This window comes from Euleptes europaea, chromosome 19 (genome assembly GCF_029931775.1).
Source record: "Euleptes europaea isolate rEulEur1 chromosome 19, rEulEur1.hap1, whole genome shotgun sequence".
In the NCBI taxonomy this organism is placed as follows: Eukaryota; Metazoa; Chordata; class Lepidosauria; order Squamata; family Sphaerodactylidae; genus Euleptes; species Euleptes europaea.
The window spans coordinates 9,698,041-9,810,674 of record NC_079330.1 but is presented as its reverse complement, the minus strand read 5'-3'; the positions used below and the strand labels follow the sequence as shown (position 1 = coordinate 9,810,674).

Here is a 112,634-nt window from a genome sequence, read left to right as displayed (position 1 = left end):
GTGTGGGGCGATGAGTTCTTTCCAACCTTCCAAGTACTCAGCCCATACCATGACCCTGCTTATGTGCATGGTTTTATGTCTGGGGCAATTCAGCTGGGTGCATTCATTGGTCTTAGAAATTCTAACCCTGTTTCCCAAGCGAACAGGGCCTCGAGATCTCCAGGAATCTTCCAAGTTGCAGTTGGAAACCCTAGACACTGGTCCAGCAGACTGGCAGTGGCTTTTCAGGGCCTCAAGATGAGATTTTTCACACCACCTACTTGCCTGATTCTTTTAGCTGTAGATGCCGAAGATTGCACCTGGGACCTTCTGCATGCTAAGCAGAACGCTCTGCCACTGAGCCACAGCCCTTCTCCTTTGGAGGAAGACTGGACCAAGCGAGGAGTCTATTGAAAACCAGGGAAGTAAATAAAATACGCTCCCCTTTGCAATACAATACTTCCCTGGGGAAGATCATTTCAAATCAGGCTTTGAACGGCTTGCAATTATAAAGCTTTGAAAAATGCACAGTACAATTCTATGCAGTTGGTTTTGCACAGTTCTTTGCTCTCCGTTTTCAAATGTGTCCAGTAACACCTGCTGTCAAGTTGCAACCGATTCATGGTAACCCCCAACAAGGGGCTTCTAGGGCAACTGAGAAGCAGAGGTGGTTTGTCATTGCCTTACTCTGCAGTCTTCCTTGGTGGTCTCCCATCCAAGCACCAACCCTGCTCGGTGGGAAGTGCCCTCAAGTCACAGCTGACTTATAGAAACCCCATAGGGTTTTCCAGGCAAGAGAGGTGGTTTGCCATTGCCTGCCCCTGTGTAGAGACACGGGACTTCCTTGGTGGTCTCCCACCCAAATACTAACCAGAGCCAGCCCTGCTTAGCTTCCGAGATCTAACGAAATCAGCCCATAGCATACCATTTCACACACTCCTCTGAAAAATAGGGTTGCCAACCTCCAGGAGGTCTATATGAGAAGGCAACACGAGGCTCAAATGACTAAGCCAAATTAATGTAAGACAAAGCTTATTGCAAGTACATAAATATTTACTACAATTTCTAAATGAGCAAAAAACTTGTTAACTCACATGTTAACTGAAAAATTACCACATAGGGTTAATGATACATGAGGTGCCTCGCAGGGCTAAAAATGAAAATCACCACACTGGGTTAAATGTATCAAAAAATAATTAAACAGTTTTAACAAATCAAAAACAATTCAAGAGGTAGCCAACAACAACAGGCTTATAGTAATTCAAAAAATAGTACAATTAGCAGCCTACAAAGGGCTATGACATGTGGGTTAACACGTTTCTTGCTCATTAAGAAACTAGTAAACATTTATGTACTTACAATAAGCTTTGTCTTATATTAATTTGGCTTAGTCATTTGAGCCTCGTGCTGCCTTCTCATATAGTCTACACTTTTTCAGCACTAGTTGCTTTGTTTCCTGAACCTTCAGGTGGTGGCTGGAAAAAACGGTTGCTTTGGCAATTGGACTCTATGGCATTGAAGCCCCTCCCTCTCCAAACCCCGCCCTCCTCAGGCTCCACCCCCAAAAATCTCCAGGTAATTCCCAACCTGGAGCTGGCAACCTGGGTGCGTGTGGGGGAAGTAGTTGTGAATTTCCCGCATTGTGCAGGGGGTTGGACCAGATGACCCTGGTGGCCCCTTCCCACTCTATGATTCTATACAATAAACAGGAACATGAATGAAATCTCTCTCTTCCCACATTCCAAACGCAGAGCCAATCAATGCCAGCGACTCCACCCTTTTCCTCCTCCCCCTCCAGCTGAAAACGTTTCGGCCAATAGGATTCCGCTTCGGACCCGCAGCCGCCAATCGCCGGTCGGTTTGGGGGGAAACAGCGGTCTGGGAGAATCTCGCGACCAATGACAACGCAGGGGGGGCGGGGCTGGCAGCTGGGCTCTCCCGGGACGGTACCGTTTTTCTCAATGGGAGGCGCTGCACCAGGTGAGTCTGTGAACGTTCGGTAGCTCCTGTTTGAGGAGCGGCGTTTGCAGGTGAAAGGAGGTCGTGCTTTAAATAGGGTATTTGCTGAGGCCGGAGGCAGGGAAAAGATGGTTCCTTCCCTCCATCTTTGGATTTCCTGTTCTTTTTGGGTCTTCCAGCTGAATAGCTGTATGTTAAGTTGCTGGGAAGAGCCCCGAAGCGCAGAGGGGGAAGCTTAGGGTTGCCAACCTCCAGGTACTAGCTGGAGATCTCCCGCTATTACAGCTGATCTCCAGCCGATAGAGATCAGTTCCCCTGGAGAAAATGGCTGCTTTGGCAATTGGACTCTATGGCATTGAAGTCCCTCCCCTCCCCAGGCTCCGCCCCAAAAACCTCCCGCCGGTGGCCAATCGGGACCTGGCAATGCTAAGTAAGCTGCAGTACTGCAGTCAAAAGCTCTGCTCACAAGCAAATAAACCTTCTATTAAAGAATGGAGAGAGAAATTATGGATGTATATGCGGATGGCCAAACTTACATATTCGTTACATGGTAAAGATATGGAACAGTTTAAAAAAACTTGGTCAAAGGCTGCCGCATATTGGGATAAATTGGCGAAAATGAATTTGACAAGTATAATTAATGAATTATAGATTAATGTTTTTTTATATAATGGAGATAATAATAGTAATTTTAGATACTGTCAAAACACTTCTCTGGAAGTCCAGTGGTGGTGGGAACACTGTTTAGGGGGGGGGGTATTAGAGGACTGTATATTTAGCAATTTATATTATACAATGTAACTGTGATGGTGTTATAAGTGCTCTTTTCTTTTTGTATTTTATGTGTTCTTTTTTCTGTGTTTTGTTTTATGTATATTATGTTTTTTTGTCATTAAAAATAATAATAATAATTTATATTAAAAAAAAAGCTCTGCTCACGTCCTGAGTTCTGTCCCGATGGAAGTCGGTTTCAGATAGCCAGCTCAAGGTTGACTCAGCCTTCCATCCTTCCGGGGTTGGTAAAATGAGGGCCCAGCTTGCTGGGGGTAAAGGGGAGGTCGGTAAAACGAGGGCCCAGCTTGCTGGGGAAGGCACTGGCAAACCACCCCATAAACAAAGTCTGCCTAGTAAACGTCGGGATGTGATGTCACCCTATGGGTAAGGAATGACCCGGGGCTTGCACAGGGGACTACCTTTACCTTTCAGGTTGCTGGATGTAAAACAACATAACCGTGGAGTCTAGTAGCGCCTTATAGACCACCAAGATTGTCAGCTTTGGAGAGTTGTAGTAAAGTGGTTAGTAAAGAGTTAACCAGGACCTGATTATAGGTTGGAGGAAAACTCCACCTCCTGGACTCTTCTCTTTTCTTGTGACGTTTCTCAACTCAAGTAAGTTCAGAGATTTTCTGAGATCACCAAAAAGAGTCAAAGCTTATACCCCGGAAATCTGGTTGGTTTTTAAAGTGCTGCTGGACTCGAATCTTGTTCTTCTGTTGCAAGACCAATATAGCTACCCACCTGAAATATTAATAGTAGGTATGTTTACTTTGAAATGATTCCCCCCCCCCTCCCCAAGTAGAAGCAGCCTGGGGGTGTCGTTTCGGTGGGGTGGTGACCAGAGCTTCAAGGCAGGGTTCTCAGTGGACTCCCCTAGATTTATATTGCTATAAAGAATCTGGGGCTGCAAATTGGAATCCTTTCGATTTTAAGGGGGGGGCCCTTCAGCAATGGAGAATTCTCCCTAAAATAAAAAAACCCTGCAGAGACTGCATGCCAATGTTAGTATATACACAGAGTTTGGGAACAGGTGTGTTTATGGCCATACCGCCTGGGCTTAGGACCAGCCCAGAGTTGCCAACTCTGGGTTGGGAAATACCTGGAGATTTTGGGGGCAAAGCATGAAGAGGGTGGGGTTTGGAGTGGGGAGGGACTTCAATGCCATAGAGTCCGGTTGCCAAAGCGGCCATTTTCTCCAGGTGAACAGATCTCTATCAGCTGGAGATCAGTTGTAATAGCAGGAGATCTCCTGCCACCACCTGGAGGTTGGCAACCCTAGGCCAGCCGGTCTCTTGATCTCAGTCCTTCCATCTGCTGCCTTACCGGGCTGTTGTAAATGTGAGTGTGGTGGTGTCTGCAAAGTGCTTTGAATGCCAACATTATTGTGCAGCTGCTGAGGCTTTATATACAAACCTTGGGGACAGGCAGACCGTGGGGCTGTGAACTTTTCTATAGTAAGTTCCAATTTATACAAGATAAGCACCGAATTGGCGATAGTGCAATCCAACTTGAATAAACAGTCCTTTTAAAAGGCTAACAAATTTTGTATTCTGGTAGAAGATTGGGGGGAATAGCTAGAGCTGTAAAATTTTCCTACTGTCTCCACTCCAGGAGTGGTTTTATTTACTTTGACTCAGTTCCCCACAATGGGGGGGAAAAAGCCTTTTGATGCCTTTCTTTTAAAAAAATATTTTTATTATATAATAATAAAAAGAAAACATGTAGAAATTGTAATAGAATGTTATAGAAGGACACAAACCAAAGTCTCCTTTAGAGTTAACATAATAAACATACAATAATAAACATTATTGCTCAAAAAAGATTAAAAAAAAATACAAAACTAAATACAAATAACTATGTGAACAAAAAGGACAGGCAAAGAATTCCACGATAAATAGAAAGCAAGTTACTTCTATTGCTCAGGAAAAGGGGGGAGGAGTGGGAAGTACAAAGTACAAAATAATGAGAAGTACAAAGTCACAATACGAAAGTTAATTTTTGATACTATTTACTGTGTTTATTGTTGGTGAACATACTTTAATCAAGATGGGGTAAACTCGAGTTGCATTACTGGAAATAATTAGAAGAATTTTGAGCTTAATTCACAGTAGAAACATAATCCAATAATTAATCAGTAACACCGTAACGTTTTGGTCAAACTGAGAATTCATTTCCCTACCTAAAAGGTAAAGGTCACCTGTGCAAGCCTCAGGTCATTCCTGACCCATGGGGTGACATCACATCCTGACGTTTACTAGGCAGACTTTGTTTGCGGGGTGGTTTGCCAGTGTCTTCCCCAGTCATCTTCCCTTTACCCCCAGCAAGCTGGGCACTCATTTTACCGACCTAGGAAGGATGGAAGGCTGAGTCAACCTTGAGCCGGCTACCAGAAACCAACTTCCGTTGGAATCAAACTCAGGTCGTGAGTAGAGCTTGGACTGCAGCTTACCACTCTGCGCCACGGGCTTTCCCTACCTAGATGAATATACGGTAAATATTGTGGTGATCTGTATTGTCTCATTGAACATCTTATTATATATTGCCTTTTGATGCTTCCTTGTAGGGAAAGTGCTCCAGTCCCCTGCGAGCCACAGAGAGCCCCCCCCTTCGAGGTGTCTCAGCCCCAGACACGAGAAATCTGGAACCGGTAAGAGAATTCAAGGCTTGTGCCAGCTCAAGCAGCAGAACGAAGAAACCAGGTCACGGTAAACTTTTTGCTGGGGAGGGGTGTGGCTCAGTTTGTAGAGCGTCTGCTTGGCATGCAGAAGGTCCCAGGTCCAATCCCCGGCATCTCCTGTTAAAGGGACTAGGCAAGTAGTTGATGTCGAAGACCTTAGCCTGAGAACCTGGAGAGCCGCTGCCGGTCTGAGTAGACAATACTGACTTTGATGAACCAAGGGTCTGATTCGGTATAAGGCAGCTTCATGTGTTCATGTGTTCCTTTCTTTGCGGGATAACTACATTGTTTCATGTCAACAACATGGCTTTTACTTCACAGCTTTAAAATACCGACCTAAGCGTAGAAGGAGAAGAAGAGTCGGTTTTTATATGCCGACTTTCTCTACCACTTAAGGGAGAATCAAACCAGCTTACAATCACCTTCCCTCCAAGCAACAGACACCCTGTGAGGTAGGTGGGGCTGGGGGAGTGTGACTAGCTCAAGGCCACTCAGCTGGCTTCATGTGTAGGAGCGGGGAAACCAACCCAGTTCACCAGATTAGCCTCTGTCGCTCATGTGGAGGAGTGGGGAATCGAACCCGGTTCTCCAGATCAGAGTTCACCGTTCCAAACCACCGCTCTTAACCACTACACCACGCTGGCATCTGGAGGATATGGGCTAACCAGTGCATAGTACAGAGTTTTCCATATAACACACACACAGTTCTCCCCCTGTGTATTTTATCTCTCAACAAGCCTATAAATGGGGCTGTAAATGGGGCTGAGAGACCTCACTGGCCAAGGGCCTGGATGGACCATTGGTCTGATCAAGCAGGGCTGCTCTTGTAAGGCCTTCCTGGTCGTTTTAGCTGCCCTTTTCTTCTCCTTTTCCAATTTTGAAACGTCCTTTTCGAGATGGGAAGCCAGCGCAAGCAAACTTGGTATCCATTGCTCATCCAGCCAACATACGTTGAGGGCAGAATTGCATGGTGCTGATAGGAGAACCCAAGGAGCGGCTGTTTCCGTGCGGGGTCTTAAGCATTCTTTCATTTCCAGATCAGGGTGGAAGACGCTGGAAGAATGTCACGCCAAATTACCGTTTTGATTATCGGAGCCGGGAACCGGGGAAAGAACTATGCCAATTATGCTTTGTATTTTCCAGCACGCATGAAGGTAAGCTTCCCTCTGTACATGCTAATGAGATGGATTCTTGTTTTTATCCACTGGGACGTACCTTACGCTCTCTGTTTTAGTTGCCGCGACTAGTCTGCAAAATGCTAACCTGCTGTATTTCCCCTCCAGGTGATTGGCGTTGCAGACCCTCGGGCCTTTGCGAGACAGGAGCTGCAGGAAGTTCATCATATCGACGAGGGCAACGTATTTGATGGTAAAGTTTCTCTCTGGGTGTGCGGGACTGGTGCTTTAAGATGGGAAGACCCGCTCTGCTCTGGCTTGGGAGGGGGTGTGGCTTAACGGCAGAGCATCTGACTGACATCGTGCAGGTCTCAGGTTCAGTCCCCGGCATTTCCAGTTAAAGGATCCAGGCAGTAGTAGAAGAAGAAGAGTTGGTTTTTATATGCCGACTTTCTCTAGAGAATCAAACCACCTTCCAATCGCTTCCCCTTTCTTCGCACAACAGACACCTTGTAAGGTAGGTGGGGCTGAGAGAGTTCAGAGAACTGTGACTAGCCAAGCTCACCCAGCTGGGAGCCAGCGTGGTGTAGTGGTTCAGAGCAGTGGTTTGGAGCGATGGACTCTAATCTGGAGAACTGGGTTTGATTCCCCGCTCCTCCACATGAGCGGCGGAGGCTAATCTGGTGAGCCAGGTTGGTTTCCCCACTCCTACACATGAAGCCAGCTGGGTGAACTTGGACTAGTTACAGCTCTCTCTGCCCCACCTCCCTCAGGGTGTCTGTTGTGGGGAAGGGAAGGTGATTGTCAGTCGGTTTGAGTCTTCCTTAAGTGGTAGAGAAAGTTGGCTTATAAAAATCAACTCTTCTTCATGAGGAGGAGTGGGGAATCGAACCCTGTTCACCTGATTAGAGTCCATTGCTCATGTGGCGGTGTGGGGAATCAAACCCTGTTCTCCAGATTAGAGTCCATCACTCTTGACCACTACATCACACTGGTGATGTGAAAGACCTCTGGCTGTAACCCTGGAGAGCCGCTGCCAGTCTAGGTAGACAATACTGACCTTGATGGACCCTGGGTCTGACTTAGCGTAAGACGGCTTTGAGGGTGTTTGAGAAGAGCTGAAAGTCAGTCTGATGGAGTATACAGCCGTTTCGTGTATTTATGTGTGTGTTCCTCTCAGACTTTAGATTTTTCCAGCTGAGAGAACATCTGTTAGTGACAAAGGCCCATTTCCCAAACACACCCACTCCCGAGACAGATTATGGCTTTCTCCTGATGAAAACTAACATAGAATGCATGCCGTGTGATCAAAAACAGCAGGAACCGTGTACCTCGGTCTGCTCCAGTGCTAATTTTGAGTCTCGTTTCCCGTCAGACTGGAAAGCCGCAGCTGAGAGAGAGAAGTTTGCAGACGCTGTTATCATAGCAACGCCTGACAGGCTTCATAAGGTACTTCCAACACCACCCACTCGTGGCTTGGTTTGAATCAAAACACGTTGCTTAGCTCTCTTCACCAGGTGTCTTCTAAGGACCAGGTTAATGCTCTCTGCTCATGAATTTTCAGGCATTGCTTCTTCCTCTCCCTTAAGCTGGTGGGCCCCTGTGTAAGCAGACTGCTGGACTTGAAGGACCATGGTCTGATCCAGCAAGGCCTTTCTTATGTTCACCTGGTTGGCTCCTGTGTGAACAGACTGTGGGACTTGATGGGCCTTTGTCTGATTCAGCATGGCCTTTCTTATGTTCACCTGGTTGGCCACTGGGTGAACAGATTGATGGACTTGATGGGCCTTGGTCTGATTCAGCATGGCCTTTCTTATGTTCTCTTCAAATCAAATCACTGCCATCAAGTTACAGCCAACTCATGGAGACCCCACGAAGTTCCCCTTCATGGTGTTTCCAAGGCAAGAGTGGAGGAGGCTCCAAAGCATCTAATATATTATGTATGCTCCTCTGAACCTGGAGACAGGCTTGGACTTTGCACTCATTTGTGGCAATCTGTTTTTCCCCCCTCAGGCGCCAGCCGTGGCTTTCGCTCAGAAAGGGTATCACATCTTGCTGGAGAAGCCCATGGCAGTAAGTACTGGAAGACTCTTCATTTCATGCATGGGAAAGGATGAGGCACAGTTCAGCCATTGTAAATAACCTGATCTCCTATGGTGAAGACGCAGATGCAATATGGTGATCAAGCAGGGAAAGTTTTGTAAGTGGAACTAAGTAGTCGGCATGATGAGAGCCAGTGTCGTGTAGCAGTTAACATGTTGGCCTAGGACTGAGAAGCTCATTGACGCCTTGGCCAGGGAGGTCTCTCAGCCCCATTTACTTTATAGGCTTGTTGTGGGATAAAATACACAGGGGGAGAACCGTGTGTGACACACTGAGCTCCTTGGAGGAAGGGAGGAATGAAAACAAAGGCATATCAGGTTGTTGATATGCAACCAATGATGAATATACGTGTGTGGACAGGTTGGTATCAGAGGAGCAGACCTATTATATTAGGTGCTGTGGAGCACAGGCAGGAGAATGCTGCTGCAGTCATCTTGTTGGTGGGCTTCCTGGAGGCACCTGGTTGGCCACTGTGTGAACAGTGGGACTGCTTCTTCTGGCATACCCCCCAGAGGGCCTTGCACTCAAGGAATAACAATTTACTGGTAGTCCCCAGCCCGCAAAGCGTGTGGCTGTCCTCAACAAGGGCCAGGGCTTTTTCAGCCCTGGCCTTCCGGGTGGAACAGTCTCCCAAGTAACATCAGGGCCCTGCTGGATCTGAAGGAGTTCCGCAGGGCCTGTAAAACGGAACTGTTCCGCCAGGCCTACATCTGAGGGCAGTCGCAAGTCCTTCCGCATTTTCATCTTCCTACTGGCCTCCCCATCTCCCCCCCCAACTAGATTGGGGGTCCACTGTTCACCAAGCCTGTTTAGTGGCGGCAAGTAAAGGGAATGCCATTTTTTACTGTAATATAATGAAATATGGTCACTTCATGAGACGACAAGAGTCACTGGAAAAGACAGTCATGCTAGGAAAAGTGGAGGGCAGCAGGAAAAGAGGAAGACCCAACAAGAGATGGATGGACTCAATAAAGGAAGCCACAGCCCTCAGTTTGCAAGATCTGAGCAAGGCTGTCAAAGATAGGACATTTTGGAGGACTTTCATTCATAGGGTCACCATGAGTTGGAGACGACTTGACGGCACTTAACACACACAATGAAATATGATTTTATAGTATGTTTTAATTTGTTTTTACTATGTTTTAATCAATGTTTTATCATGTTGTTACTCGCTCTGAGCCCTGCTTCTTGGAATGAGAGCGGGATATAAATGCAAGAAACAAACAAACAGACTGCTGGAAGTGATGGGCCTTGGTTTGATCCACCAGGGCTTTTCTAATGTTCTAATATGAAGTGGGGAGAGCCACATATTTAAATGTTCTTCCATGTTAAAAATAAATCAACAAATGAAGCTCACTAGATAGATGGCTTGGGGCCTTTCTGGAAGCCTCTGTCCGGCCACTCTGGGAAACAGGAAGTCAGGTGAGATTGGCCTGGGATTGGATCCAGCAGAGCTACTCTCCTGTCCAACTGGCTGATCAAAACATTTCTCTTTGGATTGATCAGGTAACACCAGAGGACTGCAAAGAAATTGTCGTGGCCTGTAAAACCTACCACTGCATCCTTGCGGTGTGCCACGTCCTGCGATACCACCCAGTGTCCCAGAAGATAAAGGTACTCTTGCTGAGCCTGCATTAATAATATCTCGTTAGAACTGTTTTAAAAAATTAATTAGAACTCTGCATCTGGTTTATTCAGCTTCTGCATCCGAAAAACTGCTGAATTCTTCAATGTGTGTACGTTATGTGGTGTATTTTTGCATGGGGTGTTTTGCTTTTTAAGGAGCAATATGCAGTCTGACATGGAAGCTTGCTGGGTGACCTTGGGCTGGTCATGCACTCTTAGCCTAACCTACCTCACAGGGTTGCGGAGAGGATAAAATAGAGGAAATGAAAATGGTGTAAGCCACCTTTGGAGAGGAAGATGGGGGGAAACAGATGTAAATAAATAAAATAAACACGACTGTCTTCGTTCTCTTGGCCCTTCTTCAGGAACTGCTGGATGCCGGGCTGATTGGAGACATCTGCCACATCCAACGTCTGGAGCCTGTAAGGAATGCCATCAAAACTCTCCCTACTTTCATTTGGGTTGGGAAAAGGGCCTCTTTTTTGCTCTAAAGTTGTGGGGAAGTGTTGGAAATGTTTACAGCTGGTGTCGCCTGGTAGACAGAGTTAGAACTGCAGTTATGGGATGTCAGGGAGAAGTTTACCCTTCAGAGAGGTCAACTTCAGGCATCCTGTTTTCGATTTCACTTGCATCTCTTGCGACCAGCTCGCCGTCCTTTTGCATCCAGGTTGGCTTCTGGCATTTTGCGCACTCCTTCGTGCGAGGAAACTGGAGGAACGAAGCCGAGAGTTCCTTTTCCTTGCTGGCCAAATCCTGCCACGACATTGATCTCATTAATTTTTGGATGGGCGGTAAAAGGTAATGTTGGCCACCTCTCTCCTTTTATTTAAAACACATATATATTCAGGCTATTCTTTTCCCAACAAGGCCAAAGCAGCATGAAATTTTTTTTAAAAACACACACACCAGAATCTGTGCTAAAACCTACAGATCTGACATCTGGAACCTGTAAGAAATGTTAGTAAAACTCCCTATTGAGCACATGAAGCTGCCTTATACTGAATCAGACCATCAAGGTCCATGAAAGTCAGTATTGTCTACTCAGAACCGCAGCAGTTCTCCAGGGTCTCAGGCAGAGGTCTTTCACATCACCTATTTGCCTAGTCCCTTTAAGTGGAGATGCCGGGGATTGAACCTGGGACCTTCTGCATGCCAAGCAGATGCTCCACCACTGACCCTGGAGAGCCACTGCCGGTCTGAGCAGACAGTGCTGACTGATGGTCTGATGGTCTGACACAGTGTAAGGCAACCCGATATGTTCATTTGTTCAATAATTTTTAAAAATAGCAGATTCATATGTAAAATAAGCAAGATCACCTAGCAAGATTTTCCTAGAAAGGTGGGAGATGAATACTGTAAATTCTTAAGAGGAAACAACTTTCTGCCACAAATACTAATTAATTGGGAGCGGCCTCTAATGTTTGGCCATGATTTGCTCCATTGCATACTTTTTCTGCATTTCAGCACAGAAATGCCAGCATAGTGTAGTGGTTAAGAGCAGTGGACTCTAATCTGGAGAACTGGGTTTGATTCCCCATTCCTCCACATGCAGCCTGCTGGGTGACCTTGGGCTAGTCACAGTTCTCGCCACACACTCTCAGCCCCACCTACCTCACAGGGTGTCTGGTGGGGAAAGGGATTGTAAGACGCTTTGAGGCTCCTTAAGGTAGAAAAAAAGCAGGATATAAAAACCAACTCCTTCTTCTCCTCCTCAGATGCTTGAAAATTTCCTCTTTTGGCACCCTCTCCCATTTCACAAAAGACCACAAGGTAATGTCAGGCTTCTTGCTTGTTCGAGGATCACTTGGAAACTGAGCTGTGTGCTTTCTAGGGTTCCCTGCAAGTGTGGCACGCAACAGCCAGGCACATTTAATCCAGACTGATTCCTAACCCCAGGGGCTGTGAAAACAGGCTTGAAATCTCTGTATCCAATGTTGGAGGAGGGACTCCTAACCAGAGTTATTCATTTAAGGTATTCCGGAGTCTCCTAAACGGAGTTATTCATTTGAGTCCACTTAAGTCTATGCCTTCCCCCCTTCTAGGTAATGTGTGTGTGTGTGTGTGTGTGTGTGTGAAAGAGCTGGACAATCCAATCATTTTAAAGAATGGACGTCAAGCACCAAGATGTTTGCAGCAGTGACCACTCACCTGTTCTATTTTAGCCCCAAGGAGCCGCCAGTCGTTGTTTGGACTGTCCAGTTGAGCAAAACTGTCCGTATTCTGCTCAGAAGGTTTACCTGAAGCTGGCAGAGAAGGTGAGTATGAAGTAGAGCCATACCCGTCGACGGGGTAGGCAGCAGGTTAAACGAGCTGGCCCTCTCCGGGATGTCCTAGACCCCCTTTTCTTTAAATGAAAGCCAAGGAGGGCAGGGAGCTGTTCCTGTTGGCAGCAGCTGACAGGACTCACAATAATGGGTATAAATTACAAGTGGAAAGGCACCAGCTGGACATTAGGGGGAAATATTGTCGAAGGCTTTCACGGTCAGAGTTCATTGGTTCTTGTAGGTTATCCACGGTTACACAGCCCGGATAACCTACAAGAACCAATTAGGGGGAAATATTTTGTGGTGAGGGTAGTTCAGCAGTGGAAACTGCCTAGGGAGGTGGTGAGCTCCCATTCTTTGGCAGTCTTCAAGCAGCGGCTGGACAAACACTTGTCAGGGATGCTCTAGGCTGATTCTGCATGGAACGGGGTTGGACTAGATGGCCTGTATGGCCCCTTCCAGCTGTATGATTCCGTGGGTTCTGCTACAGCAAGGCAGTTCTGGGAAAATAAAAAGGTAAAGGCAGCCCCCTGTGCAAGCATTATTGACCCATGGGGTTGACGTCACATCCCGACGCTTACTAGGCAGACTATGTTTACGGGGTGGTTTGCCAATGCCTTCCCCAGTCATCAATACTTGACCCCCAGCAAGCTCGGTACCCATTTTACTGACGTTGGAAGGCTGGAAGGCTGAGTCGACTTTGAGCCAGCTACCTGAAACCGACTTTCGTCGGGATCGAACTCAGATCGTAAGCAGAGCTTGGACTGCAGTACTGCAGCTTACCACTCTGTGCCACAGGCTCCTTAAGATAAATAAAGGTAGTATGCCAATAAAGGTATTGAAATTTGGTAAATAAAGGTGGGCTTCCTTTCCCTCAGGGTAACTTCCATTGGCCTGTGTCAGTAGTGTGCAGCAGTGGGAAGTATGACATTGAGGCGCTGACCGACGCTTTGCGCCATGGCCCCTACGGAAGGTGTGTGTACGAGTGTGACAATGATGTGGTTACTAACCAGGTATGTGGCCTTGTCTTCACCACGTGTCCGTGTGCGTTAAGTGCCATGAAGTTGCTTCCGACTCATGGGTACCCTATGAATCAAAGTCCTCCAAAACGTCCTATCTTTGACAGCCTTGCTCAGGTCTTGCAAATTGAGGGCTGTGGCTTCCTTTATAGAGTCAATCCATCTCTTATTGGGTCTTCCTCTTTTCTTGCTGGCCTCAACTTTTCCTAGCATGACTGTCTTTTCCAGTGGCGCTTGTCTTCTCCTAATGTGGCACACATGAACACATGAAGCTGCCTTATACTGAATCGGACCCTTGGTCTATCAAAGTCAGTATTGTCTACTCAGACCGGCAGCAGCTCTCCAAGGTCTCAGGCTGAGGTCTTTCACATCACCTACTTGCTTAGTCTCTTTAAGTGGAGATGCCGAGTGTTGAACCTGGGACCTTCTGCATGACAAGCAGATGCTCTGCCACTGAGCCAAAAATACGATAGCCTCAGTTTAGTCGTTTTAGCTTCTAGGGTCAGTTCAGGCTTGGTTTGATCTAGAACCCACTGTCAGATCTCAGAAGCTAAACAGGGTCCCTGGAGGTTTTTAAGAAGAAGCTACATGGCCATCTGTCAGCAATGCTGATTCTATGACCTTAAGCAGATCATGAGAGGGAGGGCATCTTGGGCATCTTCTGGGCATGGAATATGGGTCACTGGGGGTGTGGGAGAGGTAGGTAGTTGGGAATTTCCTGCATTGTGCAGGGGGTTGGACTAGATGACCCTGGTGGTCCCTTCCAACTCTTATGATTTTATATTGTCGGCCCTGGTTAGTATTTGGATGGGAGACCACCAAGAAAGTCCTGGGTCGCTAGGCAGAAGCACCTCTAAATGTCTCTTGCCTTGAAAACCCGATGGGGTAGCCATAAGTCAGATTTGACCTGATGAGGAAAACTTTTTTTGCACTTGTGCACACTTTCAGCACTGTTTAAATTGTCAGTACTTAAGTTTTCAGAGGTCAGCTTGCTCTCCTTCCTTATGCTGTTTTCAGACAAAATACCTGTGGATCTCTCCTGGTGATTACTTCTCCAATTCTTTCTTTCAGGTTGTAAATATGGAGTTTGAAGGAGGAACCACAGCTGCTTTTACAATGGTCGCATTTACCGAGCAGATGTGCGATCGAAAAACCACCATCTATGGAACTAAGGTAAATGATACACCCCTTTCTTGCTCTTAAAGAGAACTCTACTGTGCAATCATCATAATTTTGGGGTTATTGTTTCAAAAAGCCATTGATTGAAAAGCGTGCCTGATAAATAGATGTTGGGTAAAAGGTAAAGGTAGTCCCCTGTGCAAGCACCGGGTCATTCCTGACCCATGGAGTGATGTTACATCCCAACGTTTACTAGGTAGACTATGTTTACGGGGTGGTTTGCCAGTGCCTTCCCCAGTTGTCTCCACTTTAGCCCCAGCAAGCTGGTTGCTCATTTTACCGACCTTGGAAGGATGGAAGGCTAAGTCAACCTTGAGCCGGCTACTGGAAACAGACTTCCGTCAGGATCTAACTCGGGTCGTGAGTGGAGCTTGGACTGCAGTACTGCAGCTTACCACTCTGCGCCACTCGGGGGGGGGGCAGGATTAATCCACTAACCCCATTGGAGGGGTCGGGGCAGGGAAATCCCCAGACCGCCAGCTGGCTTTCTAGCAGCGTGAACATTGGAAGTCTGCTGTTTAATAATGCCGCTTCTTCTCCCTCAATGTTCAGGGACAACTCTCCTGCAGAGGGAGCGGGCCGGTGAAAGTTTTCGACTTCCTCCAGAAGAAGAAACTCACCTTCCAGGCGGAAAGGGTCCCCTCCGTCGAGTGTTTAAGCGGCCACAATGGTGCAGATTACTACCTGATGGAGAGCTTTGTTTCGGCGGTCGCTGTGAGTTCTTTTCTTCGTTCACCAGCTGCGTGTGTGCAAAAATTCTGAAGCTCTGTAAGATTTTTGACACCTACTTTGGAAATGCCTTATTCCGTTTTAACTTCTGCTTTTATATACGCTCACTTTGGAGGAAGCGGAAGCATTCTTGGTGTAGGGCAGGGGTTCTCAAGAAGGGGGGAATTCCCCCCCAGGGGGGAATGTTAAGGTTCCAGAGGGGGAATTTGGACCACTATTCAGCAAAGTGTGATGTCCTGTAGATTGCGTACAATCTGTAAAATTGTAGTGTGTTTTTTGTTTTGTTTTTAGACTATCTTGGGAAGGGGGGAATTACATTCTGAACAATAGTGAAAGGGGGGAATGGAGCAAAAAAGGTTGCGAACTATTGGTGTAGGGAATTTTTTGTAAGGCGGATTCGATTAGATGTTTCCGTCCCCATCCCCCGTCCCCGCTATATAAAGGGAAACAGCCCAGACAATGGACGGGTGTGGGCCATGATCTTAAACACACTTTCTTGTGAGTAAGTCCTACTGAATTCAGCAAGACTCGCTTCTGACTAAGTGTGCTTAGGTTTGCACTGAAGATTTGCAGATACATGTTTCTCCCCTGCACCATTTTGCCCTCACAACAACCTTGCAAGGTAGACTAGGCTGAGAGAATCTGGCTCAGTGTTAACTGTTGAGTTTCTAGTCTATGCAGCCCTCCTATGGCATTCTAACATTCACTCTCACACATTCCATACTGGTGTGATCCAGCAGATTTCTTATATTTTTTTTTTTTTTTTAACAGGACAATAATCCATCCCTCATTCACACAGGACCAGAAGAGACCTTAACCTCACACCTCCTTGTGTTCCAGGCAGAGAGGTCCAGGAAAGAGAACCGGGTGGTGTTTTTAGAAACATGAAGAGGTCTGGAATCTCTCAATCAATCTGGGCTTTATGTAGCTCTCTTTGAAGCACTGTTTCTGTCTAGAGAGATTGCTCACATACTTGACTGATTTCATTCTGAGATGCAAGGTTTTTGTTTTTTTACCAGACAAGCGATGTGTTCACTGCAACTGGAACGCACACATGATGCAATGCAGGAAATGCTAATCTTGATTAAACTTGGGACGGTGGAGACATGAATGGTAAAATTGCGTATTAAAGATCCATTCACAACACAGCCACATCGGTTTCCTTCTGTGATGTACAAGACAGAAGCTTTTCTCCCTCTCATAATACCAGAACGCGGGGGTCATCTGCTGAAGCTGGAGGGTGAGATTCAAAACTGATAAAAGGAAGTATTTCTTCACACAATGCTTAGTTAAATTGTGGAACTCCCTGCCCCAAGATGGTGTGATGGCTACCAACTTGGAAGGCTTTAAGAGGGGAGTGGACATGTTCATGGAAGAGAGGGGTATTCGTGGCTACTAGTTAAAATGGATACTAGTCATGATGCATGTCTATTCTCTCCAGGACCAGAGGAGCATGCTGAATATATTAGGTACTGTGGGACACAGGCAGGATAGTGCTGCTGCCGTCGTCTTGCCTGTGGGCTTCCTAGAGGCACCTGGTTAGCCATTGTGTGAACAGACTGCTGTACTTGATGGGCCTCGGTCTGACCCAGCAGGGCTTTTCTTATGTTCTTAGGTAGGCACTGGCTTGTTATATAGTTCATTGTTCCCACAGCCAGGGTGATGCCCATATACAAGTCAGGGAAAAGACCTTAGTAGAATCTGCTAATGTGGTCTTGTCTTAAAGATCAGAGGGGTGGCTGTTCTCTCTGCTGTTCTCTCAATCAGAGGCTATTAATAAAGGTATTGAGAGCCAGCGTGGTGTTCAACAGCAACAGACTCTAACCTGGAGAACCGGGTTAGAGTCCCCCCTCCTCCTCAGGTGACCTTGGGCCAGTCACAGTTCTCTCAGAACTCTCTCAGCCCAAGTGGGGGCAGGCAATGCCAAACCACCTCTGAATGTCTCTTGACTTGAAAAACCCGACAGCAGGGGTGTCGAACTCAATTGTTATGAGGGCCAGATATGACATAAATGCTACTTGGTCGGACCGGGCCATGCCTCGCCAGCCCAGATCAAGAGTGTGAGGGGTGGTTGCCTCAGCAGGCTCACAGGCAGGATAAGAGCTCTCAAGGGCCAGGTCTGCCCCCCCCCCCCACCGGCCTTATGTTTGACACCCCTGCCCTACAAGGTTGCCATAAGTTAGCTGCGACTTGATGGCAACTTACCACCACAATAAAGGTATTGTTGTTGGGATATGGGAGAACTGTAGGAGTGCAGGAAAAGTGATTGCCTGTCTAAAATTGTGTCAAGAACTGACAATCCACTTTATTTGCCCAAATCTTATTCAGCTACACCTTCCCGCATTGCTTGTATTTTCAACCCTGAAGACTAGGAACTTTTTGGTGTTCAATTACCAGCTGAGATTTTGGGAAAACACAATTCTAGAGCTTCTCTCGCTTCCATTATAGCGGAGCAGCTCCATGGATAAATATCCCCTGGCCTCGAGAGTCACTTTAGAGCCGGTAGAAAAAAAGTCCTTGAAGGAATCGACGCAGTCTGTTCTCCTGTTTGCATTCACTCTTTCGCAGCAGCGTTCTCTTCACCGGTGACAGAAGTGGCCTCAGTCGCTGAAGCCGCCTCCCGGGCTCGCTTCCTCTTGATCCGTTCTGCGTTTGTGATGGTCATAGGATGCAGGGGGAAGAATCCAGCGAGTCCTAGTATGATGGAAAAAAGGGGCTCAATTGTAGTGATTTACTCTCGTCCATTGCAATCAGCTTCTTAAAGACTGAACTTGGAAGGAGTGCCAGAAACAGGGATAGAATGATTTGTTAGTACCCCTTTACAGATGAAGTAGCTAGGTACAGTGACTGAATTCAGGAAGTGCGGCAGGAGTAGAGATTAGCTTAGATCAGTGGTTCCCAAAGTAGACATTACCACCCCCCGGGGGCGGTGGCATTACCTAGGGGGGCACTAAGAGGCAAGGGGGCAGCGGGGGCACTAGAGGTGGGCCCCCTCAACTGTTGGATAGGGAAGGGGGCGCGGGGTTGAGTTTGTGGAACCAAGGGGGCGGTGGCCTGAAAAGTTTGGGAACCACTGGTTTAGATGATACACCTAGTAAAGGGTCAGTGGAAGCCAAGTTGAGTAATTATCAACTGGTAGCGGGAACATGAAACCACAATGTAAAAGGTAAAGGTAGTCCCCTGTGCAAGCACTGGGTCATTATCGACCCACAGGGTGACGTCACACCAAAATGTTCATTAGGCAGACAGTGAATATTGCCACTGTTTTCCCCAGTCATCTGCACTTGACCCCCAGCAAGCTGGGTACCCATTTTACCGACCTTGGAAGGTTGGGAGGCCGAGTCAACCTTGAGCCGGCTACCCAAAACCGACTTCCGTCAGGATCGAACTCAATGGAATCCCCAGCATCTCCACTTAAAGGATTTTAGATAGGAAGGCAAATATCCATCTCTGACCAAGACTTTGAAGAGCTGCCACTCATAACATGGAATGTGGAGCTAGATGGACCAGTGGTCCAACTTGGGGAATGAGCTATACCAGTACCATGTGCTAAACCACGTAGGGGGGAATTCAGAAGTAGTTAATGGGATGTTTAATTGTAAGCCACTTTCACGACATGAGTCTGCGTGTCAGTCAGGGAGTTGCGTTCAAAATTCTCTTCCAGCCATCAAGCTAACTGGCCACGTTGGGCCAGTTATTTTGTCCACCTTGTCTACCTCACAAGGTTGTTGTGAAGATCGAATGGGAAGGGTCAACCCATGCCCTCTGCCCCTGAGATCCCTGGAGAAAGGAAGATAAAAAATGTGATCAATACTGCACCGTTATTGAAAGGGCTCACTCGGTTTCAGCGATACACCTCGAGCGGCAAAGAAAAAGAAGCTGGCTTACCCAGAAGCTTCTGAAGAGGCATGGTGTAATGGGCCCCGCAGGCAATCCAGTATTTCAGCCGCTCAATGTTAATGCCGACAATTTTTTCGCCGTGGTCATTCGGGAGCGGGTCATAGCAGCCCACCTGCTCCACGTACTTGCCGTCGCGGGCCCGCTTGTTCTGCGCCACCACGATCCGGTAGTAAGGCCTGTTGGTGCAGCCGCCGAGGGCAAAGCGGACGACGAGGTGAGCCTTGGGGTAGTGTTTCATGAGGGGCTGCCCTGCAGGAGGACCGCGCAGAGACACAACGGTGACACACTGTCCTGGAACATCCCTTTCTCCACCCGCCTTTAAGAAAGGGATTAGGCCCATTTGTGGAGGACAAGCGCATCCACAGTTAGAACTACTGTGGTGTTGTGATTAGAATGATGGATTAGGACCGGGAGAACTGGGATTAAATCCCTGCTTGCCGTGAGCTTCCTGGGCCTGTCAGGCTCTCTCGGCCTAGCCCACAGCTTAACAAGTCTCAGGCGCCAGGTCACCACGGTGCCTAGAAATTTCACTGTGACACTGTGGCATCGTTTATATTTAGGGTTGCCAACCTCCAGGTACTAGCTGGAGATCTCCCGCTATTACAACTGAGCTCCAGCCGATAGAGATCAGTTCCCCTGGAGAAAATGGCAGCTTTGGCAATTGGACTCTATGGCACTGAAGTCCCTCTCCTCCCAAAAACCGCCCTCATCAGACCCCACCCCCTCCCCAAAACCCTGCGCTCCTCGGGCTCTACCTCAAAAACCTCCCACCGCTTGTGAAGAGGGACCTGGCAACCCTATACTAGCTGGAGATCTGTTATTATAACTGACCTCCAGCCGAGAGAGATCAGATCACCTGGAGAAAATGGCCACTTTGGCAACTGGACTCTACGGCATTGAAATCACTCCCCAAACTCCGCCTTCATCAGGCTCCGCCTCAGAAGTCTCCAGGTATTTCCCTACCCAGAGCTAGCAACCCTATTTATACTATTAGAACCCCCACTTACCAAGGTGAACCATGATGGCTTCTTGCTGGGGAAGAGAAGAAAAGCAAGAATAGGAAATCAGACACTCATCAGCTGGGAGGGGTAGAGCATCTGCTTGGCATGCAGAAGGTCCCAGGTTCAATCCCCGACATCTCCAGTTAAAGGGACCAGGCAGGTAGGTAATGTGAAAGACCCCTGCCTGAGACCCTGGAGAGCCGTTGCCGATCTGAGTAGACAATACTGACTTCGATGGACCAAGGGTCTGATTCAGTATAAGGCAGTTTCATGTGTTCATTACGGGGAGGGGCTGTGGCTCAGTGGTAGAGCATCTGCATGGCATGCAGAAGGTCCCAGGTTCGATCCTTGGCATCTCCAGTTAAGGAGACCAGGCAGGTAGGTGATGTGAAAGACCCCTGCCTGAGACCCTGGAGAGGGGCCGTGGCCCAGTGGTAGAGCCTCTGCTCGGCATGCAGGTGGTCCCAGGTTCAATCCCCGCCATCTCCAGTTAAAGGGACTATGCAGGTAGGTGATGTGAAAGACCCCTGCCTGAGACCCCGGAGAGCCACTGCTGGTCTGAGTACACAATATTGACTTTGATGGACCAGGGGTCTGGTTCAGTATAAGGCAGCTTCATGCGTTCATCTGCTCAAATGAGCATAAATCCGGTTCGTGCGCTCATAGAACCAGCTCGCCCTTTGCACATGCTTGCAAACCCCCCCCCTCACTCCACCCCAGCCCCGACGCCCCCTGCCCCACTTACAAGCTCCAAGAGTCAAGGACTCACGTGGCACCCTTCAATCGAAGAGCGCATGCGCACAGCAGGACTGGAACGGCGCCCTTTGACGCATCGGTACTCGAACCGAGGGGAGGGGGGAAGAGCTCCGCCTCTCGCGCAGGCGCCTCCCCAGTCACAGAGGGACGACGGGAACTGTAGTCCCGGCATTGTCACGGGGCCGCGTTGCTAAGCAACCGCGCGGGGTGGGGAGGGGGGAAAGCCCGGGACCGCCGCGCTCACAAGGTGGGACGAAGGCGGCGGGGAAGAGTCCGAGGCCGGAGCGGAGGTGACGGTCGGGGGGGGGGGGGACGAAGCGAGGCTGGGGTGGGGGCGAAAGGAAACCAAGCTCCCCTGAAGGTAGGCCTTGGTTTCAGCCACGCCCCGTAAAGGGCCTGCTAGCCACACCCCCTCCCTCCTAGCCACGCCCCCTCCCTCCTGGCCACGCCCCTTGCGATGGTTTGGAGGTGGAACGTTGGGCTTCAGCAGTTTGGTGGTGGCAGCAGCAGACTCCTAGCCACGCCCCCTCCCCCCTGGCCACGCCCCTTGCGATGGTTTGGAGGTGGAACGTTGGGCTTCAGTAGTTTGGTGGTGGCAGCAGCAGGCTCCTAGCCACGCCCCCGCCCTCCTGGCCACGACCCTTGCGATGGTTTGGAGGTGGAATGTTGGGCTTCAGCAGTTTGGTGGTGGCAGCAGCAGGCTCCTAGCCACGCCCCCTTCCTCCTAGCCACGCCCCTTGTGATGGTTTGGAGGTGGAACGTTGGGCTTCAGTAGTTTGGTGGTGGCAGCAGCAGGCTCCTAGCCACGCCCCCTCCCTCCCAGCCACGTCCCTTGTGATGGTTTGGAGGTGGAATGTTGGGCTTCATAATTTGGTGGTGGCAGCAGCAGGCTCCTAGCCACGCCCCCTCCCTCCTGGCCACGCCCCTTGCGATGGTTTGGAGGTGGAATGTTAGGCTTCAGTAGTTTGGTGGTGGCAGCAGCAGGCTAGTCCTCAATGAGGTGCTACATTCTTAGGGTTGCCAACCTCTAGGTACTGGTACAAAATTACAAAATTATTATTTGTGATTAGGACAAATTACAACAAGTGCTATACAACAAATACTTATCCTACTGCTATAAGATTAACTTGATGTCAACCATTCAGGTGTACAATTATTCTTTGTGTTATAGGTGCAAATATGCAATTTATCTTTATAATATGGTTGAAAAAGTCCAATTCAAGTAGGATATCCAATGATTGGTATAATCCAAAAAGAATGAGCTGGGGGACGGCCGTTTCAAGATGTTTTCTTCAGCCCCATGTTCAATCCTATATTCAAATATACAATGTAAATATTGCTAATAAATCCTATCACCAAAGTATACTATTTACTTAAAATTTCATACTCACAAATCCCATTATAAAATCCAAAGTCTGGTAATTTGTCATTAATCGTTGATCCAATACTGTTTCAAGTCAGGTTCATAGTTCCTCAAGGGATACAATTCAGTGTGATTTTTAGTTACATTCTAAACCTTCCGTTTATAGTCATGAACAGGTGTTAGCCAATGTCTAACTTAATTACCCACTTCCAAACTACTGTATTAAGTAAAGCCACTAGATGGACATCTCCTGCTATTACAACTGATCTCCAGCCGATAGAGATCAGTTCCCATGGAGCAAAATGGCTGCTTTGGCCATTGGACTCTATGGCATTGAAGCCCCTCCCCTCCCCAGAGCCCGCCCTCCTCAGGCTCTGCCCCCAAAACCTCCCACCTGTGGTGAAGAGGGACCTGGCAACCCTATACATTCTTGTCTCTGGTGGTCTGTGGTCCTCAAGGGGGGGACTCGTTTTGAAAAGCCCCCCCTCCACCCATTCACAGCCCCCCCAAAACAATTCCTTCCTATTAAAAAACCTGAAGTGATTGTAGCACACATTAGACAACAACCCTCTCTGCGTCTAGAATCGAATAGAATCATAGAGTTGGAAGGGACCACCAGGGTCATCTAGTCCAACCCTCTGCATAGGGTTGCCAGGTCCCTCTTCGCCATCGGGAGATTTGGGGGGTGGAGCCTGAGGATGGTGGGGTTTGGGGAGGGACTTCAGTGCCATAGAATCCAATGGCCAAAGCGGCCATTTCCTGCAGGTGAACTGATCTCGATCTGCTATTACCTGGAGGTTACATGTACTTTGTCGTTACCTTTTGCTTATGTTTATGTGCTTCCATTACATTGACTTTCTTTGTTAAGCAGTAGTAGTTTCGTGCTTCTTTGCCATAAGTGCGTGCTGATTGTTGTAATTCCTCCTTTTGGGGCACTAGCCTTCAAGTTTGATTTCCATTACCTGGAGGTTGGCAACCCTACCCTACCCCTGCACAATGCAGGAAATTCACAACTCACTCCCTCCCCCCGAAGCTAGAAAGCTAGCTTCGCAGGGACTCTATGGCATTGTACCCTGCTGAGGTCCTTCCCCTCCCCAACCGGTGCCCTTCCCCAGGCTCCACCCCCAAAATCTCCTGGTATTTCCCAACCCAGAGCTGACTGCTGGACCAGAAAGGAAGTCCAGAGGAAGGCAATAGTAAACCCCCCCCCTCATCTGTTGCCTTGAAAAAGACATGTTCCTGGGGTTGCCATTAGTCAATTACAACTTGACTGCAGACAGTTTTCTAACAGTTAGAGTGGTTCCTCAGTGGAACAGGCTTCCTCGGGAGGTGGTGAGCTCTCCTTCCCTGGGGTTTTTTAAGCAGTGGCTAGATGGCCATGTGTCAGCAATGCTGATTCTGTGACCTTAGGCAGATCATGAGAGGGAGGGCATCTTGGCCATCTTCTGGGCATGGAGTAGGGGTCACTGGGGTGTGTGTGGGGGAGGTAGTTGTGAATTTCCTGCATTGTGCAGGGGGTTGGACTAGCTGACCCCGGTGGTCACTTCCGACTATACGATTCTATGATTATTATTATTATTAAGGATCTTTCCTTCTCTGTTCTATGGTTCTGAGAGCAGAGAAGCACATACAGCAATGGAGAAACAGATCAACCTGATGATGAAGGGCTTCAATGAGCTACAAGAGGTGATTAATCGGAAGCCGCAGAACTCCGTGTGGAACCCTCCTTCCAGCAGCAAAATCAACCCAAGTAAAGCGTCCCAAGTGATCGGGCAGTACTACAAGAAACAGGTACACGGAGGGCTTCCAGCCTCCAGGTAATAGAGAACACACAGCATGAAGCTCTATTATGGAAAACAATATCAAAAATGATAATTTATTTTTAATATATAATCACAACTAGTGCATTGGCATTACATTTATGCCAACAAACTGTAAATCCTAACTGGAAAGAACACTAACCTAAGCAAATAAGCTAAACAAGAGATTTATCCTAAACAAAGGAGCGATATTGTTTTCCGTAACAGAGCCTCATGCTGTGTGTTCTCTATAGCCTTTACTATTTCAGCATAGGTATGCGTGTTTATTACTAACCTCCAGGTAATATCTGGAGATCTCCCACTATTACAACCGATCTCCAGCCGTTAGAGATCAGTTCCCCTGGAGAATATGGCAGCTTTGGCGATTGGACTCTATGGCATTGAAGTCCCCTTCCCAAACCCTACCCTCCTCAGGCTCCGCCCCAAATATCTCCAACCCGGAGCTGGCAACCCTAGGTATGCAGGGTCTACCTCGCTTACAATGTGGAATTTTTAAAAGTATTGATTCGGGCAGTAGCGTCGCATGCATTTTGTGTTCTTGATTCTTCTTCCTCTCTCAGGCTGCAGAGCAAACCGTGACTCCCTTACTGGAAGGCTACATAACCGAAGCAGACAGCTTACAGAAAAGTTTCCTCATGCGGCCCGGCTGCCCAAGGTACAGCCACATGGCAACTTCAACATCTCACCTCGGTAAGGCAACTCATGGGAGAAAAGCAGTTGATGGGCAGTGTTGGGTGGCTAAAGCAGTGGGCCGAGGGAGGGGAGACATGAGTTCAGCGCTCTGGAAACTTGCTGAGTGACCCCGGCTCAATCACTCACGTTCCCAACCTAACTCTGGTGGACTCTGATCTGGAGAACCGGGTTTGATTCCCCGCTCCTCCACATGAGCAGCGGAGGCTAATCTGGTGAACTGGATTTGTTTCCCCGCTCCTACACTAAGCCAGCTGGGTGACCTTGGGCTAGACACAGCTCTGTGAGATCTCCCTCACCCTCACCTACCTCACAGGGTATCTGTTGTGGGGAGGGGAAGGTGATCTGTTGTGGGGAGGGGAAGCCGGTTTGAGTCTCCCTTAACTGATAGAGAAAGTCAGCATTCAAAACACCTTTCTTTCTTTCTTTCTTTCTTTCTTTCTTTCTTTCTTTCTTTCTTTCTTTCTTTCTTTCTTTCTTTCTTTCTTTCTTTCTTCCTTTCTTCCTTTCTTTCTTCCTTCCTTCCTTCCTTCCTTCCTTCCTTCCTTCCTTCCTTCCTTCCTTCCTTCCTTCCAGCGTGGCGTAGTGGTTAAGAGCAGTGGTTTGGAGCAATGGACTCTGATCTGGAGAACCGGGTTTGATTCCCTGCTCCTCCACATGAGCAGCGGAGGCTAATCTGGCGAACTGGATTCGTTTCCCCACTCCTGCACACAAAGCCAGCTGGGTGACCTTAGGCTAGTCACAGAGTGTCTGTTGTGCAGAGAGGAGTTTTGCGGAGTTTTGCATAGTTTGCAGAAAGCCAGGAGAGCGGGAGTGTACGGAGGAAGCATCTCTAACCAGTTTTTCTCTCCATACCTACAGACAACACTTTCCCAAAACTAAATCACATGCCCGTTAACCTGAGTACCATGGCGTTGTCCTCCCAGCTGTCTTTGGATGATTGGAACGCGCTCTGCCCATATCCGGAAAGCTTGGATTTCATCTGCAAATGTAAGTGCGGAGGCCCCACAGCTGGGCTTTCACATGTGCCTTTTGCTAACCGAAAGGCAGTGTCCTGTGTTTGGAAGGAGATCACCCCCCCCCCCCGCCGCAGATGATGACACATTTCAAGGAATACATCTGTTCTAAAAACACTGCAGTCCAAGCTCTGCTCATGACCTGGGTTCGATCCCGACGGAAGTTGGTTTCAGGTAGCCGGCTCAAGGTTGACTCAGCCTTCCATCCTTCTGAGGTGGTAAAATGATCACGCAGCTTGCTGGGGGTAAAGGGAAGACGACTGGGGAAGGCACTGGCAAACCACCCTGCAAACAAAGTCTTCCTAGGAAACGTCGGGATGTGACGTCACCCATTGGGTCAGGAATGACCCGGTGCTTGCACAGGGGATTACCTTTACCTTTTGAAATTTTGCCTTTACTTCCTGTACTGGCCTTTATGTGCCCCGGCAAGCTGAGTTCTCCAGTGCCCCTCTAGCCTTGCAACGCTATGTTGCTTCACGTGTCTGGCACAGCTGGGTGACCTTGGGCTAGTCACAGTTCCCTCAGCCCCACCTACCTCACAGGGTGTCTGTTGTGGGGAGGGGAAGGGAAGGCAATTGTAAGCTGGTTTGATTCTTCCTTAAGTGGAAGAGAAAGTCGGCATATAAAAACCAATTCTTCCTCTTCCTCCTCTTCTTCTTCTTCCTCTTCTTCCTCTTTTTCTTCCTCTTCCTCCTCTTCCTCTTCCTCTTCTACTTCCTCTTCTTCCTCTTCTCCTTCCTCCTCTTCCTCTTCTTCTTCTTCCTGTTCTTCTTCCTGTTCTTCCTCTTCTTCTTCCTCTTCTTCTTCCTCTTCCTACTCTTCCTCTTCTTCTTCTTCTTCCCGTGCACTTATTGTGAAGCTGCGTCCTCTCCCTGAAAGCCACCTTAGACACTTCCACTGCAGTTCTGATAACTGGTTCGTAATTTCTTTCTCCCCTTCCCCCCCCCTCGCAGGCCCATGTCACCCGGCCACATTCAGTCAAAGCATGGCTGGACTGCAGAACTGGAAAAGCTTCACTGAAATCTCGGCTTCCTATCCCCAACCCAAAGGCCCCTCGGGGCCCAGAGTTCCATGGTATGTCTCTGTGCTCAACGAGAAGGTAAGGATGCGCGTGGGAAAGCCACGAAAGGAAACAGAAGGATCGACAGTGCTCACAAATTAGCCCCGGGCAGCATTGTGTAGTGGTTAGAGCATTGTGCTAGGCTCTGTGAGACCCAGATTTGGATCTCCATTCTGCTCTGGAAGCAAAAAAACTTCGTGTCTGTCTAGTTAATTTTTATTCCACTCATCTTCCAAAGAACTGAAAGCAGCTGACTTAGAATCATAGACTCATAAGTTGGATGGGACCACCAGGGTCATCTAGTCCAACCCCCTGCACAATGCAGGAAATTCACAACTACCTACCCTCCCACACACACCCAGTGACCCCTACTCCATGCCCAGAAGATGGCTAAGGTGCCCTCCCTCTCATCATCTGATTAAGGTTATAGAATCAGCATTTCTGACAGATGGCCATCTAGCCTCTGCTTAAAAACCTCCAGAGAAGGAGAGCTTACCACCTCCCGAGGAAGCCTGTTCGACTGAGGAACCGCTCTGTTAGAAAATTCTTCCTGATGTCTAGATGGAAACTCTTTTGATTTAATTTCAATCGTTGGTTCTGGTCTGACCTTCTGGGGCAACAGAAAACAACTCGGCACCATCCTCTTCAGCCCTTCAAGTACTTGAAGATGGTTATCATATCACCTCTCAGTCTTCTCCTCTCCAGGCTAAACATACCCAGCTTCTTCAACCTTTCCTCATAGGACTTGGTCTCCAGACTTTCCTCATAGGGCCTCACCGTCTTTCTTGCCCTCTGGACACGTTCCAGCTTGTCTACATCTTTCTTAAATCGCAGTGCCCAATATATAGCGACCCCTGGTGGGTTTTTCAAGGCAAGCGACCTAGCAGAGGTAGTTTGGCTTCCTCTGCAGAGTCTTCTTCGGAGGTCTCCCTATCAAATGCCGACCCTGCTTAGCTTCCTAGATCTTACGAGATCGGGCTATACTATACCACTCCACATTCTGAAAGCAGCATACGTGCTTCTTTTTTCCATTTTATCTCCACAACAACCCTGTGAGGCAGTTTAGGCGGAGTGCTGTGTGTGTAGATGTTCCCCGGTGTGGGGATTTGCAGTGTGCAGTGTGGGGATTTGCACCCAAGTCTCCCAGATTCTTAGCCTAGTCCACCTACCCCCTCTTACTTCCTTTAGCTGTCTGCCCAAGCGCAGACATTTTCCCGAGAAGTGGCTGTTCTGATTGGTGCATGAGTAGCAGAAGAGGAGTAGGAGGAGTAGGAGTTGGTTTTTATACGTCGACTTTCTCTACAACTTAAGGGATACTCAAACTGGCTTACAATCACCTTCCCTTCCCCTCCCCACAACAGACACCCTTTGAGGTAGGTGGGGCTGAGAGAGCTCTAAGAGAGCTGTGACTCGCCCCAAGGTCACCCAGCTGGCTTCATGTGCAGGAGTGGGGAAACAAATCAAGTTCACCAGATTAGCCTCTGCCGCTATGTAGAGGAGCTGGGAATCAAACCCGGTTCTCCAGATCTGAGTCCACCACCCCAAACCGCCGCTCTTAACCACTACACCAAGCTGTGAACACTTGTCGTTGGCGGGAGGGGGGGACATAACAGTTCATCAAGGGACCTCTTGGAATCCTCGTGTACAATGTGCTGGTGCAAGGTAGAATGGCCAGGTCTCCTGCTTGAAATGCCAACTTGACTGCCAAATTGGAAGGCTTTAAGAGGGGGGTGGACATGTTCATGGAGGAGAGGGCTATTCATGGCTACTAGTCAAAATGGATACTAGCCATGATGCATACCTATTCTCTCCAGGATCAGAGGAGCATGCCAAATATATTAGGTGCCGTGGAACACAGGCAGGATAATGCTGCTGCAATCATCTTATTTGTGGGCTTCCTAGAGGCACATGGTTGGCCTCTGTGAACACATGAAGCTGCCTTATACTGAATCAGACCCTTGGTTCATCAAAGACAGTATTGTCTAAGTCTGGCTGCGGCTCTCTAGGGTCTCAGGCAGAGGTCTTTCACATCACCTACCTGCATAGTCCCTTTAACTGGAGATGCCGGAGATTGAACCTGGGACCTCCTGCATGCCAAGCAGAGGCTCTACTGCTGAGCCACGTCCCCTCCCTTAAAATCCGTTGAATTACTTAACACACATGAAGCTGCCTTCTATTGAATCAGACCCTCAGTCCATCAAAGTCAGTATTGTCTACTCCGGCCAGCAGTGGCTCTCCAGGGTCTCAGGCAGGGGTCTTTCACATAACTTACCTGCATAGTCCCTTTAACTGGAGAGGCCGGGGATTGAACCTGGGACCTTCTGCATACTAAGCAGAGGCTCTACCGCTGAGCCACAGCCTCTCCCTGAGCACTCTGAGCACAAGAAAAGCCCCTTGCCAGTCTTGACTGGGTTACCGTTCCTCTCTCCCCAGGATAAACTTCTGCAGAAGCTCGGGTCAGAGCTGAGCCGTCTCTCCAAGTGCGAGGCGGAATGCACCCGGAAGGATGAGCTAATCTCGGTCCTCCGGGAGGAGGCGGACAATACACAGAGGCAGCTGGACCAGCTCCAGAAGGGGGGCATCCTCATCCAAGAGGGGCCTCCCGAAGCGAAGGTTGGCCGGATTCTGTATGTCTTTCGGGGAGCCAGAAGGCACCCTTTTGAATTCTGAGCAAACGGGAGAGTTCGGGGTGGCCAAAGCTCATGTTTTGGTTGCCCCTAAGAAAAAAAAAATATCATGCAACTTTTGGTTTTGGGATTTGCCTGTGGACCCATGGGGCTTTTTGCAAACTTTGTTGAATTTGGGTGGGTTCCAATTAGGATGTTGGGAAAGGCTTCCATGAAGCTGCCTTATACTGAAGACCATCAAGGTCAGTATTGTCTACTCAGATTGGCAGCAGCTCTCGAGAGTCCCAGGCATAGGTCTTTCACATCACCTTCTTGCCTAGTCTCTTTAACTGGAGATGCCGGGGATTGAACCTGGGACCTTCTGCATGCCAAGCAGATGCTCTACCACTGAGCCACACCCTCTCCCAGAAGAGTTGGTTTTTATATGCCAACTTTCTCTACCACTTAAGGGAGGCTCAAATGGGCTTACAATCACCTTCCTTTCCCCTCCCCACAACAGACACCCTGTGAGGTACGTGGGGCTGAGAGAGCTCTAAGAGAGCCGTGACATGCCCAAGGTCACCCAGCTGGCTTCTTGTGTAGGAGTGGGGAAACAAGTCCAGTTCACCAGATTAGCCTCCGCCGCTCCTGTGGAAGAGCGGGGAATCAAACCGGGTTCTCCAGATCAGACTCCACCACTCCAAACCACTGCTCTTAACCACTACACCACGCTGGCATTCAGTGTTGGGCTGGCCAGTGCCTGGGTACCATCTCCATGTGTTTCTGGGTGCTGGGATGGTTTTCGCATGTGCTGGAGGCCTCTACCATCTCACTAGTCCTGGGAATGCGGTGCCATCTCCCTCCACGAGAGAGGGCCGAAGTTTTTTCAGGAAATGGCCAAAGTTTGCATCAGCCCTTGGTGGGTGAACAGGCAGGGGCCTAAACCATTGCTTCTGTTAGGGGACTCTGGGATATTCTCTGACGTTTGCCCAGGGACAAAACTCTTGACTTCAGTTCCCGGTTTCAGCCGTCCTCGTCCTCCCTCTCTTTCCTTTTAGGCAATGGCCAAAGAAGCCAAGGGAGAAGTTTTTGAAGAAAGGGCACCTCGGAGGGGCTTGTCGTTGCCAGTCCACTTAGGGCAAAAAGGCATCCCAGATGAGTTCAGGCAAGAGATCGAGCACTTAAAATTAGAGCTGTCCCAGTCGGAGAAAGTGCTGGGCTTCAAGATGAACACCCTGTCTGAAACGCTGCTGAAGAGCCAGGAAGAGCTGGAGCAACTGGAGAAAGAGGTGAGCTCGCGCCGCCGGGGAGCCCCCTTCTCCATGAACACATCTACTCCCCTCTTCAAGCCCTCCAAATTGGCATCCGTCACCACATCCTGGGGCAGGGAGTTCCGCAATTTAACTCTGCGTTGTGTGAAGATACACTTCCTTTTTTCTGTTTTGAATCTCTCACCCTCCAGCTTCAGCAGATGACCCCACGCTCTAGTATTATGAGAGAGGGAGAAATGCTTCTCCCTGTCCACTCCCTCCATACCGTGCATAATTTTATAGACCTCTATCATGTCTCGCCTTAACCGCCTAAGCGTGTTAACTGCTCCTCGTAGGGCAGTTGCTCTGATCCCCTGGTAATTTTGGTTGCTCTTTTCTGCACCGTCTCAAGCTTTGCGATATCCATTTTTAGGTATGGTGACCAGAACTGTACACAGTATTCCAAGTTTCAATCTTCTGCTTTGTTTTTGGCATTCTCTCTTTTGCTCATGATTCTGGCCGTCCCGAGTCATTCTTTGCTGCCTTGTATTCATAGTACTTGGAGCTGCATCAAAAGGAACAAGAGGAGAGCAGGGAAGAGCTAATCTGTGACGTCGGATCCAGAGCGACTTTGGGAGGAGAGGAAGAGCAGGAGCTCGAGCCAGGAGGGGAAGAGGAAACTGCCCTGCGCAAGCTGCAGGAGTCCCAGAGAATGAACAACGAACTGTACAGCGAACTGGATAAAGTGAAGAACAATTATGATGTCGCCACGGGTACCGCAGGGGAAACAGTTGGTTGAGCGTGTTAGAAAAGCCCTGCTGGATCCGGCCAATGGATCCAGCATCCTGTTTCCCCACATTGGACAGCCAGATGCCTGTAGTAAGGCCACAAGCAAATTCAGAGCATGCAGGCACTAGCCTTCCCTGCCCCCTTATATTTCCAAAGCAACCAGTGTTTGGAGGTACACTGCCCCTGAAGGTGGAGGTGCCATTTAACCAGCATAGCTGTCGACAGACCTCCTCCTGCATGAATTCGTACCCTCTTTGTGGCCCTCCTTGATCACATAGCATTGAATTTGTGGAGTGATGATTGTTAGTAATAATTTGCCAGTTTGTAAGAATAGTTGAATTGTGGAACACCCTGCCCCAGGATGTGGTGATGGCTGCCAACTTGAAAGGCTTGAAGAGGGGAGTGGACATGTTCATGGAGGAGAGTGCTATCCATGGCTACTAGTCAAAATGGATACTAGTCATGATGCATCTCTATTCTCTCCAGGATCAGAGGGGCATGCCTGTGATATTAGATGCCGTGGAACACAGGCAGGAGAACGCTGCTGCAGTCGTCTTGTTTGGGGGCTTCCTAGAGGCTCCTGGTTGGCCACTGTGTGAACAGACTGCTGGACTTGATGGATCTTGGTCTAATCCAGTGTGGCTTTTTTATGTTCTTATGTTCTTATGAGCTGACTCTTCCATCCCCATCTAGTAGACAGGTGGTCAGGTGTTTGTTATTTCTTTTCCAGGGTTGCATCCAGCGTGGTGTAGTGGTTATAGTGTTAGTCTAGGACCTGGGAAACCCAGGTTCGAATCCCCATTCTGCCATGTGGAACACAGGCAGGACAATGCTTCTGCAGTCGCTTTGTTTGTGGGCTTCCTGGTTGACCACTGGGTGAACAGACTGCTGGACTTGATGGGCCTTGGTCTGATCCAACATGGTTCTTATGGCTGTCAATCTGGAAGGCTTCAAGAGGGGAGTGAACATGTTCATGGAGGATAGGGCTATTCATGGCTACTAGTTAAAAATGGATACTATCAAGAGGACTTGATAGGCCTTGGCCTGATCCAGCAGGGCTTTTCTTATGTTCTTATGTGGCCCTTCTTGATCTCGCAGCATTGAATTTGTGCCGTGATGATTGTTAGGAATAATTTGCCAGCTTGTAAGAATGGCCTCTGGGTTTCTTGGTTTGGGCGGGAGGGATTGTTCCCCTTAACAGCTTTCCTCCTGTTTTGCCAGGCGCCATTTCTTCCTTGCAAAGGCAGCTCTCGTTTGAGGAGTCTCAGCTCCGCAGAGCCCACGCCGAGCGGGACTTGCTCCAGAAGGAGCTGCAGGAACGAGGAGTCCAGCTGGAAGCCATGTCTGCCAAGGTACTGTCACATAGACCCCGTTGGGTTGGGGAGGAGCTGGGATTTCAGTGAGTGGCCTGGAGAGCCCCATGCTAGCCTGATCTCATCAGATCTCAGAAGCTAAGCAGGGTCAGCCCCGGGTAGTATTTGGATGGGCGACCTCCAAGGAACACCAGGGTCATGATACGGAGGCAGGCAATGGCAAACCACCTCTGTCATGACTTGGATGGTCCAGGCTGGCCTGATCTTGTCAGATCTTGGCTGCCCTCCTCGCCCCCGCCCCCTTTTACGGCCCTGCAAAAGTAATAAAAACACAAGTAAGTAAAACTCAGTGAAGCATCATTATTTTGGTTGTCGTTTTTCACCAGTCGAGGTTACTGTTAATGTCTTTTGCTAATGGGGGCCGCTTTCTCTCAGTTTTGCAACCTGCGAGAGGAGAGGAAGCACGAAGAAATGATGGGCTCCATTGAGAGAGAAAATAACGCACTTCGGCAGGTGAGCCAATGTTCCCCGCTAGCCACGGCAGTTTCCCAGATACTTGTGTTGTGCCAGTCTGTTCCTCCTTCCCGGAAAGGGAGGACGTTTCTCGATCAGGGCGACGGCACTGCGCCAGAAGGAATGTCAGCCCCTTCCTTGGCTCCACCACCTTGATCTGCATAAGTCCCTCCTGCGGATGTTTGCAACTCAGTCTCACGATAAAAAAGCCCCTCATCGTCACTCTCCCGGTGCCGACATCTCAGTATCCTTTGGCTTACTCACCTCTGTTTCTCAGGTCCAACAGACCACTCCCCCTCTGCGAAAACTCAAGACGGGTTTCGGTGTCCCGCAGGGAAGGCATCCCCCGCCCACCTGTGGAGGGGATGCATCAGCCAACTCCGCTCCTCACTTCCTTCTTCCCCTTCTTGTCTCAGGTGGTCTCTGAGCTGGAGTCCAAACTGGCCGAGAAGACCCAGCTGATTGAGGAGCTGCAAGGCGACGTCAACCGGCTCCAGGCCCAGCTGGTGATAAACCAGCTCCAAACCAGCAAGCAGCTGACCCAGCAGAAGGAACTGCAGAGGCAGCTGGATGTCCTGCAGAGGGTGGAGCAGCAGACCAGAGTCATGCTGGAAGCCATCGGCACCAGGGTAACCTTAGTGCCCTTCCTAACCCTGTGGTTCTTGGGCGGGTGCCGGTGGGGCAATCCCTAAAGCCTGAGTTTCCAACAAGTACAAGCATACCTCGTTTTATTGCGTGATATTGCATTTTCGAGCAAGTCTATCGGAACAATTGTTTCAACGGCATGTGCTCACTTCGTGTCTCTGTGTCACATTTTGGTAATTCTCACTATATTTTGAACTTTTTCATTATTATTACAGTGCATTTTAGACATAACACTATTACACACTCAATAGACTAATAATAGACTAATAGCTTCCCAAACTGTACTCCAAGGACCACTTGGTGCTCTGCGAAACATCTCCTAGTGCTCCATGAGATTGGAAAGAAAAATACTGTCATTCGGTTTAGTACATAGGTATCAGGTGAAAATTTGCGCTCCATGACGAATTTCTCTCCTGAAAAGTGCTCCATGACTCGAAAAGTTTGGGAAACTCTGGACTACAATATAGTGTAAACATAACTTTTATTTGCACTGGGAAACAAAAAAATCAGTGGGACTCGCTTTATTGAGATATTCGCTTTATTGTGGTAGTCTGGAACCGAACCTGCAATATCTCAGAGGTATGCTTGTAGCTCGTGAACTACCGGACTGGTAGCTCGTTGGCTCATGCAGAGTAATTTGTGGACCCCCCAGAAGACCCAGGAAAAGATCACAAAGAAGGTCTGCTCCAGGCTTCTTTCCTAAATCGGTTATTTCATAAGACTTTTCTGTCCGCTGCTCAACCGATCCCTCCCTTTCTGGCACTCTCCCGAGCCCCTGTTCTGTTTCTAAGTCAGACTATATATATATATATTTGTCACGTGTCAGGGTGAGGGTGAGAAAGTTGCTGAGGATGATTCTCATTACTGAGAAGTAGATTCCATTAAAGACAAGGTTGGTGACTCTCACCCTGAATCTTCAGGCATCTCAGCCTTGGATGCCAATTTCGGTACACAGATAAAGCAAATGACATGCCCTTTTTCATCATCGATCCTAGTAACAATTCCTCTCCATGGTACTTAGGGCCTAGCTAGACATTAGTGCTTCCTCTTGACCCACCCATGGATGCCGGCACCATTTTGGAGAAGAATTTGGGTATTTAAAAGTGCCTGATCCTGATTGGGCTCACAGCACGACAGGACCAGGCGATCTTATCCCCGCCTCCGTGTGCCTTTTCAAATGCCGAAACAGTTACCGACATAACTTCGGAGCAGCAAGTGGAGTATTCCAAGGTCCTGCCACTCCAAAGTTACGTACATAATTCCCCGCCAGGGGCCATTTCAGCTTCTGAAAACAGCATGTAAAGGCAGGAGCCCCTCTCCCCCACACCACACTTCCAAGCCGAAAAGGACCCCCTTCGAACTTTTAAATGACATTTCCTGCAGTGTGGTGTGGCCGCGGGGAAACCCAGATTCGACTCGTCGTTTGCTCCTTCGACCCTTAAGAGCGATATTTCCTCGTTCTCCTGTCAAAAGAGTCCTGCCTGACTTCAGCTGAGGCTCTTTCTGCTCTCCTTTTTCTTTGTTGCAAGTTTGAAAGGTTTCGAAACAAAATCCTTCAGGCGACCTACAGTACCCCCGGCACCAAATCGCCCCAGTCGGAAATCGGAGACGACGAGGTGTTGGAGACCTTGCAGGTAAAAGTGGTTCCACACAGGTTGGAAGTCAGCGGAGAATTTTTCTCTCTCTCCCTCCGGGGGAGGGGGCGGGGGACAGAATGGATGCTGCCACTCGTATCCCCAATTCTCGCCGTGGATCTGTTTTCCAGAAAATAATAAACGACCGTTTGGAATTCCACCAAATGCTGCGGCAGAAGGGGGTGAAACTCCCATCTCTGAGCACGGAGCAACCTGTGATACTACCTCCTGTGAAGACGAAAAAGGGCTCAAGCAAATAGGGCCTTGTGTGTTCTTGTCCTTGATGGAACTACTGAATGAAAAAAAAAGGCTTTTCTTCTCATGCCGTCATCTAGCTGGGGTCCTGTTCTGTTCAGAAGTGTGTCCCCTCCCCCGCTCCCTGCTCTAATTAAAGAATGTTGACTTTGCTGTGATCTCCCCCCTCCAAGAAATCCACCCCCCTTAAGAAAATGTGCAGGGAATCTAATCACTGCGTCATCCTCTGCTACCACTTGTTAGAAATTAATTTATTTGTTGTGAATTAGAGTCGATGGATGGTTGATAATGATCATGCATGAGTCAGAAAAGGATGCACACAAAAATAACACACAAAGTCTTTCCTTGCTTAAGAATAAAAATCCTTATCTTGCAGGGAAAAGGTACTGGGATATAAAACAACAACAATCCTTCTTACTATATTTCTAGTTCCCTAATAAACTTGCTAGATTTCTCCAGCAGGTACCTAAGGCATAGTCCTTTGTTCTCTGTCTCTACTCAGGAGAGCAGGGACAAGCTTCTTGGTGGTTTCAAATCCAAAGTGTAACTCTCTCCAAAACCTTTCTTCTGTAACTGCTTCTGCTTCTCACTTCTAAACAAAGGAATACTCAGTTCAGAGATTATGGGCAAAGTTACATGTTTGTTCATGGCTAGAACGAGCCCAATCTGTTCTGAGGTTTGCGTATTCCCTTCAGCCCTCTCCTCTCCCTTTCACACATGGGACAAGATGGGCGACTTCCTGGCATAGGTAGTGTTTGATTGAATGGCAGTTCAAACTGCAATTGGTTGTTTAGCTACAAACTAGACAGTGTGGTGTAGTGTTTAGAGTGTCAGACAAGGTTCCGGAAGCCTCTACTTGCCATGGAAGCTCAATGGTTGACTTTGGGCCAGCCACTTACTCTCAGCCAGCGTGGTATAGTGGTTAAGAGCAGTGGTTTTGAGCGGTGGACCCTAATCTGGAGAACTGGGTTTGATTCCCCACTCCTCCACACGAGCTGCAAAGGCTAATCTGGTTAGCCGGGTTGGTTTCCCCATTCCTACACATGAAGCCAGTTGGGTGACCTTGGGCTAGTCACAGCTCTCTTTGACCTCTCTCAGTCCCACCTACCTCACAGGGTGTCTGTTGTGGGGAGGGGAAAGGAAGGTGATTGTAAGCTGGTTGGATTCTTCCTTAAGTGGCAGAGGAAGTTGGCATATAAAACCCAACTCTTCTTATTCTTTTTCAGTCTGACCTACCTCACAGGGTTATTGTTGCAAGGACAAAATAACGGAAGGGAGAATTATGTTGTAAACCTCTTTGGGTACCTATTGGCGAGGACAGACAGAATCTAAATATCCGAATAAATGAATTAAAATAAACCTGGTTCAGAATCCCAGTTTGTAGGGAAGAAACAAGATGTTGTTCGTTAAACCAGGCCCACAAATTGAGGCAAGATGAAAGGGTTTTAAAAAACAACAACTGGGGAAGCACAAAAAATACAGGAAACAATCACGGGATTAACGAATAAAGATCTGTTAATAAATCAATGACAGCCTTCCACATGTTCCTAGAACCTTAACTTCTAGTACTCAGTAACAAAATTGCCCAGTGTGGGTAGTGTTTAGCATGTCAGAATGGGATCTGGGATCAAGTCCTCATTCACACATGAAAAGTCACCTCTGAATGTCAAGTCCCTGTAGGCAAGAGACATTCGGAGGTGGTTTGCCATCGCCTGCCTCCGCATCACAACCCTGGTCTGTCCTGGGACCAGTACTATTTAATATTTTTATAAATGACTTGGATGATGGAATAGAGGACATGAGAATTAAATTTGCAGATGGCACCAAGCTGGGAGGGGTAGTTAATATCCCAGAGGACAGGGTCAGAGTTCAGAGTGACCTTGATAGACTGGAGAGCTGGGCCATAAACAATAGAATGGATTTTAGGAAGAAACAACATAAGGCACAGATACAGGATGGGAGATAGTTCACTTGACAACAGTACATGTGAAAGAGATCTGGGAGTCAGTGGACCAAAACTGAATATGAGTCAATAGTGTGATATGGCGGCTAAGAAGGCCAATTCAATTCTAGGCTGCATCAATAGGAGTATTGTGTCTAGATCAAGGGAAGTAATACTACCACTGTATTCTGCATTGGTCAGACCTCACTTGGAATACTGTGTCCAGTTTTGGGCTCCACAATTTAAGAAGGATGTTGACAAGTTGGAGTGTGTCCAGAGGAGAGCAGCCAGAATGATCAAAGGTCTGGAATCCATGCCCTATGAGGAGAGACTTAAGGAGCTGGGTTTGTTTAGTCTGGAGAAGAGAAGGTTAAGGGGTGACATGATAGCCATGTTTAAATATATGAAGGGATGCCGTGTTAATGAGGGAACTAGCTTGTTCTCAGCTGCTTCAGAGACTAGGACACGGAGTAATGGATTTAAACTAAGAGAAAAGCGATTCCACCTAAACATTAGGAAGAACTTTCTGACGGTGAGGGCGGTTCGACAGTGGAATGCGCTGCCTCGGGGTGGGGGTGGAGTCCCCGTCTTTGGAGGTCTTCAAGCAGAGGCTGGATGGCCATCTGTCCGGAGAGCTTTGATTGTGGGATCCTGCATGGCAGGAGGTTGGACCGGATGGCCCTTGTGATCTCTTCCAACCTTGTGTGATTTTTGTGATTTTGGCATTTCTTTGGAGGTTGCCTATCCAAATGCTAACCAGGGCTGACCTTGCTTAGCTTCTGAGATCTGACGAGATCGGGCCAGCCTGGGTATATCCAGAAACTTTAAAGAGGATTTTAGCCAGTTCCTCTGCAGACATAACTATGTTTATTTCTGTTTCTTCTTGTAAGCTGCCTTGAGTGCTTTTTTTCTTATGGCATGGCGGCTCATAAATTACTCTTTTAAGAACATTGTTTGGTGAGGTTTTGGAGCACAGCAGGGCAGTTCTGATGCTGCGAGAGGGAGAATGTGGAAGCAAAGCTTTGAAAAACAATTAAAAATCATCCATGGGATTGTGGTTTGCCCTGTTTCAAAGAAGTGGGTGGAACTGGGAATACATTGGTGGGACCCAGCCGATAAAGAGAATAATGTAGCTCCATCCCTGGAATGAACGGTTCTAACTTGAGAATACTGGAAACACGCACTCATCCACACACAAAGTCAGTGGACCAACCAAAGGCTTGTGGATGGGGGGGAAAGTCCGGACGTGGTCTTGAAACCACCACCGTTGTCCGCCATTACTGGCAGTCCCTTTCAGGCAACCTGGGGATTCCCTGGAGCACAATTTGAAAACCTCTGCCCTGTGGCACAGAGCGATGAACTCGGATCTCTGACACCCGATCCACAGCAATCAGAATCTTGGAACCAGAATCTTCAGAATCCATTTGAACAGAAACTGAAATTCTCCCTCCCCAAAGGCTGGGCCTAGATCGTGCAGGTTCCAGATCTCCGGAGACCACAATTGACCAATGGGCATCGCGAGCAACTCTGCACAGATGCCGTTGGGATTCTCCTCAACCCGCCAGCCGCCGGCGACATGCGAGGTCTGTGGCGACGAGGGCTTTAACTGAAGATGCTCACGAGCGGTCCGCTCTTTCTCCTTCTCTGCCTTGTTGCTGCACAAATCCACAGCAAGATCCACGGTGAGTCCTTGGATGGCAGGTCAACAGGACGACTCTTGATGTCCTCTGTTACTGACACTAGAATCATAGGGATGTTTCAATTCGGTGGGTGTTGCCATAGGCACGTTCTGTATTCTTGTGGGGTGGGGGAGGCTGTCTTCCGGAATTGGGGAGCTGGAGTGATCCAAACCCTTCTGAGATGCTCACGTTGGTCGTTTATGCATGGGTACTTTCACTCACGTTTGCCCTCCGTCTGTCTCTGTTGTTCCTTGGAGTTATGCATGAGTTTTCCGTCCACTAGAGATGACCTCGCAGCCAGCTCTCACAAATCCCGGGACTTCCCGTTCCTCTGTTAACCCGATTCTTCCCTCTTCACTGAGCTCAGCCTGGGTGAAATCCCCATGCATAAGGCAAAGCACTGGACACGCAAGCTAGGTTTCTCTCACAGCCAATTACAAAGCAGCATGTAAAGAGGTGGGGATTCAAATTCTTCCTGCTTCCTCAGAGCTCTTTCTGAGCAGAAGAAAGGCTTCTTCCCCACTTCAGATTGTGCCGTTTTTTTGTGTGTTTCTGTTCTTAAAATGCTTTTTTATGCAGCAATTGGTTTTTTGGGGGAGGGGGAATTTTCTCTCACAGTAACCTCTACAAAGTAAGCCAATTACAAAGCAGCATTTCAAGGGGCGGGGACTTGATTTGAGCTTGGAGACTGCTGGTGCATAGATTCCCAACAGGGAAGTGTGTGTCCAGCGAGCGGCGAACCTCAGGTAAAACTCCCCATGCATAAACGACCCCGTTCTGTCTCCCGCAGGAAGCAATTCACAGATCTGTCGGAAGGAGGGGTGAAAAGATCACCATAAGTCGGCTGCAGCTTGACAGAACTTTCCCCACCAAACATATCCACGCTGTCTCTGTTTCCTCCTGTAGATCCATACAGACTGGAGTGCCTTAGAAACAAGATTCAGTGTCACCCAAAGGCAATTTGTCAGCAAGACGAAGTGACGTCAGATTTTTACTGCCAGTGTCTACCAGGCTACAGAGGGGATGGCATGAACTTTTGCCAAGGCGAGTAATCCCTAAATGTATCTTCTGGCATGTGTGTGTCTTTGTGTGAAAGGTTCAGAAAAAGGATCTGGGCACCGGCAACAAGAATGAATCCTGTTCTCCTTGGGACCACAGCACAAATACGCACAAATGTTTAAGGCTGCTTAAGAAAATTTTGTCAGGATAAATGTTGGGGAAGTGGAAGGTATTTGCCTCGGAGTCTCTCCTAAACATCTGATTCCTCTTGATTAACTTTAAAAGTTGATCTTGATAAACTGGGAAGCAGACAATTACAAAACCTTCAGCCACCAAGCCTGCCCCATCTTAGAAGAGGCATGCGTTCCTTCTTTTCAAAACGAAGGAATCACAGAAGAGGCACTCCTCTATCCGAGGAGAGCCATTCGTTGTCCCCGCAAACAGGGAATGCCTTTTTTATGGCAGTGGCTTTTACAAACATGGTGAATAAACAACATGCCTTTCAGCCACTACATAAAAACATTTCAAAGCTATTCAGAGTTTTTGATTGATGGCAGTCATACCACCAGCATGGTGTAGTGGTTTGGAGCGGTGGACTCTTATCTGGAGAACCGGGTTTGATTCCCCACTCCTCCACATGAGCGGCAGAGGCTAATCTGGTGAACCGGGTTGGTTTCCCCACTCCTCTACATGAAGCCAGCTGGGTGACCTTGAGCTAGTCACAGCTCTCTCAGCCCCACCTACTTCACAGGGTGTCTGTTGTGGGGAGGGGAAGGGAAAGTGATTGTAAGCCGGTTTGATTCTTCCTTAAGCAGTAGAGAAAGTTGGCATAGAAAATCCTTCTCCTCCTCCTCCTCCTCCTCATGATTTCTTCAACATACCATCAACTATGATTTCTTCCATTGGTGATACTTCTAATCAGTGCCTTTTTTTGTTTAAAAAAATGATGCAGTTGCTCATATATGAGTGGCACCAACTTTCACCAAGTCACTTTCCCTGTGCGGATCCCCACTAGGCTGTTGTTTACAGTCTACTCTCTTTCTCTCTCTTTCTCTGGCTGAGTGGGCAGGCCAGCACATCAGGATTTGGGAAAGCGCCCCCCCCCCCGGTACTAGTGAGTACCAAGACAAAAAAAATGCCCTGATTCTGATTAACCAAAATATTTTTAAAAGAATCCTAACTTTGCTTTTTGTTCATAGATCCTGGCATCCACCTCATCGTTTCCGAAGCCTGCCCTTGTGATGGTTTCGGAGAACAGATTTGCTTTCTCACGGTCACGCCTGGAAGCAAAGTCACTTTGACTGTCTCACTCTCCATCTCTGGCAAACACCCAACATACATAGTGCTGTGGTACAAATTCTATTCTGGCCAAAGCCCGCAGTTCAACAGGTATGTTGATAGCCAAGGATGGTCCCATACAGACCAACCATTTGGGGGTTATTGTTTTTTTGTTTTTTGCAAAATGGGCCAGAAGTCATAGTTAAATTGTGGAACTCCCTGCCCCAGGATGTCGTGATGGCTGCCAACTTGGAAGGCTTTAAGAGGGGAGGGGACATGTTCATGGAGGAGAGGGCTATTCATTGCTACTAGTCAAAATGAATACCAGTCATAATGCATACCTATTCTCTCCAGTATCAGAGGAGCATGCCTATTCTGTTAGGTGCTGTGGAACATAGGCAGGATGCTGCTGCTGCAGCCGTCTTGTTTGGGGGCTTCCTAGAGGCACCTGGTTGGCCACTATGTGAACAGACTGCGGGACTTGATGGGCCTTGGTCCATCTGATCCAGCATTACCTTTCTTATGCTCTTATAGAATTTGGTGAAGGTTTCCTAATACTTGGGAATCTCTGTATGCCTTTGAATGAGATACTCATCAGAATTTAGAGAAGATCTTCTGATTGTTGAGAGTTAGGTACCCAACAGAGTTTGTAGACATCAGTCATTCATACCCTGAAGTCTCACCTGCAAGCCATCACTTGGAGAATCTGCTGCTTCCTTTGCAGCTACCGAAGAAGATTGACCCCTGGGGTGAACCCAACCAAAAGGATGTCTGTAGCCAACAATGGCCAAGCCCTGACCTTGCTTTCGATCGACGAGGATGATTTTTACCCAAACCTTTTCTGGGCAGAATTGAAGTCCCCCTTGCCGCCCAGCAAAACAGCCGCAGTCGAGGCCTACGATCTGATGGACTTCCAGATGATAAACCCTTCCCGCCTGAGATACTTTTTCGTGCTGGATAGGGTGCCTATAGGTAAGGTGAAACTTGTGATCTCTTAGCCCCGATGATTTCTTGCAAGCAGGCTCAAAAGAAGGGCTCGAGAAACTTGGGCAGTGGGCATGCCTGTGCCCATTAATGTAGAAAAAAGAAAAACCCATCCTAAGGACTACGTGCCTATATATCGAGGGACTAACTCTAGCTAGGAACTGGGAACTGGGTGTAACTGGGAAATTGCCATCCTCAGTACAGGTATACCCTTCTTCTATACCCAGCGTGGTGTCATTAAGATTCCCTGCTCCTCCACATGAGCAGCAGAGGCTAATCTGGTGAACCAGGTTGGTTTCCCCACTCCTACACATGAGGCCAGCTGGGTGGCCTTGGGCTCATCACAGCTCTCTCAGCCCCACCTACCTCACAGGGTGTCTGTTGTGGGGAAGGGCAGGGAAGGAGATTGTGTGCCGGTTTGAGTCTCCCTTAAGCGGTAGAGAAAGTCGGCATATAAAAACCAACTCCTCTTCTTCTGACTCCATCAAAGCCCATGGGTTTAGAAGGGCATTAACTCTGCTTGGGATGGCAGTATGAGACACCCAGGGAACGATGACAGGGCTGAGTGGGAAACTTGAACTCAGGACTCCGCACTGGCTCTCTGGGTAATGCTTCAAGAGGCCACATCTAGACTTTGGCCCACCTGTTGACCATCTTTTCATTGATGCATCATGTTGACAGCAGTACACATGAAGCCTCATGAAAAGTCAGGCCATCCGTCTTGCTAGCTCAGTATTGCTCCCTGTTTGCAGCTCTCCAGGAACCGCCAGTACTCAAGATCAGTACTGGGAGAGCCAGTGTGGTGTGGTGGTTAAGAAGGGTGGTTAGGAGTGGTGGACTCCGATCTGGAGAACCGGGTTGGATTCCCCATTCCTCCACATGAGCAGCGGAGGCTAAGCTGGTGAACCAGGTTGGTTTCCCCACTCCTCCACATGAAGCCAGCTGGGTGACCTTGGGCAAGTTACAGTTCTATTAAGAGCTCTCTCAGCCCCACCTACCTCCCAAGGTGTCTGCTGTGGGGAGGGGGAGGGGATTGTAAGCCGGTTTGATTCTCCCTTAAGTGGTAGAGAAAGTCGGCATATAAAAACCAACTCTTCTTCTTCATCATCCTTTAACAGGAGAGGCCAAAAACTGGATCCAGGTTAGGGTTAGGTTGATTTCAGCGGGCTTAGACGGGATGAACTCTGCCTAGGATTACTCTGCGAGGGATGCGGACGCGGGGGCGCAATGCGGAGAACAACGTATCGACCAGACTCTCCCCAGAGGAAGCTTTTTAACTCACTGATGCACATATGGTTTCTCACTTGCTCGTTTGGGTTTTCTAGAAATCGGAGCATTCTTGGAAGGAGACACCGTCGCCGTCCGGTTGCCCCAAGACCTCCGGGTTTCTCCTTCCAGTTTTGTCGAGTGGATCAAGGAACCCCGGCCGATGACACTGCTCGACAGCCATGCAGTGGTACTGGCCAGCGGTGTGGAAAAGATTGAGATCAGAGGATTAATGTACGCTTGCCACCAGAGAGGCTTTCAAAAACCTTGGAGGACATTCTGACAATTGGTTGCTTTGATAAAACATCCTTGAACTGAATCGTGCTTTATCTGTTTCTGTCTGAATAAGGCAGACCTTTTGCCTCTAAGGAACAGAGGCTTTGAAACATATTGGGAATGTTATACTAAATTTCGAGGACTTGTCTTAGATGTTGTCTCTCTGGTTTGCTTGTTTGGCCTTGCACCTCTGGTCAAGGAGTTTCCGGGAGATGAACGTCTTTGTCTGAGTGCGATGGCCGTCTGGTTTCATTTGATTCTATACTCACCATCTTCTTTTTGCCAAGGGCCATCATTCCATAGTGCTTCCTCGTTGTGTGTAACCCAGGGAGTAGTGTAGGGGGACACATGTGGGAAGACTCACTTTGATAGCTGTGCTTAAAGAGTGGGTGAGATGCATTTCATGGCTTTCTTTCCCATCTCTCAGGGATACCGACTTCAGTTATATTCGAGCCCTGGTCTATGATTTTTCCTCTGAGGTCCCTGGAAGAGTCTTGGTAGCCCAGAGACTCTTCTTAATAAAGAAAGGTACGGAATCTCTCCCTCCTTTTCTAATTTCTGGTTAAGTGACATAATTTATAATTAAAAAATCTCCATCTGTCTATCCATTTACTAATCTGTCTTCTGTTGGCTCCTCTGTCCATCCATCTTTTTCATTTCCTACTTTGATCCAAGAGGATCCCGAGGTGGTGTTCCCCACGCCTCCACACCTTCTGCATATCACACCTGATCCAATCACGCCTGCAAATGTCATTTACCTGCTGTTGGCTTTTATTGACATGATAGAGGTCTATAAAATTATGCATGGTATGGGGAGAGTGGACAGGGAGAAGCTTTTCTCCCTCTCTCATAATACTAGAATAAGGGGTAATCTGCTGAAGCTGGCAAAACTGATAAAAGGAAGTATTTCTTCACACAACGCATAGTTAAATTGTAAAACTCCCTGCCCCAGGATGTGGTGATGGCTGCCAACCTGGAAGGCTTTAAGAGGGGAGTGGAGGAGAGGGATATCCACGGCTACTAGTCAAAATGGATACTGGTCATGATGCATACCTATTCTCTCCAGGATCAGAGGAGCATGCCTATTCTATTAGGTGCTTTGGAACACAGGCAGGAGAATGCTGATGCAGTCGTCTTGTTTGGGGACTACTTAGAGGCACCTGATTGACCACTGTGTGAACAGACTGCTGGTCTTGATGGACCTTGGTGTGATCCAGCATGGCCTTTCTTATATTCTTACGTTCTTATGTCCCTTCAGATGTCACCAAAACCTGCAACGGAAGTCGGGCCCCAGAGAACTGCTTTTGCAATCCGGGATTTGTGGGGAACGGAGTACACTGTGTCGGTAAATAATTGTGAGCTTGGCTTCTTTCAGCTTTTTACTTACCACAGGACCATACCGAATCAGCGGGTGAGGTGTGGTGGCAGCCGATGAAGATGGTTTCTGAGGAGGGGTAGGGCTAGGAGCAGCTAGGAGTCGTCATAGCTAAATGTGAAGCCTCCGGGCGTAGAGGCAGTCTACCAGATGCTGAGGACAGCTCCTGATGCAGCCACACACAAAGAAGCAGCATTAGCTTACAGGGACATGTGGACTTGCTCAGGATCCTTTATTTATTTTTGTGCATTTTTACCCTTACACCAAGGAGCTCAAGGCGGCATACCTTGCTGTCCCCTTCTTCCATTTTATCTTTATGACAACCATGTGAGGTAGGTTAGCCTGAGAGAGAATTACTAGCCCATGATCACCTGGTGAGGATCATAAAGGCATTAAAGAGCATTTTATTTATTTATTTATTCATTTATTGAATGTCTAACCCACCCTCCCTGGCCAAGACCAGGCGCAGAGTAGTAAGCTGCACTACTGCAGTCAAAAGCTCTGCCCGCGACCTGAGTTCGATCCTGACGGAAGTTGGGTTCAGGTAGCCGACTCAAGGTTGACTCAGCCTTCCATCCTTCCGAAGTTGGTGAAATGACTTTCTGGAGGTAAAGTGTAGACGACTGGGGAAGGCAATGGCAAACCACCTCGTAAACAAAGCCTGCCTAGTAAATGTCGTGATGTGACATCACCTCGTGGGTCAGTAATGACCGGGTGCTTGCAAAGGGGACTACGTTTACCTTTTTTACTCTCAATGGGTCACCCCATGAGCTTCATTGAATCCACGTCTCCCACGTATGCAAACTTCGACATTGTCCCAATAGTCCTGCCCCTGCAAACCAAGATGGAGGCAGTGGCTTAAAGTGGCTCGTGAGAGACTCAATCATTTATTATTATAGCCAAAGGCCAGCATAAAATATAAAATATACATCCTACAATAAAATTATACAACTCCCACTTACAGCATCTCATCCATACTAGTTAATCTGAAGGTTCGCCCAGAAGGTCTTTGTTCTTCATAAATGCCTTCCACTTCCAACAAACATAGGAGCAAAAATTTTATGCAGAATATGAGTATTCTCCCTATCTTCCAGTAGATATTCTACCAAGGAGGCCTCAGAGGTGTGAGAGTGTACAAATCAAGATAGGAGGGGAGTAATTAAACGATTTCTGGCATCATTATAATGTTCACAATGGAGCAAAATATGTGCTAGCGTCTCCACCATATCCATGGGACAAGAGCATTTCCGTGTCTCCCTTGGGCAATGAAGAAACCTTCCTGAGAGTACAGCAGATGGAAGGTCATCAAATCAGGCCCTAGAAAAGGACCATCTTAATGTTGGGGAAGTAATTGAGGTTAGATAAAGGGCTGAATAACTGCCTATCCATGACCTAGTCCATGTCCTATGAGGAAAGGCTGAAGGAGCTGGGTATGTTTAGCCTGAAGAGGAGAAGACTGAGAGGGGATATGATAACCATGTTCAAGTATTTGAGGGGCTGTCATGTAGAGGATGGTGCTGAGTTGTTTTGTGTTGCCCAAGAAGGCCGGACCTGAACCAACGGGTTGAAATTAAATCAAAAGAGTTTCCGTCTAGACATTAGGAAGAATTTTCTAACTGTTAAGAGCGGTTCCTCAGTGGAACAGGCTTCCTCAGGAGGTGGTAAGCTCTCCTTTCATGGAGGTTTTTAAGAAGAGGATAGATGGCTATCTGGCAGCAATGCTGATTCTGTGACCTTAGGCAGATGATGAGAGGGAGGTCATCTTGGCCATCTTCTGGTCACTAGGTGCGGGGGGGAGGTAGTTGTAAATTTCTTGCATTGTGCAGGGGGTTGGACTTGATGACCCTGGTGGTCCCTGTGACCTGAGGTTTTTAAAGTAGTTTGGAAGAAGAGCATTGTCATTTTGAAACTCAATATCAATGCGACGTTGATGGACCACAGACTTGGCTTTCTTCAGTCCCAACTCTATTCAGATTTTGTGGATCAAAACCAATTGTAAATGGTTTTTTGACGATTCCTATCAGACCATGATGCATATGGTGTGTGGTTGTGTGTTAAGTGCCGTCAAGTCGCTTCCAACTCATGGCGACCCTATGAATGAAAGTCCTCCAAAATGACCTATCTTTGACAGCCTTGCTCAGATCTGGCAAATTGAGGGCTGTGGCTTCCTTTATTGAGTCCATCCATCTCTTGTTGGGTCTTCCTCTTTTCCTGCTGCCCTCAACTTTTCCTAGCTGGAACTGCGGATAAAAATGTATCCGCAGATAACAATATGGTACCGCGGATAAAAATATGGTACTGCGGATAAAATTGTGTTAATGGCCCAGTTGGATTTAAGTGGATTCTCGTGAGAGACTTGTATGGGGAACCACAGGCTAGCAGGTCTCCCCCCTATCAAACTCATTTTGTTCTTCTCCCCCGCCCCTCTTTTTATAAAGATGTAGACGAGTGCAAAAGAGGGATGCCGATGAACTGCTTGCCCGAGGCAGAGTGCGTCAACGGATATGGGTCGTATTCCTGCCGCTGTCCGCAAGGGTTCGAAGGAGATGGCCTGTACAGCTGCATAGGTCAGGGTGATGTAGAATCTCCTGATCAGCGGTCATAACGAGGCTGGGGGAGGAAAGGCCTCTAGGGAGGGGTCGTGGCTCAGTGGTAGAGCATCTGCTTGGCATGCAGAAGGTCCCAGGTTCAATCCCCGGCATCTCCAGTGAAAGGGACTAGGAAAGTAGGTGATGTGAAAGACCTCTGCCTGAGACCCTAGAGAGCCACTACCGGTCAAAGTAGACATGGACCAAGGGTCTGATTCAGTATAAGGGTCTGGCTCAGTGGTAGAGCATCTGCTTGGCAGGCAGAAGGTCCCAGGTTCAATCTCCGGCATCTCCAGTTAAAGGGACCAGGCAAGAAGGTGATGTGAAAGACCTCTGCCTGAGACCTGGAGAGCTGCTGCCAGTCTGAGTAGACAACACTGACTGATGGACCCAGGGTCTGATTCAGTAGAAGGCAGCTTCATGTGTTCATGTGTTGTGGTCTTGTGGTACGAGAAAGCTCAGCGGCAGAGCGCATTCCTTGGCACCCCTGAGGTCTCAGGTTCGACGGCCGGTGTCTCTGCTTAAGAAGGAGCTGGGATTCGGGGGAAGGTCTCACTCTGAGACCACAATGGACTCAAGCGTCTGACTCGGTAAAACCCAGAAGGATTTCCCAGGTCAAAACAGCCCCCTCGACTGCTTGGAGCTGGCAGGGAAGCAAGATAGGTGCCCACATCCTCCTGGGGTAGGGCTGCCACCTCTGGGCTGGGAATTACCTGGAGATTTTGGGGGTGGAGCCTGAGGAGGGCGGGGTTTGGGGAGGGGAGGGACTTCATTGCCATAGAGTCCAATTGCCAAAGCGGCCATTTTCTCCAGGGGAACTGATCTCTGTCGCCTGGAGATCAGTAGTAATAGCGGGAGATCTCCAGCCACCACCTGGAGGTTGGCAACCCTATCCTGGGAGGGGTATTATTGACCCCTTGAGTATCACAGCCCTTGTTTAGCAAATGATGCCGCTGTGTGAACCCTTGCTGCGACTTCCTCTCCTGCGCCTGTTTCTAGATGTAGATGAATGTGCAAGGGGAAGCCACGGCTGTAACCAAGATGCGACTTGTTTGAATATTCTGGGCTCCTACATCTGCGTGTGTCCAAGCGGCTTTATCGGCGACGGGGTTTGGTGCCAAGGTAACTGTTTTCTGTAAGAACCCTAAGAGGAGCCTTGCAGCTTGGGAAATTCCTGGCAAGTTGGAGGGTGGTACATTGGGAGTGTGGGGAAGGGACAGAGCTCAGTGGAGATGTGATCTCACTCTAGGATACTGTTTCTCCATTTCCTCCAGGGAAACTGGCCTTTGTAGCTTGGAGATCAGTTATAATCCCAGGAGAACTCCAGACCCATCCTTGAGATCTTATTTATTTATTGTTCAAATGTATAGCCCGCCCTCATTCCCAGCCAAGGCCAGGCTCATGGCGGGTAACAGCCTTTAAAATACATAAAACCATAAAACAATAATTTAAAACCTCATATTAAAACTGTAAACAAAGATGGCCTTAAAGCCACTCAGACACCACAGTGTTACTGGGTTATGGCAGGTCAGCCCCCCCACAGATGTCAAGAGTTGTGGGGAGGATGGGGAGGCCATGATTGATAAACTTGCCGCTGCCCTGTTATAGGTCTGGTGGAATAGCTCAGTTTTACAGGCCCTGGGGAACTCCTTAAGGTCCCGCAGGGCCCTGATGATCGATAGCCCTAGGTGACCTTGGGTGATATTGTCCTTTTTTGGAATCCATCCCTTTCTTTTCCTATTGCAGCCAAAAGCACCTGGTCGCCATGGTCTCCGTGGTCTCTCTGTTCTGCCACCTGTGGCTTCCAGAACCAGATGCGGATCCGCCAGTGCACTCACCCAGAGAGCGGCATGCGGTGTGTGGGGCCTTCTTCGGACATCCAGCTCTGTCCCGACCTTCATCCCTGCCCAGGTAAGCCTGGCTAGTTGGGAACGTGCAGAATGCCATAGTAAGAGGGATATATAAATTGGCTTTATACCAACTTCACTGCCTTGGCTTCAGCCCAAAGAATCCCAGGAAATATATTTTGTACATACCTGGCATGCCTTCTCCCAAGGGATCCTGGGAACTGTAGTTTGGACATAACAGCCCTGGCTTCTCCTAATGAGTCCTGGGAATCCTTTAGGGGGAGGGGCCGTGGCTCAGTGGTAGAGCATCTGCTTGGCATGCAGAAGAGAGCCGCTGCCGGTTTGAGTAGACAATACTGACTTTGATGGACCGAGGGTCTGATTCAGTAGAAGGCAGCTTCATGTGTTCACATGTTCAACTCTGATGAAATCGGGCTAGCCTGAGCCATCCAGGTCAGGGCAGACAGAACAGTAGCGGTTTGCTATTGCCTGCCTCTGTGTAGCAACCCTGGACTTCCTTGGTGGTCTCCCATCTAAAGACTAAACCCTACTTAGGTTCTGAGATCTGATGAGAAAGGGCTAGCCTGAGCCATCCAGATTGGACCTCGGCCATTTGATGTCTTGAAATTCTCCCGCTGACATGTCCGCCAGTCAAAGAGGCCAGGGGTCTAAATTGCAACGGAATCAGTAACTGGTTCTCCTTCTCTCCCTCAAGCCAACGGCCAGTGGTCAGAATGGTCCCCCTGGGCGGTGTGTTCAGAGACATGTTCCGGGTTCAAGAAACGGCTCCGCGTATGCAACAACCCTGCACCTTCCAGAGGAGGTCTACCTTGTGAAGGGGAGGAGGAGGAAGTGGCCCCTTGTAACAAGGACAAATGTCCAGGTACAGAGGTTACAGGCGCTTAATTGGCAAAAATGGGGGGGGTCATTTAAAAATGAAGACGTTAAATTGTGGACTCATTTAAGTGTTGAGGCTTCCTCAGTTCCTCTGCCCCCGTTATATAGGAATGGTGCTAGAATGATTTTCCCCCACTGTGCCTCAGTTGATGGAATGTGGTCTACTTGGGCATCGTGGACGCCGTGCCCCGCCTCATGTGGGCTGGGGGTCGTGAGACGGTCTCGGCAGTGCAACAGCCCCTCCCCTGAGAATGGCGGAAGGAAGTGCAGTGGACACGGATATGAGGAAAGCTCTTGCGGGTTTCCGGTGAGTGACACACACCTGCAGATTGCGCCGTGGAATTGGAGATGTGCAGGGTCCAGGATTTGTAGCGGCTTGGCTGGTTGAATTGATAGAATCATAGAGTCAAAGAATCATAGAATCACCAGAAGAACACGAACAAAAATGGAAATTGTTCTATGGAAGATATACTGTGAATTTAAGATATAAACAAAGTACGTATTGTTGTGATTTAAGACACAAGTTGGAATAGTTAAAAGTGAGAAAAGTTAGAATAATTGTTTGATCTTTATGAATTATATAATTATAGAGAAGAAATGAGCTTAAAATAGAAATTAGATTAGAATAGAAATTTGATTGTTAAGAAAAAAGCAAGAACGGAGAAGACCTGTCATAGACGCTAACCCAATAAGACATGTTAAGACAATTGCTCCTTACCCCCTCTTCCCCTTCCTTCTATGTATTACCCAAAAACCTAATAAAATGGGTTTTTTTTAATTGATAGAATCATAGAGTTGGAAGGGATCACCAGGGTCATCTAGTCCAACCCTCTGCACAATGCAGGAATTTCACAACTCCCTCCCCCACACACCCTCAGCGACCCCTATTCCATGCCAAGATGCCCTCCTCTCATGAACTCCCTAAGGTCATAGAATCAGCATAGAATTCACTCCTCACTCTTACTCTGTTTGAATACAGGAGACCTTCTGCAAATACTTGAAGAAACTGTCCAAATCGACGAGAGCCGGAAAACTGATCCAGTGAGTTAACCAAACTGGGGCTAATTCGGCAATCGGAAGGATACCAGGTCAACTGGCCACGTACCTTCTGTGGGCCAAACTGACATCAGCTGCATTCTGTCGGGGCACATGGAGTTGCTCTCGTCACTACCTAGCTAAAAACAGAGACACATCTCTTGTAAAGGGCATAGATCCAATGAACCTCAGGGGCTCACAAGCTATTGGTGTGGGGGGGGGGGAATGGGTGCTCCACGGATATCCCAGGTGCAAAGACCATTTCTCAAGGAAATCTTGTTAACCCTGTGAATTACCCCGATAGCTCTCTGGAGTTGGGCTGTTTGTTGAACCCGGCTTCCCGTGGAAGTATCATGTACGACAAGGGCCACGGTCCACCAAATCTGCAGAGACGAGCAAGGGATCGCCTGCCTGTTGTGCGACAGGCAGGGTGGGCGGAGAGGGTGCATGCTGCCTTTTGAAGACCCTACCCCCCAAGAGACAGCTGCAAAGCAAATGGTGGTGCAGGATCTAGAAGTCCCAGACTCTGGCCTCCTACCCTGAGGAATTAGCAGGCAGAGATTGGCCTGAGCTGACTGTGATTAAAGTTTCCCAAGCATTTATACCAGATCAGGTCCTTTTTGAGTTTTGTTGAATGGTTCCTCTTCGCTTGGCTTGGTTTGGGTGGTGGACCTCTGCTCCTGAGAGGGCTTTGGGTCTGGAATAATATGATCTGCACATTTTTCGGCCTTCGAAGGTCAGTTCTCTTATCTGGAAGGGCCAATGCCTAGTTCTCACTGAGGTGGTCAACCAGCATCTGAGCTTTCCTACCTCAGACAGAAGGCATAGGCTCCTGTGGTAGACTGGTTCTCTATTTTTAAAAAATCCATGCATGTAGAAAACAAACTGTCAAGAAAAAGGCTTCCCCTGACATGCTAGTTTTATATGTGAAGGGAATTTGGGGATGGGATGGAGAACCTAGTCATGTGACTTGCAGCCTGAAGCTGTGCATGCATGTGATTTCACTTTCCCTTTAGATGCCAACAACATTTCAAATACGTTTATTGTGTTACAAAAAAGGAAAAAGAAAGAGAGAGCTATAAAAATAACACATTTTGTTTCCCAAAGATATCATTACAATAAAACAAAACAGATCGCACAATTCATGACATTACGTGGTTGAGCTGCACATGTGCATATGTTAAAGGGTGATCCCAAATCCTGAGCACATCTTAGTAGCCCCAGAATCGGAGCAGGGACCAAATATCAAGGTAAACGCAGAAAAGGAAACAAGGATTTCTGGATTTTTGCCAGACACTTCTCTAAGAAACCAATTACAATGCTGGTATGGGGGGTTTTTTGCCCGTTTCCACTCGGATATGTTTTTCATGCCGGCCAGTGCAGGGACCTCCCTGCCAAAGAGTGGGCATTGCAAGATTCTTTCTTGGGCTCCTCTGAATATGTCCACATTTCAAAATTGACCCATAACATATGCCAAACGCCGGTCTGCCTTTATTGGCAAAGTATACACTCGAGGGCTAGTAATGGGGCGGTAATCTGTAGAAAGAATGTCTCATAGTCCATCTACTAATTCAAAGGGCATGGCCATGTTACTCCATCTTAGCCAAAAGAAACATGAGTCTGTTGGCATCTTAAAGGCTAACAAAACACCGTTCCAGCACAAGCATAGGGGAGGGGCTGTGGCTCAGTAGTAAAGCATTTGCTTGGCATGCATTGAAGTAGAGTATCTGCTTGGCATGCAGAAGTAGAGTATCTGCTTGGCATGCAGAAGTAGAGTATCTGCTTGGCATGCAGAAGGTCCCAGGTTCAATCCCCAGCATCTCCAGTTAAAGGGACTAGATGATGTGAAAGACCCCTACCTGAGACCCTGGAGAGCCACTGCCAGTTTGAGTAGACAACACTGGCTTTGATGGACCAAGGGTCTGATTCAGTATAAGGCAGCTTCATGTGTTGATGTGACCGTAGAGACCACTTCTTCCAAGAGATCCTATACTGAAAACCCACTCATAATATCTGAAGAAGTGAGCTCTAGGCCCTGTGCACTTATGCCGAAATAGAGTTGTGTTCGTTTTCAAGGTGCCACAAGGCTCCGATTCGTTTTTTGTTGTCCATCCAAATCCATCCCAAATGATTCCAAAACCAACTGTATTCAGCAACATTTATCAAGACAAAATCAAGTCCAGAAAATGAAAGAATGCCGGCATACAGCCAGCAAAGCACCCACAGTGCCTCAATGGGGTTACGCCTATGGTCTAACGAGGCCGATTCTTAGGTGACAACCAAGACCACAAGCCCATCAGCATCTGGACTTCTGGACCACTGATTCTGCACTCGTTCCAGAAATCGGCTACCCGCAACGTGTTCGATGCGTGTTTAACCCAGGCCACTTAAAACCGTATTTGCATTCAGATGTTCCAAAGCCATCAAATAAAAACGAACGCCAGTGTAAATGAGACCGCGGTGGTCTTCATGAGGGATCGTGCCCAAATTACCCAGTTTAAGGGGGTCCTGACTCAGTAAAGCCACCAAGCCATGCCCCGCTGAAAATAGCTACATCTAGATTGCGCCCAAGCCCTGTGTCCAAAATTTGAAAATTGCCAGCAACATATACATCCATGTACATACAGTAATATACAATAATACTGCTGGGGAAAAGTATTTGCATTACCTTTGAAAGTCTAAGTGGTTTTTAAAAAATTAACAACTTAAAGTGCTTTAACTCTTTACTACTTTTGTCCACATTTTATTCGCTGTTGTCCAAATTCCTCCTGATCACTACAGGAGAGGCTTAAGTGCGCAGCTCGCAAGTAGGATCTTTAGCAAAGTGCCAGTCTAGTGGTCCCCCTGGATTAGGGTTGCCAACCTCCAGGTACTAGCTGGAGATTTCTTGCTATTACAACTGATCTCCAGCCGATAGAGATCAGTTACCCTGGAGAAAATGGCCGCTTTGGCAATTGGACTCTATGGCATTGAAGTCCCTCTCCTCCCCAAATCCCGCTCTCCTCAGGCTCCGCCCCGAAAACCTCCCACCGGTTACGAAGAGGGACCTGGCAACCCTACCCTGGATCTTAATTTCTAGGGCAGCCACAATATTTAGTCACTTAACCAATTGAATTCAACTGATGCAAATATTTTGTGATGTTTAAAAGGCGCATCTAATGAATGGGGCTCTGGATCTTTTCAGACGTTTATTATTTCGAACTCAGGAGTTTGCAAATCCATCGGAAAGCCTCTTCTTAGAAGAGGCATTCCCGCTCCTCGCTCTGGAGAGAATACCTCTTCTAGCTGAGAAGTGAGCGTCCTCCTCAGGCTCCATTCCCAAAATCTCCAGGTATTTCCCAACCCAGAGCTGGCAACCGTAAGGGTTTCTGCACCTGATTTAGGGGTAAAATAAACATACTACAGACCATTTAAAAAAAAAAAAGAAATCCATGAACCCTTGCCCTGCAAGGATGTGAAAAATCCAAAAGTATACACGAAACAATCTAAAATTCTACTCTGGTGCTACCATGAGATGGCCAAATGGACAACCTGACCAGGTCTCTTTTTTAAAGTTTAAGTTTAGGATAAATGATAGCAACCCGATCCTGTATGCGCTGACTCAGAAGTAAGTGAGTGACAACATGCAGCTCTGGGGAAACCAGGAAGTGTTATCCCAGGCGTAGTTCATTCTGAGGTAAGTAGTCAGGGCTGCAATCTCATGTTAGGTTTGCTTTGGTGTAAAAATGCTGTTTAACCCAGGGGACTAACTTCTCAAAATGGCAAAAAGGGGGATTCTGTTTTAGCAGAGGCCGGGACCAGAAAACAGGGGTTGCCACTGGGAAGTAAGGTCTGTTGAGGCCAAGGAGTATCTCCAGCACAAGCCACTGATCTTGTGGGGCTTGAGCTGAAGAATACACCCAGCCAATCTAGATTCAGGGAAAGTGCCACGGCCGTGACACAAACCCCCTCACAAGTTAATTCACATAGACCATTCATGTGATTCGGAAGTGTTGCAAGTTAACTCTCAGGTGGGAACAGAAGTGTAAGTGGGAGGCAGTGTGGTATAGTGGTGAGAGCGATGGGCTAAGGCCTAGGTCTGTGTTCAGGTCCTCGTTTTGCTATGAAACTTGCCAGATGACTAGACCAGACACTCCCTTGGCCTAGCCTACACTGCGGGGTTGTCGTGAGAGTAAAATGAGGAAGAACCATGTATGCCTCCGTGAGCTTCTTGGAGGAAGGGGGGGATAAAAACACAAAATATAGAAGAAACAGCAGTGTTGACAATGGCCAAGCTGTTCTGCTAGCACTTCAGGGGCCACTAGGCTCAGACCTAGGGTTGCCAGGTCCTCCCTTGCCATCTGCGGGAACTTGGGTCGGGAGAGCTGGAAGTGACAGGGATGCTCTAGCACATCCCTAAAAAAAAAATCTATGTAAACCATAGAGTTTTTTGGAGGAATGTGCCAGAGTGTCCCCGTCAAACCCAGAAGTGATGGAGATGCTCTAGCCCATTCCTCCAGAAACTCTATGGTTTCCATAGAGTTTTTGAGGGACGTGCTAGAGGGTCCCCGTCGCTTCCGGGTTTACCTCCGAAGGGACATTATTGTGCCACGCTTTAGCTGGCCTGTTTCCCCTGTCGACCAGCTGAGGGGCGGCGGGCAGGCCTGTTAATTGCCCACCATCAACAGGCACAGGGCATCCCTACTCAGACCCTTCATGGGTAATCAGAGCTCACCAGTGGTCTCCTCATGCACTGCTGCCATTTTGGGGGATGAGTGTGAGCCAATGTGCCACTGAGTTCAGTGGCCCCTGGGCTGCTGGCTTGTAGGGGCTGCTCAGGTGGGCTCGATCCAGAGCCATTACAGCCCTTCCTGCTCTGTTGAAAATCACACCTCTGCATGAAGTGGTCTTGAAAACTAAGAAATCCTACTGCCCTATGGGGCTCTCAGGTGAGAAACAATTAGCATTCACCTATAATCAGGTTTGTATGGTTCCCCTCTCTCAGGGTGTGTTTGTATGAAGGGAGTGTAATTATAGAATTTCACCCTTATTTCTCATTCAAGCCCATTAAATCCAAAGCGATGGCTTCTTGACATTTCTCTTAAGAATCAGTCCACAAGGTCAAAATAACAATCTTAATTTTATCATGTGAGGTTTCCAACTTTACCAAAGTTTCCAACTTTGTGTGTGTGTGTAGGCAGGGAGAGAATGAGGAACTCTCTTCCTCGCCCTGTCAGTCTGCGTGCACTTTTGATAATAGCTTACATGGCAAATAAAACTTTACAACAACATGGTGCGTATCCTGTATATACAATAGGTCCGGCGACCCCTCTTGCGGCACAAGCATTTTTGTCTAGCTACTATGAATGTTGTTGGGAACTGTCATATTCTTGGAGCTGCTTTGCCATTTTGCAAAGCTCTGAAGAAAACAAACACTTTTTTTTGGCAGTCCGTTTGGAAGAGAAGTCGTTACAGTTGTTTGGTACTGTTTGGCGGTGGAGACGTCCCTACGGAGGGCGACCAGAGAAGAGTCAGCTCCACTTTCACCAAAGGAGCAAGTTTAAGGATTCAGCCATCTTGGATGACTTGGAAGAGGGGAAAGGGAGGAGCGCGGGCCTACCATGACCGACGAAATAAACGAGCCCTTCACATTGCAGCGTGAATTTGACGGTGTTTTGTAGAAAATTCGGTCAGTTTTAGACATGCTCAAGTTTCGCTGCCGAACACTCGCTGCCAGTAGCTGCTGCTTGTTTCCTTTCGTCATTTTGATGGCATGAAAAGAACAAGGCCCGCTTTGCCCAGGAAGACACATAGCAATTGACTTCCTCGGCACGACAGTGGCATTCCACCGCTCGAGCTCTGGAAAAAAAATACTTTCTGTGGTTCCTCAAGGATTGTTCTCCCCGACTTTCAATTCCAAGCACCTTTCGCCTCCTCTGAACTTTTCGTCCTCGTTCGGCGGTTCCCAAACGCTCCGGGAGACCTCTCAGTTGATTTCTCCCTCTGTGAACTCCTCTTTGATGGACTGTTTGCGGGATTTGCAATCTGGTAGGTCAAAGCCAAAGTCCGCCCACTCGTCAGCCCCGCTGCGGTTCGGGATGGTGATCGTATGGCGCACGCGAAAATGCACGGCTTCCATGACACGCTGCCGTTGCAGCTCCCCGGACGTGCCAATGGAGATGGTGGAGGCGTTGCTGCTGGAGCGGATCAGCTGCTGGGCTCCGTAGTCATGACCCTGTTTCAGTTCCTGGAGGCCCCTCCAGATGATCATCCGGTATTGTTCCGGGATCTTCAGCGCCCCAAGATCCTGCCCAAGAAGACATAGCCAGATTATAGGGTTGGATCCTACAGATTTGTTCCAGTAATTGTAGCACCTCCCTCTGCCTTCCCCAGATTCACCTTGTGTGGAAGAAGGTGCCTCTATTAGAGGAACAAATCTGTAGGATCCAACCCTATTATTCCCGAGGGACAGTCAACCCAGCAAAATACAACAGGAGTCCAATGGCACCTTAAAGATCTACAAAAGTTTATTCCAGCATAAGCTTTTATGAGTTTGAACTCAACTCTATTAGGTGCCCAGGACTGAGGAAATTCAGCAATGCAAATGAAGGACTCTTTGCATGCTCAGAGGAACTTAGCCCACCATTTGATGAGATTAGCTCTGATTCGTGTTATACTGCAATGCATTTTGTTAGTAGTAGAAGAAGAAGAGGTTTTTATATGCCGACTTTCTCTATCACTTAAGGAAGAATCAAACCAGTTTACAATCACCTTCCCTTCCCCTCCCCACAACAGACACCTTGTGAGGTAGGTGGGGCTGAGAGAGCTCGAAGAGAGCTGTGAATAGCCTAAGGTCACCCAGCTGGCTTCATTTGGAGGAGTGGGGAATCAAACCCGGTTCTCCAGATCAACCGCTCCAAACCACCACTCTTAACGACTACACTACACTGGCCCCACTGGACTTATTTTATTGTCAAAACTGGTTTTCATTTAAAAGCCAGTGGGCTACAACTGACCTCCAACCATTCCGGTTGGTGCACATGAAATCATTTGGGCACAGAAAGTGAATGAAAGAGTTGGGTGAAACCATTTAGGACTGTGTGTACCCAGCATTACAGTTCTGTATCAAGGTCACCCCAAACCCTTGCACCAGAAAAAAAGAAGCTATGCAAACTGAGCACTCTGTACGTGCCCAGTGGTACCCAGTCCAACAGTTTTGAATGCAAATTTTTCAGACTGAGATATTTCAAGAAGCAAAACCAGAGTTCCTCTTTTGGCTTTCGGGTCACACTCGTGCAGGAGCAAGTTTGGAAGAGAAGGGGGTTGCAACCAATACAAGCTTTCCCTTCATCTTGAGATCCAGTTTCAAACTTGAAGCCTCGTATAGGGAAATCGTCACATTTGTTAATCCAGTTAAAATAAGTGCAAACGTAGAAGGACTTGATCATGCAAGAAATTGGCTTGAAAAACAAACAGCAAAATGCTGAACTTAGTTAGTTGTAAGGAAGTTAGTTGTAAGGAAGGTTTCAGTCTAGGCCATGGGTGTCAAACTCATTTGTTACAAGGGCCGGATATGATATAAATGTCACTTGGTTGGGCCGAGCCATGCCTCATCAGCCCAGATCGGGACTGGAGGGGGGCTTCCTTGGCTGGCTCGCAGGCCGGATAAGAGCACTCAAGGGGCCGGATCCGGCCTATGCACCATATGTTTGATACCCCTGGTCTAGGATAGTGTGCAACTGGCCCCAGCTGCCAATGAAAAATAAAGATGTCTTTATGATGTCATTTTCCATTCAGTCCTTACAGCCCAGGATGGAAAACAGTCCACAGCCAATAGTACAGAACTAAGATGCAAATGAGGGAAGACCACATGGTACAGAAGCTTTCAGAAGCTAAGCAGGGTCAGTACTTTGGAAGGGATACCTCCAAGGAAGACCCTGCAGAGGCAAGCAATGGCAAACCTCCTAACATCTGTCTCAGTGGCATGAGTGATTCATGGCAAATGATAAGCTTTGCCTGATGGTCACATGAGCTTCCCCATCTCCCCATCCCCTCCCACTTTTATGGCCCCTCCCCAAAACACTATCTTCACACTTTAAGAGACAAATGCCACAACAGGAGATCGATGAATAGATGATGAAGAAGAAGAGTTGGTTTTTATATGCCGACTTTCTCTACCACTTAAGGAGAATCAAACCGGCTTACAATCTCCTTCCCTTCCTCACAACAGACACCTTGTGAGGTAGGTGAGAGAGTTCAGAGAGAACAGTGACTAGCCCAAGGTCACCCAGCTGGCTTCATGTGGAGGAGTGGGGAATCAAACCCAGTTCTCCAGATCAGAGTCCACCACTCTTAACCACTACACCACTCTGGCTCTCGTAGGGGGAAATAACAGCTCCGCAAGGGCAATTCAGATTGTGGAAATGGCGCAGGGTCATGGAGGAATCCCCCTTTTCTTCTTGCATCATCACTCCAATTAGAATTATTCCCCCACCACCAGCATGGCTGCAGTCTGAAATTTTTGGAACAGTAAAGGTCTATCCACGGAGCTCCCGTTGTCACGCCTGGCTCGGCTGCGAGAACTACGGACAGGAGAGACGGAACCGGGAGAAGAGCTTGCCCCAGATAAATATTTACCTCTATGGTTAAGTTCTGCAGGTGATAAATAGTCTGTAACCCTTGGGAAGTGAAATAGTCAATGCAGTTTGAGCACCCCAGTCCTGTTAAAAAACTGCAGAAGGAAAACAAACGGGAACATAAGAGCGCTGGTTAAAAGACACAGGAATGGCTGCGTCCTGAATCTCCTATCATAGAGTCGCACTGGCAGATCATGGTGGATCGGGCCCTGGCTCAGCCACCATTCCTATTCTTCTCAGTGTTATCTGAAATCGTAGTTTTTGGTACCGGACAAAATACTGGAATCTCGTTCTGTAGACCTGAAAGAACTAGGGTTGCCAAGTCTGGGTTGGGAACTTCCTGGGACTTAAGCGGGGTATAATGCCCATAGAGCAGGGGTGTCAAACTCATATATAACATAGTGGATAAAACATTAATGTCACTTGATAGGGCTGGGCCATGCCTCGCCAGCTCAATTGGGACTGGAGGGGGGTGGTTGCCTCGGCTGGTTCACGGGCCGGATAAGAGCTCTCAAGGGGGCGGATCCGCCCCCCGGGGCATATGTTTGACCCCTCTACCATTGAGGCCCCCTTCCAAAGCAGCCATTCTCTCCCAGGCAACCGATCTCTGTTGCCTGGAGATCACCTGTCACCCCAGAAGATCTCCAGCCACTACCAGGAGGTTGGCGACCCTAGCAAGGGCCACTGCACCACTCAGATGCCACAGCTCTTGCACTGGCACAACTGGTGTATCCTGGGTACACTGCTGATGCTATCAGGACATGGCCAGCAGATCCTGGGTGAGCGACAGACACCTCCACCACATACAGGGCGCCATCAGTGCGCACTAGCCATACCGGGTGAGATGAGAATGGAAAGGGTGCTTGGGGGAGAGTTTGGTGGCCAAGGAGCTCTCAAGCAAGCCCTTCTGAATCCTCTTATCTACCTAGGGTTGCCAACCTCCAGATGGTGGCTGGAGATCTCCTGCTATTACAACTGATCTCCAGCCGATAGAGATCAGTTCCCCTGGAGAAAACGGCCGCTTTGGCAATGGGACTCTATGGCATTGAAGTCCCTCCCCCTCCTCAAACCCCGTCCTCCTCAGGCTCTGCCCCAAAAACCTCCCACCGGTGGCGAAGAGGGACCTAGCAACCTTATATCTACCCCTTATGTATTTATTTATTTATTTATTTATTTTTATATGTCTAGCCCACCCTCCCCCGGCAAGGCTGGGCTCAGGGCGGGTTACAACACCAAAATTTCCAATATAACAATAACAATAAAATATATAAAACCATAAAACCACAGAACAACCCAATTAATTTAAAAGATGGTCGCCGTATATAAGTGCATACTGTAGCAGGTAAGGCCAACCATAGTATATAATCGGTTCAGCTATCCACCCTCAAACAGGTCATAAACTGAGGGTGGGGAGTAGGGAGGCCAGCGCAGATCTTACTTAGACCCCCCCCCCAATTGAAATGCAGCCTAAATCAGCAAATTGAGAATGAACGCCCATTCCCACCCACCCTCTGGTTATGGCAGCCTCCACCCCCACCCCTTCTGTTGCTGAATTTTGGACTGTAAATTCCTTGGGGCAGGGGCCTCCCTTCTTGAACTTCTTTAAGCACCATGCACATTGATTGGGGGGGGCGCTACATTATTATTACCGACGGTTAGTGTATCATTTTCTTTTTATAACTGAGCAGTGATTTCTCAGGCAGGACTAGCAGCCAGTTGCGACAGGCGGGTCGTGAGTCAGGCGAAGGCGACAGGAGATGCATGGGCATGCCCGACAACCCCATCCTTACCTGACAAGGCTGGGGTCTGGGTTGTAGGGCGGAGGGGGAGAGCAGTGTGACCCCGAGACCATTGCCTGGGAAGAGTGCCCTCCGTTCATTTCTCCGTTCGACTGCATGGCGTGGCTGTTGAGCATTCCAGGCCCTGGGGGCAAGACAAAAGCTTGCAGTTACAGGCCTGAGTGAGCAGGCAGGGGTGTTTGTGCTTTTCCGAAACAGTGAAAAAACAACATACAGTCCTATAAGGCATAGAATTCAGCTTCTTAACTAATCTCAATTCTCCCCATGCCTTCACAGTCAAAGATACATTGGCCCCAAGGGAACAGAGGTGTAGTTATTGCCTGTAAAATTTCAGGCAGATTTCATTGTATTGAACACAAGAACACATGAAGCTGCCTTACACTGAATCAGACCCTTGGTCCATCTAAGTCACTATTGTCTACTCAGACCGGCAGCAGCTCTCCAGGGTCTCAGGCAGAGGTCTTTCCCATCACCTACTTGCCTAGTCTTGGCTTCGTGTGGAGGAGTGGGGAATCGAACCCGGTTCACCAGATTAGAGTCCGCCGCTCTTAACCACTACGCCGCGCTGGGGTCCGACAAAAACACCGCATTCCCATTTTTGGACGTTAGGCGCCTCACCCATAGGTCCAAGATTTGGTCCCGCGCTGGAGCCATGCTGAGGCGGCTGCCCCACCAGCTGGTTCACAGACGGCAGTTTGTTGATTCCTCCCGTGTGGAGCTTGTTTATGGGTGACAGAACGGGGCCATATGAGGAAGGGGGCTGAAGGTGAGTCCTGCATAGGAACAGGCAGAATCATACAAGCAGTAAAAATCAGATTCACCAAAAGATCACAGAAGAAGAGTTGGTTTTTATACCCCACTTTTCTCTACCGAAAGTCGTCTCAAAGTGGCTTACAAATTCCTTCCCTCCCTACCCCTCAACGGACCCCTTTGAGGTAGGTGAGGCTGAGAGAGTTTGGAGAGAACTGTGACTAACCCAAGGTCACCCAGCAGGCTGCATATGGAGGAGTGGGGAATCGAACCAGTTATCCAGATTAGAGTTTGCCGCTCTTAACCACTACACCACGCTGGCATAGACCTAGGTGTGGCCGTCACCCAAAACAGTTTCTACGTGTCAAAAGCTTTCACGGTCAGAGTTCATTGGTTCTTGTAGGTTATCCGGGCTGTGTAACCGTGGTCTTGGTATTTTCTTTCCTGACGTTTCGTGTGACTCCTCTGAAGATGCCTGCCACAGCTGCGGGCGAAACGTCAGGAAAGAAAATACCAAGACCACAGTTACACAGCCCGGATAACCTACAAGAACCAGTTTCTACGTGTGTTTGGACTTGGGCTGACCATTGAGAACCTCAAAATCTAGAGAGTTATTGGGATGGCAAGATGTTTTGGAGGTCTTTTCAAACAAACCCAGACTTCCAAAGTAACCAAAGATGGCTCAACAGTTAGCTCCCCTTTCTCCCACTTCTCATGTCCTAATTCTAAATCGGACTATCGAGGGCCCCCGAGAAAAATGTCCTGCCACTTTAATCGAGGCAGACACTAAGCGGGGTCAGCCCTGGTTAGTCCTTGGATGGGAGACCACCAAGGCAGTCCAAGGTCGCTACTAGGGTTGCCAGCCTCCAGGTACTAGCTGGAGATCTCCTGCTATTACAACTGATCTCCAGCCGATAAAGGTCAGTTGACCTGGAGAAAATGGCCGCTTTGGCAATTGGACTCTATGGCATTGAAGTCCCTCCCCTCCCCAAACCTCAGGCTCCACCCCAAAAACCTCCCGCCGGTGGCAAAGAGGGTCCTGGCAACCCTTGTCGCTACACAGAGGCAGGCAATGGCAAACCACCTCTGTTCGTCTCTTGCCTCGAAAACTCTACAGGGTCGCTGCAAATGGGCCGTGCCTTGACGGCTCTTTCCACGAAAGAACGTGCAATTGCAGATTTCCACGGGCATGGAGGGAAACAACCTCCGCCAGGTAAAGACGCCTCTGTGTAAAGGACAGGGCACTGTCTTCTCCAGGCCTGTTGGCAACCCGAATTATTGCACGCAGCACACTCTGGAAGGGCTCACTGGCGCTGCAGGAGCTGCTGCTGCTGCTGACGGTACGAGTCGACCAACTGCTGGGGGACGAGTTCGACCAGCTCCAGGCTCTCCTTGATCTTCATCAGGATCTCGAAGTTCTCTCGGCCACGAACCTGCACCAGAGAAGACATTGGGCTCCATGAGGATGGGGGGGGGGTCTGATGTCCTGGCATTGCACTGCTGTGCTGACGTCATTTCCAGGGGGGGGGGACTCCAGGATTCACCTCTGTGGGGTCAGTGTTCTGCAAACGCCGACTACTTACCGGCACGTAATACGTTTCCTCTTCTCCGTGCCTCCGTTTCTTCATACCAGCTCCTAGTGCCGGAATCCCTTGAGGACTCTGCTTGAAAGCTGGGGGAGAAGAGAAACAAGAAAGGCTTTTGGGCCAAGCTCGAGCTGAGCCGAGTGCAGGCTAGGGTTGCCAACCTCCAGGTGGTGGCTGGAGCTCTCCCGCTATTACAACTAGGGTTGCCAGGTCCCTCTTCGCAACTGGCGGGAGGTTTTTGTGGCAGAGCCTGAGGGGGGCAGGGGTTGGGGAGAGGAGGGACTTCAATACCATAGAGTCCCATTGCCAAAGCTGCTGTTTTCTACAGGTGAATTGATCTCTATCGGCTGGAGATCAGTTGTAATAGCAGGAAAACTCCAGCTAGTACCTGGAGGTTGGCAACCCTAATTACAACTGATCTCCAGCAGATAGAAATCTGTTCCCTGCTTTGGCCATAGTCTATGGCATTGAAGTCCCTCCCGCAAACCCCGCCCTTCTTAGGCCCCACCCCTAAATTGCCCGGTATTTCCAACCTGGACCTGGCAACTCCAGTGCAGACCCTTCTCTAGGGTTGCCAGCCTCCAGGCTGTGGCCGGAGTTCTCCCCCTATTACAACTGATCTCCAGGAGACAGAGATCAGTTCCCCTGCAGAAAAGGGCCGCTTTGGCTATTGGGCTCTATGGCATTGAAGTCCCTCCCCTCCCCAAACCCCACCCTCCTCAGGCTCAGCCTCCAAAACCTCCTGCCGATGGTGAAGAGGGACCTGGCAACCCTACTGAGGCTCTGCCCCCAAACCTCCAGGTATTTCCAACCTGAAGCGGGCAACCCTAGTGCAGGCTAGGATTGCCAGGTCCCTCTTTGCCACCGGCGGGAGGTTTTTGGGGCGGAGCCTGGGGAGGGCGTGGTTTGGAGAGGGGAGGGTCTTCAATGCCATAGAGTCCAATTGCCAAAGCGGCCATTTTTCTCTAGGTGATCTGATCTCTATCGGCTGGAGATCAGTTGAATTAGCAGGAGATCTCCTGCTACTACCTGGCAGTTGGCAGCCCTAGGGCAGGCCCTTCTCTGATTGTGCAAAGGCTTCTGGATGGACTCTCACACCTGCTTCTTTTGGGTGCTTCCCCTGTGAGGCGTTCCAGTCATCCCGCCCTGAGCGGCCACCTTCTTGCACGGGGCCCCGGCCTCGGACCTTTTAAGCGGAATCGGTTACCACACGCTGACTTACTCCGCTTGTTGGGGTTGCCGTTCTTCGCTGCGCTTTCGTTCAGGGCTTGCTGCTCCCGGTAGTGGTCCTCGTCCGCCTTCCGGTCTCTGCCGGGGCAAGCGCAAATCCGACCTTCGAAGGACCTTCGTCCCAGAACCTGCCCACTGAGAAGCAAAGGAAAAGTCAGCCCAATGGACTCTATGGCGTTATACCCCTTCCCAAACCCCACCCTCACCAGCAGGGTTGCCAACCTCCAGGTACTAGCTGGAGAGCTCCTGCTATTTCAACTTACCTCCAGCCGATAGAGGTCAGTTCCCCTGGAGAAAATGGCTGCTTGGGCCATTGGACTCTATGGCATTGAAGTCCCTCCCCTCCCCAAACCCCACCCTCCTCAGGCTCCACCCCAAAAACCTCCCGCCGGTGGCAAAGAGGGACCAGGCAACCCTACTCCATGCAAAAAAAACCCAAATTCCAGGAATTTCCCAACCCAGTGTTGGCAACCCTCCTGCGAGCGCTGACCTTCTTGGGAGTAAAGGCCTACTCTGGAGCAGGGCAAAGAGGCAGCATGCAGGTGAGACTGAGGGGCTACTTAAAAGGTATTTGGAAGAGTGGCCGAGGGTGGATCAAGAAGGAAAGGTTAGTTTGTTGCTGTGGTTGGTGGCTGTTATGTCTAAGCTTTAAAAAGAGTTCTCAGAGAGAGCGAGAGAGAGAACTTGTAATTCAGCTTGCTTTTTAAAGTTCCTGCATCAGGCCTTTCGATTTCTAAAGTGAACCCGGGCAGGACGGTGCTGCTGCAGTCGTCTTGTTTGGGGGCTTCCTAGAGGCACCTGGTTGGCCAACTGTGTGAACAGACTGCTGGACTTGATGGGCCTTGGTCTGATCCAGCAGGGCTTTCCTTATGTTCTTAGGAAAATGTGATATTTTTTTCTTGTAGAACTGTTTGAAACCAGCTCTTGTGAGCTTTTTTCTTTGCTTTCAAGAGAGACACGAGCCTTTTATGCGTGGCTGTTTCCATTGCGGTCACCCCTCCGACAACGTCCGGTCTTTGCCTGGATTATGCATGCCGTTTCCGACCACCAGAGGTCGCCTCACTCTCCCCGCACGTTTCTGTACGTTTTGCCCGCCTTTTCAGAGACCTGTTTTATTGCAAATTTAAAAACACGGGCAAAACGCAACGGAAACACGGGGAGAGCGAGGCGACCTCCGACAGTTGGAAACGGCATGCATAATCAACACAAAGACCTGAAGTTGTCAGAGGGGTGACCGCGAGGGAAATGGCCAAGCATGAAAGGCCACAATGTTGGTACAGTGCTGTTCTCAGCAGAGTTATACCTTTCTGTGCCCGTTGATTTAGAAGCATGAAACTCTACTTAGGATGACATTTAGGGTTGCCAACCTCCAGGTGGGGCCTGGGGAGCTCCTGGAATGACAGCTGATCACCCGACTACAGAGATCAGTTCCTCTGGAGAAAATGGCTGTTTTGGTGGGTGGAATGTATAGTATTATACCCCAATAAGGTTCCTTCCCTCCCCCAACCGTCCCCAAGCGCTACCTCCAATATGGTTGCCAACCTCCAGGTAGAAGCTGGAGATCTCCCGCTATTACAAGTGATCTCCAGCCAATAGAGATCAGTTCACCTGGAGAAAATGGCCACTTTGGCAAGTGGACTCTATGGCATTGAAGTCCTTCCCCTCCCCAAACCCTGCCCTCCTCAGGATCCACCCCAAAAACCTTTCAGCAGTGGCGAAGAAGGATCTGGCAACCCTACCCCTCTCCTCTGGCGGGAGATTTTTGGGGCAGGGATCACATGCACACGGCTGTGAGCGACGCAATCCCACCACTTCCGGTTTACTTCCAGAAGCACCACAGCACAACGGGCTGATTTACCGCTCAAACCTGGTAAATAGTCCTGTCACACTGCAGCTTTCCAGAAGTAAACCGGAAGTGATGGGATCGCGTCACTTGGGGCAGCGCGCACCCGCGATCCTTGCTGTCAGCCAACAGATGGATGGGCGGGCAATTGCCTGCCATTCCAAGCCACCTGGCAATCCTAACCCTCAAAGCCCCAGGAATTCCCCAACCCGGAGTTGGCAACACTAGCCACCATATGCCCTACAGGGGCCATGTCCATATCTAGAACTGGGCTTTCCCCTGGCAGCCATTTGGGAAAAACGGAGGCATCTGGGCTCCCCCTTGGCAGCCACGGTGGCAGCAGAGATGCATGGTGGTCCACAAGACAGAAGTCTACCCAATTGACTCACTCTCTGGTCTCCAGAGTGATGATAATGAGGATGGGCCGCCTGTTCATCCCGCCCACGCAGCTGCTGTTGCACATAAAGTTGTAGAGGATGGTTGTAAATTCGGTACCCACCTGCTCAAAAGGGGCAAAAAAAGAGAGAGGTTAATTTCTCATGCTGGTGCAGTGTAGCAATATTTATTTATACAATATTTGGCAGTCATACACATGATGCATTTACAGTGCTGATTTACTGATGCATGGATCAGGTTCAGAAAATGCATATATTTAATGTGGAGATTTTGGTGCAACAAAACCAAATATGGCATAAACATAAGGGATTTGGAGGGGGGAGGTTCATTCACACATGAGGCTGATTCAAGAGGGATAAGAAATATGAAATTATTCTTACCCCCTCCTCTCCACCCCCTGGGTTCTTCTATCTTGCCCTGGGCCCAATCAAATCTGTTTTAGGTTGCCTATGTAACTAATGCTGCCAACTCTGGGTTGGGAAATACCCCAAATATTGGGGGTGGAGCCTGAGGGTGGGATTTGGAGAGGGGAGGGACTTCAGTGGGGTACAATGGCATTGAGTCCACCCTCCAAAGCTGCCATTTTCTCCAGGGGAACTGATCTCTGTACTCTGGAGATCGGATGTAATTCCAGGTAGGGTTGGGTTGCCAACCTCCAGGTAGAGCCTGGAGCTCTCCTGAATTATACCTGATCTTCAGACTACTGAGATCAGTTTGCCTGGAGAAAACAGCTACTTTGGAGGGTGGACTCTATGGCATTACACCCCACAAGTCCCTCCCCTCCCCAAACCCTGCCCTCCTAAGGCTCCACCCTCTGCAGTCTCCAGGAATTTCCCAACCTGGACTTGACAAGCCTAATTCCAGGATATCTCCACACAAACCTAAACAACCAAGATCTCATGCCAAAGCCATGCAACATCTCAGTTTGTTAAACTTTTAAAATTTTATTGAATCTAACCCCACTGATGGATTTTTTATCAGTAAAGGAGAAGGGCCGATATGAAATACCTTGCATTCTCAAATGTGCCTCACAAATGCAAAATACTATCTGTATCCAGAGATTTAAATGTTGCTAATAAACTACTAGCGATGGTCAAAAGACAACGGGGCTGTACGTAGAACATAGAGTCCCTGCCAGCAAGAGGTTTACAATCTGAAATGGGCACAGCAAATAGGCAAGGAAGGGATGGCGAATGGGTCGAAATGAGTTGTTTTTTAAGGACTTTGACTTTAAAAGGATAGGACTGCTTAAATAACCGTTTCTTGGATCTGACTAAACACGTCCAATTTGGAAGCGAAATGAAAGGTGTGGTATGTTTGCCAAACAGCAGGGGGCGCTCCAAACCTTTTTCATTAGCAGGACCATTTGTTGCCGTGCATGTGAGTTTATAGAAATAAAACATAACATCCTTGCAAGTAGCTATGAACACATTAAGCTCTCCGGAAAAGAGATATCTTTCCTAACACCTTCCCCCCTGAAATCCCTTGATCATCAATGCTAAGAATTGAGCCTGACCAGTTCAGCATACAAAACCAGTAGGGCTGCCAACCTCCAGGTACCGGCTGGAGATCTCCTGCTATTACAACTGATCTCCAGCCGATAGAGATCAGTTCCCCTGGAGAAAATGGCCGCTTTGGCAATGGGACCCTACGGCACTGAAGTCCCTCCTCTCCCCAAACCTCGCCCTCCTGCCCCAAAAATCTCCCGCCGGTGGCAAAGAGGCACCTGGCGACCTTAAAAACCAGCTACATCTCATTCAGCTGCATGAGCAGATCAGGCCGGAATCATTTCAAGGGCCTGCTTCTTTTCTGCAGCCACTCATTCACCTGGTAGCAGTAGAAAAGGGCAAGAGTCCAGTAGCACCTGAAAACTAACAAAAATATTTTCTGGTAGAGTATACCCTACCAGAAAATATTTTTGTTAGTCTTTCAGGTGCTACTGGACTCTTGCCCTTTTCTACTACTGCAGACAGACTAACATGGCTACCCACTGTGAATTACCTGGTAGCAAGACAGATTTACCTGGGGAGGTTCATAAGGAACCATCACGCTCTGCCTCCCGGTGACAGGATCGTCCACATACTGGGAGAGGTTGTTGCCTTCCACACGGATTAAGTGGCTGGCCGGAGCCGATAAACCTGTGGAGACAAAGTGCCAGTCTGCTGCAAACTTGTGTGTGCATGCACGACACAGTCCCCGCGTGCCTTTTGCGAGCAAAGTGCTCCAAAGTAAACAGCTCTGGGTCAAACACAGGGATGTTCAGCCGTCCCCAAGTGCTCATTAGAAGTGGCAGCCTGCTAGGGTTGCCAACCCCCAGGTACTAGCTGGAGATTCCCTGCTATTACAACTGATAGAGATCAGTTCACCTGGAGAAAACGGCCCCTTTGCCAATTGGGCTACAGGGCACTGAAGTCCCTCCCCTCCCCAAACCCCGCCCTCCTCAGGCTCCGCCCCAAAAACCTCCTGCCAGTTGCAAAGAGGGACCTGGCGACTCTATAGCCTGCTGATTTGCCCTCCCCACTGGAAACACTGCTTGTTGCTTGCTTGAGAAGCAATGCCCCACTGGATAACAGCTCAAACACTGTAGGCCGGGGGTCTCCAATGGGGTGCCCATGGGTGCCATGCTGCCCGCCGACACCTTTCCTGGCACTTGCCAAGTGTTTTTAGAAATTGGGCAGGGCCAGGTGGGGCTTTTGCCCAGCAAGGCTTCTGAGGGGCCACTGGAGATTTGATTGGCTGTGCAGCTTTTTTAACAAAACGTTGCTTTGGCTGCAGCTGCCATCCCAGCACCATGATTTTCATCATGTGACTGCAGGTAAGCTATGGCAGCCGTTTTGCCCTGTGTCAGAATTTCTAACGTGCCCATTGGCTCGAAAAGATTGGGGACCCCTGCTGTAGGCCTTTTAAGCCATTTTGCAGGCTGCTTTATTCGAGGCATTGATCAGTGTCTTCTGGCGATCGAGGTAAATATTGATGGGGGCAGAAGGTTCCGTGCATTTCTTTATAAAGAGGGCAACATGCAAATTGTACTATTGAATAGGCTTGCCAAATGCCTGGTATTTAAACCCAAGGATGCGCTGGTATTAAATAGACTAGCTGTAGAAAAAATAATACCAAGCTCGAAGTAATTCAAATGGAAACTTATATTCTAACAGTGTATAAGTGAAAAGGTGAGAAACAAAAAATCAAAGGGAACTTACTGATATAAACATCATACAAGGAACGAGTTTACACAAAGTAGCTGTATACAAACGCTACAACGTTTTGCAAAGCAACAATGTCACAAGGTAAGTATAAATAACAATTTGAATTACTTCGAGCTTGGTATTATTTTTTCTACAAATGCCTGGTATTGGGAGGTAAATGTCCGCCCATCAACCAGGCTGCCCACCAACCCTCAGCTGAAGCGATGCAGATGCTCTAGCACCCCCCCAAAAAAAACTCTATGGAAAACCATAGAGTTTTCGGAGATTACTAGAGTGTTCGCATCACGTCTGGGTCACATTGCCCCAGCCCCAGAAAGCTCCCACCAAGGGGGGACCTGGCAACCCTACTAGTAAAGAACTTGGGGAGGCCAATAATACGCTCCTCACCGTCATTGAAGTCACGCCCAAGCTCGTGGTTCGGGCACCGTTTCACCACCTCTGTCACATGCTCCGCCTTTTTGTAGACGGGCATGGCCCGGATGACGGTCCCCGGAGGAGGCGGTGTCGAGACTTTGATCTGGATGGGGCACGTCTTTGCGATCTGACAGTAGAGCTTCTTCAGCAGCGGGGAATACTGCAAAGAAGAACAAGGTTTGGATGAATTTAAGTTGACCTTGGCACACCCCCTCTGACGACCAGTTTCCTCCTCACCTGTACTGATGTTTGCTCTGGCTAAAAGAAAGGAATCAAAGGGCCTCCAGGCAAATCCCTATTTTTAACATTAGTTGTGCTTGGATAAATCAACACAATGCTCTGTATGTATATATGGTTTCGCTGCATGTGAAAAATACCATGTACAGAAGGCTCTCATTCTCCTGGCTTTCCAAAACCATGAAAACCCCAATTATTCAAGAAAGCTTTTCTTCACAGGTTAACAGGGCTGTGTTGTAACAAAACAGTTCAGAAAGATACTTGGGTAAAGGGTTGGGGTCTGGGGTCTATAGCAGGGCTTCTTAAAAAATTTCCACTCGGGACCCCTTTTCGCTTGAGACATTTTTATGCGACCCTGGGTATATAGGTATATAAAAAGGTATAGAAATCAAACATTTACTGATAATAAATCAAAGAAATTGGTTTAAAAACAATTCTTTGGTATACATAAAATTTTACCATTTACTGTTGCCAATTTTTTCACGACCCCCACATTCAGTTATGCAATCCCATATGGGGTCGCGACCCACAGTTTAAGAAGCTTTGGTCTGTAATGTGCTGCATACTTTGTGCTGTCTGTTGTTGTAAGCAGGATCCTGTCATGCACATTTTTGCACGGTTAACTGGGTCATCGTAATACTTATGTCTGGCTTCCGTTTAGCCTTGTGGAGTTCTCTCCCACCCCTAAACTCCACCCTTCCCAGACACCACCCTCAAATCTCCAGGAAGTTCCCAACCTGTAGTTGGCAACCCTAGTTCTGCTTCCCCCTCTGGGCATTTCTCTCCTCGGGGGACTGAACCCAGTACCTCCAGTTGGATGTGTGCCCTCAGCTGTGGGCCCTGAGAGGCGCCCAGCCGTGCCAACTCTCGAGGTTGGGCCAGCTTAAATCAATGCCATCTGTAGAAGTTCTCTGGGAGCTTGATCAGAACTGCTCAAAAAGTCAGGATCAGACGGTCAAAAAATCCAGGATCAGACAGACGCTGAGTCCAGAATGTTGCATTGACAGACTCATGGTACCCAGTTCATGGTGGAAACCACCACAACTGATCTAGAAATAAGGACTGCCTTTGGTTTAAAGGAGCCCCGTGGCGCAGAGTGGTAAGCTGCAGTACTGCAGTCAAAAGCTCTGCTCACGACCTGAGTTCGATCCTGACGGAAGTCGGTTTCAGGTAGCCGGCTCAAGGTTGACTCAGCCTTCCATCCTTCCGAGGTTGGTGAAATGAGTACCCAGCTTGCTGGGGGTAAAGAGAAGACGACTGGGGAAGGCACTGGCAAACCACCCTTAGTAAACTTCACCCCATGGGTCAGGAATGACCCGGTGCTTGCACAGGGGACATTTACCTTTTGGGTTTAAAAGGTCATCTGAACTGGCCCTTGGCAAAGGGGTGAGCAAACTGTACCACCCAGGGCGTTGTCTTCCAAAGAAACCTTTGTCAACCCTTCCCTTCCGAGCCCACCGTTGGCATCGTAAGTCCTCTGTTTGGAATCTCTCTCCTTTTCTGCAAAGTCTCAGAGCAGGAGGGATTATCCCGGCATGCCAGAACAGGCAACTTTGTTCAGGGATCCCAAGCATTCACCTGGAGGTTACATTTTTTTTTTAAAGCCTGCTCCATACAATTTGGATTCTCGTGTGGCTCTGCTGAGACAGGCTAGCTTGGGGTGGAAGCGGAGAACAACAAGACCTCACTTTCAAAACATCTAGAGTACCCTCCTCAGCTAGACTCCAAACAGGTAAAGGCAACGATAAGGTGATGCAGAACTTGCAGCTGCCAGCGGTGGTTTATCCCACACCGCTCATTTCCAGGCTTCACCGCTCTACTGGGCACTGAGCCATGCCTTAACGGTAAAGGCACAGGAACCAGGCTAATAAAAAACGTAGTTGGCAACCCTAATCGAGGCTGGAGGGAAGGTGGCATGGTGTAGCCCGATCTTGTCCGATCTCGGAAGCTAAGCGGGTTCAGTACTTGGAAGGGAGACCACAGAGGAAGACTCTGCAGAGGAAGGCAAGGGCAAACCCCCTCTGCTTCTTGCTTGCCTTGAAAGCCCCTTGCTGGGGTCACCATGAGTAGGGTTGCCAGGTCCCTCCACTATAGGCAGGAGGTTTTTGGGGTGGAGCCTGAAGAGGGCGGGGTTTGGGGAGGGACTTCAATACCATAGGGTCCAATTGCCAAAGAAGCCATTTTCGTCAGCTGAACGGATCTCTATTGGCTGGAGATCAGTTGTAATAGCGGGAGATCTCCAGCCACCATCTGGAGGTTGGTGGCCCTATTGGCAACCCTATGAAGCAAATTCCATAAGTTTAATTAGGAAGCCAGGAATCTAACCCATAATTCCTCAGATGAATCTGTGGCAGGGGGTGAGTTTGGTGTGTAGTGGTTAAGAGCAGTGGTTTGGAGCGGTGGACTCTGCTCTGGAGAACCGGGTTTGACTCCCCACTCCTCCACATGAGCAGCGGATGCTAATCTGGTGAACTGGATTTGTTTCCCCGCTCCTACACAGGAAGCCAGCTGGGTGACCTTGGGCTAGACACAGTTCTCTTAGAGCTCTCTCAGCCCCATCCACCTCACAGGGTGTCTGTTGTGGGGAGGGGAAGGTGATTGTCAGCTGGTTTGATTCTCCCTTAAGTGGTAGAGAAAGTCGGCATATAAAAACCCACTCTTCTGCTTCTTCTTCTCCCTATAAAACGGTTGCTGTCCGTTTGTGACCCAGGGAAAAACCTCCTGGGTTACTCCGGAGAAGGTTTTGGGGGATAAGAGGAGGGGTTTCCCTGGCCAGGTGTTAAACACATCTGCGACTCCTGTCAAAGGAACCTTTTCATGCTGACATTCCCAGGCAAGTCTCTGACATGCCTGGGAAGTGAAAAACACACAAAAAAAGGGGGATCTGGAAAGGCAGAGTGCGCTCTGCTAAGCTGCCTGGTACAAATCCCCTTGTACTGCCATGTTATGACATGGCGAATACGTTCCTAAATAGCAGGCAGGCTTGCCCGGCGGGTGGGAATGGCGGCCACAGCCCCTCGCAGACAAGCCTCTGCCGATAACCTCCTCAAGTCTTGACAAGCTCCCGACGGGGCCTTCAAAGATTTCTCTCGACAACAACAAACATTTCGCTGGCGCACGTGCCCAAAACGTTGAGGTATGCTGCCCGGCTTTGGCTCCTGGCCTGGCCTCTTCCCGCGCTTTGGCTTAATTGCTGTGACCCATAACAGTGGTGCATTGCAGAGGGCTAGCCACGCGGATCAGGCTCCCATCCCGGGGGGCTGCCAATCTAGTTTTCAACACTGGGGAGGTGAAACTAAGCTTAGGAGGGGCGACTGTAATTGTGGAAGCAGCAAAACTCTTCGCTCATCTCTTTTCCCCCCTTCGAAACTCCAAGGAGATTGGATTTTTCTCCCTTTCCCGTGATACTAGGGTTTTTTTCCACACAAGGATGGGTTCGTGTGACTGGGAATGTGGGAGCAGCAAAACTCTTCACATCTCTTTTCCCCCCTTCAAAAGTCCAAGGTCCATCTTTGTAGCTTCTGTGCTGTTCCCCCGTCCAAGTACTAACCAGGACCGACCCTGCTAAGCTTCTGAGATCTGACAAGATCAGAGAGCCAGTGTGGTGTAGGGGATAAGAGCGGTGGTTTGGAGCAGTGGACTCTGATCTGGAGAACCGCGTTCGATTCCCCACTCCTCCACATGAGCAGCAGAGGTTAATCTGGTGAACTGGATTTGTTTCCCCATTCCTACGCACGAAGCCAGCTGGGTGACCTTGGGCTAGTCATGCTCTCTCAGCCCCACCTACCTCACAGGGTGTCTGTTGTGGGGAGGGGAAGGGAAGGTGATTGTAAGCTTGTTTGTTTCCCCACTCCTCCACATGAAGCCAGCTGGGTGACCTTGGGCTAGTCACAGCTCTCTCAGCCCCACCTACCTCACAGGGTGTCTGTTGTGGGGAAGGATAGGTGATGGTAAGCCGGTTTGATTCTCCCTTAAGTGGCAGAGAGAGTCGGCATATAAAACCCAACTCTTCTTCTTCTAGCCTAGGCCATCCAGGTCATGGGTTATATTAAAAATAAGTAACATTTATTTGAAAAAAATGTTTTTCAGTTTTGTAATCTGTAGATTTCACACCTTTTAGTCGATCTGTAGTTTTTGCACCTTTTGTGGTCAATCTGTAGGTTTGCAGCTGACTAATTGATCGGTTAACTACATGCCCCCCCACACACACACACAGATCTTCTGCCTCTGCTATTCTATTGACAAAGGATAAAACAGACTCACACATGTTACAGTGGACTGTCTGTTTTTCTTTTGTTGCATTGCTTTGGCTGTTTGTCAAAGGAGCTGTCCCTGGTATTTGTTAAACGGAATTCGATAAAACTGGCACGGCAAACTTTGACCAGAAAAAGAGATCAGGGAAGAAGGAAAGAAGCTGGGAACATTTCCTAGCGTGATTTATCCTTTCTTGAACAGCTTTGGAGTTCTACTTGGAGAAAACGGGGTTTGACTTGACTTGTGGGGAATGTGCTTTGGGTGCAAAAATGTAACTGAGAGAGTGCTGCCCCTTGTCATTTATCAGTGAGTTTGATTCTGTTTGAAGAAGAAGAGCTGGTTTTTAGATGCTGACTTTCTCTACCTTTTAAGGAGACTCAAACCGGCTTACAATCACCTTCCCTTCCCCTCCCCACAACAGACACCTTGTGAGGCAGGTGGGGCTGAGAGAGCTCTAAGAGACCTGTAACTAGCCCAAGGTCATCCCGCGGGCTTCATGTGTAGGAGTGGAGAAACCACAACCCGGTTCACCAGGTTAGTGTCTGCCACTCATGGGGAGGAGTGGGGAATCAAACCCAGTTCTCCAAATTAAAGTCCACCGCTCCAAACCACTGCTCTTAACCACTACACCACCACCCTTAACCACTACACTACACCAGTAGAGAAAAGCAGGGTATAAATGAAGTAAATAATTACAATAAATAATTACGAAGTCACCCAGCTGGCTTCATGTTTAGGAGTGGAGAAACCAACCCTGTTCACCAAATTAGAGTCCTCCGCTCATGTGGAGAAACGGGGAATTGAACCCGGTTCTCCAACTGTGTTCAGTGGAACTGGCATGAGAAAACCCAATGTCAGGCTCTGTCCCCCAAATCAGATCTGTTCATCTCCTGCTCTGCCGCCCATAAAATCCATGTTCCTACTTTATTCTAAGGTCTTTGTTTCCCTTTTGTTTTTCTTTCTTTCTTTCATTTCTCTCCCCCCCACTCAAGACACAGCTGATTTATGGCAACCACGTAGGGTTTTCAAGGCAAGAGACCTTCAGAAGTGGTTTGCCATTGCCTGCGTCCGCCTCACACCCCCTGGTCTTCCTTGGAGGTCGCCCATCCAAATACTTGCCAGGGTGGAGGCTGAGAGTGTGTGACTGGCCCAAGGTCACTCAGCAAGCTTCCATGGCAAAGTGGGGGATCGAACCTGGGTTTCCCAGGTCCTAGCCCAACACCTTAACCACTAGACCACACTGGCTCTTCCCCATCATGGGGATATGTAATTTTTCAAGGGTGAAAATAAAAAGATGCCTCCAGCGTCTCCAGTGGGGAAGGGCTGTGGCTCAGTCGTGGAGCCTCTGCTTGGCGTGCAGAAGGTCCCAGGTTCTATTCCCGGCATCTCCAGTTAAAGGGACTAGGCAAGTAGGTGATGTGAAAGACCTCCGCCTGAGACCCTGGAGAGCAGCTGCCAGTCTGAGTAGACAATACTGACTTTGATGGACCAAGGGTCTGATTCAGTATAAGCAGCTTCAAGTGTTCATGTGTTTTCCCAACCTAAAGACCCTGGCCATTGCTTGCACATAAGCACCCCTCCCCGAACCATGTCCTTCTTCTCCCTGCTCTTCCCAGGACCGCTAGGTGGATGTGTCCCAACAAAATCCCAACTGATAAAATCTTATTTATCCTCAGCTCTTGACACAGAATTGTCTCAACTTGCTTTTCGCAGGGAGGGGTCTCCTTCCTGCTTTCTTGAAGGAAATGATTTGCCCAACTATTACTTCCCCCCCTCATTCCCTATCCACCCCTCCCTTTCTTTTCTTTTTCTTTTTGCATTCCACTCCCCTCATTAGTTCTCTGTTCCAGACGTGTTCGGGGCTGCCGTCAATGGGTCCCGAGAAAGCCGCTAGCCTGGAGAGAGGGAGCAAGACGAGGGGGAAAAAAACCGGGGCCCCGGGCTGCTAATTTCTTTGCGCTCCACAAGCAAGCAGCTGCCGAACCCCCTTTGCCGGGCAGGTTTGGGCAGAGAGCTGCGGAGAGGTGATAATAACGTGTCTGTCATTTCCCTTGGACATGTAGGATCTTGCAAACCGCAAATACCGTTAACCAGCTTGGCCAAATCTGTCAGGACAGATCCTGGGAGACAGGAACACATGCCTACTGCAAGGTTCTCACTGGTTCCCCCCTACCAATCAAAGAGCAAAAGGATGAAACCCTGGAATAGAAATGGGGGGAAGCTTGCCCCATGAGGATTGGATTCAGCTTGCCCCAAGACCCTTTGCTTCCCCAAATCCTGCTGTCCCACACTGTCATTTAGTCGTCTTTTCTAGCTCATCTTCTCTAGCTTTTCGGAGCAGGGGACTCTAATCTGGAGAACCAGGTTTGATTCCCCACTCCTCCACATGAGCGGCGGAGGCTAATCTGGTGAACCGGGTTGTTTTCCCGCTCCTTCACATGAAGTCTGTTGGGTGACCTTGGGCCAGTCACAGTTCTCTCCAAACTCTCTCAGCCTCACCTACCTCACAGGGTGTCTGTTGTGGGGAGGAGAAGGGAAGAAGATTGTAAGCTGAGTTGAGTCTCCTTAAAAGACAGAGAAGGCATATAAAAACCAACTCTTCTCCTCCTCCTCCTCACTGTTACCCACCTTTGTATTTTCCCATTACCTTCTGACCCTTAGCTGTTATGGTTAAAAGCCTTTGCCTTTCCTTACAGTGACGCAGGTTGGTTGCTGGCCATGCAAATAGATCTGAGATGCCAATCAGACTGATGTAATGGCTACTGATGTCTTACAGGCACTGATGACTCCTTAAAGCTAAATATAGTGGTGATATTCCCCTACGCAATACCTTGGGGGGAAAGGGTATTTGTAGGAAGGATCTCTCCCATGTGAAAAGTTCCCCAAACACTGCTTAATACCTCCCATTCCCCTTATAGAATCATAGAGTTGGAAGGGGCCATACAGGCTATCTAATCCAACCCCCTGCTCAATGCAGGATATGGAGAGGACCCTGAACCCTATCTTACCACTCCACTGAGTAAACTTGGAAACCTTCCTCCAGCCTAAGGAGTCTTCCCCCAGTGTGGCTCTTCCGCTGGAGGAAGAGCTACTTGAGTTCAAGTTTCCTTCCACTAGAGGAAGGCTGCAGATTGCTTGGATCCACTCCACTTTTTCAGGGATCCTTCGGCTGAAGGAAGGCTGGATCCACCCCACTGTTTTCTGAGGATACATTTCTGACCCAAAGTGTCTGAGTAAAAACAGCAGGACAAAAGAGGTCAAGGAAATCCGCTTGGCACAAAATCCTTCCTAATGAAAGGAGCAATATCACAGAGCTTGAAGAAGGTGCAGAAAAGAGCAACCAAAATGATCAGGGGACAAGAGCAACCGCCCTATGAGGAGCGGTTAAACCATTTAGGGCTTTAGCTTGGAAAGAAGGTTGTTAAAGGGAGATAGAGGTCTATAAAATTATGCATGGTAAGGAGAGAGTGGACAGGGAGAAGCTTTTCTCCCTCTCTCATAATAACAGAACGCGGGGTCATCTGCTGAAGCTGGAAGGTGAGAGATGCAAAACAGAGAAAAGGAAGTATTTCTTCACACAACACAGAGTTAAATTGCGGAACTCCCTGCCCCAGGATGGGGTGATGGCTGCCAACTTGGAAGGCTGCAAGAGAGGGGACATGTTCATGGAGGAGAGGACTATTCATGGCTACTAGTCAAAATGGATACTAGTCATGATGCCTACCTATTCTCTCCAGGATCAGAGGGGCATGCCTATTATTTTTGGTGCGGTGGAACACAGGCAGGATGGTGCTGCTGCAGTCGTCTTGTGTGGCTTCCCAGAGGCACCTGGTTGGCCACTGTGTGAACAGACTGCTGGACCTGATGGGCCTTAGTCTGATCCAGCAGGGCCTTTCTTATGTTCTTCCTAGGCAATCCAAGAGCCCCTGGAACAGTGCAGGAGTACACACCAACACATGAAACTGACTTATACAGAATCAGACCATCGGTCCATCAAGATCAGTATTGTCTATTCCGACTGGCAGTAGCTCTCCAAGGTCTCAGGTCTTTCACCTTGTCCTTTTAACTGGAGATACCAGGGATTGAACCTGTTCATGTGGAGGAGCGGGGAATCAAACCAGGTTCTCCAGATCAGAGTCCACTGCTCCAAACCACTCCTCTGAACCAATACACCACACTGGCTGTCTCTCCTGTGTTTGTTGGGCACTCAAGCTGCTGTACCATCCAGAATGCGCTAGCTTTTTTTCTTCTTGTTGCTAAAGGGGGATGGAAATCTGCTTTCCCTTGAGGGTATCGGGCTGGTTCTCTTGCCTGCAGAGGAGACCGGGAGTTCTCTCTCTGGCATGCAAGTCCCCTCTGCAGTTTGCAAGCACCGGGAGGCCAAAGGAGCTATTCACACTCCCCGCGTCCGAGCGTTTCTTCGGAGGGAGACGGTGGCCGCTCCGGCCGCCGATGCTGGAATCGGACTTGAGAAAAATACTAATTATCTATCAGTTACCAGCTGGCTGGCGTGGCGAGGGGGGCACGGAGGAGAGACAGCAGCTGCGATCCAGCTCCCGGCTCCGGCACGTCTGGGCAGCTCCAGCACGCAGACAGCCTGATAGGTTTGCGCACGCTGGCTGGTTCCCGACATGCTCCGTCATGCCATGTGCCAGAGCCAACCTTCGCTGGCCTCCCAACCACTATGAAAATGAATCACGGGGTGGGGTGGGGGTTTCATCTAAGGTATGGAACAAACCTTTTATTCTGGCCCCATTGAGCCTTTGTGCCTCGCTAGCGAAGAAAATCCAGAGGTTTTTGCGGAAGATTCTCATACGGGACCTAAAGTCGTCTACTGTATTCTGAAGAGATTATTTTCCTATGATAATGGCCATGGCCTGTGATTGAATCCTAGACGTGGTATGACTACCCAGAGAGACCTAGTGTAGGATGGCAATTACTGCTTCGGCCTAAGACTCAGGTTCAAATCCCCACCTACTAGGGTTGCCAGTTCCCTCTTTGCCACCGGCAGGAGGTTTTTGGGGTGGAGCCTTAGAAAATGCTTCCTAATTCTTCCATTAGGAAGAATTTTCTAACAGAGGGTTTATTCAGTGGAACAGGCTTCCTTGGGAGGTGGTGAGCTCTCCTTCCCTGGAGGTTTTTAAGCAGAGACTAGATGGCCATCTGTCAGCAATGCTGATTCTATGACGGTAGGCAGTTCAAGAGAGGCAGTTCATGAGAGGGAGGGCATCTTTGCCCTCTTGTGGGCATGGAGTAGGGGTCACTGTGGGTGTGTGGGGGAGGTAGTTGTGAATTTCCTGCATTGTGCAGTGGGTTAGACTAGATGACCCTGGTGGTCCCTTCCAACTCTATGATTCTATGAGGGTGGGGTTTAGGGAGGGACTTCAATGCCATAGAATCCAATTGCCAAAGTGGCCATTTTCTCCAAGTGAACTGAACTCTTATCGGCTGGAGATCAGTTGTAATAGCAGGAGATCTCCAGCTAGTACCTGGAGGTTGGCAACCCTAGTCACAAGAAAAGACCCAGCATCATGGAGTACTCATTCTGTAGTGGTTGGAGTATAGGGTTGCCAACTTCGGGTTGCAAAATTCCTGGAGGCTTGGGGGTGGAGCCTGGGGAGGGACCTCAGCAGGGTCGAATGCCATAGAGTCCACCACCCAAAGTAGCCATTTGCTCCAGGGGAAGTTGTCTCTGCCACCTGGAGATCAGTTCTCATTCCAGGAGATCTCCAGGCCCCACCTGGAGGTTGGCAAGCCTATTAGAGTGCCATACTGGCTGTGCAGCTCAGCCCGTGACCTTAGACCAGTCACTCTCTCTCAGCCTGACCTACTTCACAGGGTGGTTGTGAGGATGCAGCAGAGGAAGGGAGAGATCTGCGCACACCACTGCAAGCTCTATGAAGGAAGGGCAGGATAACAGTGGACTAAAGAGCAAGAGCCCTGTGGCGCAGAGTGGTAAGCTGCAGTACTGCAGTCAAAAGCTCTGCTCACGACCTGAGTTCGATCCCGACAGAAGTCGGTTTCAGGTAGCCGGCTCAAGGTTGACTCAGCCTTCCATCCTTCCGAGGTCGGTAAAATGAGTACCCAGCTTGCTGGGGGTAAAGGGAAGACCCTGTGCTTGCACAGGGGACCTTTACCTTTATCTTTTTTAAGAGCAAAAGGAAAACCGGCCACTCGCACACATCACAGAAGGGAATGAAGAGACCAAATGAAACCAAATGAAACCAAAGAGAAGGAGTTGCTCATGGTGGTGAATGCTGGCGGGCGCACACAGGACCGCAAATGGGATGGATGCACACAGACATAGCAACACACACAGACATGTACTGACAGACACAGCGCAAGTCATGCAAATAACAACAGCTAGTCTGTATCCTCTTTTAAAAAAAAAAAAAAATCCTGATCAGTTCAACACAGATATTTAACAAGCTAGAGCGAATGAAATGCTTTGCGATGGAATCCGATTGCAGGTCTGGTAACTGACCAGCTAGCCAGATTGCTTCCGTCCAGACAGAAGAAGAAGAAGAGTTGTTGTTTTTCTCTACCTCTTAAGGAAGAATCAAACTGGCTTACAATCACCTTCCCAAGGTCTCCCGGCTGGCTTTGTGTGTAGGAGTGGGGAAACCAACCCGGTTCTCCAGATTAGCCTCCGCCGCTCATGTGGAGGAGTGGGGAATCAAACCCGGTTCTCCAGATCAGAGTCCACCGCTCCAAACCACCACTCTTAACCACTACACCACGCTGGCATGTGCACTATTTTGAAAGCAAAGTTTAGTGCATCCCCCCCCCACAATAGGGATATGCTAGACCCTCCAGAAGGATACTTCTGCAGCAACCATCAATTCCCTGTTTTAACTGGAGAAAAACATTTTTTTTCTTTTTTTCTTTTTCTGGATTAAAAGGGAGAAACTCCAGGAATGCTTAAAATGAGCACCGTGCCCTGGGGCTGTTCCCTGTTAATCCAGGGGCTTCCTGCGTTCCCTGCAAGGAAAAAATCTCTATGCGAAAGCCGCCTTGGGGTACCATCTTCAACTAGCTAACAAGCAGGCCTCACCCAAAGGGCATAACTAGGGTTGGTGGCAGGAGATCGCCTACTATTACAACTGATCTCCAGTCGATAGAGATCCATTCACCTGAAGAAAAAGGCCGCTTTGGCAATTGGACTCTGTGGCGAAGTCCCTCCCTTCTTCAAACCCCGCCCTCCTCAGGCTCCGCCCCAAAAATCTCCCGCCAGTGGCAAAGAGGGACCTGGCAACCCTGGGCATAACTACCCAGGAGGTTTTCTCTGGAGGCTTCATTGCCAAGAGCAGGTTGTGCCAACTCTCTTTCGTTTGATGAAGGTTGCATGAGATAAATTCCTAGACAGATTAACTAGTTAACTAGGAGGAGGGTGAGAAGCCATTTGGATATTTTTTTCCCCCACATCAGACACCAAAATTTTGCGGGCCTGCTCTGGATTCCTGCCCATCTGGAGCATTGCTTCTCAGTAGGGTTGCCAGATCCCTCTTCACCACCGGCGGGAGGTTTTGGGGGCAGAGCCTGAGGAGGGCGGAGTTTGGGGAGGGGAGGGACTTCAGTGCCATAGAGTCCAATTGCCACAGCAGCCATTTTCTCCAGGGGAACTGATCTCTGGCGGCTGGAGATGAGTCGTGATAGCAGGAGATCTCCAGCTAGTACCTGGAGGTTGGCAACCCTACTTCCAGTGTGTCGGCTCCCCATGGCACAAAGCTCTGGGGCTGAAATCCACCCAACTGCTACCATTTGTATGTGCATTTCCCAGAATCAATGTGCAAAAGCAGACCCCAGATTCCAACTTTCCCTTCCCGGTTGTTCGTACCAGAATTGTCTTCAGACACACTGGGAAGCAATGCATCAGATGGGCAGGAATCCAAAGCAGGCCTGAGAAATTTTGGTGCCCGAGGTGGAAAAAATATCCAAATGGCTTCTTGCCCTCCTCCTAGTTAACCAGTTAATCTGTCTAGGAATTTATTTCATGCAAACTTCATGCAATTTCATGCAAACTTTCATGCAAATTTCATGCCTTCAGGCAATTCCCATCTTTACTATCCATCAGGTCGTACAGCCCACGCTAGCCCAATCTTGTCAGATCTTGGAAGCTAAGCAGGGTCGGCCCTGGTTAGTATTTGGATGGGAGACCACCAAGGAAGACCAGGGTTGCTACGCAGAGGCAAGCAATGGCAAACCACCTCCAAACGTCTCTTGCTGTGAAAACCCGACAGGGTCGCCATATGTCTACTGTGACTTGATGGCAAAAAGTATAAATAAATAAAACCTGCATTCTCTTACCAAGAAACCTCTAAGTGAGAACCCAATGAGAAATTGCAGAATTAGAATTCATTAACCAATTCAAGACAACTTACCCCCCTCAAGGTTTAATAGGGACCTTGAATTTGTAGCTCATTATCGATGTCTGGCATACTCTGCCCCTCCCAGACATATCAGTATGTCTGGCATACTCTGCCCCTCCCAGGAGTTCAGGGATACCTCTGTAACTTCCCATTGTATCTTCTTATCTGATTTCATCTCGCACTAGCTCTTGTGTTTTGCCTATCTAACAACAGTCGGGAGTTTCTTACACCCACTCTGAACAGATTAGTTTTTGGATTGGATCACGTTCTGAATTGGCCCCTCTCCGTAACCTTCCTCCTCCCCGTCTTTCTATTGTTTATATAAATCATCCTAATGGAGTGATACACCTTCACACGGCTGATAAAGTCAGCTCTGCCTCTTGAAAATGTATGCTGGAATAAATGTTGTTAGGTGCTGCTGGGCTCCCATTTTATTCTGCTGCTACATGCTAACAAGTTAATTTATGCCATCGTATTCCCTATTACTATGTATGGATGTGAAAACTGGACAATGAAGAAAGCTGATAGGAAGAAAGTAGATTCCTTTGAAATGTGGTGTTGGAGGAGAGTGTTATGGATACCCTGGACTGCCAAGAAAACAAATCAGTGGGTTATAGATCAAATCAAGCCTGAACTGACCCTAGAAGCTAAAATGACTAAACTGAGGCTGTTGTACTTTGGTCACATTATGAGAAGACAAGAGTCGCTGGAAAAGACAGTCATGCTAGGAAAAATCGAAGGCAGCAGGAAAAGAGGAAGACCCAACAAGAGATGGATTGACTCTATAAAGGAAGCCACCGCCCTCAGTTTGCAAGACCTGAGCCAGGCTGTTAAGGATAGGATGTTGTCGAAAGGGACTTGACAGCGCTTAACAAACACACACATGCTAACAAGGCTACCCCTCCGGATCTGACCCTTGCCCCAAATCTCATTCATTTCCCCCCTCTGCCGTCCTCCCCTCTGCATAAACGTTCACAAAAGTAGTGAGGAAGAGATTCACCTAAACCTCACATGCAACACACACGGGGCACCTACCCATTATTTTAAAAAAGAAATTCAGCTCACGTAAATTGACAAAACAAGGGAGGGAGAGATGATCCATTCCGGTTGTAAATCTGTTAACTGCAACTAGGGTTGTTACTACTTTTTCTGTCTCCAGCACCCTTGAAGATCAATTGAATGCTCCCAAATATAGCGAGTTAAACGTTTTCCCTGCGTGGTGATAAGCGATGGGAATAGTTTCACCCACGAAACAGCTTTATGCCAGGTTGCCTTGCCCTGACCTGAATGCCCCAGGCTCAGAAGATCTCAGACGCTAAGCAGGGTCAGCCCAGGTTAGTATTTGAATGGGAGACCCCCAAGGAAGTCCAGGGCTGCTACACAGAGGTGGGCAACGGCAAACCTCCTCTGTTTGCCTCTTTCCTTGAAAACCCTACGGGGTCGCCATATGTCTGCTGCACTTTCCACCACCAGGCTGCCTTTGAAGGCAGAGGAGTATAACCAGCGGGAAAAGTGGCTGCATTCATTGTAGCTGGGAAGTTAGAGTTGCCAGGTCCCTCTTTGCCACCGGCGGGAGGTTTTTGGGGTGGAGCCTGAAAAGGGCATGGTCTGGGGAGGGGCTTCAATGCCGTAGAGTCCAATGCCAAAGCAGCCATTTTCTCCAGGTGAACTGATCTCTGTTGGCTGGAGATTGGTCGTAATAGCACCAGATCTCCAGCTACTATCTGGAGGTTGGCAACCCTATGGGAAGTCCATGGGGCATTAAAACCAGCCTGTTCCTTCTCAGTTTTGATGGAATCAGACACTGTGACCAAACTCTGGTTTATACAGAGGACCAACCAGGAAGTTCCCAGGCGCTTATGTTTCCTGTCCCTTCTTATCCCCCCATGCTGCATAAATTATTAAGAATACCTGGTTTAGTATTGTAACACCTAAATTGGGTGCATTAATCGTTGTGGTTTGTTTTCTGCCTACAAAATGAGATTTTGTTGTTGTTGTTGTTTTATTTGGGTATTTATACCCCACTTTACTCCCCAGCAGTAACCCGAAGCAGCTTACAACATCAATTTCCTCTCCTCCATTATATCTTCACAACAACCCTGTGAGGTAGATTAGGCACACACAGAGAGAGACTGTTATAAGGTCACCTGGTGAGCTTCTAAGACAGACTGAGGATCACTGACTCTTCAGATTCTATCTAAACCATAGTTTCCAACTGCATATTAATTCTGGTCTAAAATCCTGTTCACCTCTCTTGCCTTGAAAACCCTATAGGGTCGTCAGTAAGTCGGCTGCAACTGGATGGCATTTTCCAACCACCACCAGCATCCTGATGTTTAGGCTAAAATCACACAATGACTTGTTGAAATTGTGTGTGTGTGTGTGTGTGTGTGTGTGTGTGTGTGTGTGTGTGTGTGTGTGTGAAGGGCCATCAAGTCACTTCCGACAAGAAGAAGAAGAAGAAGAAGAAGAAGAAGCAGCAGCAGCAGCGTTGGATTTTATATGCTGACTTTCTCTACCACTTAAGGGAGACTCAAACCGGCTTACAATCACCTTCCCCTCCCCACAACAGACACCCTGTGAGGTAGGTGGGGCTGAGAGAGCTCTTAATAGAACTATGACTAGCCCAAGGTCACCCAGCTGGCTTCGTGTGTAGGAGTGGGGAAACAAATCCAGTTCACCATACTAGCCTCCGCTGTTCACGTGGAGGAGTGGGGAATCAAACCCAGTTCTCCAGATCAGACTCCACCGCTCCAAACCACTGGTCTTAACCACTGCACCACGCTGGCTCTCTCTAGGTCGTCAATCTCAGCATGCGGCACCAGGTGGAAGAGTGGAAGGTAGAGAGCAAAGCTCCCAAAAGCTTCAAGGACTTATTTTTGGACTCAGCAAGGCATTCTTTGCTCGGTTTACGTGCTTCCTTAGCAGGCCTTCCATACATGGTGTCAATCTCTGAGTCAGTCTCAAGGTATTTCAGTGGACCTCTGACCCTTTCTAATGCAGAATTGATGGTAGGGGTAGCATAACCACATCCTCATTTCCTGTGATTTTTTTTTTTAATGGAAACTGCAAGCTGCCTTTGATGTGCAATCTCAAATGGGCTGGTTTCGCTTCTTTCACGTTGCGTACAGGGCCAGCGCATCTCTTGCTGATAGCTATTTTATCTGATAGCTGATAGCTATTTTACTGCCAGCCTGAAGTTTTATCTAGTTGATAAGGCGAGAAAGAGCCAGTGGTTTGGAGAGAAAACTGATCCTCTGCTTTCATAACATGGTTTGACTGACTGAATGAACTATTGGGTGTGGGTGAGCCTGATTTGAGGCTGTCATTTGGTCACCATACACCATACATCATCTGCAACTTGACGGCATCATACACCACTGACTGACTGCAAACCACTGGGTATTGTTACGTTTGCAGTCGTCTTGTTTGTGGGCTTCCTAGAGGCCCCTGGTTGGCCACTGTGTGAACAGACTGCTGGACTTGATGGGCCTGGGTCTGATCCATAAGAACATAAGAAAGACCCTGCTGGATCAGACCAAGGCCCATCAAGTCCAGCAGTCTGTTCACACAGTGGCCAACCAGGTGCCTCTAGGAGACCACAAACAAGACGACTGCAGCAGCATTAACCTGCCTGTGTTCGACAGCACCTAAGATAATAGGCCTGCTCCTCTGATACTAGAGAGAATAGGTATGCAGCATGACTAGTATCCATTCTAACTAATAGCCATGAATACCCCTCTCCTCCATGAATATGTCCACTCCAGCAGGGCCTTTCTTATGTTTTTATGTTTGTCTGGGTAATGTATTGAATTCTGCTCTTTGACAATCGGGCGGCACTTTTGGCGTTATGGCTTGATCTAGCAAATCTTGTGCCTGCCTGGGCACATCACACGAACATAGGAAGCTGCCTTATGCTGAACCAGACCCTTGGTCCATCAAAGTCAGTATTGTCTACTCAGACCGGCAGCGGCTCTCCAGGGCCTCAGGGAGAGGTTTTTCACATCATCTACTTGCCTGGTCCCTTTAACTGGAGATGCTGGGGATTGAACCTGGGACCTCCTGCAAGCCCAGCAGATGCTCTACCACTGAGCCACGGCCCCACATCGGGGGGGGGGGGGTTGGCCTTCCATAACATTGGTGAAACAACACATGGACACACGCGCCTTCCCAAAATGGACACTCGAGCATTGAAAGCGGTCCACTGGGATTACCTGCGGAATCTAAACCAGATTCAGACATGAATGTGCAGGAGGGCCTTGGGTTGCTGAGTCAATCCAGGGATGATGGGTTTCAGATGCTTTGGCACTCTGTTCCTTGAGTAAAGGAGCAGTAAACCCCACAGCATTTTACTGCAGCTGTCTTGGAGCTAAGCAGCCCTAGAAGCACGGCCCCGGTTGCACAAGGTCAGTGAAGACAGCAATCCTGCACACAGCAGGTCCTAGCCTAAGCGTGTTTATTTGGAAGCATGCCACTGTGAGCAGCGGGGCTTCCGACAAGCACGGGATGGCATACTTAGGCTGCTGTGGTCACTCTGAAACCTGTGGAATTTTTAGCATGCAAGGTTGCAATCCGAGACTTGGCTGCTATGCTACCCATACTTACTTGGAAGAAAGCCAGATTGGACTCAGTGGCTCTTACTTCCAAGGAAACAGGCGCAGGGCTTTGATTTAGGTGCACTTCTAATAGGTACACCCAAATTCAGCAGCATATTAGGCAGATTGGGGAAGGGGCCGTGGCTCAGTGGTAGAACCTCTGCTTGGCATGCAGAAGGTCCCAGGCTCAATCTCTGGCATCTCCAGTTCAAGGGACCAGGCGAGTAGGTGATGTGAAAGACCTCCGCCTGAGACCCTGGAGAGCCGCTGCTGGTCTGAGTAGACAGTACGGACTTTGATGGACCCAGGGTCTGATTCAGTAGAAGGCAGCTTCCTGTGTTCATTCCCTAAGGAGGGTTTTGTGTGTGTCATTTGTCTTGGGCTGAGAAATAAATGCAAAGTGTTACTGTGCCCTTTATTCAGGTTTTCCCCTGGTCACCCCTGCCGACTGCTTCGGGGCTTCCTTTTGATTGTGCGTGCCTTTACCGCCCATCAGAGGTCGCCTCGCTCTGCCCACGCATTTTGCCCCTGTTTTCCAGATGCTGTTTTAGCCAGAATCTGGAAAATGTGGGCAAAACGTGTGGGGAGAGCGAGGCGACCTCTGATGGGCGGAAAAGGCACGCACAATCAAAAGGAAGCCCCCAAAGCAGTCGGCGGGGGTGACCGCGGGGAAACATCCCTGCATAAAAGGCCTGTGATTCTCAACGGCTAGCAAAATGTCCAGTCGTATGCCAGGTGTGTGGGGGTGGGTGCGTGCTTGCATAATACACCCAGAGGCACATTGTGCAGAATCCCCGCTGGCATGGGTTGAGCCTGCCCCCCACCCCCGTCCAGGACGGAGGGCAGACTTTGTACAATGGAAAGAACCCACTGAGAAACGAACGGCAAAAGGGTGCACGAATGGGTGGCACAATATGGGTAAGAGGCTCAAACTCCTCCCTGCCCCTTGTGACCCCCCCAATCATTGGGGACATGGCATGTGAAGGGAAGTGCTGCATGTTGCTCGATGCAAGGCAATGCACTGTTCACTAACAGGGAAAGTAAAGGAGTGCGCCCCAGGAAACCACTGAGTCGGTAGTTGAACGCTCCAGCCCTGCTCCTGGTGATTCCAGTGTCTGGCATGAGAAGCAAGTTTTCCCAGTATCCTGAATTGTAGCTTATATATTTAAGCAGAACTCTGCTTAAGGCACTGAAAACCAAGCCAGCGTCTGCCTGCACAGCCTATGCCCTGTGTGGGTCCCGTACTGTTCTCATATTAGCCTGACACAAATGTGGGAATAGAAGAAGAGTTGGTTTTTATATGCCGACTTTCTCCGATCCTTGGGTGACTTTGATCCTCTCTCCCCCCACCCCGCCTAGCCTACCTCACAAGGTTGTTGCTAGGATAAAATAGGTTCTGCCCTGAGCTCCTCGGATGAAACTGTAATGAATAATTTAGTAGAGAGGTTGCTCGAAAGAGAAAATATCTCATGAGTTAAAGAAGTATACCATTAACCTACCATACATGGGGGCGGGGGGGATTACAGTCCTGTGGCAGCCTTAAATACTATTAGATTTATTGCAACAGAAGCATTTCCTGTGTGGAGGGGAGTTAGTACAACGGGAGATTAGAGGTGGCAAGGCTTTGCTTTCTGGCCTTTCTTTGTAATAATTCTTCTTCCTCCCACTCTGTCTGTTCTCATTGATACATCTTCCCGCCAACAGAGGTAAACACTTCATGCAGAAGTGGAGTTCTGCCTCCCAGTTGGAACAGAAAACACAATAGGCTTCAACAACACACCTTGCCCAGGGTAATGTCGATCGCCACTTTGGGGTCAGGAAGGAATTTCCCCCCAGGCCAGATTGGCTAGGGATCCTGGAGGGGGTTTTGTTTTTTGTTTTTTCCTTCCTCAGGGCATAGAGCAGGGGTCACTGGGGGATTGGGGTGGTGGTTGTGAATTCCCTACATTGTGCATGGGGTTGGACTAGATGACCCTTGAGGTCCCTTCCAGCTGTTTTTTGGGAGCTGCAACAGATGATCACAGCTTTGACGAACACATATGTTATCTGTGCGCCTTGAACACTTGCACCTTGAACATAGGAAAAGCCATGCTGGATCACAGCAAGGCCCATCAAGTCCAGCAGTCTGTTCACACAGTGGCCAACCAGGTGCTTCTAGGAAGCCCCCAAACAAGACAACTGCAGCAGCATCCTCCTGCCTATGTTCCACAGCATCTAATATAATAGGCATGCTCCTCTGATATTTGAGTCCCACAGGAATACTTTCTGCTCAACTCGCTTTGAGAGTAAATCAGGTCGAGACAGTCAGACACATTTCCCTATCCAAAACTTCCTCTATCAACCGTGCATGTTTGTGTGTGTGTCGGGGGAAGATGCATAAAATCAACACACACAATCCCAAGCTAACACATGGCTGGAAGGGGGACACATCCCCAGCTGCAAATGGGCTAGCCTTTGGCTGATGCCTTCGGAGACAACCCCCGCCCCCCAAAAAGAAGTGAAAGAATCACAGAAACATAGAGTTGGAAGGAACCACCAGGGTCACCTAGTCCAACTCCCTGCACAATGCAGGAAACTCACAACTATCTTTCCCCCCCCCCCATGTCCCCAGTGACCCCTGCTCCATGCCCAGAAGATGGCCCAGATGCCCTCCCTCTCGTGATCCGCCTAAGGTCATAGAATCAGCATTGCTGACAGATGGCCATCTAGCCTCTGCTTAGAAACTCCAGGGAAGGAGCGCTCACCACCTCCCGAAGAAGCCTGTTCCACTGAGGAACCGCTCTGTTAGAAAATTCTTCCTAAAGTCTCGATGGAAACTCTTTTGATTTAATTTCAACCCGTTGGTTCTGGCCCAACCTTCTGGGGCCACAGAAAACAACTCGGCACCCTCCTCTACATGACAGCCCTTCAAGTACTTGAAGATGGTTCTCATATCCCCTCTCAGTCAGGCTGAACATACCCAGCTCCTTCAACCTTTCCTCATAGGACTTGGTCTCCAGACCCCTCACCATCTTTGTTGCCCTCTGGACACGTTCCAGCTTGTCTACATCTTTCTTAAACCATGGTGCCCAAAACTGAACACAAATACTCTAGGTGAGGTCTAACCAGAGCAGAGTAAAGCGATAGACCATCACTCCGCGTGATCTGGACACGATACTTCTGTTTAAGTGAAAGAGGGGTGCGACTTACCGTCCAGGTGGCCGATTTCGCTGTGCTGGACTGCTGGAAGGTCACCTCAAAGTGGTGCGGGCCGGGGTAGTCGGTGTTGGACGGGATGACGGGCGCGGGGGACATGGTGTCAAAGGTGGAGCTGGGCTGAGAATAGGGCGAGAGCGTCGGGACGTTGGAGGCGTGCTCCGAGCCGTAGGGGCTGGAGGAGGCGGCCCGGCTGTCAGCGCTGTGATCCATGCTGCTGTTCAGCAAATTAAACTGGGACTGGAGGAAGGGAAGCAGGGGGAGGAGGAAAAGGGGGGGAGAGAAAGAGAAAGAGAGAGAGAAAATAACACTGGTCGTTTCAAGAAGTAGAAACATCAGTCCCTTCTTCCCACCAACTTCTCCAGGTGTCTAGTTACAGGCATCTTAAAAAGGCAGAATGGCTTGTGAAACCAGCAAGGGGTGGGTGGGAAGGGAAATCCTCCTGGGTTTCTTTGCACTCTCTGCTTTTTGTCTAAAAGCCTTTTCTCTCCCCCCCCCCACCTCCCCTTCTTCTCCTTTTAGCTTTTTGGGTGTTTATTTGTTTAAACAAGTCCCCGCTTGTCAACTCGGAAAGGAGGCACTTGAGGGAGACGGCTCTCATTCCTCCGCTTGATCCAGGATGGAGACAAGTCAAGTGGGCAAGGCCTCGGTTTAGCCAGGATGGGATAAATGGGGGCCGAGGCTCTTTGGGAGTGCCTGTTGAGGAGGAGACTCAAAAGTATTTGCGTCAGCGACCTGGCCCAGTATGAGCTGGCCGCATAAGCTGGGATCCAGGCCCCGATCCAGGCCCCTTTGGAATTACGGTTGCCAATTTCCAGGTGGTGTTATGAGAAATCTAACAAAATTAATTACCCGTGCTGGGAAAGTATCAGCTGAATCCAAAATAACTGCACGATGGACCATCAAATTTATAACAATATATTAAGCAATACTATGTATCGTGCACACCCACACAGTATTAATACACAGGATTGCTTAATATATTGTTATTAATTTGATGGTCCATCGTGCAGTTATTTTGGATTCAACTTCCAGGTGGTGTCTGGAGATCTCCTGCTATTACACACAACACTAAGTTAAATTGTGGAACTCCCTGCTCCAGGATGTGGTGATGGCTGCCAACTTGGAAGGCTTGAAGAGGGGAGTGGGCATGCTCATGGAGGAGAGGGCAATCCATGACTACTAGTCCAAATGAATACTAGTCATGATGCATACCTATTCTCTCCAGGATCAGAGGAGCATGCCTATTAGATTAGGTGATGTGGAGCACAGGCAGGATGCTGCTGCTGCAGTCGTCTTGTTTGGGGGCTTCCTAGAGGCATCTGGTTGCCCACTGTGTGAACAGACTGCTGGACTTGATGGGCCTTGGTCTGATCCAGCACGGCTTTTCTTATGTTCTTATGAATTTCTGAGTCTGTGGTTGGCATGTTCGACTGAGTCCTGTTTCACCCACTGTTCATGGGTGCAGCTGACTTATGGCAACCCCGTAGGCTTTTTTAAAAAGGTATTTTATTAACATTTTCAAAAGCAAAGATAACAAACAAACATATACAAACACTTCCATTCACACATTTTGTGCTTATTTCAGGTTATCAGTTTACATGAACATTGTACAGTTATTATATTTACTTAAACATTGCTGAACTTAACTGTGTTTATACTCAAAAAAATTATCTTTATTTACAACTTATTCAAGATATATGACTATTATTTTCTATCTCTATACAATTTTTGTTCTACAGTTTCCAGTTAGCATATTCAAAATAACATTCCCATTTCTTCAATGAGTCTTCAATCTTTCTTTCTTTCAAGATGTTAGTTAGTCTGGCCATCACCGCATATTCTTCCATTTTTTGTTGCCACTTTTCTAAATCTGGAACAGTCTCTTGTTTCCATGATGCTGCCAGTACTATCCTTGCTGCATTAACTGAATTACAGTTGATATTCAAACTAAAGTCAATGCATTTACCTGGGCTGAATAAAGACCTTGCATTCATGGCCCATTACCCAATGCTGATTTCTCCACACCCATCTCTCCCCTGGACATCACAGACTCTTCTGCATATCACACCTAATCCCATCAAGCTTGCTATTCACATTTACATACTGTTCCTCTACTTAAAGACCGATGGATTCACATTCTAGCTGTATCTGAAGAAGTGAGCTGTGGCTAACGAAAGCTCATACCCTACCAGAAAATATTTTTGTTAGTCTTTAAGGTGCTACTGGACTCTTGCCCTTTTATCCTTGCTGCAGTCGTCAGATATCCAAAAAAGTTCTCTATGATTATTTTCCAGGTTCTCTGGTGCCATCCCCAGTAACATAATTTCTGGATTCATTGGAAATTTGATTTTCAGAATCTTTTGCATTTCTTGATGACTCTGTATCCAAAATTTCCTAACCTTTTTACAAGTCCACCACAATGAAAATAAGGCTTTTCAAGGCAAGAGACGTTCAGAGGTGGTTTGCCATTGCCCAGCTCTGCATTAGCAACCCTGGGTGTCCTCAGTGGTCTCCCATCCAAGTATTAACAAGGGCTGACCCTGCTTAGCTTCTGAGATCAGGCTATCCAGGGCCGCCATCCAGGCCAGGGCACTGTTCAAGGTAGCCTGGAATTATTCCTTTGGGAAAGGACGGAAACTGGAGAGATTGAGTCCATCCTGGAAATAACGCTTGGCAGGGAATGGGAGCAGAGTGATTCCCATGCCCCCTATCTCTGGCTGAGATTTATGGCCCAGATAATATGGCAGGGGAAACCTCCTTTGCCATACAATAAAAAGATTGGTCATCAGTAGTTGCTTCATGCTCCAGACCTCAAGGTCATAGAAACTAAAACAATCAGAAGCTAAATGAAGAAACTAAAGCAATCAGGATGGGGGGAGACAAGAACTGATTGCCGGATTTTGGAAAGAGAGGATGGAAAGACTTATTTACATAGTAGTTGTATGCTTTATTTATTTGTTTGTTTGTTAGTCTTATATCCCGTCCTTCTCCCAGCCAAAGCTGGGCTCAGGGGGGCGGACATGAGGTAAAACAGCATAAAACACAGTAAAAACATACAAAATTACCCCAGTTAAAACCAAACAATCTTGAAATTAAAAGCAGATGGAGCTCACTCACCGGCACACAGGGGCCCAGGAAGGCCCAGGAGGCAGTTAGGGCCCCCTGTTCAAAATCTGATAAAGAAGCAGCAAGGGGAACCGGAAGGGAGGCCAGTCCATTTCATTTCCCCAGTGGTCCAGGTGGCCATTGCAGCCAAGGGGTTTTTAAAAGGAATTTTTAAAAAATGGTAATTGACATGTTGATATAATGGTGTATCCATATGACTATTACCAATTTTATAAAAACTCAACCCCTCCAATTGAAAAGGTATGGATGCCCTGGGAATTGGGGCAGAAAAAATGCAGGGAAACCCTCCGGTTGGAAGCCCCGTTGTGACTGTGCAGCGAAGAAGAAGAGTTGGTTTTTATATGCCTACTTTCTCTGCCACTTAAGGGAGAATCAAACTGGCTTATAATCACCTTCCCTTCCCCTCCCCACAACAGACACCCTGTGAGGTAGGTGGGGCTGAGAGAGATGTGACTAGCCCAAGGTCACCCAGCTGGCTTCATGTGGAGGAGTGGGGAAACTAACCCGGTTCACCAGATTAGCGACCGCCACTCATGTGGATGAGTGGGGTATCAAACCCGGTTCTCCAGATCAGAGTCCACCACTCCAAACCACCACTCTTAACCACTACACCATGCTGACAATAGGAAAACCACAGGGTTAGTGGCAGAAAAAGGTCTTTCCTAATGCCTGCTTCCTCAATTCCTTTAACTGAAGATACCAAGGATTGAACCTGGGACCTTTTGCATGCAAAGAGTGGGATCTACCCCTGAGCCATAGCCCTTCCCATTTAAAAGACAGCTCACCGCCAAACCCCATCTCCTATACCCTGTAATGCAGACTGCTAAGTGAGCAGTGCGAGTCCTTCAGGAAGTCCACTCACTTGTGACTCAGTGGAAGAGCCTCTGTTTTGAATGCAGAAGGTCCCGGGTTCGATCCCCGTCATCTGCAGTTAGAAAGGACCAGACAGTAGTGGAAGTGAAAGACCTCCTCCTGGGACCCTGGACAGCTGCTGTAAGCAGAGTAGACATTACTGACCTGAATGGTCCCATGGTCTGATTCAGTATAAAGCAGCTTCAAATTCCACAGCCCATAAATGCTCACCTTGGGCACCAACAGATCTGCCTCGGAGCTATAGAATGCGGTGAGGCTACCAATCATAGAATCATAGAGTTGGAGGGGACCACCAGGGTCATCTAGTCCAACCCCCTGTACAATGCAGGAAATTCACAACTACCTCCCCCACACACACCCAGTGCCCAGAAGATGGCCAAGATGCCCTCCCTCTCATCATCTGCCTAAGGTCACAGAACCAGCATTGCTGACAGATGGCCATCTAGCCTCTGCTTCAAAACCTCCAGGGAAGGAGAGCTCACCACCTCTCGAGGAAGCCTGTTCCACTGAGGAACCGCTCTAACTGTTGGAAGATTCTTCCTAATGTCTCGACGGAAACTCTTCTGATTTAATTTCAACCCGTTGGTTCTGGTCCGACCTTCTGGGGCCACAGAAAACAACTCGGCCCCATCCTCCCTATGACACCCCTTCATATAGGCCAGTACGGCATGGAGCTCTTTTGGGGTCTCTCCGCGCTCCATCGAGAATGAAAAAGCCATCTGGGGCAGCCCCAAGGACTCTGAAGCTTGCCGTGGCAAGATGGGGCTGCTGCCCTTTGGAGCTGTCCATGGTCTGGCCAATCTTGCATAGCTGACCCAAAACTCATTCTCTGTCACCTCGTCGCTTTCTGCATCTCCCCTCCCCCCCCCGCCGCATTTTTCTTTCCCATTCTTTCTCTTTCTGCATCTCTTCCCCCAGCTGGGCACCACATGAACACATGAAGCTGCCTTATACTGAATCAGACCCTTGATCCATCAAAGTCAGCATTGTCTACTCAGACCAGCAGCGGCTCTCCAGGGTCTCAGGCAGAGGTCTTTCGCATCACCTCCTTGCCTGGTTCCTTTAACTAGAGATGCCAGGGATTGAACCTGGGACCTTCTGCATGCTAAGCAGAAGCTCTACCACTGAGCCATGGCCCCTCCCCAAAAAGTTTAAGAAGCCCTGCTCCAGAGAATACACAGAACCTGGCATGAAACTTCACATGAATGCATGAAGCTGCCTTATACTGAACCAGAACCTTGGTCCATCAAAGTCAGTATCATCTACTCATGCCAGCAGCGGCTCTCCAGGGTCTCAGGCTGAGGTCTGTCACATCAACTACCTGCCTGGTTCCTTTAACTGGAGATGCCAGGGATTGAACCTGGGACCTTCTGCATGCCATGCAGATGCTCCACCACTGAGCCACAGCCGCCGCCACTGATAGCAGCCTGTTCTCCCCCTAGGATTAATGAGGGATGCCTGAGATGATCTGGGCCATATAACCCAGCCCCACCAATAGTGGTCACCCACTCTCTTGAACACTTTTTGCGAACCCAATGAAGCTCGTGCCGGAGAATCCCCAGAGTGCATACTTCTCTTGGCCTTAAAAAGGAAGGGTTGTTATTTTTGCATATCTGCATGTATATTGGGGGGGGGGTGCACTTGGATCTTGCAACTTGGGTCCCCAAACAGTTTGAGTCACTCCCAGCTGCTGCCGTGCCTGCAGGTCTTTCCTGCAAAATCCTTATGGCTTTTTGCATTCTGAGCCAAAGGCAATTCTCCTCCACAAAGACAATCCTTTCCGGAGGGAGAAAAATAACTTCAGGGAGACTCGGCCCTGATTCTGCACTGGGTGGAAGTGAGATCTCATGAATCATGAGAGGGAGGGCACCTTGGCCATCTTGTGGGCATGACGTATGGGTCACTGTGGGTGTGGGGGGGAAGGTAGTTTGGAATTTCCTGCATTGTGCAGGGGGTTGGACTAGATGACCCTGGTGGTACCTTCCAACTCTGTGATTCTCTGATTCTCTGAACCCGTGGTCATCGATAGACCAAAACGGACAACATCCAACACCCCTGCCCCGATTCCACACTGCAGTGAAGCACAGCCCTTCACCAGCCTGCCTTCCCCCACCCCACCCTTCCCCTCTTTACCAACATGCCATCAATCTTAAATTCTTAAAACTAACCAGACTTTGGAATCAAGGAACGTGTTTTAACTTGGGATTCTGGAACCTCACCCTCGGATAGCTTTCTGATGTTGCGCCGCAATCTTCCTTCCTTTCTTTCTTTTTTTAAAAAATGTACCCACATGAGCTCTCCGTGTCAAGCGAGACCTCCAGCACGCCTGCATCTCCCACAATATCATCTCTGTTCAGTGACTAACTGTAGGAATTCGCAGCAAGACTGAACTTGCACTGGCAAATAACACCTCTTTTCTCCCCTAAAATATGCAGGCACAAAACCTCTTGTCCTTTTGATGCGTGGGGCCAGGATGCTCCGCTCTGCACAGAGCCGGTCCCGGGGTGCCTCCGATACAGGGATCTCCTTAGAACCCAGTCCATATTGGGCTTCTCGTTTCCTGTTTCAGCCATATACTCGGTATGTGGGACTATCAGACCCCTGCCTGAGACCCTGGAGAGCCGCTGCCGGTCTGAGTAGACAATACTGACTTCGATGGACCAAGGGTCTGATTCAGCATAAGGCAGCTTCATGTGTAGAAGTTGTGTTCTGCTCCCTCGAGGAAATGGGAGATGATGCAATCTCGGGCACCTCTGGGGCAATCTCTCAGATCCTGATAGGAGGGATGCCAAGGGAGAACCTTGTTTGCATGGGGGAACCACACTTCATTGCCTCCCTGAAGTGCCTCTCCCACCAAGTGATGCATGAATACGTGAAGCTGCCTTATGCTGAATCAGAACGGAAGAAAAAGGGGAACAAAGGAACTCAACCTAAAAGTCAGCAGAAACCAAAGGGGTTGAGCGAAACACTTTCTAATACAGTAACCGATGAATCTAATTTTATTATACATTGTGCACAATTGTATTTAAAAACACCGGACCAAATATACAGGCTTCCTAAAAAGTTACAAATGTTTCCAAGTCATAGCAGTTGATGTTTGTACATAAAATGACCAAAAAATGACCAGACACGTTTCGGCCTTTTGAGGCCTTTTTCAGCGGTCATACATACACAATTTTACAATATACATCCTAACACATGCATTGTACAAGGTAAAATATATATATAAAAGCCTTCTATTCTGTGTGGCTTAATGTTAAAATAGTTCATCCACGTGCCTTAAAACATGGCTCATGGCCCAAACCTTGGCCATTCTGCTCTTCACGTTTGTTGATGTTATACACATCCTCTTAGAGCTCGCTCAGCCCCACCTACCTCACAGGGTGTCTGTTGTGGGGAGGGGAAGGGAAGGAGATTGTAAGCTGGTTTGAGTCTCCCTTAAGTGGTAGAGAAAATCGGCATATCAAAACCAACTCTTCTTCTTCTCCCCAGTGGGCACCCAAAGCAGCGTACATTGTTCTCCTCTCTTCTATTTTATAATCACAACAACCCTGTGAAGTACGTTAGGCCGAGAGAGTATGACAGCCCCCCCCCATGAGCTTCCACGGCTGAGTTGGGATTCAAATCTGAGTCTTCTGGATCCCCACCTGACATTCTCACCCCTTAGGGTTGCCAGCTCTGGGTTGGGAAATACCTGGAGATTTTGGGGGTGGAGCCTGTGGAGGGTGGAGTTTGGGGAGGGGAAGGACTTCAATGGAGTATAATGCCATAGAGTCCATCTTCCAAAGCGGCCATTTTCTCCAGGGGCACTGATCTCTGCCGCCTGGAGATCAGTTGTAACAGTGGGTGATCTCCAGCCACCATCTGGAGGTTGGCAACCCTATCACCACTACACCATGCTGGCTGTCTTGGGAGAATGAACAGGGAAAGCCCCCCCAGGGTTGCCAGGTCCCTCTTTGCCACCGGAGGGAGGTTTGGGGGTGGAGCCTGAGGAGGGTGGGGTTTGGGGAGGGGAGGGGCTTCAATGCCATAGAGTATAATTGCCCAAGCGGCCATTTTCTCCAGGTAAAGTGATCTCGGTTGGCTGGAGATCAATTGTAATAGTGGGAGATCTCCAGCTAGTACCTGGAGGTTGGCAACCCTAGCCCCCCCCACGTCTTGCTTGCAAACTGAGACAGACAATTGGACTAATTGATCTAATCCAGCAGCACAATTGATTTAATCTAACCACTTATGCCTGATTTTTGTTTTAATTCATTCTCTTTCATAGAGGCGTTCCTACCTAAGGACTCTTGAATGCGTGACCAAAACAGCCAGCGGGTGGTGGTATCTTTTACAACGTTAAAGATGTGCAAACTGCAAAGCCCTTGACAGCTCCTCCTTCGTCACTATTAGTTTCCTGTGTCGGCTTGAGTAGATTAACGGTTCTGCGTAACTCGGAAGCTTTCTTTATGCCAGCGCCTGGTTGTCCCATTGAAACCTATCCCCTTACCTAGTTATTATCTTTTCCCCCGAGATGCCAACACCAGGAACCCACCACGCTTCCCAAAGAAGTGCTGTGGTGTAAACACATTATAACAAGCGAAGGTAGAAGAACTGCAGAAATAAAAGGGGAAATCCCTGGCTCAAATCTCACCTTGCAGGGCAGGGAAAGCCTCCACATCCAAAATCTGCCTTGCAGGGGGGTAATAATAACACTGGCCTACATAACAGAGGTGTGGTAATAGGTTTGGCAAACTCCAGGTACTTGCTGGAGATCTCCTGCTATTACAGTTGATCTCCAGCCGATATACTACTCATGACTCCTTATGTCTTTAAAACCAAAGCCGGTTCAGGAAGTTGGCCAACGACCCTGTTCAAAACAACGACCAGCTTTTAACAGCCATGGTGACCGCAGTTGCTGTCAATGAATGAGACTCAATCACTCAGACTGGCTGATGCCTGAGTGATTATCGCCTAAGGTTACAGAAAACACTTGGCAAATTCAGAACTTGGGATCAGAGAGGCACCCATGGTATGATCAGCGCATATTTTATTCCGAGTCAGTCTGTAAATGCATCACTCTAGGAACAAGTGTGTGGTATACTTTGGCTGAATACAAGGTCTAAAGGTAGATCCCCTTGAATACCAATACATTAATAGCCAGATTCGAATTACAATAATACAAATACCTTTATAAGCATAATATGTTTAAAGGAATATACAAAAGCAGATTTGAACTATGTTTAACCAGAAGAAGAAGTTGGTATGTATACCCCACTTTTCTCTACCTTTAAGGAGTCTCAAAGCGGCTTACAATCACCTTCCCTTCCTCTCCCCACAACAGACACCTTGTGAGGTAGGTGGGGCTGAGAGAATTCAGAGAGAACTGTGACTGGCCCAAGGTCACCCAACTGGCTTCATGTGGAGGAGTGGGGGAACCAACCCAGTTCACCAGATGAGAGTCCGCCGCTCGTGTGGAGGAGTGGGGAAACAATCCCGGTTGTCCATATTAGAGTCCACCGCTCTTAACCACTACACTACGCTGGCTCTCAAAGTCCTGTTTCTAATTATTTTCGGTACAGCTTCCAAGTAAAAATTGTTCAAATTCGAGGCCGTTTGGCTGCAGGTTTGGAAGAAAAATCAACAGAATGTAGCAGACACATTTAAGATTGGAGCACCAAGGAATCCTTTGTTTTTAAAGCCCAGGAAGTTAGCACCATTTGTTCTTTGGTCCTTGATGTATTTTCATCATGCATTTGGACATTGTCTGCAAACAGTCGACTTTATCAAAATGTCTATGCGATTAGATTTTGCTTGGATCATTTCTTGATCAGCAATATCATGGTGCGAAACAAAAAGGAGAATTGGGAGGGAAATAACACAACATTTGCAAATATTTCAAGAGGGATTCAAAACCCAGAGCTCGGTTATTATAAATATCTATCTATATGAACTAGGAGAACAGTCCCAGAATTACCGGTAGTCTGACCCTAAGCATGTTAACTTGAAGTAAGTCTCACGGAATTCAGTGATTTACCCTATAGTAAATGGGCTTCGAACTGTGACCTGAATGGCATCCGCATGACCGAAGAACATACATCATGTACAAATATCATCAGTGAGATGTCAAGTGAACAATCAAGAAGCAAACCGACATACGTGCAACCCAGCAAACCATTCATTTCAAAAGCTTGTGATAGTTCAATTGCAATCGCCCTGCTCCAGCTCGTAAGCCACCGATACCTGTTGAATATACCACTGTGAAAGAGAGCCGACCATTTTAATTGGTGTCTGTATCCATCAGTACTTGGTAAACATTTGTAATGAAAACCAAGAACATCCATCCTTATATTTGGTGGCCGCTGACCTTTATCTTTGATTCAGGTGCGTTGGAACAGCAAACCAGAACCAGATTATATACGTGAGTCAAGAAGAGCACTTGCTCATTTCTTAAGGATCGTGCTGAGAATTCACATACAGGATCATCAGCACACCCCCAAATGGACCCACAACCTTCTGAACTGCAACAGGGAACACAACATGGCACCCCATCCTCCAGAGCAACAGACATGCCTCGGTAGATTTTTTTTTCTTAACCCCTAGTAATTGGGTTTTCAGTTCCCCCAATTCTCCCCTTGTGCCCGGCCCTGGAGTATTTTTTTCATCACTGCCGCCCCTATCCCCTTTCTTAAAAGCCGCCATGAAAATCTATACCCGGAGGTGCAATCAGAATTTGACATAGGAGTCTTGCACGAGAGAGTATCCAACCATCATCTCAGCTGGAGACCGAAGCCAAAGACTTCGCCGAGCCACAGCCCAGAAGGATGGTTGTGGAGCTTTGCTAAACAGACAGCCAATGCCGGAACCGCCCTGTTGTGGGTTTAGGAAGGGATCGAGTTCCCTCCTTGGAACCCAACTCCTTATTCAATGGCATCCTGCTGGAGAAAGATCGACGCCTCTCCCCATGCGTTCAGAAGCGCATCGACAGACGAGCCCCCAAGTCGATTCTCATGCAAACCCCCATCTCGCCGCCTGCGCAAGCAACCTCTGGCGGTTCCTTGAGAAGTGACAGGTGCCCGGGTCAAGCCAAGAGCAATCCCTTTGGAAACGAGAAGCCAGGTATCACCGTACTCCTTTTTTTTTACCAACGATTATGTCCATGCAAAACTGAAAAGTGGAAACCATAGAACATGTTCTGCTCCAACGCCCTTTTTACAACGATATAAGATCGCAGGACATTCTCCCCGTATTGTCAACCTTCCCTGGGAGATCTGAAGAAGCTAAAGCTTCCCTTCTCTTAGCAGACTCCTCCCGGGAGATAACCACACAAGTAGCCATATTGTGCCTCCGGTCTTGGGGGATCCGCAAACAGCTGACGGCAAATCTAACCCCATAGATGATCTTTCTTCCTCCTGTTCAAATCATCTTTCCCAGAACCATTAATAGTCTTACTGTTTTAACCTAACTTTCAATTTTTTTTAAATCCAGAGCTGATCTTGCATCGAAATAAATTTGATTTGATTTGAGAAGGCAAGAAAAAGGCGAGACCTACCGTCGTGTAGTGCTGCATGGGGTTGCTAACGTACAGCATTTTAATCTTCCTGGGGTTTAGAGGCAACTGGGAAATTCCCTGCTGTCGGAGTCATGGGGTCAAGGGGTGGCGGAGGATGCGGCGGGGGGCATAGGACAGCATGCGAGTGCAGTGCGCGAGTGGCGAAAGGGTAGCAGAGAGATGTGGGGCTGGCTACTCAGGTGCCGTTGGCTAGCTATTTTGCTCACCCCCCCCTTCCCGGCACCTTGGTTCTGTCATCAAACTGCATCTAACAACAAATCTTAGCCCACTCCTTTTCCCTCTCTCATGACTATTCATTAAAGGCAAAGGCAGGCCTAGGCTTGCCCAGTGATGTGTTGGACAGTACCACTGGTACTCCATGGGGGGGTGAATTAAACTTTGCCAGATTTAATTCTCATCCCCCACCCCATCAAAACACTAATAAAGCCACTCGCAAGAGGGCTAGCGGAGTTAAAGGCCATCAAAAGTACACTTTTTTATTGGCAGAATACGATTTGGGTCCATGGGCAAATTGAAAGAGTTGGAAATTGTTCAGAGTTCTGGCTTTGTGGCGCTAGACAAAGGTTTATTCCCAAGGTGGATTGTGGCGGCTATAGAGATCTATGCTTATTTTTAAAAAGGCAATTCTGCACCAGGGAGAGGGAATCCGAATCGTCGCAAAAGGAAATATACGGTGCTGTCTTGTTATCATTTGCATACATTTAGTTATACATTCATGGTTTCTAGAAGTGTGCATGCGCTACAACCCATCTTTGTTTTCGCCTACGGAATTTGTCGCAGAATTTGTCTGAGAAGCCAATCAGGGGGGAAAAAGGGGTCAGGAAGCAGAGGGCAGTTAGAGGTACCCATTTGGAGGATGGGATGCCAGGGAAAGGGAAGCTAAATGAAACTCTACAGCTTTGGGTTCTGCATACTTTAGAGAGGGGCACCTCAGACATTTCCTGGCTAATGGTTCTGGAATGGCAAGGAGGGCCTGAGGAAAAGTGGCACTGGACACACCACACTAAATGTAGAGCTTACACTGTACATACCACACAAATTGCATATAAAAGCCATACAGCATGCAAACGCAGTACCAAACGACTCTAGCAAACCAACAGTGAAAAGCAGACCCAAAACCACAGACAAAAATAGAAACAAACGGGTTTTTTTAAAAAATGAAACTTGCTCACCCCTACTCGACAACATCAGCAGACCTTAACAAGCATTTGGGGGAACACCTTTGACACATGCATGCATTACAAATAGGCTTGCCAATCTCCCGCTATTACAACTGATCTTCAACTGATAAGGGTTCAGTTCACCTGGAGAAAATGAGCCAAATCTCCAGGAATTTCCCAACTCATTGTCGGCAACCATACATACACCTTGATTATTTTGAGTTTCCCAGTCTAGGCACCAGTGAAGTCCCTTTTAAAAAAAAGTTAACTTAAAATACTTATATTTTGCTTTATCACCTTGGTCTCAAGGTAGTTACCCAAGCAACAACAAATTGTGAATACTTTTTTTAAAAAGGTAACAGTCCATGAACAAGATAAAACTAACACAAGAGATAAAAACTGCCAAAACAGATCTGCCAAAACAGTGGTAAAAAAGGTAAAGGTAAAGGTCCCCTGTGCAAGCACCGGGTCATTCCTGAGCCATGGGGTGACGTCACATCCCGACATTTTCTAGGCAGACTATGTTTACAGGGTGGTTTGCCAGTGCCTTCCCCAGTCATCTTCCCTTTACCCCCAGCAAGCTGGGTCCTCATTTGACCGACCTCGGAAGGATGGAAGGCTGAGTCAACCTTGAGCCGGCTACCTGAAACCGACTTCCGTCGGGATCGAACTCAGGTCGTGGACTCTCCACCAAATGAAATCAAACCATTTTACACGCCTTCCCAAATGCAGCAAGCGAAGGTACCCTCGTCACCTATTCCAGCACTAAGCCACTCCAAAGGACTGGACCTGCCTGTCTAGGGTTGCCAGCCTCTAGGTGGGGCATGGAGTTCTCCCAGAATTACTATTGGTCTCCAGAACTTTAGTTCCCCTGGAAAAAATGGCAGCTTTGGAGGGTGGACTTTAAGGCATTATACTCTGCTAAGGTCCCTCCTGCCCTGACCTGGATGGCCCAGGCTAGCCTGATCTCGTCAGATCTCAAAAGCTAAGCAGAGTCAGCCCTGGTTAGTATTTGGATGGGAGACCGCCAAGGAATACCAAGGTTGCTGTGCAGAGGAAGGCACTGGCAAACCACCTCTGTTAGTCTCCTGCCATGAAAACCCCAAAAGGGGTCGCCATAAGTTGGCTGCAACTTGCCGGCACTTTACACACACACACAAGGTCCCTCCCCTCGCCAAATTCCACCCTCCCCAGGCTCTAATCCCAAATCTCCAGGTATTTCCCAGCTCAGAGTGGGCAACCCTATCTGCCGCAGAGAAAGCCCACGACCTAACCATTCTTAAACAGTCCTACGAGACAGCACCACAACAAGGAGAAGGTTGTCTGAAGGGCGCGGCTGGCATGTGAGAGTAGGGTTTCCAGGTCCCTCTGTGCTACCTGCGGGAGGTTTTTGGGGTGGAGCGTGAGGAGGGTGGGGTTTGGGGAGGGGAGGGACTTCAATGCCATAAGAGTCCAATTGCCAAAGCGGCCCTTTTCTCCAGGGGAACTGATCTCTATCGGCTGGAGATCAGTTGTAATAGCAGGAGATTACTAAGAAAACCTTGGAAGGAAAAGAAGCAGCCCAACTTGCGGCGCCTGTGAACTTCACTATTACAGGCTGAAGAAGCGGAACCCAGTAAAAAACGTTTACAAATTCCGGAAGACGTTTCCATCTCATCTATAACATCAAACATCTCATTAAAAAAACTGGAATTTTTTCCTTTGAAAGCGCCAAGACGCAACTCAGTCTTTTCAGACATTATTTAAGACTTTATTATGTGTAACCTTTAAAAGTCTTTGTTTGGACTCACTAAGAAGAGTTACCAATATTGTGTGTATATAGAATTTAGGTTTAGTTGTGTTTAAGTTTCTGTTTGCACTTCACTATTTGTCTTCACTTTATTGTAATACACTGTTTTGATACTTTTGCATATAGAGCTACGTGCTGTCTTTTCTTTAGCAGTACCTGGAGGGTAGCAACCCTATGTGAGAGTACGGTATACTGGGAGATGCTGTTCTGGAAGGTCATAGGTCCAACCAGCACTTTGGATGTGCTCCAGAAGTAGAGATTCCAGCCTGCAGGTGGGACCTGGGGATCCCCTGGAATTACAGCTCATCTCCACACCACAGAGATCAGTTCTTCTGGAGAAAACTGATGCTTTGGGAGGTGGACTGTATGGCATTGAACTGTCCTCCATCCCCAAATCTCCAGGAGTTTCCCAACCTGTATCTGGCAACCCTACCCCCCCTACCCCGCTGGTAGAGAAAATCGGCATATAAAAACCAACTCTTCTTCTTCTTCTTCAGAAGTCCAGGCTCAGTGGCACCCTCCGTTTCTCAACTTGATCTGTTTGACAGGCCTGAACCCTCATCTAAGAATGATAAATCAGAAACCGTAAAAAATTCTGCCTTCTCAGCCAGCATCACATTGGTACAGAGGCAGCATACCTATGAATATCAGATGCTGCAGACGAACAATGGAGTTGGCCATCAACCTTATTCGTCTTTTTGTGAGATTCTGGAGGAATCTGGCTGACCATCATTGGACACTAACTCTGGACTCCCTGGACCTTGGGTAGGAAGGCTTGTGCTAATTCCCAGCGGGCACAGACAGGAGCCTGGGTTCCATATGCTGTGACTGTATACCTGTGCAAACCTGTGCGGCTTTCTTTTTCACGGTGGACGTGCTCCACCTGCCGTGTGCCGAACTGCAAAACTTTTGCGTTCTGCTTGTCGGGGCAGGCTGCCAAAGCACGGTTCATATGCTTGAGGAGAGTCTGTTTTGGGTGGCTGTCGTGGTGCGTGGATTTGCTCTGTGCATATTGGCTCCCCCTTTCTGGCCCCCGCTCCGCTTTCCAAAGGGCAGGTTTGGTCGGGTATTGAAAGCATGACAAGAGCATAGGAAGGGAGGAGAAAGATGACCAGTAGCCTGCTTCTAGGAGCCCCGTGGTGCAGAGTGGTAGGCTGCAGTACTGCAGTCAAAAGCTCTGCTCACAATCGGAGTTCGATCCTGACGGAAGTCGGGTTGAGGTAGCCGGCCCACGGTTGACTCAGCCTTCCATCCTTCCGAGGTCAGTAAAATGAGTACCCAGCTTGCTGGGGGTAAAGTGTAGATGACTGGGGAAGGCAATGGCAAACTACCCTGTAAACATAGTCTGCCTAGTAAACATCGTGATGTGACGTCACCCCATGGGTCAGGAATGACCCGGTGCTTGCACGGGGGACTACCTTTACCTTTTTAAAGCTGTTTTCTCCAACAGCAGTGATTTCACACAGTGTCCCAGAGGTCCCTTTCCATTTCTATAGAGGTTGACCAGGGACCTCTCAGCATGAAGATCAGAAAGTATTAAAAATTGGAGAGAGGTTTTTTGCTGGGTTGTAGTAGTAGTTGAAGTAGAAGTAGAAGAAGAAGAAGAGTTGGTTTTTATAAGCCGACTTTCTGTACAACTTAAGGAAGAATCAAGCTGGCTTACAATCACCTTCCCCTCCCCACAACAGCCACCCTGTGAGGTAGGTGGGGCTGAGAGAGCCCTAAGAGAACTGTGACTAGTGCAAGGTCACCCAGTTGGCTTCATGTGGAGGTGTGGGGAAACCAACCAAGATTAGTGTCTGGCGCTCATGTGGAGGTGCGGGGAATCAAACCCAGTTCTCCAGATCAGAGTCCACCCCTCCAAACCACTGCTCTAACCACTACACCGCGCTGGCTTTCCTAGTAGTATTAGTGGGTCCTTACGCATGTAAAGAGCATGACAGCAGCTTTTCAGACCCAAGAGAGGCAATCTCCTGAGAGCTCACACTTCTTCCTGGTCACAACCTGACTAGTGCACACAGTCCCATATGCCCAATCTATACAAGCAGCAAGATCAGATGGTAGCCTGTACTTCAGACTGTAACTGGCGGCGGCGGGGGGGGTCATTTTTCATTGCCCCCTTTATTTTTGTAATTCCTTGCAAGGTTGAAAAAACCCCTCTAGTTTATCAAGGCCTCTACATGCTCTGAAATTTTTTCTGCTTGCAGGCATTTTTACGTAGGGGAGCATTCATAAATTTAATTCCCACCCCTCCATGTGCAATAAGAAGTGCAATAAAGAAGTGCAAATTTAATTCCCACCCCTCCATGTGCAATAAAGTCCATTCTACTACAGCCTGATCCAAGAGGCAAAGACGTTCCTCCCACTTTCTTTAAAGTCACTTACCATCACCGAATCATTCATGCTTCTCATCTGGAAGACGTCCATGGTGACCTCTGTGCGGTTGGGGACTTCGCTGTCCCCGGAATGACCAGATTGGGGGAGGTCAAAATAGGTGCTGTCAGGTTCCCTGTATATAAAAAAGATAACATCTATTTAGCACACCAGGTCTTCTTATAGTACACAAAAACTAACATAAAGCTATCTTATACCAAAGTCCGTCTTGCTCAGTAGTGTCTGTTCTGAAAGGATGCGATTTGGCTCTCCGAAAGGATGCAGTTTGGGAATCACTGGCTTAAAGGTAAAGTGTGCAAGCACTGGGTAGTTACTGACCCATGGGGTGACGTTAGATCATGATGTTTCCTAGGCAGACTATGTTTTACGGGGTGGTTTGCCAGTGCCTTCCCCAGTCATCTTCCCTTTACCTCCAGCAAGCTGGGTACTCATTTTACCGACCTCGGAAGGATGGAAGGCTGAGTCAACCCTGAGCCGGCGACCTGAAACTGACTCCCGTTGGGATCGAACTCAGATCGTGAGCAGAGCTTTTGACTGTAGTGCTGCAGCTGACCACTCTGCGCCACGGGGCTCTTAATCACTGGCTTAGGTTATATTTAGCGGTTGAGAAATGGCACGGACCAAGGAAAAAACAGCATTAGGGATGCGCATAAACATTTCGGTTCCTTGTTCTAATTTTGTTCATTCTTTATCCCTATTGTAGTTATTACAAGAATCTTGCAACAAGAAGAGTTATCAGGAAATATCTGATAATTCTTCTGGTTCGGAGACACTTATTTGTTTGCTGGATTTTTATGCCGCCCTTTCCTGACCAGGTCAGGCTCAGAGCGGCTCACAACAGTTTATACAATTAAAACCAAACGCTATTTACAATTTAAAACTATACATGACTTAAAAACCCAAGGCACCTTAAAACCACAAACAGTGTAGCCACAGCGGGGAACCATACAGAGGGGAGTATAAAGGAATAAACATATTTGTACAAAAAAAAGTAAATAAGATAAATTCAACAGAATAAAAGAAAAAGAAAGAAGGGAAGGAGGCTGGCAAGATGGAGGCCACCTCTGTCCTCAACTATATGCCTGGTGGAACAACTCAGTCTTACAGGCCCTGCAGAATTGCTTCAGGTCCCGTCAGGTAGATCAGGGGTTCCCAACGTGGTACCCCTGCCCATTGTGGCACCCGGAACCCACCAAGTGCTTTTAGAAAATGGGTGCGGCTCTTCTGATTGGCCTTTGAAGGTTCAGTTGGCTGCACAGAGAGCCAGCATGGTGTAGTGGTTAAGAGTGGTGGAGGACTGGGTTGGCTTCCCCATTCCTACACAAGAAGCCTGCTTGGTGACCTTGGGCCAGTCACAGTTCTTTCAGGACTCTCTCAGCCCCACCGACCTCACAAGGTGTCTGTTGTGGGGAGAGGAAGGGAAGGAAATTGTAAGCCGGTGCGATTCTCCTTAAAAGGTAGAGAAAGTCGACATATAAAAACCAACTCTTCTTCTTCTTTCCTGGGTCAGTGCTTGGAAGGAAGATAGGGTTGCCAGGTCCCTCTTCACCACTGGAGGGAGGTTTTGTGGGCGGAGCCTGAGGCGGGCGGGGTTTGGGGAGGGGAGGGACTTCAATGCCATAGAATCCAATGGCCAAAGCGGCCATTTTCTCCAGGTGAACTGATCTCTATCGGTTGGAGATAAGTTGAAAAAGCAGGAGATCTCCAGCTAGTACCTGGAGGTTGGCAACCCTAAAGGGAGACCACCAAGGAACACTCTGTAGAGGAAGGCAAACCACCTCTGCTTAATCACTTGAAAGCCCCTTGCTGGGGTTGCCATAAGTCAGCTGTGACTTGACGGCACTTTACACACACACACACACACAAACATATCTTAAAGAATAGCAGCAAGCTTTTTGATACTAGGCAGCACATCCGTTAGATAGTCTGACATACAGAAATGGACCCATGATGCTTTTTCATTGCGCTGACAGAAGCATGCAGGGGTTTTTTCTTTTCTGTGTGAGCCACATGGAGAGAGATAATAAGGCCAGTGTGCCCACACCAAGCCACTGAAAGGACAGAGGGCGGTTAAGACTTACAGGGTGCTCCAAAGATGTTCAAACGTCGTGCCTTCATCAGCTGGAGAGGACTGGGACATCTTCAGAGCAGGAGAATCTGATGAAGGGTGAATGGCCCTAAAAGAGAAGGGAAGATGTTTAGCCACACTCTAACCCTGAATACTGAGAGCCAGCGTGGGTCAGTACTTGGATTGGGAGCAGTGGACTCTGATCTGGAGAACTGGGTTTGATTCCCTGCTCCTCCACATGAGCGGCGGTCGCTAATCTGGTGAACCAGGTCGGTTTCCCCACTCCTACACACAAAGCCAGCTGGGTGACCTTGGGCTAGTCACAGCTCTCTCAGCCCCACCTAGCTTACAGGGTGTCTGTTGTGGGGAGGGGACGGGAAGGTGATTGTAAGCCGGTTTGATTCTTCTTTAAGTGGTAGAGAAAATCGGCATATAAAAACCAACTCTTCTTCTTCTACGTTGGAATGGGCTGATTTCAGTGTTACTTGCTCTTTTAAATACCCTTTGAATGTGTGTTCCATTTATGAAGCAAATGTGCATACCTAAAGGTAAAGTTCCCTTGTGCAAGCACTGGGTCATTACTGACCTGTGGGGTGACATCACATCACAATGTTTACTAGGCAAACTGTGTTTACGGGGTGGTTTGCCAGTGCCTTCCCCAGTCGTCTACACTTTACCCCCAGCAAGCTGGGTACTCATTTTACCCACCTTGGAAGGATGGAAGCCTGAGCCAACCTTGAATGCCTACCTGAAACCGACTTCCATCGGGATCGAACTCAGGTCATGAGCAGAGCTTTGACTTCCAGCTCTGCACTTTACCACTCCGCATGCCTAATCCGTGTTAAAATGCAAGCTTGTTTGTTTGCAAGCTTGGGAGGAGGGGAGTGTTTTAAAATAGTTGTCCAACCCCTTTGGCTATGATTGGCAACAGAGATTCCATGAAAGATATGATATATTGTCAGGATAGTTTTTG

The 112,634-nt window shown here is 48.5% G+C and overlaps 4 protein-coding genes and 1 non-coding gene across 5 annotated transcripts; 2 read left to right on the top strand and 3 right to left on the bottom strand.

Moving 5' to 3' along the window:
- The first annotated feature begins 6,453 nt into the window (after positions 1–6,453).
- Positions 6,454–16,315, top strand: LOC130491745 (uncharacterized). The gene is made up of 13 exons (XM_056865534.1): positions 6,454–6,546; positions 6,676–6,760; positions 7,883–7,956; positions 8,521–8,580; positions 10,117–10,224; positions 10,602–10,658; positions 10,904–11,034; positions 11,952–12,006; positions 12,399–12,491; positions 13,379–13,513; positions 14,591–14,692; positions 15,251–15,412; positions 16,199–16,315. The coding sequence occupies exons 1-13, from the start codon at positions 6,454–6,456 to the stop codon at positions 16,313–16,315; spliced, it is 1,272 nt and encodes a 423-aa protein (XP_056721512.1).
- Positions 16,316–17,981: 1,666 nt separating this feature from the next.
- MRPS16 (mitochondrial ribosomal protein S16) lies at positions 17,982–20,379 on the bottom strand. The gene is made up of 3 exons (XM_056865385.1): positions 20,335–20,379; positions 19,316–19,576; positions 17,982–18,121 (listed from the first exon to the last, which is right to left on the bottom strand). The coding sequence occupies exons 1-3, from the start codon at positions 20,345–20,347 to the stop codon at positions 17,982–17,984; spliced, it is 414 nt and encodes a 137-aa protein (XP_056721363.1). The 5' UTR covers positions 20,348–20,379.
- A 3,703-nt stretch (positions 20,380–24,082) lies between these two features.
- On the top strand, positions 24,083–52,214 carry CCDC27 (coiled-coil domain containing 27). The gene is made up of 23 exons (XM_056865532.1): positions 24,083–24,238; positions 24,828–24,957; positions 25,819–25,941; positions 26,927–27,072; positions 29,467–29,646; positions 30,698–30,928; positions 31,446–31,662; positions 32,900–33,030; positions 33,427–33,504; positions 33,921–34,133; positions 35,679–35,783; positions 35,915–36,035; positions 41,858–42,047; positions 42,661–42,908; positions 44,246–44,420; positions 44,890–44,990; positions 45,721–45,807; positions 48,276–48,404; positions 49,425–49,547; positions 50,172–50,336; positions 50,988–51,155; positions 51,316–51,476; positions 52,149–52,214. Exons 1-23 carry the CDS (start codon positions 24,083–24,085, stop codon positions 52,212–52,214), a joined length of 3,444 nt encoding a protein of 1,147 aa, XP_056721510.1.
- TRNAT-AGU (transfer RNA threonine (anticodon AGU)) lies at positions 29,324–29,398 on the bottom strand. The gene has a single exon. It is a non-coding gene; the product is annotated as a tRNA-Thr (tRNA).
- Positions 52,215–58,139: 5,925 nt separating the features above from the next.
- Positions 58,140–109,641, bottom strand: TP73 (tumor protein p73). Its single transcript, XM_056865381.1, has 12 exons — positions 109,585–109,641; positions 92,688–92,933; positions 72,017–72,203; positions 70,446–70,561; positions 68,417–68,526; positions 66,177–66,319; positions 64,952–65,040; positions 64,677–64,801; positions 63,237–63,391; positions 62,610–62,742; positions 60,821–60,914; positions 58,140–58,490 (listed from the first exon to the last, which is right to left on the bottom strand). The coding sequence occupies exons 1-12, from the start codon at positions 109,624–109,626 to the stop codon at positions 58,170–58,172; spliced, it is 1,761 nt and encodes a 586-aa protein (XP_056721359.1). The 5' UTR covers positions 109,627–109,641; the 3' UTR covers positions 58,140–58,169.
- Between the last annotated feature and the right edge of the window lie 2,993 nt (positions 109,642–112,634).

What these genes read in the sequence shown, in the direction of transcription:
- LOC130491745 (XM_056865534.1), top strand. Translation starts at nt 6,454, where the DNA reads ATGTCACGCCAAATTACCGTTTTGATTATCGGAGCCGGGAACCGGGGA. An exon ending in ATTTTCCAGCACGCATGAAG is followed by an intron (nt 6,547 to 6,675) that starts GTAAGCTTCCCT and finishes TTTCCCCTCCAG; the next exon opens with GTGATTGGCGTTGCAGACCC. An exon ending in GCTTTGTTTCGGCGGTCGCT is followed by an intron (nt 15,413 to 16,198) that starts GTGAGTTCTTTT and finishes TTTTTTTAACAG; the next exon opens with GACAATAATCCATCCCTCAT.
- MRPS16 (XM_056865385.1), bottom strand. An exon ending in GCCTCTTCAGAAGCTTCTGG is followed by an intron (nt 18,122 to 19,315) that starts GTAAGCCAGCTT and finishes CCATCATACTAG; the next exon opens with GACTCGCTGGATTCTTCCCC.
- CCDC27 (XM_056865532.1), top strand. Translation starts at nt 24,083, where the DNA reads ATGGAGAAACAGATCAACCTGATGATGAAGGGCTTCAATGAGCTACAA. An exon ending in GAACGGAGTACACTGTGTCG is followed by an intron (nt 45,808 to 48,275) that starts GTAAATAATTGT and finishes CTTTTTATAAAG; the next exon opens with ATGTAGACGAGTGCAAAAGA. An exon ending in CGACCTTCATCCCTGCCCAG is followed by an intron (nt 50,337 to 50,987) that starts GTAAGCCTGGCT and finishes CTCTCCCTCAAG; the next exon opens with CCAACGGCCAGTGGTCAGAA.
- TP73 (XM_056865381.1), bottom strand. Translation starts at nt 109,626, where the DNA reads ATGGACGTCTTCCAGATGAGAAGCATGAATGATTCGGTGATG. An exon ending in GCATGAATGATTCGGTGATG is followed by an intron (nt 92,934 to 109,584) that starts GTAAGTGACTTT and finishes CCCTTCCTCCAG; the next exon opens with TCCCAGTTTAATTTGCTGAA. An exon ending in ACCAAATCTTGGACCTATGG is followed by an intron (nt 62,743 to 63,236) that starts GTGAGGCGCCTA and finishes TCTTGCCCCCAG; the next exon opens with GGCCTGGAATGCTCAACAGC.